Source organism: Nuphar pumila, chromosome 6, assembly GCF_984573655.1.
Source record: "Nuphar pumila chromosome 6, dmNupPumi1.hap1.1, whole genome shotgun sequence".
Lineage (NCBI taxonomy): Eukaryota > Viridiplantae > Streptophyta > Magnoliopsida > Nymphaeales > Nymphaeaceae > Nuphar > Nuphar pumila.
Window position 1 is genome coordinate 132,632,599 of NC_143254.1, and position 144,179 is coordinate 132,776,777.

Consider the following 144,179-nt stretch of genomic DNA (forward strand, 5'->3'; position numbering starts at 1 on the left):
TTTTTAATTTAGTTCCCTAAATTTTGTAAACCTTAACATAGTCCCTCTTTATTTCATAGTTTAATTAAAATAATTTTCATTGTCCCTCAATTTTAGGTCCCTTTATTTACTTAGTGACTCTATATTTTCTTTATTTAATATTTCTTGTTTAGAATGGGGTAGGTCCCTTTTTTGTTCTTTTTATATTACGGGTCCCTATTGTGCTAGCATAAAGAGAAGGGTGGGTTGAGGTGGATATGGATATCAAAGAATATGGTCATCAAGCTCCCTGAATATTATCTAAAGGCCCGAGATTAGTTTAGGATTTTTATTATTTTTGTCCCTTTTGTTTTTCAGTTAAATTGTAATTGAGAATAGAATAATTTTCTTTTCCAATTATTAATTTTCTTTGCCTATGTTTCGTTCCTTGAGGAGACGATTTGACTTGTTACTCTACAATGAGTGCAAGAACTAGTTTTAAATTGTTATTTGGTATGCAGTTCTTGATTTAAAAATATTGTTTTCAAAATCGTCACCAGACCCTCAGTCTGAAGACCAGTTGATAATTGCATGTCATAGTAAAGAGCACCATTCATACTCGTTCTTCGGCATCGTACACACACTCACATGGCCTCATGCCACCATACATGGTCGAGACCACACTGCAGAACCAAAGGCCACCTCTCGCGCACCCAAGGCCATTGCTCACGTCTTATGGGGGATTTACACTACACACAAATACCCTCATGCACTCCTAGTGCTACCCGTGCGATCTAGGGGGTGTTTGTGCCAAATCGGTGCCAAGATAGGCCAATCGGCTCAAGCATGTGGTCTCTTATATAGGTATTTTGGGAGTTGACCCCTCGCTGGTAGGAGGAACCCGAATAACGCTTAGAGAACCATAAATTTTTTAACTTTTGAATTCTTTGAATTTAACTTCAAAAATGTGTTCTCCATAGTTCATTTACACGGTGTATTTTCGATCTTGTCCTCAAACAACTCAAAATGCATGCTGAAATATCACCATCAAGTTTTGTGCAAGCAATCACACACCACATGCTAATGTGCATGCTTCAGCACACTACCGCGTGTCACAACACATGACAACATGCAACTAAATGTGTCCACTTAGCACCACATGCAGGACACAACCATGCGATGCGCAATACCCTGCATGCTTAAGGTTGTAGTGCACGCATGCAGTAACGCTCGAGTGTTGCGCATGCCCAACATGCGCGGACCACTACTACGCATGTGATAAGACAAAAAATTCTGAGTGTTCAAAAACTTCGTCCGAGGCCGACTCGGCAAGTGGTGCAAGGGCTAAGCTGGGATGCACCAGTTCAAGATCGAACTAACATAGGTTCTCAATGGGGCATGCCTCTGAACAACGCCCTCTTGGAATAAAAGGGGAGCCTCGACCTCGCTGGGGAAAGCCTCTCTTGGGAGCAATGTTTGCAAACAAGATTTAAAAGAAGTTACCAGAGCACGATTGATATGTGCGATGAAGTACGCGACGTGAAGGCGTGTGGTTGTGAAGGTGCGCGATGCGATGCGCGGTAGTGAAGGTGCATGATGCGGCATGCGACAAAAGGCGTGACACGTTTGCTTGTGCTAAACTTATGGCGTTTGAAGGCATGTGGCATTGAGGCGCGGGGGTGCATGGCACTGAGGCGAGTGGCACGCGGGGGCGTGCGGTGCGGCTGAGGCCTACGGCGTGTCGCATCACCGAATGACCGCACATGTGGAGTGCGCGGCAGCACGGACGACCGTGTGTTGAGGCGTGGGGCGTTGAAGTGGATGGAGCGTAGGGGCATGCAGCAAGTTGGCCGCGTAGTGTTATGTAGGATGCGGGAAGGCCTGCGGGGTAGCTTGCATTCTGGGGGGCTGGGAGAACCACGCCCAAGCCCAAGGGACTTTCAGTAGGTCTTGCTGTGATGGGGTTGCCGACCCAAGGGAGGAGGCTAGAGAAGATGATGAGACCGGTAGGTCCGATATGAGGAAGCAGAGCAGAGAGGGGCAAGAGAGAGAGAGAAAGAGAGGGCCAAGGGGGGAAAGCAAACTTAATTCATTTCATTCATAATCCTTTCATGCTGCTACAAGGGGGGTCTTATAGACCTTACATGGGGCGGTCCCCACAACTGGGTCGCCAAAAAGAAAATTGATAAAAAGAAATTGAAACCCTAACGGTTTCTGAATAAAGGATGCATGCAACTATTGTACCCTGGTGCCAGGTCATGCACCAAGCTGGCCACGTCTCCTATGACGCACCTGTCGTAGGGTAGTGGTGATACTACTGGACGGGCGTGGCCTTCTACCATGCTAAGAAGCTACTAGAACCCGAAAGGATGGGCGTGGCCTCCTGCCACGTTGGGATGAAACTGGGACCGTGCACCTCTAGCGTGTGGTGTTACATGAGCCCGTAATAACCCACCATGCTTTTGACATGTACTTGCCCTCAAGACAAGAATCCAGGATAGTCCCTTCAGAGCTCATTCTCCCAGATCCAACTCATTGACTTGGTGCCTTTGTTGTCCCATTCGATCAAGTGCTTATTCACCAATATTCCTTCTTCGCGTCATAGCCTTCTCATCTTGAGGATCCTGGTGGGTATGGGGGCGTCACCCTCTGGCGGAACCTCGATGGCTGGTGGTGGTGTTCTGAAAAAGGGCTTCAATCTTGAAACATGGAAAACTAGGTGGATTTTAACTTCTTGGGGCAACTCAAGAAGGTAGGCCACCTTGCCAATTCTTCTTGCAATACTGAATGACCCATAATACCTAGGAAGCAACTTCATGTAGGGCTAGCCGAAAAGCATTTTTTGATTTTTCTGAGCTCGTTTTAGCCAAACCCAATTACCTTCTTTGAAATTTTGATCGAGCTGCCCTTTATCGTAGATCCGCTTCATCCGTTGTTGGGCTTGCATGATGTTTCTCTTGAGGATGGCTCTAATTTTATTGCGGCTTCAGAGCTCGCGATTCACGTCGAGTGAATGGGCACTCCCATGCTTGTAGGGGATAATGGAAGGCAGAGGGTACCCATACAATGCTTTGAATGGAGTGATATCAATGGCAGATTGGAAACTTATGTTGTATGCATATTCTGCCCACTGGAGATAGGCGACCCATTGGGATGGTCGCTCACTAGTAAAACACCATAAGTATGTGGTGAGGATCCAGTTTACCACCTTTGTTTGTCTGGCCGTTGGACATGCTGAACCGGAGATGAGTCTCATTCCTTTGAAAATATTTCTTCCATAATTGATTCAGGAAGAATGGGTCTCGATCGCTCACTATGCTCTTGGGCAGTCCATGTAATTTTACTACATTCTTTAAAAATGCATCCATCACTTTGTGTAGTATAATTCCTTATAAGGGCCACAAAGTGAGCATATTTAGTGAAGCGGTCAATGATGACGAAGATGGACTCCTTCCTTCCGAATGGGAGTAGGGCTTCAATAAAATCCATGGAGATATCTTGCCACGCTCCCTCTGGAATAGGCAAGGGTTGAAGCAACCCTAGGAGGCTGATCCGCTTTTATTTGTTTGCTTGGCAAACTAGTCACTCTTTTATATAGTCTTGGATTTCTTGCTTCATCCCCTTCCAAGAAAATAATTTCTTGAGTTTTTGAGATCCCCCAATGATCTACTTCTAGGGTGTTATGACTCTTCTTCATGCCAATGTGCATGCTGCAGCACGTTGCTGCATGCCACAACACACGACAGTGAACGACCACATGCACTGACTTAGCACTACATGCTGAATGCCACACAATGCATGTGACATGTCGTGCCCATGCATCCGATGCTGCCACGTACACTTTCTGCGGCGTGCGGCATGGGCAGGTGTCATGCACGCCCATGCACACGTGGTAGTGGTCCGTGCCACGTGCATGCCACTGATACAACTGGCTGTTCCGGTTTGTCAAAAACTTCGGCCGAGACCGACTCAGCAAGTGGTGCAGGCGTGGGAATGTAACACCGTTGTTGTGTATGCGCCCAACATGCGCATCAGTGGCCCATGTACACGCGTGTCACAGCTGTGCACATATGGCTCGTGCATGCTTAATGCTGCATGCAGTAGGTCGCGCACGACTTCAGTAGATGCAGGCAGGCCCAATTTGGGTTTGTTGACTACGGGGTTGGCCCGATTGCCCCGTGCACGCCGCGGCCAACCAATCTATCGCGCTTAGGGTCATTTTCTCCACACTTCGTACGTGCCCAAGCATCTTTTGCAGCCTCTGCACTGAACTACGCCCATACACATGCCACACATTTTGCACAGCCTAATGCCAAACCAAGGCAAAATTCCCACTCTGTGGCATCATGCATAGGGGTGGCAATTTCTGACACGACCCGCCAACCCGCCTCTTAGGCGGGTTCGGGTTGGGCTTAAGCCAACCTGTTTAATAAACGGGTCGACCCGCATAACCCGTTTATTAAACAGGTCAGGTTCGGGTTGGGGGTATGCCAACCCGCCAACCCGGCTGACCCATTTAATAAACGGGTTAGGCGGGTGGGTCAACCCGCCAACCCGTCTGCCCGACCCGTCAACCCGCCAACCCCTAGTCTTCACTGACCATGATAACCTGGATAAGTGGTAGAGGATGAAGGCGTCGGTAGGAATATTCCGGTCGCCGCTGGACAAGCCCTTGAGGGAGCTGACGGAGGATGACATCTCGCAGCTCACGCGCGAAGATTGCCGGAGATATCTTAAGGAGAAGGATCCGATTTTGCACTTCTCCTTCTTTTTCTCTATTGCTTTCTTAGGCTTTCGGTCATAAGTAGGAAGAATAGATCGCCATGTTTGTTTCTCCGGCGATCGAGAGAGTTTTTCGACGATCTTTTTCTCACTCTTTTTCCTTCTTTCCTCTTCTTCTACCTCTTGTGAAGGAATGCGACGGCCGTCCTGGAACAAGTCTCAGGCAATTCAGCAGGTCCTCTCGCTCAAATCCCTCTTCGAGACGTGGCCCGGGAAAGAGGAATCCGGCTGCCGAAAACTGCTGATCAAGAAGCCCTCTCCGGGCTCATCTGGCGGACCGCGCCCGCTGGACGTCGCCGGAGAAGATCCCGTGAACCTTTCAGAAGTGAGCGTTCCTTTCATCCCTCAACTATTTTACGAATTCTTTCTCGCGGAAATCTTTTCTATCCAGATCGTATGGTAGGTTGTGCTCCTCGCTTCCTTTTTCCATCAAATTTAAATTTATTTTTTGTCGATTTCTTCTTTTGTTGTTTCGTTCTTGGAGTCGCCTCCCGGTGGAGAGGAGAGACGATCCGTACCGGCCGTGGCGCCGCACCCGTCAGCACCTCCGCCGCTCCGCCTGTGTTCTGCGCGAGGGGGGCGGATTTAGATGGGGAGAGATCATCCGGAGATGCTGGATTCGCGCAGATCTCCCGGGAACCCGCCGGAGATTTCCCGGTTTATTAAACCTGGTTGACGGGTTACCCGTTTATTAAACGGGTCGGGTTCGTGTTTGCCACAGCCGACCCGTTTAATAAACGGGTCGGGTTCGGATTGAGGTATGCTGACCCGCCAACCCGCCAACCCGACCCGATTGCCACCCCTAATCATGCACCATGACAAGTCTCATACCGTGTTGTGCTACAACTCTCTCCGATATTTTGTGTACAACAATTGGTGTCTTTCAAAAAAAAACAAAGAAAAATCAAGAGTCCATGCTAGCTTTTTTTGTGTTTTTGATTTTTATTAACGTGTTTGCTTGGCCTCAAACGAGAATCGTTTTTGTCTCGGTTACGGAAGAATGACTCTCATTTGTCTTATTTTTCACGTGCAAGTTGGACAATGATGTCCAAAATCACATTTAATGTTATTTTAACTTGCTTTTCATGTGATTTGAAATCACCATTGTCCACCTTGCGACTGTGAATCACATGAGGCTGCAGTTGAATGTGATTTTAAACCATGTCAGATGTGGGCAAATGAGAGAGAGTGGTGACAATGGGTAGGGTTTGACCCATACCAACCCAATAGAGTTAGGGTTTGGTGATAAAGAAGGGGATCCGATTAGAATCCGTGTCAGACTTAAAAAATCCACTTAATATATAGTGCCGAGTATGGTTTGTGAAATTTCTTACCACGATTAAGATCTGCAAATTTTCAATGTCAAAAAGACAAAAAAAAAAACCAACAATAAGATGCAACCTTATGTGTCATTCACAAGCAGTGGCACAGAGATGGAAAAACGACCCCGAGACACACCCCGCCCAAAGAAGCAGCAGCCCTCCTTTTCTTTAAGTTAAAGATTCTGTGCTAGGAGCGTTTTGAAGTTTTTTTCCCTCATAGTCGAGACGAAAAAGGTTCGACTGGGAATTTATTTTATCAGGTATGTCAGTTTCATGTAATCGTTATAGGACTTGGCTATGGTTTCGGTGGGTATGATTGGCCAGGTACCAGCACCTCAAATTAGATTTGAGTTCGGTTCTACTTGGGTCTGAGGTAGATCCGACCCATTCACCCATTAAAGTTGCACCGATGGCGTCTCTTACTTCAGGGTCAAAGTTGGGGTGCTCTCCAATGGGCGGGGGAACCTCAAGGATTTTTTTTCAAAACCAGGACAGCGACCGTGTAAGTACGGCAGGCAGAGCCAGCACAACTAGATCTTTGATCCCGTGGGCCGTTTCTCCTCCGTGTAAATATGAAAAACAAAGTCTCCCAATATGTGGTTGGTGATTAGACAGGGTTTCTTTTGGCTTTTCAAGGAAAACAAAATCCAGTTCCTCTAAATTCATGACGCAATTTACCAAAATATCCATATTCGTATAGACGTACCAAAACTTTTCAAGTGGGATATTATTACATAGCGTAATTGATACAGATAAAAGGAGAAACTCCACATAACTAGCGATTTTGCATTGTTCACAATTCACCAAAGTTTTGACATTATTCTGAAATACACATTATGCTCTGTTTAGGAGCTGGAGATGAGAAAGGAGATGGTAATTAATCAGTTTAATTAATTAATGTTATCTACACCCACAGGTGCTTGAGAGTAGAGAAGAGAGTGGAGATTGGCTATTTCCAACTTAGTCTGATGGAGATTATGCATTTGCTTTGAGATTATGCACTCTAGGATGTGGTAGCTGTTAATTCCATTCTTTAGTGTAAATACAAAAGAAAGAAGGCCTCACTTCTCGTCATTCCAGCTACCAGTTTTCAAATGTCTACCACCAAGGTAGTTTGACTAAGTTTTTACCAAATGCATTAACTCCTATCTCAGCTCCTAGTTTCCAAACAGAGCCTATATTCTCACTAGAATGTAGTTGACAACTCCAACCTTTTCGGTATCCAATTTCTTCTCCACTCTCATGACTCCTCTCATATCCTTGTTGGTGTTTTCTGTAAAACAAATGCAGGAAGCATACTTGAATTCGCCATGGATCCCAACTGCGTGTAGGAAACACGGCGTTCTCCTCAACCGGACGATGCCACGATGAGTCTAGGCCAAAAAGTCGTCGGTGAGCAAGACCCTGAACCCAATGGAGATTTACGTAGGCTAGGCTAAGGCAATGCAATGGCTTTTCATCATCCATTGCAGTTTGTCTTCACTTTATATAGTGGAGGAAGGGGAGGTTGTACAGTCAATGTGGACACTCCATATTCACGTAACCCCCTTATGACATTAACTGCCCTCCATCCCCCATTACACCCACTACCCCACTATCTTTTAATGTCAAACCGGGTCACCCAATGAGTTAGGCCCGATCCAAATATCCAACATTCTCCTACTTGACCCATTGACACTAAAAGTGCACCAAATTGAGGTTTATACCGTTATCTCGATTTAATTCTTCATGTGGGTTCACATGCTACCCTTTATCACAAGGATGAATCAAATGAGTCATGAAGATGAACATTCCTTTATAAAATGTCATGTTCCCATGTGCTACACTACAATTCACCTTCAGTACTTAAGCATGTTGAAATTATCTTTATGAATAGGTTGGTCTCTTACCTATTCTATGTTCCCTTGCGACTTACAGTGTACAGTTGCGCTTAAAGTCTGTTTTGCTTTTGTTGAGTCTGATGTAAGTTGTCCGGTTCAGGTGAATCAATACCCCGAAGGGGCAGCCCGTATACTTGAACTGTAATAGCCTGTGGGCAAAATTGTGAATGAATTAAATGCGTTGAGCTTTCTTTTGTTCACCCTCGTTGTGATTGCTTCTTGTGATTGCAATTTCTCTCCCTCTATTCTCTCTTGCTCTCTTGCACTCTGATTACAAGCTTCCGCGACCGGCAAGCGAGCTGACGAGTAGGCTTGCGGCGGTAAGGAAGGACCGCCGCGCCGCGCTGGCCCATTGAAGGAAATAGGCCTGTGACAAGTGGTACCAGAGCCCGTTCTCGTGCTGGGGAAGGGACTCCGGAGTCGGTGTCGACAGACACGCCGACAGGCTGCGATTTGTGAGCAAGACATTGTGGCGCCTTATCAACACTTGCGCAACACCAAGGGCAAGGCAGTTGCCGGAGCTGAGGAGATGGGTTCACCTCGGGGCCAAGAAGAGTTGGCTGCAACTGTTAACAAGCTGGTGGAAGATGTGACTTCGCATGATGAAGCGATTTCACGCGCATGTGAATCATTCAATGGATTGAATGATGTGGTGGCGAGCCTGCAAGAGCAGGTAAACTTACTAATGGGGCAAGTCACTTCGTTGACGACTACAGTGACCGATCTTGAGTTGAGGAACCGTACGTTGCAGCGAACGGTGACCCTGAATGGCGGAAATGGTGAGAGACCATCAAGGATTGATGTACCTAGACCCGCAAAATTCAATGGTTCTTGCGACAGCAAGACCATTGAGAACTTCTTGTTCCAAGTAGAAGACTACCTGAATATCCAGAATGTGACCCTCGAAGATCTGAGGATCAAGGCTGCAGCGGCCTTACTTGATGGTGATGCTATCGCTTGGTGGAGGCGGAAACGCAATGACATGGAGAGGGGTCAATGTGTGATAGACACCTTTGACGACTTCAAAGTAGAGTTGCGCAACTACTTCATGCCAAGAAATGCGCAGAGACAAGCTTACCAGATGGTTCGTGAGCTCAAACATACTGGTTCGTTGCAAGACTATGTCAGAACGTTTCAGAAGTTTATGCTGGAGATACCTAACATGCCAGAAGACGACATGCTCAAATGATTCATTGTGGGACTTCAACCATGGGCACAGTCTGAAGTGGAAAGGAGTAACCCCCGTATTTTGGAAGATGCATATGTGGCGGCTGAGCGCTTAGTTGACACTCAGCGCAAGCCTTTCACCCCATCAACCAAAGTTGGGAAGAAGCCTGACCACGGAGGCAAGAAGGATGAGCAGCGCAACGATAAAGGTGAGGCGTCGACACGCCATTAATTCGAAAAGAAACAAAACTACACAAAGCATAACAACAGCAACAAGGGTGCGGTTGTGACATGTTGGTTCTGTGGGGATAGACATATCGTCCGGCAATGCCCAAAGTGCCTTGTAAAGGACGACGGGCAAGCCAATGCTGCACAGGAAGAATGCAGCGATACTTAATGCAGCGACACTGAGACCATGCAACCGAGGATGGGCGCCATGCGATCGATTAATGCAGCCAGAAGTTGTGCAGCTAAAAACATGCAGGTCAGTAAGGAACTCATGTACGCTGAAGTTATTATGAATGGAAAGTCTACTTCAGCAATGATAGACTCCAGGGCCACACACAACTTTGTCTCGCGGAAAGAGGCAGAGCGGTTGGGCTTGAAGCATGGGCCAAAGCAGAGGACCATTAAAATGGTAAACTCTGAGGCCAAGCTCATCCTTGGTGAAGCAAGGGATGTGGCTATTCAAGTGAGAAGTTGGGTCGGTAAAGCCAACTTCTCTGTGGTGCCCCTGGACGATTTCAAGATGATTTTGGGTATGGAGTTTCTGCGAAGCCAGAATGTTATGATGTTGCCAAAATTCAACACGCTGACGATCATGGAGTCAGACCTGTCCCACACAGTGCAGTGCCTTACGCAAAAAGGCAAGTCTTCAGTGTTGTCGGCAATGCAACTAAAGAAGGGTGTCAAGCATGGGGAGCAGACATTCTTAGTGGCAGTGCGCGCAGAGGAAGGGAAGGTGGAAGCAACAGTGCCACCGACCCTAGCCCCACTGTTGGAGGAGTTTCGGAGGGTGATGCCCCCAGAATTGCCAAAGCGTCTTCCGCCAAGACGCGAGGTCGACCACAAGATTGAGTTGACCCCAGGAGCGAAGCCTCCTGCTATGGTTCCATACCGTATGGGGCCAGCTGAGCTGAAGGAACTGCGCAGGCAGTTAGATGAGATGTTGGACGCAGGCATTGTTCGTCCATCAAAAGCCCCATTTGGTGCCCCGGTCCTTTTTCAGATGAAACATGATGGCTCTAAACGGTTATGTGTTGATTACCGGGCCTTGAACAAGGTCACGGTGAAGAAAAAGTACCCATTGCCATTGATAGTAGACTTGTTCGATCAGCTAGGCAGTGCCCGTATCTTTTCCAAGTTAGATCTGCGATCGGGTTACTAGCAGGTGAGGATTTCCGAAGGTGATGAGCCGAAAACAACTTGTGTCACTCGCTATGGTGCTTACGAATTTCTAGTAATGCCATTCGGGTTGACAAATGCTCCAGCCACTTTCACGACTTTAATGAACCAGATCTTCTATCCTTACTTAGACAAGTTTGTGGCAGTCTACCTGGATGATATCGTGATCTACAGCAGCAACATGGAGGAACATGTCGGGCACTTGCGAACAGTGTTTCAGGTGCTGAGGGATAATGACCTCTGTGTCAAACGAGAGAAGTGTCTCTTCGGGCAGGAGGAGATCAGCTTCCTTGGCCACGTTGTGGGGCGTGGTGTGTTGCGTATGGATGGGCAGAAGATAAGGGCCATCCAGGAATGGGTTCCGCCAAGCAAAGTGCCAGAATTGCGGTCATTCCTTGGTTTGGCAAACTATTATCGATGTTTCATCGAAGGTTATTCCCTCATTGTTGCGCCCCTCACGGATTTGTTAAAGAAGAATCGGGTATGGCTCTGGACAGGAGCGTGCCAAGATGCCTTTGATGGCTTGAAGAAAGCCTTAGTGAGGGAGTCAGTGCTGCGACTGCCCGATCATTCGAGACCCTTCGAAGTCCACACTGATGCCTCAGACTTTGCCATTGGCGGAGTTATTATGCAAGATGGTCATCCGATCGCATATGAGAGTCGCAAGCTGAAGGATGCAGAGAGGCGTTACACAGTGCACGAACGTGAGATGACCGCCATTGTATATTGCCTCAGGACCTGGCGGCACTACCTTTTGGGTGCCGAGTTCGTCGTCAAGACGGACAATGTGGCCACGAGCTATTTTCAGACACAAAAGAAGTTGACGCCTAAACAAGCTCGATGGCAGATGTTTTTGGCTGAGTTCGACTTTGCCTTAGAGTACAAGGTTGGAAAGACCAATGTTGTGGCGGATGCCCTGAGCCGTAGGGCTGAACTGGCAGCTGCGCGTGCGGAGTCTTCTGAAGTGCATTGCTGAGCCGCATCCGCGAGGGTACGTAGCAGGATCCGACCGCACAACACCTTGTTTCTCTGGCGCAAGCAGGGAAGACTCAGCGATTTTGGCTACAAGATGGCCTCCTCGTAACAAAAGGGGGACGCATCTTTGTACCATGGTGGGGAAGCCTTCGCCGAGAGCTACTCAAGGAGTGCCATGATACACTATGGGCCGGCCATCCTGGTCAGGAGCGAACTTTAGCACTCCTTGAGCGCGGCTACTATTGGCCGCAGATGAGAGACGACGTTGAGGGGTATGTGCGGACATGCCTCATCTGCCAGCAGGATAAGGGGACAAACCAGAAGGTTGTCGGTCTCCTTGAGCCTCTACCAATTCCAGAACGTCCTTAGGATAGCATCTCCATGGACTTTATTGTTAGTCTGCCAAAGGTAGAGGGTCTCAGTTCTATTCTGGTTGTGGTGGATCGTTTCTCAAAGTATGCCACCTTCATCCCAGCTTCTAAGGAGTGCCATGCAGAGAAGACTGCAGAGTTGTTCGTAAAGCATGTGGTGAAGCACTGGGGCATACCAAAGAGCATTGTGAGTGATCGTGATGCTCGCTTCACGGGCAAGTTCTGTCGTGAAGTATTTCGGCTACTTGGCTTTGAGTTGCTGTTTTCAACTAGCTTTCATCCGCAGACAGATGGGCAGACAGATGGGCAGACAGAGCGTATCAACAGGATCCTGGAGCAGTACCTTAGGCACTTTGTTAGTGCCAATCAGAAAAATTGGGTGAAGCTCCTTGATGTGGCACAGTTTTGTTATAATCTGCAGAAGAGCGAGTCTTCAGGCCACAGTCCGTTCGATATAGCCACAGAGCAGCAGCCACTGACCCCGCACACTCTTGCCACACAGGAAAAGGGAAGGCCATCATTCGCCTATCAGTTTGTTCGCGACTGGCACGAGCAAAATGAGTTAGCGAATGCATTCTTACACAAAGCGGCAAAGAGAATGAAGAAGTGGGCGGACAAACACCGTCGGCCTGCAGGGTTCCAAGTTGGGGACCAAGTGTTGGTGAAGTTATATCCTGGTCGCACTGGCATCTTCTGCGGGCGGCACCGCAGACTACTCAGAAAGTATGAGGGACCCTTCACCATCACAAAGAAGGTGGGCAAGCTGGCATACAAGCTGGAGTTTCCCCCAGACTTCAAGGTGCACCCGGTGTTCCACGTGTGCAACCTCAAGCAGTTCCATCCAGATGATGGAGACTCGGAACGCAATGTGCCGCAACGCGCTCCCATCATACAGAGGGCCCCGACAGCACAACGGGCTGAGAAGCACCTCAGTCAGATCCTTCGCCACAAGGTCAACTACTTGAGGCAAGCGAAGAAATACTTGGTGCAGTGGGAGGAAACAGCGGAACCAACGTGAGAGCCTGCATTTCGAATGAACAGCCGCTACCCGGCTGAAGTCAGGGCTTACCACGAAACAGATGGCGCCGAGGACGGCGCATGATTTGAAGGGGGGAGCATGTTCCCTTGCGACTTACAGTGTACAGTTGCGCTTAGAGTCTGTTTTGCTTTTGTTGAGTCTGATGTAAGCTGCCCGGTTCAGGTGAATCAATACCCCGAAGGGGCAGCCCGTATACTTGAACTGTAATAGCCTGCGGGCAAAATTGTGAATGAATTAAATGCGTTGAGCTTTCTTTTGTTCACCCTCGTTGTGATTGCTTCTTGTGATTGCAATTTCTCTCCCTCTATTCTCTCTTGCTCTCTTGCACTCTGATTACAAGCTTCCGCGACCGGCAAGCGAGCTGACAAGTAGGCTTGCGGCGGTAAGGAAGGACCGTCGCGCTAAGCATGTTGAAATTATCTTTATGAATAGGTTGGTCTCTTACCTATTCTATTGGTCGTTTAATATTGTTATTCTGTTATTCTCTCTAACCCATATGAGAGATTCTTTATGCAAAATCAACAATAACACAAAACCTTATAGAATCAAAAGCATAAACACAAATGTGATCATATATATAATGTATTGTCATACATCAAAAGGAATAAAAAAGACCCATCCCCTTTATATATTGGGAATGCAATCCCAATGCTAGCACTTTAGTAAGAGGATTCAGAGCTATTTCCTTCATCCTAATTGTATTAATACATACCAGATGATTCTCAGTCCTTTCATTAACAACATAGTATTTTAACTCTATGTGTCGACACGAGATTGAGCTCTTGCTGTTATTTGAAAAAAAACATGGCTGCTTCAAAAAGATCTTTAGTGGTCTCTCAATAGAGTCCACAATCCCAAGATCCATAATGAAACTTTTTATCCAAATGGCCTGAGATAAATTCTCGTATAAAATTAATAATTTATGTTCCAATGGATTTCAGAAATTCCTTCACTGTCCTGCAGTGAGAAATAACACATCGAATATTCTAAGTCATTCACAATTGCAAAAGCAACAGGCTAAGATATTCGAATACTCTCACTTCTCATAGACATCATTTTGAGTGCTCCCACTTCTCATATACAACCTTCAAAACGATTGTTTTATTCTCCGTATGAGTGAGAGATAAATTTCTCTATACGAGATTCATATTGAAAATGTGAATATGAGACCCCTTATTATTCACCTTTTCTGAGACAAGCATAGTTGAGCCATTATTGTTCCACTTTGGTAGAAACGACAATACTCATAGTTGCTTCGTCTCTTCAATTTTGAAGAAATTGACTTCAGTTGGTGAAACTAGCAGATCACGTATCTAGAGGCAATTTAGCATTATACCTTTGGGTACGAACATGCTTCATGGACTGGAAAACACATATACTATGACACATTGTGTAAATTTGGAACACAACGACCTACCTTTGGGTAGAATCGATGTTTCATAAATTCACATGCAATCATAATGACGAATCTTAATACGGTCCAAAGAATCTCCAATCAACACGACTCAGATCACTTTGGTGATTACATGAATCGATCAATCAAAATCTTTTACCGAAAACCTATTCGTGTATATTCATGATATAATACGAGTTCATGCTTCAACTAATATACATAAACTAATTGTCATGGATTTAGTCATAATTCATGCTTAAAGCCATCATGCATAACTTAACCAACATGAAACACATAAATTAATATGCATAAGTCATTCTTTCACACAGTAAACACTTTATAAAGCATGAAAAATAACAAAAACATGCTCATATGGGTAAAACGCAGGGTCCTCAAGTAGGAACCGGTATGAAAACACCATGAACCGGTCTGAAATCGCCTCGAACCGGTCATCAAAGGGTCTGAACCGATTCTGAACCTTATAAATCGATACTAAATATGAACAAAAGTTCATAAAAACTCTATGATCGAAAGCCAAAATCCCTGTACCTTCATAGATTCTTAAAAATAGGGTCTTAGCATCTCGGAACCGATGAAAAACTGGAAGGAAGTCAAAAATGACTCTAAACCAGTTCTGAAAGGGGGGGGGATCAGGTTCCTGATCCGGTTCAGACCAAACAGTACTTGGATCCAATCTGGTCCTAAAAGGGTTTGGGTATGGCCCGGTCCGAACCCGGGTCTGAACCGATCCGAACTGGACCCGGGTTAGACCCAGTCCGAAATGGACCGGATCAGACCCGACTCAAAATGTACTCGGGTAGGACCCGGTCATAAGTGGACTCGGGTCCAACCCGATGCGATAGGGACCCGGATCTTTCCAGATCAGACTCAGACCCAAAACCATTATGGGTCTGGGTCAAATCCAAGAATAAATGACAGACCCGATTCACCCAAAATGGGTTTGGATCGGGCCTGTCACTGGGTCAACTCATCGGACCCGATCCGGTACCCAAGCAAAAAAAAACCCCAAAAGTGCATTCAGTTTTTGAGAAAACCGAAAAACCCTTTTAGTTTTCACAGAAATTGAATCGCCCCCTTACCTAGCTTTACGGTGATCCACGTCGTCCTCTCGACGACCCACGTTGCCGTACGACAATCGATGTCGGTGACGTTCCTCCGATGACAACCCCAACACCGGCAGATCCGGATGGCGACATCAGCTGGTGCATCATAGGAGCACGAATGCCCCTGGTGACACCCCTACAGCGCCGACGACCAACAACCACCCCTACGGGCATATCGCCCCAGAGCGATCTACTCGATCCACCGGCGAAACACCAGCAATGCCAGCAGATCCCCCTGTAACCCAACGGCCGTGGAAACCAGAAAAGAGGGTTTTTTGACCCCTTTCCAGAAAAAAAAACTTTATGGATCCGCAGTCGCTGGCAATCCGGCGACCCCTGCGTCGGCCGACCTCCCTGCAACCCAACGACGTAGGTAAAACCTCATTTTTTGGTGAAACCCCTTGCAACCCGATGACCACAAGAACAAGAAGGAGGTTTCAGATGCCGCATGTCGACGAACAATGAAAGCTCTCCCCCCCTCCGGCGATGTTCCATGGCAAAAACCTTAGCATCAGTAGAACACCCTATAGCCCAACGGCCACAGGTAAAAACGATCCTCTGCATTTTTTTTATCTGTTCTGCCACCGAGGGTGTTCGAGGCCTTATGGCGACCATCGTCGTCGGCCGATGATTGTTGCCCCACGGCAACTTCACTGTCGTCGTACACGGGCAACGAAGAACCCTATTGCTCAATGGCAACGTGCAATCACCTTATAGGATGGCTCGCCGGTGAAGGTTGTCGCCCCACGACGGCAGTCTGTGGGAAACAATGACCACCATCCTCTGTCACAAACATCAATGTTTGCGACAGTCTACCGGAATGTCACCACACGGTGACATGCTGTCAGAATCCAGAATTCAGACAACATCGGGGCGAACACTGAAAGGCTCTACACACACCACACGCAGCGGAATGCGTGGACGTGGGCCCATAACCCAGTGTTGGCATTTTCTATAAAATAAATGCAGAAAGCGTACCTAAATTCGCCATGGATCGCAATTGTGTGTAGGGAACACAGTGTTCTCCTCAGCCGAACGATGCCCATGATGAGTCCAGACCAAAAAGTCGTCTGTGAGCAGGACCATGAACCCAATGGAGATTTACGTAGGCTAGGCTAATACAATGCAATGACTTCTCATCATCCATTGCAGTCTGTCTTCACTTTACATAGTGGAGGAAGGGGTGGTTGTACAGTGAATGTGGACACTCCACATTCACGTAACCCCCCTTCATGGCATTAACTGCCCTCCATCCACCATTATACTCACTACCCCACTATCTTTTAATGTCAAACCGGGTCACCCAATGGGTTGGGCCTGATCCAAATGTCCAACAATCCTCTCCAACACCAGCTCCCAATCAGAGTCTTAAGGTACTTTTGGATCTAAAATTCATCTTTCAAGTAGGTGGCATCTGCAAGTGACGTAAAGAATTTGGCTTTTTCTTTTAATAAAATGTCCACAGTAAGTGTATTTGTTAATTGTTCAAAAGGATTTTGGTTATTTATGAATCTTTCTCAACAAAAACAAAGCAAAAGTTCCCTATAATAGTTGTCATTAGTTATTGTAATCTAGACATGACTTATTTAGCTTAGATAAGGTGTTTGATAGATTTTTTATTATTATTATTTTTGGATAAGCGAGCTGGGGTTAGGCAGACCCCTACCAGTAAATCAATATATTAATAACAAAATTACAACCAATCTGGTGGTTTGTCCTTCCAACAACGGTCACTACCCAGGACACCAAGATTAGCAAGTTGCACTGAAGAATGGATAGAGAATTTCATTGTTCACACACCAGAAACGATCAAAATGTAAGAACTCCACAATACTATTATCAATCTTTTTTTTTTAAAAGGCAAGTTGGAGTAACTTACACATACCCAATCAGTTATTATTGAACGTACCAATGGGTTTTGAACCTGCAATGTCTCACCCTAGGGAGAGGTGCACTGACAGCTCCTACCAACCAGGTGGATATCAATTAACCCGCTCTTCTTTCCCCTCCAAAGAAAGTTGGGGTTAGGCAGACCCCGACCCGTTATACAACCATAACAATGATTCTATCTTGCAACGTCCCAACACAAGGTGACATGAACTAACTGCTCCTAAAAGACAAGTGGAGCCCCAGTTGGTGCCTCTAAGGCAGGCATGATTTTGATTGATATCGACCAATATTTCTCTCCACCAATACCACTACCGAACACAGACTCCTTGATGAGGAAACCAACCCAGCTTCAGAAATGACCCTTAGGAATCTATAACAGTGTAGCCGACTCGTCATCCATGATTGAATCTGATGAAAACTGACACCTTCATCCATCCTGTAGGAGGTGGCCGCCATCTGTCAGCATAGAGCCATCCAAGATTGATAGGATGGGGCCGCCGAGGTGGTATCCCATGTGGTATGCAGGGTCTTGTGCCAAGTTTAAGGCCCAGGTTCGAATCCCTCTGTCACATGAGGCTTAATAGATATCTGGTAGGGGTCTGCCTAACCACAACTTGCCTATATAAAAAAAAAAAGACTGATAGGATGGGACAAATTTTGCATTAGGAGTAAAACTTCACGCATCCTATTTTAGAATTCCAGGGTTGCGAGAATTGGGATACACTCACCCAAATTAAAATTCAAAATTCAAGTTGTTCCCTTGCGACTTACATTGTACAGTTGCGCTTAGAGTCTGTTTTGCTTTTGTTGAGTCTGATGTAAGCTACCCGGTTTAGGTGAATCAATACCCCGAAGGGGTAGCCTGTATACTTGAAGTGTAATAGCCTGCAGGCAAAATTGTAAATAAAGTAAATGCGTTGAGCTTTCTTTTGTTCACCCTCGTTGTGATTGCTTCTTGTGATTGCAATTTCTCTTCCTCTATTCTCTTTTGCTCTCTTGCACTCTGATTGCAAGCTTCTACGACTGGCAAGCTAGCTGACAAGTAGGCTTGCGGCGGTGAGGAGGGATCGTCACGCCGCGCTGGGCCATTGAAAGAAATAGGCCCGTGACACAAGTCCGCTACATGATATTGCCAGTTGTAAAAGACCGGCAATCTTTGTGCAACTTTGCGTTAGGCATGCAAATGGGTCGGTTCTAGAATGAAGGTTTTGTAATTTATTTTACTGCCAAATGTAATTTAGTTGTTCCAGATCCAACCCGTTTGCATCCATATTAGAAAGCAGATGCCATGTCACTCTTTAGAAAAGTGATTTGTTTTCTTACGCATCTACAATATGCACGAAAACCATGAGGTCCTTGTGAGATGAATCAATGAACCGTGACCTGATCAGCTCTCCATGCCATATCCTGTATACTTTCACTCAAATGGGGATCTCATATTCTTATATGAAATCTCCAAAACCTCACAAATCGAGTCTCTATCACAATCAATGGAACCGGAACATGGTCAGGGTAGAGATCAGAGTTATTGGAAGCGCTATAGGGAATGGGGAAGTGTATTTCGGAAGTACGAAAGGTTGCGCTTTCAAAATGTGCTAAGAAACAAAAAAAATTGAGAAGCGCACTTTCCATTTAGGGAAAAGTCGCTTTTCTCTTTTTTTTTGGTTTTTTTTTTTTTTTTGCTTCTTTCTCGCCTCCGGTTCGCTTCCTAAGTCACTTTCGTTCGCTTTTGAGATAATTCTTGGTTCGCTTTTAAATCGTTCTACACTTCTTGCTTCTTAAAATTTTAAAAGTGCCTCATTTCTCGCTTATGCTTCTTGAAACGCTTTTCGCTCCAGCTTTCTCGAGTAGCAACTTTGGTAGAGATTATAAATATGAAATCTCTCATCTCGAGTTCCTGCTTAAAAAGATTATCATGAATCTATAATTGTAAGAATCAACTGCAAAAGTTTTTTTTTTAAAGCAAACTGGGGTTAGGCAGACCCCACCAGTTATCATTCAACGTACTACTGAGGTTTGAACCTAGAATGACCCACCACAAGGAGATGAACTGACAGCTCCTACCAACCACGCCGAGCGGCCGTTGGTGGAATCAATTGCCAGCTAATGGAAGACCCACTGAAAGCGTGGGTTTTTTTTTTTCCCACTTTGGCAATCAAGCTGGATGATCAACCAACTACACAACGACAATTTGACCATCCAACCATCAGCTAAAAGAAAGCGGAAAATGCCTTTCAAAAGAAAAAATGCCTACCATGCAGTCATGCGTGATGACAAACAGAAAAAGAGAGGAACTGCTTCAAAGATCACGTAATGAATGAGCTATTTGTTTTATAATTTATACAATGACTTTTGAATAGAAAATAAAAAGATTTTATTTTACAAAATGAGTAGCGTCATGCTAGGCAGTGTAAACGGGGAACTTGTTACCGAGTTTCAATATTGTACGTATATTATGAAATGCCTTGCTCAATTATAAATTGAATTTCTTTCTTTCGGATAAAAATGAAAGCTTTTTTTAAAGAAAAAAATCATTTAGATCTTACTGCTCTTACAGATCTGTTTCACTCACCAACAGGCAGCTCGGCATGGTTGGTAGGAGCTGTCAGTGCACGTCTCCCTGTGGTGGGACGTTGCAGGTTCAAAACCTCAGTGGGACGTTGAAAACTGGTGGGGGGTCTGCCTAACCCCAGCTTCCCCTTAAAAAAATATGTTTCACTCATCCCCTATGTATGGTCAAAATTTTGAAAAAACACCGAAAAACCAATAACATGTTTCATTTAGCTAAGTAACCATTTAGTAGGTTCTCTCTCTCTCTCTCTCTCTCTCTCTCTCTCTCTCTCTCTCTATATATATATATATATATATATATATATATATATATATATATATATATAGAGAGAGAGAGAGAGAGAGAGAGAGAGATCTTGTTCGGTTCATGGGTTCAACATTTTGTTAATCTTCATGAGTGGTAATGCTGATCTTCTTTCGGCTCTCTATATATATATATAGAGAGAGAGAAAGGCGATATATATATATATATATATATATATATATATATATATATATATATATATATATATATATATAGAGAGAGAGAGAGAGAGAGAGAGAGAGAGAGAGAGAGAGAGAGGTGCAACTGGTTCAGATCAGTTTGGAACAATCCGAGATAGTGCAAGACTAAGGGTGAATGGGGGCCGTCAAAATGAGCACAATCTGACTGCTCAAAATCACCTGTAGATGTTGGACCGTCCTTTTGCTGGTTAGCCAGTCACTCAATCTGGCCCGATGTATGTCTAGCATAGTTAGTTTCGTTACACTTCTGATAGTTTCACGAAGTAAAATTATATTTTTTGAGTTGTAAAGATTTTGATATATTGTGGTCAGCTCATGTTTTAAGCCTTTGAAAATCATCCATGCAAATCTCAATCAATGTTATTCAATATTTTTTCAACAAACAAACCATGCAGATAACTGTTGGACATAACGGCTGCAGAGTCGACAGTCATCGCCAGAGAATCGGGATGATCGCCGTGGGGCGATAGGCCGGAAGAAGCGGCCATTGGGTCATCGCGCCGGCAAAGTCCCTTGACCGCATGGGTCGTCACCTGAGATCCCCCTACGTCGTCGGGTTGCAGGGTGGTGCCTATGCCGAGATCACCGGAGATGTGTTGCCGGGGTTGGAGATCGTCGGATGGCCGGCGTCTGGGGTTTGAAAACCCCCCTTTCTCTGCCCTGCTTCTTCAGCCATCGGGCTGAGTTTTTTCGGTCAATGGAGGTTCCGCCGTGAGCAGGCCGCTGGTGTGGGTCGCCGACAGGCGATGCGAGTTGTCGTTGGGTGACATGGGTCGCTGCTGGTGTAGTACGCTTTTACCTCTGCTTCGTCAAGCCGTTGGGCATCCAGTGAGTCACCATCGTCGACGGTCAACCGGCCGGAGCGCCTGTCCCTACATCGGCACATCGCCGTGGGGTGACATGCACCTCCCTCAGGCGACGTGGGTCGCCGGTTTTTTGCTCCCGGGCGATGTGGGTCGTCGTGACATCTGGAGGAGAGAAACTGTTTTGGTTTTTTAGGGTTGTGTAAACAGAAACCCTCGGGTTTCTGTTTTAATTCCCGATAACATAATCGGGTCCTGTGCGGACCAAGTATTCTAACCCGGTGGCATACCTGATCCATATCTGGATTTTGGTGGATCGGGTCTGCCTAGATTCATTGGCTAACTGATCCCAAGATCGGACCCGGACCCATGGTCTGATCCATTTTGGGGCCAAATCCATATCTAGGATTCGGATCTACCTTGGATCTGGTTCGCGGTTTTGTCCCAAGACCGGACCCGGACCCATAAGGCATCAGGTCTGGGTCAGATCATGTAGACTCGGACCCATTTAGTATCGGGTCAGAACCATTATTTTGGATCGAGTTTAGGATCCGATCTCCTAAGGGACCCGGATCCATTTGGGGTCTGGGTTGGTGATCGGATCTGACCCGGTTGGATCGAAGTCGGACCCATTTGGTTTTAGGTCTGGTTTGATTCGGTTGAACTGGATCAAGATCTAAAATATTTTGGACTAGTTTGTGATCCAGACCCATCAGGTATTCATGTCTGGGTCTTATTAGGAGGCCCAGATTCAGTTTTCAATCGGGTTATTATCCAGACCCATTTGGTTCCGGGTCTGGTCGAATCTGATTGAATCGGGTTTTGAGATATAAATCTATTCGGATCGGATTATGATCCAAACCCATCAGCCTAGATTCGGTTAGTATGGGGTTAGACCCAGATCCAATTTATATCGGGTCTGACCCGAATCTAGTTAAAGTCGTGTCCAACCCGGATCCAGATCATACTGGGTCCGACCTGGATCCAGTTAAAGCTGAGTCCGACTCGGATCTAGTTCATACTGGGTCCGACCCAGATCCAGTTTGAACTGGTTCTGATAGCACTATTTGACCTAAACTGGATGAGGGACTGATTCGGTCCCTTTCAGAACCGGTTCTAAGCCATTTTGACCGGTTCTTTCTAGTTTCTCACCGGTTCTGAGATGCTAAGACTCTGTTTTTATAAATATAAGAAAATACAGGGATTTTGGCATGCAGTTATAGGGTTTCATGAACTTTTGTTCATATTTGGTACCGGTTTATAAGGTTCAGAACCGATTTAGACCCTTGGATGACCGGTTCGGGGCTATTTCAGACCGATTTGGGGTCATATAAGACCAGTTTCTTCTTGAGGACTCTGGGTTTTACCCATATGGACTTGTTTTAGTTGTTTTTCATGCTTTATAAAGTGTTTATTGTATAGAAAGCATGACTTATGCATATTAATTTATGTGTTCCATGTTGGTTAAGTCATGCATGATGGTTTTAAGCATTAAACATGAATTATGACTAAATTCATGACATTTTATCATCAAAACTAGTTTACACATATAAGTGAAAGCATGAACTTGTATTTTTTGACGATATAAAGTATATCTTGTCATGAATATACAAACATTAATATGTGTGCATGGGCATGCTCCATAATACGAATATATTTTTTGGTAAAAGATCTTGATTGACCGATTTATGTTATCACCAAAGTGATTTGAGTCGTGTTGATTAAGAATTCTTTGGACCGTATTAAAATTTGTTATTATGATTGTGTGTGAGTTTATGAAACATCGATTCTACCCAAAGGTAGGTCATTATGTTCCAAATTCACACAGGGTGTTATAGTAGATGTGTATTTCAGCCCATGAAGCATGTTCGTACCCAAAGGTACAATGTTAATTGCCTCTGGTTACATGATCTATCAGTTTCACTAAGTGAAGTCAATTTCTTGAGAATTGAAAAGACGAAGCAACTATCAGTATTATCGTTTCCACCAAAGTGGAACGATAATGACTCAACTATGCTTGTCTCAGAAAAGATGAATAATAAGGGGTCTCATATTTACCTTTTCAATATAAATCTCGTATGAAGCGATTTATCCCCCACTCATACGGAGAATAGAACAACTATTTTGAAGGTTTTCTATGAGAAGTGGGAGCGCTCAAAATGATGTCCATGAGAAGTGAGAGTATTCGAATAATCTTAGCATGTTGCTTTTACAATCTTGAGTGGCTCAGAATATTTGAGGTGTTATCTCTCACTGTAGGATAGTGAAGAAATTTTTGAAATTCATTGAGACAGAAATTATTGATTTTATACAAGATTTTATCTCAGGCCATTTGGATAAGGAGCTTCATTATGGATCTTGAGATTATGGACTCTATTAAGAGACCACTAAAGATCTTTTTGTGATAATGAAGTAGTCATGTCCTTTTCAAATAACAATAAGAGCTCAATCTCATATCGACACATAGAGTTAAAATACTTTGTTGTTAATGAAAGGACTGAGAATCATCTGTTATGTATTGATACAATTGAGACGAAGGAAATGACTCTGGATTCTCTTACTAAAGGGCTAGCACTGGGATTGTATTTCCAACATGTAAAGGGGATGAGTCATTTTGATTCTTTCTTATGTATGACAATACATTATGTGATTACATTTGATTCTTTATGACTTTGTAAATTATTGATTTTGTATAAAGAATCTCTCATATGGGTTAAAGAGAATAGCAGAATAACAATATTAAAGGACCAATAAAGGAATAGGTAAGAGACCAACCTATTCATAAAGGTAATTTCAACATGCTTAAGCACTGAAGGTGGATTATAGTATAATACATGAGAATATGATATTTCATAAAGGAGTGTTCATCTCTATGACTCATATGATTCATCCTTGTGATAAAGAGTAACATGTGAACCCACATAAAGAATTAAATCGAGATAACGGTATAAACCTCGATTTAGTACACTTTTGGTGTCAATGGGTCAAGTGAAAGAACGTTGGACATAATGGATCTAGGTCCAACCCATTGGGTGACCCGGTTTGACACCATTAGTGGGCGACATTAGTGGACCACATAATGGGGAGATAGTGGGTGGCAGTTACCTACATAACTGCCGCTTTCCCCATTATATAAGGGGGTTGGCTGCTACGAAGATGATGAAAGATTTGTGGCAATGGCCTACCCAAATTCCACATTCGGGTTTACGTGGTATAGGGTTCTGCTCGCCATCGACCTAAGGCATGGGCTCATTGTGGGCGTCGACCGGATGAGGAGAACGCCGGATACCCGCACGCACATTCTGTGGTATCAGCGCATACGTATTCAGGTACACTTTCTGTGTATGTTGATGCAAGCAAACTCCAACAATAACATCTCTACGTTTTTTAGTCATCCTGTTCAGGGCCCGTGCACACCAAAACCTGGTAAATGTGCGCGTCAATGTGTGTAGCATGTGCATCCGTGCACCAATCTAGAGTTGAGATAAAAGGAGCAGCTATGTGCCATGGGCAATCACATGACAGTATTGCATGGGGCTCACAGCTACAAAATGCAGGCCCTACATGAAATGTTGTCATGTGATTGCCTGTGTCAAATAGCCATGGCACTTGGCCGCTCTTTGGATCCTGCTCGGACATGATGAGTGTAAGCTGCTTTTGTTCAATTTTACCACTTCGTCAGAGTCTGATTGCTTGGGGTTGCACTTTGATTTGTGTTCTGTAGATTCTGATAAAAATTTGGAAAACTTTTTTTCTAGATAATCCAAGCGAAAACCCCATCACCAGCCGCACATTGTCTGGCCTTCGGTTGGTGAAACCCTTGAGGTCCCCCTTCCCACTGGGAAGTACACTCAGCTTCAACCTTGCGGCAAGAGACGCCACCTGTGGATTTCGAACTTGTGACATCCCATCAACCTGGTGACATGCATTCACAAGTCGCCCCTACCTTGTGGGCAGCACTTAGATTAGATGCATGTTACACTTTTCTACTAAACTCAAAACATATGAAAACTTTATGGTCTCTATTAAAAAGGAATATAAATAAAAGTCGTTGTAGGTCAGGTGCACATGATACATACATATGAAAACTTTATGGTCTCTATTAAAAAGGAATATAAATAAAAAGCTCAAAACATATGAACACTTTATGGTCTCTATTAAAAAGGAATATAAATAAAAGCCATTGTAGGTCAGGTGCACATGATATATACATAAACCCAGGAAGGTCAGGTCATACCTGGTGGATATGGTGTTCAATTTTGATTGGCCTTCATAATCAAATCAATTTCCACTACATGCTAACCCCAGCTTGCCAATTAAAAAAAAACAAGCTTGGTCCTAAAATTATTCAATTGAATTTGGTATAGTTAAAGAAAGTAACCAAACTGCACCATTAATTGTTAATTGATTTAATGAAAGACTACAAGATGACATGAGTCGTTTTACAAAGAAAACAGGCAATTGTCATTTTGTCTCAAAGCAGGTATTTGAAGTGCATTAAGATAAAACAGGTGTTTTTTGTAATAAACCAAATGTTAAGGGTATCTCTCTATAAATAGCTAATAAATTAGGCAGCTTCTTGTAAATTTATCTAAATATTTTTAAAAAAAAATAATTACACGTGAACCAGTCTCCACTGCAAGATATTGTCATCTCAACATGCATATCTGCAAAAAGATCTATATGTTGTAGATGAAAAGCATGACTCTCACTTTTAATTTTATTTCAGCACAGCTTTCTATAATTTTATATCATCATAGCTTTCTATATTTTTTATTTCATATCTTCACATTATGTGCCAACAAATCTAAGTCAATCTGCTGTGCCACCTCTCGAGTGTTAAAATATACATTTTTGTTGTAAATAAACAAGCATGAAGAATGCCTTCCAGTTTTGAAAATTGAGATTTTTTTTTGAAGAGAAAGATAATGTTATTAAATTATTAATAGTAGTAGTAAAAGATCAGATACCAATTCAGGAAGGAACCCCACAAAAACCACAGAAATGAACTCCAAGAATGAGGTGTGATGAGATATCACACCATCATCCATACATGATACACCAGAAAAAAAAAACGAAACAATGCAGAAACACAACATTAGAAACTCCCCGGCATTGCAGCAGACCAGTCTGCTAAAGCGCTGCTCTGTTCTTTCCTATTACGGTGCACTCTCTCCTTGACTTCCCATTGCATCTGGCTGAGAATCCCCTCCAAATCATTGGCCGTACCTTTTAATATGCGATGATTCCTCTCTAGCCATAATAATCTCCAAGCCCAAAGAATCCAAACTCGCCACACGAATCTCCAACTTTGATCATTTGAGTCCATGTGAGAGGCAATCAGCACATCCCTCGAGAAGGGGATGATGTTCATTGATCAATCCAAGCCCTATTGAGCAAGGTGCGCATGAAGGTACATTTCCAAAAGAGATTATGTGTTGATTCCTCTTCACAGAGACATAATGTGCAACGACTGGAATTGAGATTCTATTCACTTTCCTTAAAGCAAGCAGCATAAACATTGAGTTTTAGGTCACTAATTCCTTTGGTGATCTTTCAATATTTTTCTTTGGAGTTTTAAGTACTTTTGGATATTAATTCTTAATTTATCATAAGATGCTGTCCATAGATCAAATTTGTTTGTGCATTGATTTTTTTTTTTGAAAGAATTGTGCATTGGATTTCACTTGACTAACCATCGCTCTGTTGCATGTGCTTGAGGTTGAAGTACTTTATATCATGTTATTTCATTGGCATTTGGAATTCATATGCCATCAAATTCCTTAGCTTGGATATCAGATAGTCTTGTTAAGTCCTAGGCTGTGTTTGGGAGCCATGCATTGGAGTTGTGTCATAGAAACCGTGATGCACAGTTTTGTTTGGGATATGTATAGACACATATGCATGCATTGTCACATATTCACAAACAAATATACACGCATGGAGATACATTCATGGACAAATACATGTATGGGAACATATGCATGGACACGTGCATGAAAAAATATATGAAAAATCATTCATGGACAAATGCATGCAATATCATGCATGGACACATGAATGAACAAATATATGCAAATACATGGATGGACACATAAGCATGTTCAAAGGCATGCATGAACATATTGTACATGAGAAAATACATGAATGGACACATTCATGAACAAATACATGCATGGACAAATGATGCAAATACATGCATACGCAATATTCATAGCATGGACACATGTACATGAACAAATATGCATGCAAATGCACATGTCCATTCATGCCATGGATATGTGACCATGTATGATGTATTTGCATGTATTTTCTCATAAACAATACATGCAAATATATGCATTGTCACATTTTCTATACATGCAATTACATATATGCAAATACACTTAATCTTAGCCAAAAGACCGAGAAAGGTATGCAAATACACATATGCATGGACATGTATAGATGCATATGCATGAAAAAATACATGCATGGACATGCATAAACACATATGCATGGCATGAACAAAGTGCGAAAACACTTTTGACTGCTTTGACTCCGAAAAGGTGCACATGTTTGGGCATCAAAACCAATTCCTTGAAATGCTAAAACCATATGAAAACCAAAAAAACTCTCAAACAGCTTGCGATACTGGCAACTGCAAAACCATGTTGTGGCAACACATGGAAACCGTGTTTCCACCCAAGTTCTAGGCACCCAAACATAGCCTTAATTACAAAGTCCAGTGTTTTAACTCTAACCTTTTTAGTAAGATCTTAAAAGTTGGAACTTGGAAAATTTTGAAATTTTTTGCATTCCAACTTGCACGAATTCCAATTCTGGAATCCAAAGTTCAGCCAATCTTATGGCACCCTTACTAGTGTTGGTAAGGACTATTTAAGTTGATGATGCATTCTCATGAGAAATGTATAGCTTTCAAACCATTTATCTTAAAGACCATCCTAGACTCTTTTAAAAAATATAGTTGCATGTGTATTTTGCTTAATCTAAACTTGTAGATGTGATCTGTATGCTTTATCGAGTAGGAAACATATATTTGTCTAAATATTTTTCATATTTAGCAATAAAAAAATTAATGGTCATATTACATCAAAAACTTGACTAATTAAAAATCAAGAGTTTTTGTTAAATTGATCTGATCAAAAACATGGTTTTTATGAATAAGTAATGATAAACACATCTACACATTAGGATCAATCAAAAAACACATATAACTATATTTTTAAATGGTCTGTAATTGTCCCGGACCGAGTTTGGAATGGAGCATGAGCAGTGCGGAGCTCTACTGAGTGGAAAATGCATCAAGTGTAAGAACGTGCGATATGCGTCAGCTTGATCGGTGACGTGCGGTGGTAGCATGGCATGCGATAAGCAACGATATCGTCGTTAGTGCATCATTGTATGGCGACATAGACGTGGAGCGTTGTTGCTAAGCAGTGCCAGCGGACCAGAGGGTGTTGCCTTTGGAGAGTTGCTTAAGAACCTCTCAACTTGCGGGTTTCCCACGCGAGGCGATTGGACGCACGGGGGTGCGTGTGGGTTAGGAGTAATTCCCCCAGAAGTCACGCTAGGTGATTCCAACCGAGTAAAGATACTCGGGGCTAGGCAAGAGAGAGCCTATGCGCCAACGAATGAGTTTGGGTGGTGCTCTTCGCTATGGCATGAAATCATCAACTGGTCTTCGGACTGGGGGTCGAAAGACTTGGATCCTTCAGTGGCAAGGTTTCAACTGGCTTGTGCAAGGAACTGTGATGTGCTTCATGGCATTCTAAGCTAAGTCAGGTTGGTGCCCTTCTCGAAAGTGCTTAGTTGGTATGCGACGACTATGCACAAAGTGGCATTGATAACATAGAACGCATTTGAAGATGTGCTTGAAGCGCTTCCGCTAGGCAGTTGTGCACGGGGTAGCGCACAAGGCCAATATTCTGATTCAGCACATTGAAAGTGTTGGTGAGTGGCTTGTGGTCGTTAGTCTGGCCATATTGGCTAGTCTATCATGTTACAGGTTGCGAGCTATTCTATGCCCGTGACAAAAGTGGCTATGAGATAGCGATTAGAAGGCTTGTGGCAGTAAGAAGGACCGTTGCGCCGTATGGGCTTATCTGAAGAAAATTAGCCCGTGACAATTGACATCAGAGCAGATCGATATCTTGAGCAAGATACACTCAAAAAAAAAAAAGGTTCACGGAGACCTTGTTGTTCATGTGCGACACTGAAAGAAACAAAGATGGTTTATCCTTGCGATGCAAAATTATGTAACTGAAGATTGGTAAATCGAATCGCTGAAGTAAAGTAGTGGTTGGATGGTATGGTACATCTTTACCATGATATTCTGAAGCATAAGGTTGTTGTTCAGTTGCCGGCTAAGGGAACGCAGATAAATCAAAAAGATTATCACCAGTTGTGCGTTAGGCTCACAGGTGGAGCGTAGTGTTTGCCTTTTGCATGCGAAGAATGCACGTTGGATTCGGCTGGAAAGATTTGCACCTTTGGGTCGGGGAGACTTGATAAAACTTGTGCTCTCTCCCAAGTTTGTGGGTTAGCGGAGTGCCCACGTTGAGCAAAGATGCTCGTCAGTTTGGTCCCTTAAATTGAAAGTTCTCTGAGAAGTGTGTGTGTAGAAAGAGTTGTTGTTCTTGGATCGTTGATTTCTGCGGAAATTCTCTGCTGACTCTAGAAGAAAGTTGCAGCATGCGGGCTTCGGCAGGGGAGCAGCAGCATTGGGCCGAAGGTGCCTATGTGAGGAGGACGCAGCAGCATTGAGTCGAAGGTGCCTATGTGAGGAGGACGCAGCAGCATTGAGTCGAAGGTGCCTATGTGAGGAGAACGCAGCAACATTGGGCCGAAGGTGCCTATGTGAGGAGGACGAATGCCACGAAGACACTCTGAAGGATCGCATTGGGTTAATGCTCCAGCAAAGCATTCCCCACTTGAGGACTCAGATGGATCATCAAAAATCCGTAAATGTTGTGCTAAAGGGATAGAGATCTCTGCGGTATACATTGGTGGTCATCTTTCTCTGAGAGAACCACAAAGGGCTCAAATTGCCCTTGCTGAGGTTGGAAGACAACTCAACTATGAGCTTAATGACGACAAGCTTGTCGTGCAGGTAAGGATGCCCTGCTTGAGTTGGAACTACACTGGGGTTCCACAAGCATGGAATGCTCGTTGCGAGAAAGCGAAAGACTCTTGTCTAAGCGATCAGAGATGCGCTAAGGTATGGAACTTGGCATATTGAAGATTGTGGAGATGGTGGATGGACACCAAAACCGGTTGAGCTGGATGAAAAACAAGTTAGCCAAAAGTTAACACAAAAATGGGACTAGCAGATGAAGCTAACTGCGTTGTTACCTACATCAACATTATCGATGACGTATAATGGCTTGGGTGGGGGAGCATGTCCCGGACCGAGTTTGGAATGGGGCATGAGCAGTGTGGAACTCTACTGAGTGGAAAATGCATCGAGTGTAAGAATGCGCGGTATGCGTCAGCTTGATCGGTGACGTGCGGTGGTAGCATGGCATGCGATAGGAAACGATATTGTCGTTAGTGCATCGTTGTATGGTGGCACAGACGTGGAGTGTTGTTTGGCTAAGCAGTGCCAGCGGACCAAAGGGTGTTGCCTTTGGAGAGTTGCTTAAAAACCTCTCAACTTGCGGGTTTCCCACGCGAGGCGATTGGACGCACGGGGGTGCGTGTGGGTTAGGAGTAATTCCCCCAGGAGTCACACTAGGTGATTCCAACCGAGTAAAGATACTCGAGGCTAGGCAAGAGAGAGCATATGCGCCAACGAATGAGTTTGGGTGGTGCTCTTCGCTATAGCATGAAATCATCAACTGGTCTTCGGACTGGGGGTCGAAAGACTTGGATCCTTTAGTGGCGAGGTTTCAACTGGCTTGCGCATGGAACTGTGTTGTGCTCCATGGCATTTCAAGCTAAGGCAAGTTGGTGCCCTTCTCGGAAGTGCTTAGTTGGTATGTGACGACTATGCACAAAGTGACATTGATAACATAGAACGCATTTGAAGATGCGCTTGAAGAGCTTCCGCTAGGCAGCTGTGCGCGGGGTAGCGCACAGGGCCAATATTCTGATTCAGCACATTGAAAGTGTTGGTGAGTGGCTTGTGGTCGTTAGTCTGGCCATATTGGCTAGTCTATCGTGTTACAGGTTGCGAGCTATTCTATGCCCGTGGCAAAAGTGGCTATGAGATAGCGATTAGAAGGCTTGTGGCGGTAAGGAGGACCGTTGCGCTGCATGGGCTTATTTGAAGAAAATTAGCTCGTGACAGTAATAGTCTGGAAGATAAATGGTCTAGAAAATACACGTTTCTCGGGTGAATTAAGGATGCAAATTCTCCTCCCAATTTCCTGTGAACCTGCTTTTTCTGTATGCTAGAAGATCCGAAAGATAGGAAACCTCAGTTCCACATCAACCACTGGTACCAAAGAGAGAAAGAGCAATCAGTTGGGGCCTGAGAATGAGATTGCCAGATCATAATTTCATATTTTCTGTTCGGTAAAGTAATAAGGTAATCATATATATGAACTATTTATCTATAGAACCCACGTCCTTTCGGAGGGGGATTGGTACCAGCTATAAAGAAACCACTATGGTCCGTAATAGCAGATAACTTTATGACTTCATATCAAGAATAAGAAAAGTAGACCCAAGAGACATGATAACATGGTGAACAACTGAATCAAGATACACAACCACACAAATATTATAGAGAATAGAGGATAAAAATTCACTGTCACAGCAACTGGACAAGGATATTTAAAAAAAAAAAAAGTAGAATTAAAAGAAAAGAACAAAGACAACATGACCCACTTCTAGTAAACCCTAGGTGCATGAGTGCTTGCCATCTTCAGATCACAGAGCCTTTGTTCACCCAACTCTTTTTTCTTCCTTGAGAGGGACCTCCAACCATGGAAGATTTCTGATTGCCAACTTCATCAGAGCCATGATGAATAATTGTGCCATAACCAATCTCTTTATCCTTTGTAGAATCCTTCAAATTTGTGTCATTTTCTGTCTCAGGATGGATCTTTTTTTTCAGCATCTTAGCCATAATCTGCACCTCAGAAGAAAACACAAGAAGTTAAAGAGCAAAGATGCAAATTTGGACCATATATAGCTTTTAAAAAGCAAAGATACAAAATGAATGGTACCTCATAGTCACTTGAAGCTGTTAGTTTTATGGACAGGCCCAACACAAGTTGGGCATCACCTTCTGACCCACAGTTTGCATTATTAGACCCACTGACTACTTTTTGTGAGACACATACTGGCTCATCTTATGTCAAGTTATGGTTGGAATTCTTGGAACCATAGTGTGACAAGCAGCCCTAGATTCATGCAAATTAGTTTGTTGATTTCAACTCATGGTCAGATAAACTCAATGAGCCAGCATGACTAACATTGAACTGAGCCAAGGGCAAGTTTTGGTTTTGAGTGCACTATCAATTCAACTTAGCATATTTTAGCAAAAGTAGGAAATAGAATTTTTTATGTTATGGTTCAGGTGTCCTGTTACAGGTTGAGAGGTGCCATGTTGACGGTGGCCTTGTTTCAGTGTCCGTTCTGTAAAAGTGAACAAGTAATCCCCCAAGATTTTTTGTTGATTTATAATTTTTAGTAATCCAACCAATATTTGCCATGACTTTTGAATAGAAAAAAACCCCTCATCACCATCCGCACATTAGCTGGCCTCCGGTTGGTAAAATGCTTGAGATCCCCTGCTGCTCATCAGGGAGTACGCCCAGCTTCGACCTTGTGGCAAAGGATGCCACCCATGGGTTTCGGACTTGTGATGTCCCGTCAAGTTGATGACATTCATAAGTCACCCCTACCAGATAATCTGAACCCTTGCACGCTTTGCCATGACTTGTTCAGTTAAGTGAGGTAGGCTGAGTCAAGCTGAATAGGTGGTTTTGCAACCATGGCCTACCACCACGAATGGATCAGTCAAGTGATGCGAGTCCCAAGTCTCAGTGCTAGCTAAATTAAAGCTGAAGTCATGAGTAGTTATCCAACCATGCCCTACCGTACCCAAACAAATTATTTTGTGGGGGCTAGCTAGACTGCTTAACTTGGCTCAGACATTCTGGATCTCTTCTCAATGTAAACTGACCTACATCAATCTAAGGCTACGGCTAGTCAAGCCAGCCAGGCCATGTCCGGGTTCGATCGGTGGCTTAGGTGATTTGGGGCCAAGAACCAACAGCAATCTGATTGCTGTCACATCACTATCGGATCTGACCCGCATGAGTTGACCCATAATGTGTCCCGCAGTATTAATTAGTTGCAACCTGGGCCAGATCTAGACCTGAGTTAGTCTAGTCGTTTCTAGCAAGATCCAGACCGGACTCAAGCAAGATATATGCTGCCTGGATCCAGATTCGACCCACTAAAGCAATATGTCTTTTTCTTTTTTTTTGAAAGGCAACCTGGGGTTAGGCAGACCTCTACCAGTTATACATCGATACCATGGGATTTGAACTTGCAACGTCCCAACACAAGGAGACGGGCACTAGCTGCTCCTGCCAAACAAGCTGAGCCCCCCGTTGATATTAAAGCAGTATTTCATAAACTATCTAGTCAAAGTAGAGCTTTGTAGTCCTGGATTCATGTCCTGATCTAAATCCAACCACAAATATAAGACCAAAAAAGCTGATATCACCTTCGGATCCATAAACCATTGTGTGACCCGACTCAGATACTGATTTCAGAACCAGACCCAATTTGATAAAGCGGACACATTATCGGGCTCAAGCATGAGTCGACCCATATCCGATCCGTTTGAAACCCCATAGACAAGATAAACAAAGACTTTACCTTGTATATTTTAGTGCCGGGCCCGGGTTCCTCTCCCATGGGACCCACCAACCTTTTACGTATGGCCCCACCGGGTTTTGCAGTGCAAGCCGGCTTCTTCTTCCCACCGTCGTCGACTCCTTCGTCCTTCTCGATGGAATCTGTCGCGGGTTCACCATGGACGTCATGCCTTGAGAAGAGGTCCGCGAGTGTCGTCCTCTCTCTCTCTTCTTTCCTCTTAATGGTCGACAGGATGTGTGCCTGCAACAAAGCGAGCCGGTTCATTTCTTCATCGGTCGACCCCAGGCCCTCTCGTCGGTTTGAACCCAGGACCTCGCCTAGTCTGTCTTTCTTGAACGCAAACTGAGGCATCACGAAATGGAGCTCTCTCTTCTTCATGGCTTCCTCTTGGTCGAGGGCAGGCCCGTCGTCTTCCTCCGGCACGATCTCATCAAACCCGAAGGTGCCGATCGAGAGGATGCCATCATGCCAGCCATTGAGCGCCTCCACCAAGCCTACATGCTCAAGTAACAATGTCTGCATGTCTTCTTCGTTGTTCATGTAGGTGCGTGCAGCTCCAGCATTGTCATCATCATCAGAGGGTGCTAAGGACAATCAAACCAACCGTTAGCATAGAAAAATGAGCCTATGTTATTCAGATTTTTTTTTTCTAATGATGAGGAACTGACATAGAAGACCAGTTTTCCTTAATTGGGTCGCCTCTCTAGGACATAAATCTCCGATGGAGTCACCCACACCCAAGCCTTTACTAAGCCCACCAGTTAAAAGACACCCGCACACCCTGTGAGAGTCGAACCTAGGACGAAGGTGTCAGCACCTTCTTCTCAAATGCTGCTACAGGGCGACCCAGTGGGTGTTGCTATTCATAAAAAATGAAGAAAACAACAACTATAGATGGTCACTGAGAACAGTTCAATTGGTTTTGTCATGTAATGAAGGGACATCTTGAGTTTGAAATTTGGGAAGTGTGTCACATGCCCAGGCTGAAGCATATGGAAAAGCTTTCTCAGTGGACAGGACGGAGTACCTACGTAGTTTTGCACTGAAGGTGCAGGATCTAAAAAAGAGACGTGGTGAGGTGATCGGGTCTAATACTTTACAAAGTACTCGGGCATACAAAACACACAAATCGCTACTGCAGGGTGGTTTATTCCTGACATCAACAAAATAGTATGTGATTATGTTTCTAGTACATCTCTTGGTTAGGTTCTTTGACACTAAGGCATGCCAATATTTTTCTTTTAGTAATGAGATAAAAATTCAAGCTTAAAATCCCAAGAAGATAAATTAGAACTTAGCTATAGTTGGTATGCTTGATTCTAACCCAACTCGTAACATAAACTTTGATGTCAAGAACTCTTGTACATGTTCATGAATTGCAATTTTTGGTTGTCTAACTAAACCAGTCGTCTCACGGCTTTAAAAAAAAAACCACACAAATAAGTAAATGAGTCATTGTTTGTACCTTTGCTCCGAGCAACCAAAGCATAACCTTTGTTGTCACCGGCTTTGCGATGCATCCAACTGAAAATCTTCCCAACAAAAAAATAGGTGAAGAAAAGAAAAATATTCAGTAAACCATGTAAACAAGAAGTAGATTGCCATAATGCTAATAAGCTAAACGATTATGAGAAGTTGGAAGATTTCAGGTCTCTCTTTAGTGCTGCTGAAAAAAACACCCATCTCAAGATGGGTGAATTGCAATGTAAACAACATTCATCTATCTCGAGATGGACAGTTCATTGTGGCATATCTGCGTAAGATCAAGCACCGAAGCATAATATAATAGCACAATATAATCACATATTAAGGAAATATGATCGAAACATCATCATCACCTTCATATTTCCTGCGAAGGAAAGATGCTTGGTTTAGTCAAGAATGAGAAAAAAGGGAATGATGGTAGCTCAAGATTGAAAGAAGTGAACGTAGGTGAGATATAGGAGACGATGATATAGGGTCAAGGCTTGTAGTTTTCTGGATCACAGGTTTGTAGTTTTCTGAAGCCATGTGGCCTGTCAGGCTCTATAATGCAAATATTAGGACCCACTTCGAGTCCAACTCACTCTTGGCTAGCTGGGCTTGTATGACATACTTGCCTCTATTAAGTTGGAAAAATGGACGTCAAATCTACGTCTGAAGATTGTGGGGGCAGGTTATATGCCCCACCCCCTCCCCCCAAAAAACATGCACTGTAGCTATAGTGCATGTTTCGGGGTTCCGACTGAGCATTGTGTGGCGCTCAATCGGGCGTATGGTCATGCCGTACACCCGTTACATCCTGCAGGCGGGTGTACAGCATGACCGTACACCCAACTGAGCGTCATGCGGCGCTCAGTTGGGACCCCGAAACACACGCACTGTGGCTACAGTGCTTTTCGGGGAGAACACTCAACACCCTCTCGAAGATTGTTGATTGCTCAAATATAGAATGTTTATTAAAAGGTTTGTTAGATATTGAGAGGTTTTTTCCTTGGAGAAACCGCCCCAGGAGCAGACCTAGTCATGCTGGCTCCGCCTGCCATACTTATGGTCGCTGTCCTGTCAGCCTAAAACTCCGAAGGCTTACCCCTCAACCCCAGGGAGTCGCCAAGCTTTGGTTTACCCAGGGTGTGACGCCAAACGGCGTAAGCCCCATCCCACTGCCCCAAACCCCTCGGATCTGATATTGATAGTTTTTCTACACTATTTTGTTAATTGCTTTGTATCTTTTTCATTCTTTTCTGATACCCAAGTTGGGGATGTTACGTGGATAGCAAAACTCCGTTTAAAACACCATCGGGGCTCCGCTTGTCTGGTAGGAGCAGCTAGTGCACGTCACCTTGTTTTGGGATGGTGGAGGTTCAAAACCCGTTGTATAACTGGTAGGGGCCTGCCTAACCCCAGCTTGCCTTTAAAAAGAAAACTGTTTAAAACACTTCTTTTTCAATATTAAAAAATTGAAAACTGAGAAAACAATTTTGACTTCAATTTTTATTTTTTAAAAATTCGACAAAGAAAAATCCTATGCATCCGTAGAATAGACGAATACAATATGCTCAGGAAGGCACTGCTCATTTTATTATGGGGCAGCTCCTAATATCACAAAGTTGAAGGGATGTCACACATTCATTACCCACGGTGTGCCTCTCGCTCAAGGCTGATGTTGGGTATACTCATTAATGGGCAAAGGAGACCTGGGGTTTTATGCTATCGAAGCGGCAATCAAGGCACGGATCAGCCAATTATACTTCTTTTTTAAAGGCAAGCTGGGGTTAGTCTGACCCCACCAGTTATTTATTCAACGTACCACTGAGTTTTGAACCTGCAACGTCCCAAGATGTGCACTGACAGCTCCTACCAACCACTCAGAGCTCCTGCTGATCAGCCGATTATACTTCTGACAGACAGAAATTCAACAGATTTTCCAGATATATAAAAAAAAAGGGTATGAAGAAAATATTCCACTAAAGGATATTACAAGTTTGGAAGCTTGCATATGAAAGAGTAATGTCATATAATCAGCTAAACCTGGTAAACGAATAAATTTGGCATCTAAACAACAGCTGCCTCTATCAAACTGGTGCCAGAGAGTTCAGGGAAACAGCTTATCAAGTAAAGATGATCAACATCGACTCTAAGTAACTTGGCCAATGACAATAACTTGAGCATAAGGGACTACATGGATTAAATTTTAGGGTATTCAGTGATCAGTTATGTTTGCTTTGGTAAGCAGAAATTGTGACTGTTGGGCACAAGGTAAATCTTGGGACCAACTTTGCAAAAGCAATCACAGATGGCGATCATAATATCATTAATATCAAGGTGTACTTTTCTCAGATTTTTGCTAATTAATTTGAGAAAGTGTTGGGATTGTGATTTACAAACAAAATCGAGTCTCGGGCCATGCCCTTGTCTTTCTCATATTAATGGGGGTGATTGCTTGCCTCCTATTCTCTGCACTAGCCATCTCAATATTTTTTAATAAAGCCTTTCGTTTTTTAATATATATTGGGTAAAATATTGGTTACTAAGGAAGACAAGGAATTAATAAGTAGAAATCAATGACAAGATATTGACAAGTGGCTCCAAAAATCAATGACCCACAATGTGCCAAAATTTCACAACTCAAAAGATCACATTTTTACTTCAGAAAACAGGATCCAATGCTTGATCCTTACCAAACAAACCATGATGAACACATCTATGTGGTCTGCAAAGTCTCATAAGTTCCTTCACAGCTGCTGCTTGATCAATTGAATGCTTTTGAGTAGATATTTGTTGGGGATATATGGAGCATTTTGGGAGGTGAAGATGTACAGACCATATAATCAAAATGTTCACCTGAAATTGTGGCATCATGGTCAGAAAATGCAAGCATGCACGTCCTGGGTGTTGTGGATTAAGGGGTAAAGTGATGTCCTTTCACAAGCTAACACTACAAGAATTTCATGGATTAGCGACGGACGTTATCCATCGCTAATCCACCATTAAAATTGTTAGCAATAGATTAGCGATGAATAGCGTTCATCGTAATTTTATGGTCGCTAATTAGCGACAGAAAAGATTCATCGCTACTTCCATCGCTAAATTGCAAGAGATTAGCGAATGCCACAATTCGTCGCTAAATAACGACTGATTTTGTGTTTGCGATAGATATAAATCCGTCGCTAATCTATCGCTAAAATTTACCGACAGATAATATCTGTCGCAAAATTGCGTCACTATTTTATGCCTAGATTTTTGTTAAATTTTAGTGACGGATACATATCCATTGCAAAATTTAAAAAAAAAATGTTTGAAATATAAATATAAAAAAAAAACTCGTTGTACAAATTATATAAGTTGTGTATAGACAAGAACACATAAAAAAATGTATACAAAATAGGCAAAACAAATTTTACCAAACTGGCTATTTGATTGCAAAGCTTGCTAAGAGCTGCAAGTCAACAATCACACAAAATAAGATTCCAAAGAAAATTTTAATAAGTGAGACAAGAATGAACTGTGCCAATGTAAACACAAACTCTGAAACATGAAACAATAGAATAAACCGAAAGGCTCACGAGAATGTTGGCATTTTGCTATACAATCTAATGCAATTATCTCCCTCTCTTCTCTTTTCACCAATGCTTCTTCATTCTCATCCGCTGAGGTCTAACAGGAGGAATCCTTAACGTCATTGGCAAACGACTTGATGAAAAATAAACAAGCTTGAACTTGTATCTATAATGTCTGAATATTCTAGAGGTGCTTGTACTAGTCCACATCCTAACAAGCTTTCAAATCAAATGATAGACCTAGAAGCTCAAAAGGGTTGTATTAATAACTTAAATAGACATCTGACAAGATTTTACCAGCCTTCATGTTAGACCAAGATGATAATCGAGCCAATCTAGCAAGGGGAGTTGTTAGAGGTGTTGTATCACCGTGATGAATATTTCCAACACTTTCCCACAAAGAATTTGTTGGCACTTGCTCAATACCAATCATAGAAAGTATACGCCAACCAATACCAGCAACACGAGGAGATGGGTCTTTAGCTAGGGCGTATACAACCATTACACATTGGGAATACATAACATTATCCACTACCTTTGGCTTTGAAAAATTAATGATCCCATTGTTGGTAGCATCATTTAATAGAATAGCAGAATTAGAACGCTCAAACGAATTATCTAACAATGGAGAACCATGCATTATTCCAGAAGCAAGTGGGCTACTAGCTGAAGTCCTTTTATCACGAATGAGAGCAGTGTTGTCACTTCCAACCCTCAAAACAGGACCAATCTGGGAAGTGACAACACTTGCAATATGCAAAAACTGTGAGGAACCACTACAAGAAAAATGCTACTTAGCGACGGAAATTGGCGACGGATTTTTTCCGTCACCAATTTGCGACGGATTAGCGAGCGAAAACTATTTCTCGCTAACGTTTGAAATATTTGCAAAATTAGATACGAAAATATCTTCGTCGCTAAAGCCGTCGCTAATTAACGAGGAATCAGCGACAACATTTTTTCGTTGCCAAAAATGTTACAAAAAATGCTAATTAGCGACAAAATTAGTGAGGGAATTTTTCCATCCCTAATTCGTCGCTAATTAGCGACGGATTAGGGACGGAAAAATTTCCTCGCTAATTCCGTCTCTAATTTTCGTCCCACCTGAGGCACGAAATTTTCCCTCCCCCCGTTCAAAAATTTTCCTCCATTTGTTTTTCCCTCCCGTTCGATTTAAACCATCCCCACTTGAGGTGCTTCTCAGGACGCCAGAAGCTCCGCTGACGACGTGCAGAAAGAGTCGATCCCCACCTATGGAGAAGTCGCAGATGGAGCCGTCGTGGCTTCGCCGGAGCCGAGATGTCAAGGGGGCGACGAAGAGGAGGCTACTGTTGGGGAGCCACTGGAGCCTGTCGGAGTCAAAGAGAGTGGCGATGAAGAGGAGGTTGTTGTTGGGGAGCCACTGGAGCCTGCCGGAGTCGCGAAGATCCGCGCGGAGTCGCGAAGAGCCTGTCGGAGTCGCGAAGATGTCGTACTCGTTGCTCCTCTCCCTGTAGCTCGCAAAGATCTGCACGGAGTCGCAGCTGAAGCTGAGCGCCCCGTCGTGAAGCTCTTCGGCTGGTTCTCATGGCAGACCTGTGGAACTTGAAGAGGAGCTTCCCTCGGAACGCGCCCCCGCCGTGAAGTTCCTCGGTTGGTTCTTGTGGCAGACCTGGAACTTGAAGAGGAGCTCCCCCCGAATCCGCGCGGAGTCGCAGCCTGCCAGAATGCGTCGATTTTGTGCAAAAAAAATTGCTTCTTGCCGGAGAACGCGCCGGCAGCAAGCAATTTATTTTTTTTTTAAATTTAACGATGGATTAGCAACGGATATTATCCATCGCTAATTTAAAATAGCAAAAGACTCGTGATGGATCATATCTGTCGCTAATCCATCGCAAATTAGCGACGAACTTAGCGGCGGATAAGTTCTGGCACTACTTAGCGTCGAAAAATTCGCGATGAAAGTTTTATGTCACTAATCCGACGCTAAACAGTTTAGCGACGAATTTAGGTCGTCGCTAAAATGTGATAGAAACATTGTAAGAACTATATGAAAATACATATACATGTGTATATAGAGAGACAAACAAAGAGATCATAACTCACAGTAGAAAAAAGCTTATGATGGTTTAATTTTAGGAAACCAAAATACAAACAAGTGAACCAAACAAATAGCATATGTGAAAAAGAGAAGGAACACACCTAATCTTCTTCAAACGTTCTAAATCATCCCTCAATTTCATGTCCAACGAATTTGAAACAACCTGGGAATATCTCCCATCCTTGTAATCCTTCTTCCTGTTGAGAAACCAATATGGGATCTTGAACTGTCGGGGGTTCGCAACAATTACCATAAGTTGCTCTATCTCAACAAACGACAACTCACCAGCCCTATAAGACCAAAGAAACAAATAAAAACCAATTCAAACTGATTGTTGCCTTAGCTAGGTTCTTAAGGCAATAACGAGGAATAAGAATCAGGAACCAACATAACAGGTACGAGCATCACATTACATATTAAAACACTTATAATTCAAAAAGGTCAACTAGCTTTCATAGTTAAGAAGCAATACCACCGACAAATTCATTGTTGCTCAATTGCCTGAAAATAATGGTCTCTTTAAATGTTTGACAATACAAATATAGTTAAATCCATGAAGATTTGAGCATTCAAACATAAGATGCTCTTACAAATAGTTGAGCTTTGTCATGTTTCCAAGCTCTGTAAGAATGGCCCATGTAAGTTTATTACTGTGAAGATACCTATCAATCAATTGTTGGTAGTAGTCACATTGCAAGGCAAAAACTGTACATCAAAATGAAATGAAATTGTGCATCAACTAAATAAACTCACAGTTTTCCAGTATAAGAAAGGTTGTTCAAGATTGGTGTTATTAGCCCAATTAGTTCATTCTCACTTGAATCCCTGGATCATAGTAAGACATAAAAACCTGCCATGAGCCATATGTTTCCAACCGGCCAAAGGGCAAGAACCAAACAACTTGATCGTAAGACAAGCCTCAATCATGTATGCATACAACCAAACAGTCCATTTCAATCACTTAGCTATTATTGGTTATGTCTATTTTATTGCCTCTGCAATTTCTTGATCTTCCCCCACTAGATTTGTTGTCCTTCCTCACTTTAATCCACCCAAACGCAAACATTTCAGTAATCAAATCCATAATCCGGTAATTAAAGCAAAAGACAAATAAAATAGAAAGGGATTACGATAAGCAAATCACAATTATCAACGGAATCAAACCCTAATCCCCATAATAACAAAATCGGAAGCAAGATTTCACCTGAGATAATGCGAGATGAGGTTTATGAGTCCCGAATCTTCGCTCTTGCTGAAACAATCATGAAAAAAAATCAGATCAGATCTAAGATTCAACGTCTAACATGAAAATTTTCTGGAAAAGAAGCGTCAAACACTGAGAAATCCATGAATGTCGGGAAATGCAAAGGCGTAGTTCACCTGATCTGGCCGAGCTCGGCAACGAAAAATCTGAGGGAACAAATCAACCTCAAGAAGCAAATCTCACAAGAACGACTGCACAAAGGAGGAACGGGAGAGGAAAAGTGGCGATACAAAAGTCCGACGTTAGGTTGGGGGGATGGTGAAGAAGAGAAATTGATGTCTGGTGCCCGATCGATTGGTACACAGGGAAGGAAGGAGGAGCAGATGCGGGGACGAAGAAGAAGAGGAAAACTCGAGCGACGGCTGTGTACGATGATCTTCCACGGAAGATGATCGATGACAATGGTGCAGGCCACCCTCTTCCCCGTTGGGAAGCCAATTTGGGGGTAATCAAAGAGAGAGAATTTTGCATCCTAGATGAGTCGTTTTATATCAAAAAATAGTGATGGAAGCATTCAATCTCAAAATCTGTCGCTAATTAGCGACGGATTATCGATGAAAAAGTTTTGTCTCAAAATTCGTCGTGAAGTTGCGGCGGAGTTTGAGATAGAATGTTTTCGTTGCTAATTAGTGACGGATTTTGAGATAGAAATTTTTTGTCGCTAATTCCGTAACTAATTTTAATTTTAGTGATGATTAGTTTTCTTTAGCTAATTCGTCCCAAATTTGTGACGGATTATTTTCGTCGCAAATTTTTGTCGCTAATTAATGTTTTTCATGTAGTATAAGCCAAAAGATCACTAAAATCCCTAAACACATAAGGTCATACCTCCATTGTCCTAGTGTTGAAAAGCTATTTAAAAGTGGAAACATCACAGAAATATATTTGAAGCCTAAATAACAACAATACTCACTTCTTTTCAAGGTGTAGATAACAAAGAATTTTTTTTTTGAGTTATAAAATCAAGAAATGACTATTTACCCGAAAGGCCTTGATTGATTTCCATTTCTTGTTTATAGGAAAGGTGAGTTTGGATGGCATATAAGTCACAAATCATTTTCATGTTAACAAAAATGAGTTTATATATTTCTTTTTTAATAACACTTTGAAAGCTAAAAGAAAATAAATGAAATGAAAATTTTTATTTTTGTGAATATAGACAAAAGCCTTGTTTGGGGGATTGAGCCCATAGTTTGACCATTCTAACTTGGTTTTCAAGTAAATTTCACATATATGTCCTTTTTCACCTTATTTTATAAAATTAAAATTCTAAAGTAGTAAAACCGTCTATATCATTTGACTTTTGTTTTCCTCTCATTTTTATGCTCATTTTATCCTTTTTTATGCAATGCATTTTTGGTCAGGCGTGAGCTCTCATTTTTTTTACTAATTTTTGTTATTTCACATGTTGCTATGGTGATCCCTTGATTTTCAAACATAATACCACTAGTAGGAACACAGTCAGTCTTTAGAGTGTGTTTGGATTTAGTGAATTGGATCCAGTTCCACCAAATTCCTCATTGTGCCTTTAAAGTAGCCAAAGAATTTGACTGAATTGGGGAACATTTGGTTGTGGTGTTCTAAAAGATGGACAGCGATGGCCAAACAAGTCCAGCGATGGCCAAATTCGGCTTGGGTGCCGTCGACACCAACAAGTCCAGTGATGGCCGAATCCGGCTTGGGTGACGTCGACTCCAACGATGGTCGAATCCGACTTGGGTGCCGATGAAAACTCTTTATCCGATGAACAATCAAAACCCGAATAGCATCTCGACTGTCACCGGTCTTGGAGCGTCCAACAACAGTTGATGTGTGCTCTGAATGCTGCTGAAAAAAAAAAAGGAGAAAACCCTGGCTATCGTTGGCCTGAAAGCACCCAACGACGATGATTGTGGTGATTCAGATGCCCCTCGTATCATCTCCGATCATGGCTGGTTCCGTACGGTCACCGGCGGTGGCTGGAGCTAGCCATATGCCCAGACCATCGCTTGTATTCGTTAGGCATGCCGTGACCCTCTGCATCAGGCGAACACAATGGAAAATCGTCCATCCCGCGGATCTGAATGGGCATCGGCCCTAGCCGCCCAACAATCTGAGCAAAAAAAAATACGCTCATCCATCGATCAGACTGGGCGAAACCTACTCCCGAATGCCAGAAAAAAATAAGGGGATGTATCGGTTGTTCAACAGATATCCTCTGCCTATAGTCCGGCGATGAGAGGAATTGGGGAAGGGTAGAATGACCCTTCCGTCCGATCGATAGGCAGTGAAAGAGGGCCCAATGATCCTCGTCGTTCGGCAAGATCAATGGGGGTAAAAACCTCATGCAGTCAGGTGACGATCCGACGATCATGATAGATCATCGTCAAAAAAACATGAAAAAATATAAAATATATAATAAAATCATATTTTTTCAATAATTCAATGGAAGCTTTGATACCAATTGTTGGATTTGTAAATCTATCAAAAACTAAAAGGATCGGCAAATATGTTCTCCTTAAATCATTGAAATAAAAAATTAAAACTTATGCGAAAGCGTACCTAAATTCATTGGTGCTCCAGTAAATCGTTGACGAGTATGATCTTACAGAACCTGTACATGTGGCCATATTCTTTTTTCTAAACCTTATGAGAGGGACCAAATCTCTTGATGGTTATAAAAAGCATCAAAGAAAGGGCCATTATATAAGGTTTGGAGACCATAACCTAATTTATATCTAATTAGAAGTCTGTCTTCAATTTTTCCTATTATAAAATTGTAGACAGAACATGTCTCTTCACACAGAGTAACATACCATATGAGATAATCATATGGCCCAACCGAACTGGATCACATAAATTGAACCTAAACCTAAGAGAGTCTATAATGCGTGGTTTAACGTATTTAGGCCCACACAAATTTTCCCAACACTACCTCCTTTCTCACTTGAGAAGCTAATTCCTTGGGTTGTTAATGAGACAATATCAGGTGAGACAAAGAATGATATTGTCAGAGCTGCCTTGGATGTCGTTCAAGATAAACAACAACCCATACACCACAAATTTTCTTGTTTTTCAGCCACCGCTAGTATACCCGAAAGACTGGATCTGCTGTTCCTTTTTTATGTGAAAAATTCAGGTGCAATATGATTGCACAAATATTTGTGCATTAAGCACCTGATCACCTTTTTCTTGGGGACTAGCTAGGGATGGCAGTGGACCGGGGATGAAGGGTATGAAACATGGATGGAGGCGGGGATGAAGGTTAAAATCCATCCCCGTTTAGGGATGGAGGCAGGGATGGACTTACACTTTTCCCCACCCCGCCCCGATCCCCGCCTAGCCCCGCCCCGCCCCATCCCCAATCCTTCTAAAGGATGGCAATAAACTACGGGGAAACAGGCCCCCGCCCCTCCTCATCCCCATTTGAACCGGGGATGGAGGACATGAAACAGGGATGAAGGCGGGGGTGGAGGTTAAAATCCATCCCCGTCTTGGGATGGAGGTTCTAATCTTGAGACGGGGTGGGGGTGGAGACCCTGTCCCCCGCCCCCGCCCCCGCCCCGGTCCATTGCCATCCCTAGGACTAGCCTGTCAGTTGTGGGGCTAGGCCTAATGGAGGGCATATTAGGCAATCATGTGCTTAATGCACAAATTTTGTGTCATGTGATTGCACCCCACCCCCCCGGACTCTTTTTTTTCTCAGTTATTACCATCTCCTTCTCCATTTTTTTTTTCAGCAGATTGGCATTCAGATTGAATTTGGTTTAGGTCTAAATTCAGAGATTGAATTTGGATCAACTATCATATGCAGAATATCTGATCTGTTTGAACCTGTAAACTAGTTTCAATGTTGCCATATGGTATTGAACCAAACTCCTGTTTTCTGTGTTCAGCTTGTCATTAGTTCAAGTGCAAAAGGCTGGACATTTAATTTGTGCACATGAATGAAAAGGAATGCAGATCAGCTGTTAACCCAGAATTCAGATATGGGTAGTATATGTCAGAATCTGGGTTGGATTTGGAACGTATGCATATGGTCCTTTCTGGATAACCAGGAAAAAGCCATCTCACGGCCCGAGCAAATTGGCGTACAACCCTAGTTTTACTGTTTTTGTGCTCACCAGAGAGTATACCCGTCTTCAACCTCACCGCAAAGGACACACTTGTCGGTTTCGAACTCATGACATCCTCTCAACTTGGTGAAGATCATGAGTCGCCCTTACTAGATGAGCAGAGCCCTTGTAAAATCAGGCAGCTAGAATGCAACAAAATATGGAGCTACAAAAACCATAAGGAACATCCTAATCTTAGTCCAAATCTAAATCCATGTAAATGTTAGATTTAAGCCAATGGGAACTGGTCACTTTTAATTGATCTCCATTTGACTCCAATCCAAATCCATAACCTATCATGCGAGATGCGATTAGGTCAGACTCGGTAACGCTGATCCCACCTGTGACAGTCTGAAGAACAGTAAGAATTTTTTTAAGAATTATTGATGTTAGCTTTCAATTTTACTATGGCCACATGGTATTTAAAGTTCTATTAAAAATGCCTTTGCGGCCAGGCCAGTGCAAATCAGGCCCAAAGAATAAGGGTGTTAACGGGGTCGGATCTGGTTCGGACCCAGGTGAGTCTGACCTGGATATGACTTTTTTGGTGCAGGTACTAGGTCCAGAACGGGGTCTGATCAGGTCTGCCATAAGAAAACCCATACCCGGGTCCTATAAGGATTAGATGAATCAGACCCGTCCATACCCAATAAAACAATATTTTTTATCTTTTTTATATTGAAAATCACAGGTCTTAATTAGAACTCGTTTCCGACCTAAATCTGGTATGGAATTTTGCAATCCATAAGTGGATCCATATACTAATCAGACCCTTTGGATTCAACCCGGTTTTTAATCTAACCTCCTTTATCACCAAACTCTAACCCTATAGGGTTTGGTACAGGTCGCTCTAGGTCAAACCGGACATATGGACACCCCTATCAAAGAACCTTGGACGCTATGACATTAATCTCGATTACAGTAGTCATTCATAATTATGGTTGCAAACAAGTCAGGTTAGTCCAACCTGGATTTGACTTTCAACGAGTGAGTCTGGATTTGGGTTAGGATTCAACTTAGAAAATATGAATTCCAGATCTGGATATGATCTGAGCCTCTTTGATATTGGATCCATAAAGAATGAGTCCAATATATTAGTTTCCGTGTTTAAATAAATCAAACAGATTGGGTCACACCCAATTTTGAACTGGCTCTGACTAAACCCGACATTATTAATTTGTTCTCGATCTGATACTCTATAAAGCAGGTATTATTTTATAGATTGGTTGGATATCTGATCATGATCTAATTCACTTGCATCCCTATCATAGTACGGAAAACTTTAATTTTCTCATTCAACTCCAAATCCAACTCTGAATTTGATTAGGCTGCTTTTGCATGCTGCCAAAATCCGAGAGTTTCCATAGAAACGCATGGGAATCCATGCATTTCCATGGGCTTCTCTTTCCTTACAGAAATGGAGCTCCATTTTCGACAAAGACCACCCTGTTTTTGATGTATCCTTCTTCGGCAGGTGGATTGGTGGGTGCTCCGTTTCTTTTTCAGCAGAAGAGGGTGCCGTGGTGATAGGGATGTCAATGGATCAGATTTTATCCAATATCGGACTGAATTTGATTTTATTTAATTAGATTGTTAAGCCAAAAATATATCCGATTATAATGGATATGATTTTGAATTTTTGCCACAGAATCCAAAAAATATCCAGCTTTTACATATATTCAAATCCAATTATAAGTAAAAAAACTGTATTTAGTATGAGATTTTTATAATCAAAATCCAAATTCAAATTCATATTTGTTGAGTCAACATCTGATAGTCGGATCTGGTATTGGCCACATCTGACCCCAATCCTAACCAATTACATGCTACAGTGATGCCCTCTTTTTCGTGATAGAAACATGTTCTTGGACATATTTGAAAGTGTGAAAATAGTAGGAAAAGTGAGAAAATAAAAAATTATAATTTCTCTGACCATTCGAAACAAGAGAATTTTTTTTGAAAGGAAAGCCTTTATGAAAACGTGTTTTTTTATAAGAAAATTTATTTCCATTGAGGGGGGGGGGGGGGGTGGCGGAGGGGTAGAAGAATTTTTTCTATCATTTTTTTTTTTGCATTATGGCAGCCATTCACTCCCAACACATCTCATTCTATGAGCTGCGGCGATAAGAGCTTCTTCCATCTTTATATTTCTTTCATGTACCACCATTTCAGGTCTCTCTCTGGTCTGGTAAGTCTGATCGAACCACCTCTCTCTGTCTCTCTCATTTTTTAATTTAGTTTTTCTCATGCTACACAAATAAGAGAAAAAAATTCTTTCTTATGAGAAATTTTCTTGCTTGCAAACGTGACCTTGAGCTAAATCAGATTATATCCTCCCTGGATCGTATCCAAGCCCGACCCGTTTAGAGCGAGCGAAAAGGAAACCAACAAAGAAATTCCAAGAGGTACCGCTCGAAAATAAAAAAAAAATCATTTCCTAAAATGGTAATTATTTTCTGAATCAAGGGTAGTTCTGTAGCATGAGCAAGGAGCGGAAGTCGCCAGCGTTTACCGTTATAAGTTTGGCGACTACACTGTGCAAAGAAACGAGCGCGAGTCCGCCACTTCTCCCGCGCTCGTATCATACGCAAATCCGGGGCTTCTCTGCACGCGCTGTCTCTAGGGTTTCGGGGATCTTCTGCAGAGAATTAGGATTTCCACGATCTACTTCGGAGGCGAAGGGGAGTGGCGTTTCGGGCCTTCTCTTCCAGTTTGCGTATTCTTTGCTTCTGCTGATTCGCAGACCTAATTCCTCGAGATGTCTGGGAATGCCGATGAATCCGAGCCGACTAAGATCATCGGTGAGTTGGATTTGCGGAGCGATCAGCCGGAGGCCGAAATCGTGGAAAATGCAATCGATAAATCGGATTTGCAGACCGATCAGTCGGAGCCCGAAATCGTGGAAAATTCAATCGATGGATCGGATTTGCAGCGCGATCAGCGGGAGCCAGAAATCGTGGAAAGTGCAATCGATGCATCGGATTTGCGGAGCGATCAGCCGGAGACCGAAATTGTAGAAAATGCAATTGATAGATCGGATTTGCAGAATGGAGATCGGCCGGTGCCTGAGATTGTAGAAGATGCTGAAGATCCAAGGAAAGATGAGAAGAATTCTGGAGTCGAGGCCGTAGGAGATCCTCCTTCGGAAGAAAATGCTAAAGCTGAGCCGCCGCTGAAGGAACGTGGACGAACATTCACGATGAGTGAGTTGCTAGATGAATTGAAGGAGAGAAAGGGGGAAAGACATCAAGAGACGAGGTCTCACAATGGAGAATTTATCGGAAATGCCAGGTCTCCGGATGAAGCTCCACAGAAGGAGAGTCCGTCATATAGGTATCATATTTCTCGTTCTGAAGCTGGAAGTTTATTTCATATAGGGATCTTGTTTCTCGTTCTGAAGCTGGAAGTTTATTTCATATAGGGATCTTTTTTCTCGTTCTGAAGCTGGAAATTTGATCTTCACCTTTTATGCATATAATTCTTGGAGAATTTTCTGCAGAAACAACATTTTGGTGTTGAATTCATGGTTTTGCCATTCTTAGAATTTGGTTTTCATTTCCTTTTTCGTTGTGGGATCATTTTTCTTCTTCTTGTTGCTTCTCATTTTCTCGATGGAGAGAATTTTTACCCTAATCACTGCAATTTATTGTGAAGAATATCAGGTTTCTTAAAGTTCAGCTTAGGCATCCTAAGCTTTTGAACGTATGAAGGATAACACTTCTGATCTTGAAGCAATACAGTTCTTGTTGGTTTAGAGCGAAATTTCCTTAGATATTGCACAATTACATTTAGACTGTCATCTGAAAGTTGTTGAAGAGATCGATATCTTTATGGTTATGATTTCTGTTTCTGACAAAGAGTAGAAACCTGTTCTTTTATTTAACTAGAGTGACATTGAGGATTAGGGAAACAGCTGTATCTTATTCCTTGAATTGACTACTGCAAAAATTCAGCTTAAGATCCTGCAACAGTTGACTTAAAGCTTTGAATGTTGTCCGAAACTGACTCTGGTTCAGCATAATGCTCATAGTCGAAGGTTATTTATTTATTTATTTGTTTTTAATTACCTTTTCTCCTCTTCTAAGGGCTAGAACAAAATTTTTCTTTACAAAGTGGTTCTTATACTTCTTTTGTTTCTCATAAATGAGTTGAAGTATCATAAAGTAAATACCTGCAATTATCACTATTCTTTCTTGGTAGTTTTTGTTCTCTTCAGGAAATTTTGGAAGCTTCGGGTTTAAAATTTTCATTTTCTTAGTAGAAAATAAAAAGAGTCCATCATATAGGTATCTTATTAGATTCCCATGAGTTTGGCAATAAGTTTTTCATCTAGATATTGCATTTTCTATTCCATTCAGTCATAAGTTGTATCCACCAGTGTCTTGCACTATAAAAAATTATGCTTATTGCCTTTTTTGGTATCAGCCAGGAAAGTTCACAGAAGAAATATACTGGCCAAAATGATGTTGCCATGGATTTAATCAACAGTGTCACTGGAGTGGATGAAGAGGGACGCTCCCGCCAGCGCATTCTTTCTTTTGCTGCAAAACGGTTTTTCCCTCTGATCTTTCCATGCTTTTGCTAGTATTCTGCATTGTATATTTTTGCTATTGATGTGCTATGGGGTCCACAGGTTTCTCATTTTCTTGCAAAAAATATTCTTTTGCTTCCAGTCATAGATACCTATGTGATATAGTTTTTGACGCACCAATTCTTCTTGGAGATCTTTGTTTATCTATTTTACTGCTTTCTGCATGCTATCTTATTTTCTACTCGTCAAAGTATTGTTTCTACATGTTCTGTAACCCTTTTCACCTTTTTTACACTGTCTTGATTGAGCTCTTTAATGGTTTCTTGCAGGTATGCTAGTGCATTAGAAAGGAACCCAGAAGACTATGATGCACTTTACAATTGGGCATTAGTTCTTCAGGTGATGTTTTAAGCATCTAGGTTGAATAAATTTATGCTGCTTTTGCAGAATGATTTTGTTGTTAAGCATCTATTGTACATTTGATCTATGATTTTGGTTTTCCTTTTTCTCTTTTTCGAATGGGTTGAAAGCATGCTTCCCTTATTCTTAATTGTTTACACGCAAGTTAATGGTCCACAGGTAGCATTCCTTTTAAAATTGTTACTATGTTTGCAGTAAATAGTTTTGTTGCCTTGAGATTCCTGGCTTCAAAACTGATTGCTGATTTGTTTATGTCCTCGATGGACTGGGAAAAACAACCTTTTATGCTGGTTCATTTGTTAGGATTTAACGAGGGCATTTTTATCATGCAGGAAAGTGCAGATAACATTGGTCCAGATTCTAGCTCACCTTCAAAAGATGCTTTTCTTGAAGAGGCTTGTAAGAAATATGATGAAGCTACTCATCTTTGCCCTACTCTTCATGATGTATGCTTGAGTATCTATGCCATTTATCTCAAAGCAATTTGTTTTCTGGCACAGTTTTTTACCATTTTGGATTTCCTCAGATAGAATTGCTTTATAACTGATTTGTTTGTATTCCATGAGGTTGGCACACAAACCAACCATTGTATGTCAACCATCTCCTTGTAGATCTTTTTGATAGGTCATGAAGATCTCAAGCAATGTTCTAACTTCTTTTACATTTTTTTAATCTGTTTTAGATATCATAAAGTAGGATGGTCTTTTATCTTGTTGTTTCTCCTTTTTCTAAGCATATCATGTTCTTTTGAAGTTCTCATGAGGTGCAAAGCCTGAAGTTTTTTCAGCTTGGTGTCATTCTGTCGTAGGATAATAGGCTCAAGTTCCAGTTAAACTGGTTTTTCTGATGTTTATTATCATATTGAGTTGAAATAATGATGTAAGATGCCCTTGCCAGTTTTAGAAAATAATGACTGCTAGCAAGTAATCATCTATTAGATTTTCCTCTTCAATCTAAAAATCTAGTAGTTTCAGTGATAACTGTCTGTAGTTATTCACACTCAAAATCTTACTATGTTCCTTTCTTTTTTTGGATGTCAGGCATTCTACAATTGGGCTATCGCTATCTCTGACCGGGCAAAAATACGTGGCCGAACCAAAGAAGCAGAAGAGTTATGGAAGCAGGTGCCCTCACATTAACCTTCACTAGTATCACATGTTATCACTGCATCATGCCCCTTGCAACAATGATGACCAATATAGAGTCCAAGATGTAAGTTTACCTAGAATCCAGAATAGCATAAAGGCTGCAAGATACTAACAGTACACCATAAGCAGCTTCCACTTGATGCAATCACCTAGTTTTCCTTCTCTGTGAAATCCAAGTAGCCGATAATAAAATACAACTATCACCAAAGGCCTTAAGAGTCCTTCCCATGTCTGGCAGAAATGGCTTTTATTGCCTTTTCACCTGGCACTGGCAGTGTACCAACTACCAACTGTGCGTTAAGGTCAGTTCCACTACTAGAGTCTCTCCTTGTTTTCTTTTATTTCCTTGCTTTTTCTGGGACTTAGCTGTAGATGTGCATGCAACACGGATCTTTTGGTTGAGTTATGAGAAGCTGGGTACTTGCCATTATACACATGGGTCCTCCACTTGCTTAAATATCTCTTGGCTGTAAGATTCTGGCACAGGGTTTTCTATTTTATTAAGATAGTTTTTTTGTGACATTATGGCTGTTGGAGCTTTGTAAGGACTAGGCAGACATAAACAAACACAGTTTAGTCAATATGATTAAATGAGCCATCCTTAGTTCAAATAAAGTGACATTGTTCACTGACTCAAATGCCATATGGAAATATCTTCTTATCTTGATTCCTATGGTACTTGGTTGAAACAATATTCTGAAGATCAACGCTTTACCAAATTGTTATTTTTTATTGACTGCAAATTTTGTGCTATCCTTGTTAATTGCTAGTAGTATCCTGCAGTATGGAGGTTGATCTTTATTCTGTTATGTTACATGATGACATTAATTTACTGATGCCACCTTGTGCAGGCTACAAAGAACTATGAAAGGGCTGTTCGACTCAACTGGAATAGCCCACAGGTATTGCTTTTGAAGATTTTCTATTATCTGGTTGTGTTCCTCATTTTGCTGGTACCCATTGTTATCCTCTGGAGAGATAATCCTGTGAATGGGTGCAATATTTTCTCAACATGTATCTGGCTTCATGATTTCATCGTTTAAGCAACTATGAAGTATGAACATCATTTATTGTAACATTTTTGTGTCAAACCCTAACTTGGAATGCTTTCACTTTTCATTAAAGTGAACAATGAATTCATCATATCCATCTGCATTCTCATACATCTTTTTCTTTTCTAATATGTCCAATCATCTCAAACAACCATTTAGCAATTATAAATTAAAGAGTTGGGATATAAGTAGGGTTTCTCTTTCTCTATTTTCTTAAGCAAAAATTTTTATTTTAAAGACTAGAATTTTGTTCTAGGTTACTTCCTGTAGTAAACTTCCTGTTCTTGTTGTTGGAAGTAGGACTACAATGTATTAATCCAGTTGCCACACTGAAATTTGTTCTTTGGGTTTTTCACTTCTATTTTTCCAATGCCTGCATGCTTCAGTGTCAAAGTGCCTCTGTCATATTGCATGTAGTGCGCCACATTAACTAGTCTCTAGATGTGCTTTAATAAAATTCCTTTCCGAGGATTGAAAACAATTTGTTCATGCCACAAATTGGCATTTAAAAACAGTGTACAAAAAATAATATATGAAACATATTCATCATCTGCTTTGTTGCATGATATGACATGGTGAGCTATTACTAGATGTATTAGTGTTGGACAAAGAAAGAGTGAATACAGTTCAATTTTCTTGAAACACTTGATTAGAATTGCAATTTTTCTTTAAGTATTTTGTCTTTTTTCTTTTAACTTTGTTTCATCTTGTTTTTCATAGGCACTCAACAATTGGGGACTTGCTCTACAGGTATTTTTTGTACAGTAGTTATGTGATTTATATTTTTCTCTTTGGATGCAATTTTGTGATTTTAAAAGCTTTTTGTTTTTCTTGTGTTCTTTACCCAAGTCTGCCTTTGCTTCTTTTATATGCTTTGGTTTCAGTTCTGCCATTTACTGTTCTACTACCTAGTATGTTGCTATCTTTTCCTTTTGTGATTGCTCTATTTTTTATGGCACATTCAGGAATTAAGTGCTATTGTTCCTCTGAAGGAAAAGCAGACCATTGTGAAGACTGCAATCAGCAAGGTGGGACACTCATAATAAACTTCTAAGAAACTAATTGAGACCAATTGTGTAAAAGTTATATTTTTCTGACATGTTAATCTATTAACATCTATTACCTTGGCAGTTTCGGGCCGCAATTAGGTTGCAATTTGATTTCCATCGAGCAATTTACAATCTGGGAACTGTTCTGGTTTGTTGATTGTTTTGGTTATCTGATTTACGATTATGAAGCTGGTTTCTTGTCATTGATAAGAAATATGGTTTCTTTGGAATTTCTATGCATTTCATATTTGGTGCTGATAAGTTATTAATTTTATAATGTCACTAATCTTAAGTTTTTGTGTAGTATGGTTTAGCAGAGGACACTTTAAGAACTGGGCGACCGGTTAATGCAAAAGAAATTTCACCTAATGAGCTGTATAGCCAATCTGCTATTTATATTGCTGCTGCCCATGCTTTGAAATCAAATTATTCGGTATGCTTTCTCCATGTTCTTTACAAGTCATGTTGTGCATGTTATTGCTGAAACTGGGGAGGGTTCAGCATAGACATTGGTGGCATAGGAATGTTATTTATACTTCCAATGTGGAACCAAGTATCTTACTTGTATATGCTGTCATTTTTCCCTTTGAGACTTTCAATATTTTACTGAAATAACATCCATGACAGGTATTTACACTTAGGAGGTGTTTTGCTGCTCATATCAACAGAAATTCATTTTGTTCCCTCAACATTTTGTTTAGCACATGAATTGTTTGAACACATGCCACTTTGTAATTTGTTTCGTTCAACCTCTAGAACATGTATTAGGTTTGGTTGGAGAACTATATCTATGTTAGTGTCTATGTCACATGGGTGCGGGTGCGGCAATTTAAAAAAACTTCGGTGCAAGGGTGTGGGAGGGTATAAAAAAATTCGGGGTGTTGGAGAAGATGGGTCGGGGTCGGGAGGAGAGGAGGTCGGGGTCGGGAGGAGAGGGCGATTTTTTTTTGCCCTAGTCCCCCCTCTCAGCCCATTTCATCGAGCTTTTTTTTAAGTCCAAAAATTGAACATTTATGGCCCTGGGTGCGTTGACCGCACCCAGGGTCGGTTTGACAACACTCGGTGCCGCACCCACATGCGCACCCGGGACGCTTTGCGTCGACGTGGGTGCGGCACCTGGCTGGCCGAATCCCTGTGACATAGGTTAGTGTAGATCCAGCTTCATATTTAATTAGGTTATAAAATAGTTTGGCTTTTATTAGGGGTGGCAAAACCTGGCACGACCCGCCAACTCAACCCGCCAAGGGTTCGGGTTTGGAAAAAACAAACCCGTTTAATAAATGGGTCGACCCACCTAACCCGTTTATTAAACGGGTCGGGTTCGTGTTAGGGCTATGCCAACCCGCCAACCCGGCTGACCCGTTTAATAAACGGGTTAGGCGGGTGGGTCAACCCACCAACCCGTCTGCCAACCCGCTAACCCGACTCGTCAACCCGACCCGCCAACCTGACCCGCGAACCTGAGAACCCGTTTACCCGACCCAACCCATTTATCAAATGGGTTGGAGGGTCGTGTTGGGTTACCCGTTTATTAAACGGGCCGGGTCCGTGTTTGCCACAGACGACCCGTTTAATAAACGGGTCGGGTTCGGGTTGAGGTATGCTGACCCGCCAACCCATCGGATCGACCCGCCAACCCGACACGATTGTCACCCCTAGCTTTTATGGAGCTGATTACGGATCTAGTTGGGCCTTGTATTTGAGTAAGGTGTCGAGATGACTACTAATGTCATCTATTTAATAAGAACTTTGACAAAAATAATTTGTACGGGGTTCAATTTAAACCCCTCAAAGGAAGCATCATGCATTTTGGAGAAATACGGAGTTATTAATTCAAATTTTTTGAAAATTTCATAATATTTGGTTTGTGCCTTGATCTGTGTGTGCTGTTTCAAAACCAAATCTGTTAAGACTGATTTTATGATTTCTCAATGGAAAAGAAAAAGAATTTTTTTTCCTAATTGCATGATCATGGCTCCTCTCTCACTGCAAACCAACCAGAAGCTACCTTCATTCATGAACCATTGTGATCCTCATTCAGACATTGGATTGCAAGCTGCATGAAGCATGCATTCATTCATTCATCATGGTGTACAGCCCCCATTCACACAGATTGTAACCCACTAGAAGCCCTTCAATTCTCGATTGGTAAAAAATGGAAAATTAATCAACAGATGAAAGAGCTTTAATGATTATGCTACATGAACTGTTAATTCCTTTGTTTTTTTGGAAGAGAGATCTCTCCCATGGATATATAGGGAAGTCATGATTATACTTCTCAAGTTCTTATGGTTCTGGCAAAAAGATCTTGCTGTGAGGAGGAGGCTGGAGTTTCTTCATTAGATGTTATGAGGAGCATGTTGGAGAGGATCTTAGGGAAGTTCGATGTGAGTGAAGAAGGCAAAAGAAAGAGAGAAAGGCTACATTAAGAGTGCCAAAAGGAGGAAGCAGAAAGAGATGTCACCAAATTTGATGAGTTGTGTGTGGGATAAAATCCATTTGGATGAAATTAGATAATGTCTAGTTCCATGTAGCACATGGTTTAGCATGCTACCTGACATGAATGTGAGCTAGTGAAGACTCGCTAATGGGTGAAATGGGCAAAATGTATTACACTATAACTGTGTTTTATCTAGAATATGTCATGGTTGAACCAAACTCCCCTTATCCTAATTCTCCACTGAAGGCTTTTTGGTGCCTTCATAGGGTGGCACAAGTATTATCACATGATATGGATACAAGTACAAGATGCGGCATAGACATACTGGTACAAGAATAGGGTTTTATTTAATTGGGATATTGGAGCACAACCTTGCATACTATGTAGTCAAAAGCGCTAGTTGGCACCTCGGTGGCAAATGTCTAAAAGGCCTAGTCGGGGGCCTAGGTGGGACTAGTTGGAGCCCCCCCCAAAAAAAGATTAAGAAAATGCATAACTTACAATAATATATATTTGTATAAGACTTGATAGAATCTATACATGCATGCATACATACATACAAATATATACATATATCTGAAAAAATTAAAGAATATATATTTATATATCTGAAGAAAAAGAGTAGATATACATCTAAAAAAGTATTTTTGTATAATAATATATGTGGAAAGATATATATACACACACATGGTAAAAAAATACAAGTTCAGCGAGGACAAGTCAAACTAATTGGGACCTTTTAAGTTTAGGGTACCTAAGTGCCTTGGACTAGGTGCTGACCTGATGACTAGGAAAACTAGGTGAGTCACTGATTTTGACTACATAGCTTGCACATACACATATAAACATGATGTGGGTCACATAAGTTGAAAATTCACAATTTAAAGCAATGGAGCATGTGTCACAAGCTTACTTTTTTCACTAAGCCAGTGCGACGCGTGTAATAAAGTAAGTGGAAATAGATATGAGGAATGCTAAAGCATACCCAATGTCCTAAAACGGACACACACAAGTGTAATAGCAAAGAACAAGTCCGCACGGCACAAATACAAAAGCCAACAAAGGGCTTACAAAAATAAAGAGGATGTTATTGAGCACAAGGGCTTAGAAAAGCTAATTTTACAAAGGGGTGAACAGTGAACACCCCTATTTATACAACTCAAATGGGGGTCATTGGGGGCTCCCAATAAGAGTCGTTGGGAGCCCCCAACAGTCATATTAATGACCGTTGGGGGTTCCCAATGATTCTTGGTTGGACCCCCAATGCAACCCAATAAAAATAAAAAATAAAAAAGTAAAAATAAAGAAGAAAAAGAAAAGGAAACTAAACTAAATGATTGAAATGCCCCTATTTGACAAAAATACAGAAATACTCTTTATCGGGTATGACACATGTTTTAACACCAAGGTTTTAAAACCCGTGACTCGGAACTCGACTCGTTCTTTATTGACTCGTGACTCGGCGGGTCAACTCGGTGACTCGGACCGGGTTTTGTTAACTTTTGATTTTAAAAGAAAAACAATATATAATTTGTCTCAAACCATGTTTTTCAGTAAACATATAGTCTAAAAAGTTGACAATAAAAAATTGCAAGTTTAGAGTAGAAAAAGTACAAACTTCTTCATAACAAGGTCACATGGAAAGATCAAGTTACATGAAGAAACTTCTTCATAACACGCATGTCTTTGGTATTCAATGAAGGCCTCATGTAACTGAGTCTAGAAACATACTTAAACTCAAGTTTCTAAATAGAATGGTTTAGGAATTTCAGCTAAACTTCTCCAGAAGACACCCTAGCTTTTGTTAGCTTTCCTTTCTAGTGATCTCACCTCATTGAGAACAACAACACATCATCTTGCATAAAAAGCCAGATTGAATTAGTTGCAACAAGGTAAAACAACAATAAAAGAATGAATCACCAGAAGAGATTTCAATTTTGACCAAAGGAAATGTTGTCACATGGATACATGTACAAGCATACTGTACAAGATCAACACAACTGGTATGATATGGGTGTTTCTGTCAAAAAATAAGGATGACAAGGTAGAGATTGTTATGCACAGGTGTGATACAGACTTTGTACAAAAATGTATTTTTATATACAATGAAGGATATGATATGTGTTCATAAAACAACACTCAAAGGCACCCAACACCAGAATATGAAGTACAAGCACCGATACGTGTATGCTTCACTTTTTTGTTAGATCTTTGAATCATTTTTTTTGCCAATATGTTTAATCAACACATAAAGATTGATAGATTATTGTATCTTCGAACTGGTTTGTCTTGTAATTTATTATCTATTATTAAACTGTTATTTTGAAATACCAAAAAAATCAAATTTCAAATATCCCAGAACTCGGCCGAGTCAGACCGAGTCAAGGCAAGCCGAGTTTACCCTGTTGGGTTGACTCGCTGGAGGGCCGAGCCGAGTCAACCGAGTCACCGAGTTGACTCGACGAGTTTTAAAACCATGTTTAACACCCTCCCTCAAGCTTTACGAGGAGATGACCGAAAGCTTGGTAAGTAGAAAGATAAAGCGAGCAGCAAGAGCTTTGGTGAAGAAGTCCGCCAAATGATACTCGGATGTAACGTATGACAATGTGATAGTCTCTCTTAGATATTCATCACGTACATAGTGACAGTCCATCTCAATGTGTTTAGTTCGCTCCTGGAAGGTGTGGTTGCTTGCGATATGAATGCCGCTTTTATTGTCACAACACATCTTCGAAGGTATAGAGATGACTATGCTCATATCACTAAGAAGACTGCGAAACCATACAAGCTCCATGGTTGTAGTGGCCATTGCACGATATTCTGCTTCTGTTGAGGACAAGGATACTTTGTGTTGTTTCTTGCATCTCCAGGAAATCATAGTCACCTAAAAACACACAGAAACCTGTAGTTGAGACTCTATCATTGGGATTTCCTCCCCAATCAGCATCAGTACAAGCAATTAAATCAAGTGACGAAGATGAGGAAAGGAAAACTCTCTTGTTTATAGTGTTTTTAATGTATATGATGATTCTCAAGACCACATTCATGTGCACTGTTGTAGGTGCATGTTGAAACTAACTAATTGAATGAACTGCATGAGCAATGTCTGGCCGAGTGGTGGATAAGTATGTCAGAGACTCGATAAGTTGACGATAGGGAGTAAGATCTTTAAGAAGAGTTTCATCTTCCAGTCTTAATTTGGCATTGATAACTTCAGGGGTTTCTGTCTTCTTGTCGTCGAAAATGCCGGATTTTGAACAAATGTCAGTTGCAAGTTTTATTTGAGAAATAATGTACCCTCTGGAGGAGTACGCCACTTCAATATCTAAAAAATATCTTAAGAATCCAAGATCAGACATGTCAAAATTTTCTTTTAAAACTTTCTTGATGTCATTAATTCCTTGCTTATCACTTTCAGTGATAATCATATCATCTACATAAAGCAGGAGAATAACCACCAAGGACCCTGTACTTTTCACAAAAAGAGCAGTGTCAGTGTAGCATGAACGAAAACCTAAATGTGTCATTACATTACTAAATTTATCATGCCAAGCTTTTGGGGCTTGTTTTAATCCATATAAAGCTTTGTTGAGTTTAAGAATTTTATCATTACCAATACATACCCCTGACGATGGATCCATGTAAACTTCTTCATTTAGTTCTCCATTTAAAAATGCATTTTTAACTTTTAATTGATAAATATGCCTTTTTTTAATAGAAGCAACAACAATAAGGGTCCTAACACTGGTCATTCTCGTAATCGGGGCGAAGGTTTTCTCATAATCAATACCATATTCTTGAGAGTATCCTTTGGCTACTAACCTAGCTTTGTAGCGTTCTAAGGACCCATCGCTCTTAGTTTTGACTTTATAAATCCATCTACATCCTATAGATTTCTTTTCCATAGGTAATGAAGTTATTTCCCAAGTTTTTGCTTTTTCAAGAGCACTAAGTTCTAGGTTCATGACTTCAACCCATTAGGGAAAATTCTTAGCCTCATTATAGTGGGATGGTTCATGGAATGAATGTAACACAATTAAGCATGACCTATATTTTGGTGTTAGTGAATCATAGGAAACAAACCTGTTAAGGGGATTGGAGATACGACTGGATCTTCTAAGTGAAGTTTCCTCTACGTTAGAATCCTGAGAGTATTTTTCCAATGCATTCATGGGAACTTGTTGACCACGTCGAATATAGGTTTGAATTGGTCTACTATCAATGATATCGTTTTCATCAACATTTTCATTTTCAATATTGTTAAGAGGAGTATCCTCTTGGTCATTCACAGAATTTTCATTAGGAATCACTTCTTCTTGAGGAAGAAGATCAAACAAGAAAGCATATTCGCTTTCATTAATGTCGTTAGTTTTTTCAAAACCATTTTCATTTTTCAAAAGGGTTACATCTTTAGACACATATAGTTTGTTATTTTTGGGTTGAAGCATCTAAATCTTTTTATATTTTCTCCGTAACCTAAGAATACACATTCAATAACTTTTGGTGATAATTTATCTCTTTTATGTGAAAGAACAAAACATTTAAAAAAAAAAACTTAACCTATTGAAATCGGGTATTCTTTCAAATAGTTTTTCATAGAGAGATATATTTTGCAAAGATGATAAGATCATTCTATTTATCAAATAAATTGATGTTAGAGCGGCTTCGGCCCAAAACCTTTTTGAAACTTCTTTTGAAATGAGAAGAGTCCTAGTAGTTTCCGAAATGTGTCTATGTTTTCTTCGGCTAAACCATTTTGTTGAGGAGTTCTAGGACAAGATTTTTTATGGCAAATTTCATTGGTTTCTAGATAATTTTGAAACTCGTTTGACAAGTATTCTCCCCCCGAATCGGACCTAAGAATAGAGATATTACTTAAAAATTGATTTTTGACAATCATATGAAATTTCTTAAAAAATGAGAATACATTGAATTTTAAGTTAAGAAAATAAATCCATACATATCTAGTAAAGTCATAAATAAAGGTAACATAATACGAGTATCCTTCTTTTGATATCACCAGAGAAGGGCCCCACACATCTGAATGAACTAATTCAAAAGGTCTCTTAGATACAAAAGTTATATTTGGAAAATGAGTGACTTTCATTTTTCCAAATATACAATCTTTACAAACAAAATTTTTTTCATTACAAATTTTTTTCCCAAAGGGAAAAGAATACATTTTTGAGAAACTTGGATTTCCAAGTCTTTTGTGCCAAGTATCAATATTTTTTATCTTGGACATAATTACAAAAAGAGTTGGTGGGGAGTTTCAAGTAGTTCATGTAATAGACATCCCTCCTCCTATGGCCTTGCCCAATCTGTTCCAAACCGGAGATCATGCACAAATCAACTTTTATTTGAAAAAGAGATTTCACATCCATGATCAGAAATTTGAGAAACGGAGAGAAGGTTTAAATTTAGTTGTGGAAGAACTCTAACATTTGGCACAAGAAAAATTTCAAAAGAGCTTAATGTTCCAACACTTTTAATTTGTAAAGATGTTCCATCGGCAGCTGAAACATAGGAGGTTTTTGAATTCTTGTTCACGGTGGGACACTTAGATGCGACATGCCCCAACTCCTGACACCTAAAACAACTGTTGGTAGACTCACTAGGTTTGGCTTTGGATCTGGTATTGTATGGGGGTTCGGACTGGTCAGGTTTGCTAGGATCTACTCTAGGGGTGGACTTTAAGTCTTCCTTCCTAGGGGAGCTCGCTCCCCTAGTTGGGAAACTCGACTTGGGTCGACTGGACTGGTCACTACGGGAGGTCCTATATTCCTGCCTCCTTTTCAATTTTTCTTCAACGTTCATGGCATAACTGCTTGCCTGATCTAATGTCTCGACTGTGACACAACTGAAATCGTCATAAATAGCAGGACGGAGACCAGAAATATACCTCGTGACCTGCTGACGGGCTATCTCCTCGATCTGCACTCGCAGGGATAGACGATAGAACTCAACAGTGTACTTCGCTACGGTATGGGTGCCTTGACGCAGTGTCAGGTACTGCTTGTAGGCTCGCTTGACGTGGTTTGAAGGCACGAACTTTGACTGCATCAACCTCTGCATCTCCTCCCATGTCTGTAGGCGCTCTAGTCCCTGTCGTTCGCTCGACCTCTACAAATTCAACCCACCATGTCTGTGCTAGGCCTCTCAACCGAGTGGACGCTAGAGAGACACGACGGTGCTCAGCTACAGTGTGGTAGTCGAAGAAAAACTGTACGACGTAGGCCTAATCGAAGAACTGCTCCACATTGAATCGTTCTGCGAACTCTGGATGGTCTAGCTTCACCCCATAGGTGGAGGGATGCTCTGGTGCTCTCTGCTGACGGGTCTCCACCATTCCTGCGGGGTACTCGTTCCAGAAAGCGTTGTCATCCAACACTGCTTCATCACCCTCTGCGCGGTACTGCTCACCTGGATACTGGTGCTGACAAACTCCAACGACGGGTGGTCGGCGCTCAGGTCGCACTGGTCCCTGCTGAATCTGCATGGCGGCTGCTGGAAATTGCCTTGGTCTGGCTTGCCTGTGGGTGGGGGCCATTTGTGGCCGGCATTGTGGCACCGGTATGACAGGAGGTCCTACTAAAGGTAGACAGGTCAGTTGGGTCTTAGGCTCTAGGTGGGTAGGAATGGGGTAATATGGGTCTGGGTTATGGGTTGGGTTAGGGTAGAGGTAGGGGGTCGGGTATGGTACTGGGTTCTGGATCGGGGATGGGTTAATGGGTTGGGTTTGGTACGGGTATTGAGTTTGATTGGTGTAATACTGGAATGATTCACCTGATTGGATCTGGATCGGGTCAAGTCCTAAACTACTTGTCGGACCCAAAATGGGGTAGGTGGGATCATGGATCGAGTTGTGGTGTGAGAAGGCCTGGTTTGAACTCGATCATTGATCCACAACAAAATGGGTCTGGTTTTGACCTGGCTCAAATTCAAACTGGAGCTCCGTCCGGGTCCGATAAGGGTTTGGGTCGGTATTGGATCCATTTTGGGGATCAAAAGTAGTGGGTTGGGTCTGATTCGGGGCAAATCGCGAACCGAACCCAACTGGGTAGGTTGGGTAAGGGGTTTTAAGATGCAGACCCGCTCTCGGGGACCCAAGGGATGGTCCTCGGGTCTGGGCCTCACTAGTCTCGGCTCCTGGCCGGACCCTGTTGGGTTCGATCCGATCCACATGGGATCACCCCCCTTTGTTCGCTGGTGGGCTGCGACCGAGCCCCCATGCACGGGTGCTGGGAGGGTCGACAGGCCACCCCCGGCCCGGGTTGACGCAGGCGCACCTGCAGCCAGGCCCTGCGTCACGCTCGGGCCCGGCAGGCCATGTTTGGCCTACAGCCTCTGGGACGTGGGTCAGTGCTAAGCCTGCACACTCAGGCCGACGATGGGAGGGTCTCTAATGGGCCCCAGGGTTGGTTGGAGGGCTCCGACCACTCGAGTGGCAGTCGTGCCAGGGTTCAGCATCGGCATCCGTTATTGGAGCCTCTCGGCTGGTCGTCCTGCGCAGATCCTCCCCGATGCCCTCCGACTGTACGGTAGGCTGACGATCCAGTTGGGCTGGGTCGATCGCTGCAGCCGTGACAAGACCGACAACACCGTCGCCCACTCCCATGCCCACTTTTTGGGTTGGCGTCGTGTGCGGCTCCGCTGACGATTCTAGGGCGAGGAGTCGACCGTCAATCCCGTCCAGCCGTTTTGATATCCCCACCACTTCTTTGTTCATGCACAACATATTTTCTTGCATTTTGGTCATCATTTCCATCATACGCATCATTGGATCTTCGTTGCCGGTTTCCTCTCGCTCTTTTCCACTTGCAGGATCGTTCCTCGCCTCTTGAGCCATGTCGCTGACGAAGGAGGAAGGCTGTGCTCTGATACCACTTTGATGCAGCGAGGAGGAACCGATGTTCACGTTCTTAGCTCCGGCAGATGAGGGCACTGAAAAGAAGTCGTCAATTTTGGACCCAACTTATATATGTGTAGGACCCGATCCGATCCATGTTCCGGATCGGGTCAAGATCCAACTATACAATGTAAATTAAGATGTCATTAGAGGGTACTTTCGTACCCTAGATTTGTATATTGTATATATGTTTAATAGAATGAAAGACGCAACTCTCTGACGTCTTTTCCCTGCACATCTTTCTCTCCTTTTGGCTCTTTTCTTTTTCCTGCACAGGCACAGGTGAACGTGAAACGTGAAGACCTCCCCTTTTAAGATGGTATTAGAGCAGCTAAAGTCTTGGGTATGAAAACTTGTCTTCTACTCTTCTCCAGCGTCTCGACTCTTCAGCCTCATCCTCTCAATGAGTGCAAATTCGTCTCCAACCCAGATTCGTCTCCAGCCCCTCGTCTGCTCCTCTCATTTTCTCGTCAGTGAGTGCTGATCCTCCTTGTCAGCGAGCCCTCCTCTTCCTGAAAGGATCTTTCTGCCAACGAGTGCTGTTGTGACTAGCAACCCTTCTCTTCCTCATTGTCAACGAACTCTTTTCTTCCTGAAAGGATCTTTCTGGTAGTGCGAGCCTCCTCTTCCTCTTTTCTCATCAGGTTTTGATTTCCCTTCTTTTTTTTATCTGGTTCTGATTTTCCCCTGTTCGTTCACCTTCTACTTTCATTTTGCTCATCAAAATTTCATTGCTTCCTCTTTTCTCATTCCCTCTGTTCATTCATCAGTTTGAATATTGTTTAGCCAGATTGTCCTATTTCCTAAGATTAACATTATATTGCTTAAGTTCGTAATACATCTATATTTAACTATTTACAACTTTGCTACACATTGTCATTAAGTGTATCACTGATTCAATTACTGAAATTCAATTTTTGATCAATTAGTTTTTTTTCTGATCATATTCGAATATATATATATATATATATATATATATATATATATATATATATATATATATATGGTAAAAAAAAGGCAGAATATTCGGGTGACTATTTTCCTTGTCTAGTCCGGGCACTTTCTCTTTTCTTTCTTCCTTTAATTTTTCAAATGGACTCACCTCATCCACAGTTAGGTCTTTCCTCCAACTTTCTTGGCCAATTAGTCTCTGAAAAACTGAATAATTCCAACTTTTTAACCTGAAAAAGGCAAATTGTTCCTTTTATAAGGAGCCAGGATCTCTGTGGTCATCTGGATGGATCGGTCTCACCCCCTCCAGAGTTCACTTCGCAGGAAAAGACGGATGATAAAGGGGCACAATCTATTGTTCTTCTCAAAAACCCAGAATATGTTGCTTGGATGGAAAGGGATCAAGCGTTAGTGGCATACATTACTTCCACGCTCTCACAGGAGGTCCTCGTAGCCATTCCCGATGACTGTTCAGCCAAAGAGTTGTGGGACAAGCTTGTTCAGACATATTCACAGATCTCTGAGGCGAGAATCATGTTCCTCAAGCGAGAATTTCAAATGTTGAAGAAAGATTCAATGTCTATTATGGAATACCTGAACAAAATGAAAGGCATCACAGATCAGCTGGCCATAGTGGGATGCCTAGTCAGTGATAAAGATAAGGTGCAGCAAACCCTGAGTGGACTGGGGCCAGATTATCATGTTCTGACGACGATTTTATTGTGTCTCCCAGAGCTTCCAAAGTTTGAAGACCTTCGTGCAAAGCTGTTACAGTATGAAATGAATTTGAAAGGATCTTCTGAGAACACTCATGGGTATTCAGGAACCCAAGATGTGCTGGCCACAGGGATGACTTATGGTAAAGGTCGAGGAAATTTCTTTCGAGGAAAGGGAGGACAAGGAAGAAATAATTTTGGGGGTCGTGGTATACTTCCTACGCCCAATATACAGGGACAAAGGCCCATTCTCACCTGCTTTTTATGTAATAAGAAAGGACATGTTAAAGCAAATTGTTAGTTCAATCCTCAAAACAAGGGAAAAGCTCCACAAGCAGAGGCTAGGAAGGATGGAGAAGTAAAAGAGTTGTTGCTGGCAGCCTTGGCAGGGTTGAACATGAAGCAAACTGATAAAGGCACTTGTTACATCGACTCCGGAGCAGCGACTCATGTCACGGGTGATGCGGATAAACTCTTGAATCTCACTCCTTATGTTGGTAAGAATAGCATAGTCACGGGAGATGGCTCACATCACTCCATCTCACATATTGGAAATGCTATTATACCCCTGTCCAAGTCCTCTCTTAATCTTTCAAATGTTATTCATGCTCCTAATATTCAGAAGAACATTGTTTCTGTCTCAAAAATTGTTGATGATGTTAATACCTCAGTTGAATTTACTCCCTCTTCTGTTTATGTTAAGGATCTTCACACGAGGAACACATTCGCTGAGGGAAAAAGACGGGGCAACATGTACGTCTTTCAAGAAGATCCTTCCTCCAGTCATTATACCTGTTCATCCTTGAAGCCTCACCAACACCAATTTTTTGCTCCTTCTGAGTTTGTGTTTGTCATTTCTGAATGTAATAAGCCAAGACTTTGGCATAGTCGTTTGGATCATTGTGGTCATCATTTTATTGAAAAGCTTGTCTCAAACAATCTCATTCCTAAGTCCAGTTTGAGTTCAGAAGACATTAATATAAAATGTTCTAGTTGTCATTTATGTAAGAGTCATGTCTTGCCATTCAATTCCATTAATAAGAGAGCTTCAAGGCCATTTAAGGTCATATGTTCTGATGTCTGGGGTCCTACTCCAATTATTTCTCATTCTGGCAGCAAATATTACCTCATTTTTGTTGATAGTTACTCACGCTATACTTTGATATTTTTCATGAAGCACAAATCAGAAGTTTGTGGATTGTTTCAAAAATTTCATTCCTTTGTTCAAAACCACTTCTCAACCAACATCCTCAATTTCCAATGTGATGGAGGAGGTGAATTCTCCTCTAGTGACTTTGTTAATTTCCTTCAACATAATGAGATAAAGAGAAGAGTGTCTTGCCCACATACACCTCAACAAAATGGGATTGCTGAGAGGAAGCATCGACATATTGTTGAAAGTGCAATGAGCATGATGCACGGGAGCAATCTTTCTGTAGCTTTATGGACTGAAGCTTTTCACTCGGTTCATGTGCTAAATCGACTGCCCATGACCATCTTAGAAAATAAGTCACCTTATTTTTCTCTATTTGGTGTTCAACCCGATTATCATGAACTACATGTGTTTGGGTCTATTTGTTATGTTCACATTGACAACTCATTGAGACATAAGTTTCAAGACAAAGCCTTAAAGTGTAGGTTTGTGGGATATGCTGAAGACTACAAAGGATATAGGTGCTATGATCCATTGAGCCAACACGTCAAAATATCGAGAAATGTAGTTTTTGACGAAATGAATTTTGATAATCAGCCAACTAATTCAAGTCTTCATGTTGTTAACTCAAGTTCCAGTGTTGAGGTATACTATCCATGGTTAAATTCAGAACTCTTCTTCAATGCTAAGGAAGACTGCCCAACAGACTGTAGTGAGGAGATATATGAAGAATCAACAAATGCAGCTCAAACAGAAGAGACAGCCATACAAAACCTGGAGCCAATAAGGTATAAAGGTGTTGTATACACCCGGCGTGAGAAAGAGCCTTCATCCATTCCTTGTACAGATACGAGTACTTCTGATCCTGCTCCACAGACACTGGATATCAGAAGATCCTCACAGACTCGACATCCACTTGACAGATGGATAAGCTATAAAAAATTTTCATTAGATTTTCAGCTATTCTTGACATCCATAAATAAAGAGGATGAGCCTCTCATGTTCTATCAAGCTGCAAGTTCTAGAAGGTGGGTCGAGGCAATGAATGAAGAAATGGAAGCCTTACATGAATGTGAGACATGGGAGATTGTGCCTAGACCAGTAGATAGAAATGTCGTTGGGTCAAAATGGGTATACAAGATAAAGTATAAACCAGATGAGAGCATTGAAAGGTATAAAGCTAGACTTGTAGCCAAGGGATTTACTCAAGAACAAGGACAAGACTTCGATGAAACCTTCAGCCCCGTTGTTAAGATGGGAACGATTCGTATTGTGTTGAGTCTACCCATTGAACATGGATGGACATTGAGCCAGTTAGATATAAAAAATGCATTTTTTCATGGGGATTTAAAAGAGGAAGTCTATATGGAACAACCCACTGGGTATGCAGAACGAGACGTCAAGCAGTATGTATGCAAGCTAAAAAGGGCACTCTATGGATTGAAACAAGCTTCTCGTTCTTGGTTCGAGAGTTTTTCGCTGGAGATACAAAGGCACAACTTCTCTTGGTCTTTTCTGGATCATTCGTTATTCATTTACAATGAACGAGATGTCACTACTCTTCTATTGATCTATGTAGATGATATCATCATCACAAGGAACTGCAAAGGTCACATTGAGGAAGTAAAGAAGTTGTTAAATCAGAGATTCAAAATGAAAGACTTATGGGAGCTGCGATATTTCCTTGGAGTGGAAGTTGATAAAAGATGTGATACACTCACACTTACTCAACCTAAATACACGTTGGACATTCTCAGCAGGGCATGTATGCAAGATTGTAAGCCGTCAGCAACTCCAAGTGTCATCCATCAAAAATTGAGTTCTAAAGAAGGGGATATATATGAAGATCCTACTAAGTATCGTAGCATAGTTGGGATGCTGCAATACCTGACCTTCACTAGACCTGATATAGTATATTCGATTAATCAAGTGTCTCAGTTTATATACAGTTGGCGATGGACTGGTATACAAGAAAAGTGAATTAGATCCAGGCGGCGGTCATCAGATCATTATTTATGCTGATGCTGATTGAGCGGGTGATCCAGATGAACGACGATCAGTATCTAGTTATTGCAGCTTCATTGACTCGAACATGGTGTCTTGAAGCAGTAGAAAACAAAAGGTCGTTGCTAGGTCGAACACTAAGGCTGAATACAGATCAATGGCTGCTGCCACTGCTGAGGCTACATGGATAAGACATCTCCTAACAGAAATGAGAGAACCGATTGCTCGGTCACTGCTACTGTGTGACAATCAAAGTGCCATCAATATGTCTTTCAATCCCATTCATCATAGTCGAGCAAAGCATATTGAGATAGATCAGCATTTTGTTAGAAAGAAAGTTGAAGAAAAAGAGATTGAGCCCATGTTTGTGCGAATTGAAAAACAAGTTGCTGACATTTTTACCAAAGGGCTGACAAAGGACAAATTTTGGTTTCTGAAAGGCAAGTTGTTCATGGTCCAGGACCATGCACAACTTGAGGGAGGTTGAAAAGAAGTCGTCAGTTTTGGACCCAACTTATATATGTGCAGGACCCGATCCGATCCATGTTCCGGATCGGGTCAAGATCCAACTATACAATGTAAATTAAGATGTCATTAGAGGGTACTTTCGTACCCTAGATTTGTATATTGTATATATGTTTAATAGAATGAAAAACGCAGCTCTCTGACGTTTTTTCCTTGCACATCTTTCTCTCCTTTTGGCTCTTTTCTTTTTCCTGCACAGGCACAGGTGAACGTGAAACGTGAAGACCTCACCTTTTAAGAGGCACGACCCTCACGGTCGTGCGATGCACAGTAATAGGAAGAACAACCACCAAAATGATGGCACTTGTTTATTATTTTCAATATAGTCTTCAACCGAACAATGGAATAAACTTCAAATAAACAGGAACAAGCAATAGAAAGGAAGAAATGAGCAAAGGGAAAAATCTGCTAGAAGAAAACAATCAGAAACAAAAGGCTGTTGCCATCTTCAATATTCTCTGCCGCATGCAACCCTAGAATAGGGTTCATAAAGACATCAACTGGATCCGGGTCTCATGTCCAGTCCTGGACTCGAGACGTCTTCTTGTTGCTGCTGGGCCTGGGACGCTCGAACCTGTGTGGTGCTGCTTCCAGCCTTTGCTCGCCTTGCGTAAGTGCGCAGGGGCACCACGTCCCTGCATCGTGGCACCTGACTCGCGATCGGATCCATTGTCTGGGTCTGATGGTCCATCCCATTAGTGCCGAGATCCTTGGACACACCCGGGTCACTCATTGTAGCCCGGGCCCGGTTCTGCTCTGCATCACTTGCGCACGACATAGCAAAACCTCACCACTGAAGGAACAAGACCTTGCAGCCTCAGTCCGAAGACTAGTTGATGATTGAACACCATAGCGAAGAGCACCACCCAGACTCATTTGTCAACGCTTAGGCATTCACTTGCCTAGTTTCGAGTCACCATACTCTGTTGGAACCACCTAAGGTGATTCTTGGGAGAATTAGCCCTAACCCACACGCACCCCCATGCATCCAACTGCTACGCGTGGGACACTCTTGCAAGTCGAGAGGTCCTTAACCAAATCTCCAAAGGCAACATCCTCTGATCCGCTGACATGGCTTAATCGAACAACTTTCCACGTTTGTGCCACCACACAACGATGCACTAACGACGATACTGATTCCTATCACATGTCGTGCTACCACTGCATGTCACCGATCAAGTGAATGCATACCGTGTTAAAATATATGTAATACATTTATATATATATATATATATATATATATATATATATATATATATATATATATTTATCAGTCACTACCCGATAAGGGGTAGTTTTGTAATCTCGCCCAATAGGGGCATTTTAGACTTTTTCCTTTTCTTCCTTTTTCCTTTTTCTTTTTCTATTTTTTTCTTATTCCTTTTTTTTGTTTTTTTGTTTCTTTTGTGCATTTAATACACAGCCATTGGGGGCCCCAACAAAGAGTCGTTGGGCCCCCAACAGTCACAATTGTGACCGTTGGGAGCCCAACGACTCCTTGTTGGGACTCCCAATGGTCCCTCTCTCTTGGTTTTCTCTAACTCTCCCTCACTCCTCTCTTGCCTATAAATAAATGGGGTCTCCCCCTTTGTATTGCTTTATAAGATTTTATGCTCTCTAGCCATTATTGACTTTTGTGTATGTCCTCTTTTGGACTTGTTCTTTGATTTCTATGTATGAATGTCCATTGTAGGACATACATTTCTTTTCCGCATATTTCATTACATGGTATCAGAGCCTTGGTTGTGCTCTTGATTCATATAGCTAGTTGTTTAGTTTTATATCTCTCTTTGTTTGTCCTCCATTCTTGATTATATAATGGAAGGAGAACAAAAGATTGATCTCTCCTTCAAGCTTAATGGTACTAACTACATGATGTGGGCCGCCGCCATGGAGAACAACCTCAAAGGTAAAAGGCTTTGGGGATATGTTATGGGCACCATTAGGGAACCTCAACTTCAACTTACGAAAATTGATGGTGATCAAGAAAAAGCTCTAGAAGGAAATGCTCGCATGAAGGCTATTGAAGATCACCAATCCAAGGTAGAAGATTGGGAAAGTAAGCATGCAAAAATTCTTGCATGGTTCATGAACAACGTGGAGCTAAAGATTTGCGCCAACATTGCTAAATTCCGCCTAGCAAATGAAGCATGGTTCTTTATGAAAGGTATGTATATCCAAAAAGACCTTGCTCGTCAATTTTTTATCCAAGAAAAAATCCGTACCATTAAGCAAGGTGAAATGAGTGTAAGAGATTACTATAGCACTCTTGGACCTTTATGGGATGAGCTATCCCTTCTTGAACCCAAATGGGTATCAAGTGAAGATGTGGAAATGAGAAAAGAACAAATGGAGAAAGAACACTTTTTCCAATTTTTACATGGGCTTAGGCCCGAATATAAACAAGTTAGGTCCTCCCTTCTTCATAGATCAAAACCGCTTCCATTGGAAGATGCCATAGCCGAAATATGCCAAGAAGAAACACATCTTGGCATGATTAAAGGAGGAGATGAAGTTCTTGCCGTGTCTAAACCCGGCAATCATATGAAAGCATATAAGCCTCCACACTTTGGGAGGCAAAATAACTATAATGGCAATTATAGGAAAGCCATTTGCCATCATTGTCAAGAACCGGGTCATATAAGACCTAATTGTTCAAAGATAAATGAACCTCCAAAAGGTAAAGTTGCTATTATTGAAGAAATTCCACAAAAGAAGGAGGAGCCAATGAAAGGGAAAGAGTCCTTTTCCCTTGCTCAACTATCCGAAGCACTTCAAATTCTACTCAAATCGCCGTCAACTTCGGGAGCCGCCATTGCCTCTTCTTCTCCTCCAGGTACGCCTTCTTGGATTCTTGATTCTGGAGCATCTTTTCATATGACCCCTATTGAAAATGGACTATCCAATGTATGTAACAACTCCAAAAATTCTTTTGTTTCCACCGCCGATGGTACCTCTTTACAAGTTAAAAGTTTTGGAACCTTAGACTTTTCAAAAGATTTTTTTGTGCCAAATGTAAGAGTAGTACCTCAACTTAATTTAAATCTTTTATCTGTCTCTCAAATATGTGATCATGAATGTGAAATCTCCTTCTCAACCAAGGATTGCTCTATACAGGATCTCCAGTCCGGGAAGCGGATTGGGCAAGGCCATAGGAGGGGAGATCTCTACTACATGAACAATTTGAAACTTCCCACTAAATCATTTTGTAATCATGTCCAAGATAAAAATATAGAAACTTGGCATTAAAGACTTGGACATCCAAGCTTCTCAAAAATGTACTCCTTTCCTTTTGGAAAGAAATTTTGTAATGAGAAACATTTTGTTTGCAAGAGTTGTATTTTTGGAAAAATGAAATCCACCCCCTTTCCAAAGAGAACATTTGTGTCCAAAAGACCCTTTGAATTAGTTCATTCGGATGTTTGGGGTCCTTCTTCGGTCATATCAAAAGGAGGATACTCATATTATGTTACTTTCATTGATGATTTCACTCGATATGTATGGATCTATTTTCTCAATCTAAAATCCGAAGTTTTTAATTTCTTTAAAAAATTTCATATGATTGTCAAAAATCAATTTTCAACTAATATCTCCATTCTTCGATCCGATTCCGGTAGAGAATATATGTCAAATGAATTTCAAGAATATTTGGAAACCAATGGAATTTGTCATCAAAGGTCATGTCCTAGGACTCCCCAACAAAACGGTCTAGCCGAGAGAAAGCATAGACACATCTTGGAAACCACTAGGACTCTTCTCATTTCCAAAGAAATTCCAAAATGTTATTGGGCCGAAGCCGCCTTAACCTCCACTTATTTGATAAATAGAATGATATCTTCATCTCTACAAAATATATCTCCATATGAAAAACTTTTTGAAAGAACACCCGATTTTAATAGATTAAGAATTTTTGGGTGTAAGTGTTTTGTCCTTACACATAAAAGAGATAAGTTATCTCCCAAAGCTATCGAATGTGTGTTCTTAGGATACGGAGAAAATCAAAAAGGTTTTAGGTGCTTCGATCCCAAAAGTAACAAACTATATGTATCCAAAGATGTTACCTTTTTAGAAAATGAGAACGACTTTGAGAAAAACAAAGATATTGATGAAAGCGAATATGCTTTTTTATTTGATCTTCTTTCTCAAGAAGATGTGACTCCTCACGTAGAGGATGTTCCTAATGATTTAGAGGATACTCCTCTTAGTAATGTTGAAAATGGAAGTAATGATTTTGAAAATAGGTCAATTCAAACCTATGCTAGGCGTGGTCAAGAAACTCCCATAAGCGCTTTAGAAAAATATTCTTAAAGTTCCAACATAGAAGAAACCTCTTTAAGGAGATCTAGCCAAATCTCCAATCCTCCTAATAGGTTTGTTTCCTATGAGTCCCTAACACCTAAATATAGGGCATGCCTAATTGCATTACACTCTTATCATGAACCATCACACTATAATGAAGCCAAAAACATTCCTCAATGGGTTGAAGCCATGAAACTAGAACTTAGTGCCCTTGAAAAGGCTAAAATTGGGAAATAACTTCATTACCCACTGGAAAGAAGTCTATTGGATGTAGATGGGTCTTCAAAATTAAAACTAAAAGTGATGGGTCATTAGAACGTTATAAAGCTAGGTTGGTAGCCAAAGGATATGCTCAAGAGTACAAAATAGACTATGAAGAAACCTTCGCTCCCGTAGCTAGAATGACTAGTGTTAGGACTCTTATTGCGGTTGCATCCGTTAAAAAATGGCCTATCTATCAATTGGATGTTAAGAACGCATTTCTTAATGGTGAACTAAGTGAAGAGGTCTATATGGATCCTCCACCAGGAGTATCTATTGGTGAAAACAAAATTCTTAAACTAAAAAAGGCACTTTATGGGTTGAAACAAGCTCCAAAGGCTTGGCATGATAGATTTAGCAATGTAATGACTAACCTAAATTTTCGTTCATGTTATACTGACATTGCGTTATTTGTGAAAAGTGCAGGGTCCTCTGTAGTTATTCTACTACTATATGTTGATGATATGATCATCACTGGAAGTGATGAGCAAGGAATCCATGATATTAAGAAAATTTTAAAAGAAAATTTTGACATGTCTGACCTTGGTTTCTTAAGATATTTTTTGGGTATTGAAGTTGCATATTCACCCCGAGGATATATTCTCTCTCAGATGAAACTTGCTGCTGACATTTGTTCCAAGTCTGGAATTTCGGATGATAAGAAGACAGAAACCCCTGAGGTTATCAATGCAAAGCTAAGGCTGGAAGATGGGACACTTCTTGAGAATCCTACTCCCTACCGTCAACTCGTTGGGTCTTTGACATACTTATCCATCACTCGGCCAGACATAGCTCATGCAGTTCACTCCGTCAGTCAGTTTCAACATGCATCTACAACTGTGCACATGAGTGCAGTCTTAAGGATTGTCAGATATATTAAAAACACCATAACTAAGGGAGTTTTTCTTTCCTCCTCATCATCCCTTGATTTAATTGCTTATACAGATGCTGATTGGGGAGGAAATCCCAATGATAGAGTCTCAACCACTGGTTTTTGTATTTTCTTAGGTGACTCTATGATTTCTTGGAGATGCAAGAAGCAACATAAAGTATCATTGTCCTCAACTGAAGCGGAATATCGTGCAATGGCCACTACAACCATGGAGCTTGTGTGGCTTAGAAGTCTCCTCTGTGATATGGGTATCATCATCTCAATTCCTTCAAAGATGTGTTGCGATAACAAGAGTGCTATCTATATTGCAAGCAACCACACCTTCCACTATGTTCGAGATGAATACCTAAAAGGAACCATAACACTGCCCTACGTCACATCCGAGTACCAGTTGGCGGACTTCTTCACCAAAGCTCTTGCTGCTCCTCGTTTCATGTTTCTTCTCAACAAACTTTCCGTTGTATCCCCGTAAAGCTTGAGGGAGGGTGTTAAAATATATGTAATATATATATATATATATATATATATATATATATATATATATATCAGTCACTACCCGATAAGGGGTAGTTTTATAATCTCGCCCAATAGGGGTATTTTAGACTTTTTCCTTTTCTTCCCTTTTCTTTTTCTATTTTTTTCTTATTCCTTTTTTTTGTTTTTTTGTTTCTTTTGTGCATTTAATACACAGCCATTGGGGGCCCCAACAAAGAGTCGTTGGGCCCCCAACAGTCACAATTGTGACCGTTGGGAGCCCAACGACTCCTTGTTGGGACTCCCAATGGTCCCTCTCTCTTGCTTTTCTCTAACTTTAGTGCCTTTATAAGATTTTATGCTCTCTAGCCATTATTGGTTTTTGTGTATGTCCTCTTTTGGACTTGTTCTTTGATTTCTATGTATGAATGTCCATTGTAGGACATACATTTCTTTTCCGCATATTTCATTACATACCGCGCGTTCCTACACGATGCATTTTCTACTTTGTAGAGTTTTGCACTGCACATGTCCCATTGCAAAAGATCGGTCGAGGACATTCTTCCCCACCCAAAACCATTGTCGTCCTCGACAATGCTGGTGCAGGTAAGAACACAATCTTCATTGATATGCTAGTTTTCCTTTGTACTTATCTTTGGTTTATTCTTTTTCTTTAGCCTACTCAACTTGTTTTGGTTTATAGCCACCATCACCGCAACCTTTAACACGTCAAGTCTCATACCTTTAACGCATCTCCGATTACTTAGACAACGGTCTTCTGCTTTATCAACATCGAGTATTTTCTGCTCGTGAGACCCCAGTGTAGTCCCAAACACAAACGGGTCATCCTCACCTGCACGACGAACTTGTCGTTTTCATGCTCATGGCTGGGGTGCCTTTCAATCCCAGCAAAGGCAAGTCCAAGCCCTTTATGGTCCTCACAAAGAAAGATGACCACCAATGTGTGCCGCAGGGATATCAACTCTCTTAAGCACCAACTTGCGGTTTTTTCGTTGGTCCAAACCAGAGTTACCGGAAGCGCCTAGGTAAGTGGGGAAGCACGCTTCAGAAGCGTGAAACATTGCGCTTTCGAAATGCGCAGGGAAGCGCCATTTTTTAATGGGAAGCACGCTTCCCCCTCGCTTTTCCCATTTTTTTATTTTTTTTTTAATTTTATTTTTTTCGCTTCCCCCTCGCTTCCTAGGTCACTTTCGGTTTGCTTCCTAGGTCGCTTTCGAGACGATTCTCGATTCGCTCCTAAGTGGTTACACGCTTTTCGCTTCCTAAAATTTTAAAAGTGCCTCGCTTCCCGCTCCCGCATTCTCAACTGACAACCATGGTCCAAACTAATCCTCAAGTGAGAGACGTTTGCTTACGTATCACCCCAATGCAGTCCTTTAAAGCGTCTTTCTGGGCACTCGTCCTCACAAGGGCACTTTGCCCCAATGCTGCACTCCCCTCTCGAAGCCATCACGTTGTACTCTCTCTTAGAATCAGCAAAACGTTCTCGCAGGAACCAACAAGCCACGAACAATAAAATTTTCTGCACACACAATCCATTGGGGATCTACCAACTCAAGGGACCAAAACAATGAGCCTTCTGCTCAACGTGGGCACTCCGCTAACCCACAATCTTGAGAGAGAATCTAGAAGTTTAGTCGAGTCTCTCTTACCTAAAGGTGCAAATCCATCTAGCCGAATCCAACGTGCATTTTCTGCATGCACAATCCAAACGTTACGCTCCACCTGTGAGCCTAACTCACAACTGGTAGGAATCTTTGACTTATCTACGTTACCTTAGCCAACTGAACAACAACTTTACACTTCTGCTTATCATCGACAAGATGTCTCATACCATCCTACCAACATCTTGCTTCTGTGCTTGGCCAACCAAACTTCAGCTGCACAAAATTATGTAACCAAGATAAACCATCACTGTCTTCTTCAGTGTCCACACAATGAAGAACAAGGTCTCTGTGAATCTTTCTGCTTTGATACCAATTTGTCACATGCTTACTTTTTTCAATAAGCTAGTGCAGCGCGATGATCCTTCTTTGCTGCCGCAAGCCTACTTATTGCTCTGTCACGGGCATAAAATGCTTCGTAAACCCGCGACGTGCCAAGTTGCCCAAGCTGGCCAGCCTACCAGCCAAAGGCCGCGTACCAACACCATTTTATGTGCTGAATTATTTTCATTGGCCCTGCGCACCACCCCGTGCGTAGCTGCCTAGAGGAAGCTGATCAAGCGCATTTTCAAATGCGCATTACATATAGTCCATGCCGCTTAGTGGATAGCTGTCCCATACTAGCTATCACTTTTGAAAAAGGCACAAACTTTGCCTTAGCCTTGCGTGTCATAAAGCATATTGCAGCTCTATGCGCATGACATAGCAAAACCTCGCAACTAAAAGAATAAGACCTTGCGGCCTCCAGTCTGAAGACCAGTTGATGATTGAACACCATAGCGAAGAGCACCACCCAGACTCATTCGTCGACGCCTAAACATTCACTCGCTTAGCCTCGAGTCACCATACTTGGTTGGAACCACCTAAGTTGATTCTTGGAGGAATTAGTTCTAATCCACACACACACCCGTGTGTCCAACCGCTACACCTGGGATACTCTTGCAATCTGAGCATTCCTTAACCAAATCTCCAAAGGCAACATCCTCTGATCTGCTGACACTGCTTAACCGAACAACGCTTCACGTCTGTGCCGCCACATAACGATGCACCAACGACGATACCAATGCCTATCGAATGTCGTGCTACCACCGCATGTCACCGATCAAGCGAATGCATACCGCGTGTTCCTATACTCGATGCATTTTTCACTCAGTAGAGCTCCACACTGCACATGCCCCATTCCGAAAGATCGGTCCAGGACATCATGAATGTCATCTTAAATTATAATTTCTTAAACAAGAAATTCAAGTGGGAAACTAAAATGTCCATAATCAATGACAAATTAATAAAAGCAGATAAATGCTTCGAGATCATAAAAAGACATAGTCATAAATGAGGTTTGGGGACATGGTGTTGACCATGTCTGTTGTAGGTTTTACTATGTCCCTGAAGTGGTGCACTAAGGAAGTGGAGAATATTTAACATATGAAAAGAGGATATCATGGGTTTGACACATTATTGATGGCAATGTGTGCTAGTGATATCCATGTTAATTTGTTGGATGTCTCTAGTAGGGACTGTAATTATCGTGAAGCTACAATGTTTCTTGATCACATCTAAGGACTTTATCCATCAATTTCTTCTCCCTTACTAGATTGTAAAATAATGAACACAAATAAAAATAAATAAATAAACTGATTATATGACCAGTGGATTTAATTGATCCCATGTTTTTACAGATTGCAATCCAGGATTTTACAGGTTTCTTTTCTTTTCTGAATAATTTTAATTGGATGCTTGATTTATCATTATGATTCTAGGAAGAGATCACATTATCTTTTTCATGTGTATGGTATTTAGCTAGACAATCTCATTCCAAAGAGCAATTGTTAGGTTTGGTTGTCTTGCTGATGAAGATTCTGACCGACTTTAATAGTCTGTTGTCAGTCTTGCACATCAATCCAATCTGCATTAGGAATATATCTATGAAATATATTTGTGATTGAATTATGTTTTTCCATTTTTCCATCTGATTGGTGCAGTTTAGCTAGAAGCAACTGGCCTTTTGTTGATTATTTTTACATGTTCATGCAGGTTTATCGAAGTGCCTTGAGGCTTGTCCGTTCCATGGTTAGTAGAGATTGAGTTTTCTTAATGCATAAGTATTTAGTTAATAATATATACTTTCTCCAATGAACATTCATTCTTCTTGTTACTTCTTGACATTTAGTTGGTTTTTCAGAAATGGAATCCATTTTCTTTCACTTTTTGCCATTGAGTAATGTGCTGACCCTTAGTGAGCCGAAATGTTACATCTCCATAATTTCATGTTGTCAATTGTACAAATTTCATGGGTACTTGCACCTTTTTTGGGGAAAAAACTCTCATTCAATGCATGTGATAGCAATCATCTGTCAAGACTCCTTTTTTTTTCAAACCTATGGTTGGTTTGAAATCATTAATTTTTTTAGTATTATTTCTTTTGTAGGTTGCTTTAATAACTCCATTTTACTCTGTACAAAAAAAATCTCTTATAAACTATTTGCACTCAAAGCTCCTTTTCTTCTCACATATATAAGTGTCTCTGGTATGGATTCAGACATGAAAGTTTAGGTTCCAGTGAAGTCAAAATTCCTGTTCTACCTTACTGCTTTCAGTGGCAGAAAATAGGAATTTTTACATAGCAATTATACATGCTTATTGATTGATAACTGATAAGACAAATATTATTTTATTTTATTTGGCAATATTGCCCTTGAAAATGACTGGAGCCCATGGGGTATCATTGGGTGCTGATAGCCTGAAATCGGCATGCTGACATGAGACTAATGGTAGGGAATAACCATCTGAGTTTGGCTTTTCCTTATCTGGCAACCGATGCCTCATGACTGGAAACTGCACGTCATGAATGGTGTAAAACCTGTGCTAAATGCAATCAAGTGTCCATGCACTTCATCTATAATTCTTATTTACTTAATCCTGCCCTTGATTATAGATTTTCTTCTTCATTAAAGATGACTATATTTCTAGTTTTTTATCATAAGCTTGACTTTGTAAAATTGTAACTGTCCAAAGGATGTCAGACACATATCTCCAATTAATTATCATTGGTATGCAAGTGCTCTGGTTGCTATCTTGATAATTCTGATATTGCAGTAGCTTTTATTAATGGTTTACTGGAAATGAATCTATGAGGTGTTTGTATGAATTACTGTTAAAAAGTTTAGTATGGGTGTATTTTAGGCTGTTCAACAGTGTCATTCACTATTACATTATTAATGTAGGTTTTGTTTCACAGCTGCCCTTGCCCTACCTAAAGGTAGGATATTTGCTTGCACCACCTGCAGGAAATCCACTTGCACCACATAGTGATTGGAAAAGATCCCAATTTGTTTTGAACCATGAAGTTCTACAACAGGTGATATTTCCTTTCATAAGTAAAATCTGGAAAAAAATCTTATTTTGTTCTCATATTTTTGAAGACTTTTCCCAATTCATCACATATGAGAACATGTCAAATTTATTTTAAGTTATAGAATCTTCAGTTATTTCTGAACAATTATTGTTGGCTGAAGTATGGACTTCCAATTCCTCATTGGTTTATTTTCTCTATCTGAATTGTATGTTTTTATTACTGTGTCATGATAACTGCTTGTTTTTTTTTGCCCTTTCTTGTCCAGTCTGCTTGGATTTTGTGCATTGAACAGTACATCTAGTTTGCTCTTTGATGCCTGTGATCATATGTTTGTTTTGGTTAGAGATGATTAAAGTCCAAGTTTTTTCTTTTTTTTGTGTGGATAGTCCAAGGAAAAAACCACCAATCACCGACCACACATTGGCTGGCCTCCAGTTGGTAAAACCCTTGTGGTCCCCCTGCCCGCTGGGGAGTACTCTTCAACCTTATGACAAGGGACACCACCCATGGGTTGAAAAGAAAAAATTAAAGTCCAAGTATTTAATAAACATTGAAAAGGTTCAATAATTTCAGCTCTATCAGACCAGTGTTTGGTTCAATCAGAATCAGAAATAATTCTATCATTGATGTATCCACAATTCAATATGGATAGCTATATCCCACATATATCTGTCTCTCTTCCGGCACATTTTTCCTGCTCGATCTAAAATAGTGGAATGGTCAATATTCTTCTTTTTTCCTATCTTTACGAATAAAATCAAATCAGAGGAAGCATAATCTCATTATGATTCAGATTGCATTCTTAGTCCAGATAGCTATAACTATAATAAGCTAATATCCCAGCAGCTTCCACCCATGGGTTGAAAAGAAAAAATTAAAGTTCAATTATTTAATAAACATTGAAAAGGTTCAATAATTTCAAAATTTTCATTCTTTAACCATTTATGTTTTCTTTCCTTTGAATATGGGCTGCTTTATTCAGATGAATCAACCATTTCTTGGGAATATTGTTAAACATAGAACGCACAATAATTTTTGTAAATTTTCTATGTCCAAGTGAGGCATGTTGAGCTTAGCTTCAGGAATGCATAGCCAGCATCCCGACCCTTGATTTTTGTTGAACTAGTTTTGCATGTCATTACAATGTGAATTGCCACATTTCTCCCATGATCAGCTTCTTTGTGCTAGGCTGACCATTCAAGGGCATTTCTGTAATTTGTAATATTGACAAGTATGCTTTTGTAATGCCCAGAGATTTTTAATCTCTTAAAAATACGTAAAAATTTAAATCTTTTCTTTTCTTTTCAAATAAATAGTGGAAAGCTTTTGTACTTGGATTAAAAACCTCAGGCAGGTTATATTCGAGGGTTAACAGTGTATCATCAGAGTATATAATATATATACAGTCTTTTACAAAACATGTACACATTTAGTTTTAAAATAAAATCTTTTAATTGGCCCTGGATCTTAGAAGTTTTGATCTTTGATGCTGCTTCTGTCCAACATTACTCACTGTGCAAAGTGTCCTGTACTATTCCCCATAAAACAGAGTCAAACTTGTGAAAGCCTAGTAATCATATATACCAATCTTAGGTAATTTATAACATTAAAACATATTTTTAGCAACTCAAATATCACAGGTCATTTAACAAATTAATTTGAGCAATTCAGATATCACATGCCATTCAGTAATTCTACAGAAAAATACATGCTTCAGAAAACAATCATGCATAAAATATCAGATTTTTATGTTGCCTTAATAAGGCATATTTTTATATCAATTTGTGTAAGGAAAGACTTTGTTTTAATATTTACGTTCTCTGTGGGTACTCACAGGACCGGACTAAGATCACTTGGGGGTTTATTATGGTATGCAATTTAATGACTCGGGTGACTAGCTGAATCTAATCTAAAGGGGCTAATATCATGACCAAGGGAAACTCCCCAGAGGCCACTAACCATTAATTATGATGCATCTTAGACATACTGTAAAAGTTGAGGTCTATCACCTAGGACATGTCAGTAGCCTTAGCCTCCAAACCTGAGTGACTGGATGCCTTTTAGGATGCTTTTGCTCCCACCAACAATTTATGTGTAACTCCAGGCTTGTACCTCATACCCTCTTTAAGGTAGGGCCACTGAGCATGAGTTACAAGGGTTATCTTTTTAAGGAGACTTATCATTTCATATGCATTATACCAATAAGTAAATTCGGGGCTCAATAGCCTAGGTACTTGTTCAGGGTAACAACTATGGTCATATGTACCCAACCTTTTAAATGTTGCTCTGTATATACGAGCACTTTGCCTGTGAAGTGGGATAACAACTTTAAGTATGTGTGTGTAAGCATGGATTTGGTGCCCTTTTTGCACCCCAAGGTGTTCGTCAACCAAACTCGCATACTAGCAAAATCTCAAGTATATTCATGTTTTATAACAATACAACTACATGCTGTACACATATTATTATGCCCCAATAGCTTGAAGAGGTTACTTGAACCTTAGCCACAACTTGGCCTTAATATTTCATTGCATGCATATGCAAAAATAATCTTTGACGTATTTAGTTCATAGCCCGTAAAGTTTTACAAACTCCCAGTTTCATTATTGAAAAAAAACCTTTATAACAAGTATTCATGCATACTAGCATAAATCAATGCATACATGTTAAGTTGTATATATATATATATATATATTATGTATGTATTGTTGATGCAACTTTTCTTAAAAGTATTTTCAAAATATAATTTTAATGAAAATTTGTCAGTGTAAACCGTGCACCAAATTATAAATAACCGGCTCACACTAGTGGTGAAGTCCGGGTCGAACTTAGGGAACAGGTTAAAACTTTGTACTCCAAACAAAACACACTCCTTATTGCCTCGAAAATAAACCAATGCACAATTAATCCTATTACAAATATTCGAGCAAAAATAAAAATTAATACAACCCATAATAAATAATTTGCCTAATGCTCTAAAAAAAAAGCAAGTCTTCGTCTGCCCACGAACTAACTCATGTTGTCCTTGTATGTACGATCTTGATATGTCTACTGCTCTTGCGTTTCACCTAAAATCAATAAGCTCACGACCCACCTGCAAAACTCAAAACCAACACAAAAACAAAGGCACACTAAACTATCTATTCTACATACGGTTAGTCCCACTAAAACAACAATTGAAATGAATTTAAATATAAAAGATTGCTACGACTAAATTTAAGAAAAGAAGCGACTTTAATTGGGAAAAGAATAGGTCATGGTTTTGCAAAAAAATCGGATTTCATGGAACACGTGAAGCTCAAATTCGGTGTTATGAAATATGCACAAACCAAAATTTTAATATCAAACTCGCATGTTGCAAAAACGTTATCCTAACATGTGTATCGCTAAATAAAATGCTACCCTAATATATAAAAAAAAGTAACAAAACTAACAATCGATCTCTGCAACTAACTAAAAAAATGATTTTCGTGAGCATATTTGATTTGAAACTTTGTTTTTTCAAATCGGTTCTTATATTTGAATTCACTTATTTGGAAAATGATTTTCGTGAGTATTTATTGCCTTCTTGTGGCATTTATTGTGTCCATCACAAAAAAAAAATTATATGATGCATCATTTCTCTTGGCCTTGTTATTTTTTTTATTCAGTGACGGTGTTTGGGTGAATTATGTGCACCTCGTTTTATGTCAGTTTAGATTGTCAACTTATGGTTTGGCTCTAATGAACAATTGTTTGATCTCTGGATCTGAGTGTGCTGTATCACTCATTTATTATATGACCATTATTATATTGGATTCTGTTAATTATGCTTATCTGTGATGGCTATTTATTTTTGAAACTATGGTGTTTCGAAAGATTATACAAATTGATGATATTGAAAAGATAACGTCAATTTGTTTTTGTGTCTTGGACCAGGTCGTTAAGATCCAGATCCAATCATTTTATGTCTAATATTCAAGACGTCACTTATAGGTGGACATGTTGTAATTTTTAATTATTGTTTAAGGGTAAACTTGTACCGCAATACATTTTGTAAAATCCTTATATTCAATGAGAAATGACGCCCAAGGGGGCGTGTTCCCTCTCTGTTTTGTGTAGCCCCTTTCCTTTTATTGTCTTTCTTTCTTCTACAAGTAAAAGACTGGAGATCTGAAAATCTAACATGGTATCAGAGCACGACATGATTTCCGGAAGGTATGACTGAAGAGAGACTCTTTTTTTTCCAAGTCGAAAAATTTCTTTCGCAGTCTTGTCCCTCTTCTATTAAACCTCTATTAAACATCTTTCCTCGTCCTGATATTCTTCTCTTTTGTTGTTCTCTTTTGCCTTAAATTTTTTTTTCTGTGACAGTTTTGAAAGGTCTTTCCGTTTCAGCTTGTCGCAGATCTGTTTTTAACTTCAGGTCTGAATTATTCCAGGCTGTTGCAGATCTGATTTTTTATTTCTGATCTAAAGTTTTCATCTTGTGTCAGATCCCCAGATCTGAAACTGTGAATCCCGGATCTGAAATTGTTGCTTCCTGCACCTATATTCCTTTTTGCTGAATATCGGTCCTCTTTCTTAACGATTTCTGTATTTTCGCTGAATAACGCTGAATATCGTTCCTATATTCTTTTTTTTTGTTGAATATCACTGAATATCGTTCACCAGATCTGATTATTATCAGATCTGCTTGTCACTTAATCTGACTTTCTTTCTCAATGAAAAAAAAATCAAAGGAGGAAGATCAGATACTTCCTCATTTTGTACTGCACTCAAGGATTGATTGAGGGTTTTATCTGAAATCTGTCTAGTCCTATATAAAAAAAAAACGGCAAATCGAGAATCACAGCTTGATATTGTTGAAGTGCTGCATTTCTCTCAATATTTTCCTTTCCATACTATTTTTATTTCCTATGGACTTCCCAGCCGCACAATCCAGTCTCTCTGCGAGTTTTCTTAACCAACTTGTGTCTGAAAAACTACATACTTAAAATTTTTTGACCTGGAAAAGATAAATAATTCCCTTTATAAGGAGTCAAGGTCTCCTCAGTCATCTCGATGGATCCGTGCCAGCCCCTCCAGAATTTGTATCTCATGAAGATAAGGATGACAAAGGGGCAACATCTACTGTTCTCATCAAGAACCCAAAATACCTTAATTGGGAAAACGGGATCAGTTGCTTGTGGCCTATATCACTTCGACTCTATCGCATGAGGTTCTCCTTGCCATTCCAGATGATTGCACAGGTGCACAGTTATGGGACAGATTGGTTCACACATATTCTCAGATTTTAGAGGCTCGAGTTGTATTTCTGACGCGTGAGTTTCAGATGATGAGGAAGGATTCTTTGATCGTCATGGAATATTTGAATAAAATGAAAAGCATAGCTGATCAGTTAGCCATCATTGGGTGCCCAGTTAGCGATAAGGACATGGTTCAACAGATTTTGAGTGGATTGGGGGTTGATTATCATGTCCTTACGACTTCATTGTTGTGTTTGCCTGAATTACCAAAGTTTAAGGATCTGCGCGCTAAGTTGTTACAGTATGAGATGTTGTTGAAAGGTTTACCAGAAGAATCTCATACGCAAGGAAACACTCAGGATGTTCTTGTACAGGAGTCAACTATGGACGCGGGAGAGGAGGATATGGTTTTCGAGGACATGGAGGACAGAGCAGAAACACATCAAGGGGACGTGGGCTTTTGCCCACTCTTAATATTCTTCCGAATTCTCAAGGACAGAGAAACGTGCCTACATGCTACATATGAAACAAAAGGGTCATGTTAAGGCCAATTGTTGGTTTAATCCACATAATAAAGGGAAAAACCAACAAAGAGAACATAAGAAAGGGACTGAATCGAATGGAGAATTAAAAGAATTGCTCATGTCAGCCCTAGCAGCGTTGAATTTGAAGCAGAATGAGCAGGGAACATGGTATGTTGATTCTGGGGCAGCAACTCATGTTACTGGAGATGCAGGTAAGCTTCTAAGTCCTACTTATTTTGGCAAAAACTGTATAGTCACTGAGATGGCTCCCATCACTCTATTTCTCATGTTGGAAATTCGGTTATCCCTATGTCCAAGTTCATTCTCAAACTTTCCAATGTTTTTCATGCCCCAAATATCAAAAAGAATATTGTTTTTGTTTCGAAGCTTGTTGATGATAATCTTATTCTTTATATTGTGAGTCTTCTTGTGTGTGCCCCTTTGTGGGTTTTATGAGTGTGTTTCTTAAATAAACACTTGTGTATTATTCACTTGATATTGATGGGCACTTTGGGTCATAATTGAAGGTACTCAACTCTTTATATTAAATTCATGCATGTTATATGCATTTTATTGATAAAAATAGTTATCTTTTTATTGTCGTTTCATGTGCATTAAATATCTTTTAATTGCATGATGCATATGTGTGTATTTCATATTAATTAGCGTGCTTCACATAATTGTATGCATGAATTTAATTAGCTCATATTTTTTATTATATGCATGATTGACATACTTAGAGTATTATTTATGCATAACTGTTTATCTCTTCTTGATAACTGATATGTTTTTTAGTGATTAAATTCCCTTATCATCAATATTTATGTTTTCTTGAAAAATATGTTGTTTTTGAGTTTATGATTGTCTAAATTTGATTTCATAAAGATTTCTCTTTTGAGGTATGCTTTTCCTGTCTTTCTTAATGGTTATCTAGGATTTCTAAAAATTATCACCACTTTGCTTAATTTTTTTTCTTAAATGTTATTTTTGTTCAAAATATATATATTTGTTTTGAAACTTCATAATTATTTGGTTCGAATAACTTCTTTTTGTAGTTGGAACCTGTGTTTTTGTTTTCTCTATAGGTTCTTAAAGATGTGATGGACTAAAAAAGGAATATCTTTGATGCATTATGAAGATGGAGATAGCCGATGAAGGCGATTGGGGATGATCACCAATAAAAGACATTTGAAGACTTGTATTTGCAAAACTCTCTAATATGTCATAAAGATGGAGATTTCCATTGTAGCCACTTGAAGACTTGAATCCTTCTCATTGAATCTGTGTTGTATTTCCAAACTTTCGATTTGTCTCACCGTAAGTTTGAGGGAGAGTGTTAAGTTGTATATATATATATTGATGTAATAGGTAAATATCTTCTAGGGGTATTTTCATCATTTTACTCATCTAATAATATTGTTCAGTAGGAACAAATTTTCTTTTATTTATTTATTTTTATCTTTTTTTTGTCTTTTTTGTAAAGAACATGGGTTCTATGGTCAAAATACCATAGAGTCATTTTTGTGACCGTTGGGAGCTTTGAACGACTCTATTGGGAGCTCCCTAATAGAGCCTCATGCTTTCCCCTAATATATATATATATATAGGGGTTGAACCCCTCTCTTATAACTAATGCTTCTTTTAAGCATTTATGCTCAATAAAGATGAATATTTTTTACATTTTATCTTTTTCTATTTAGTTCCTTAATGTTCTATATGCACTTAGTGCTTGTTTTGTTGCCTCTTGATGGCTATTTTTTGTCCTATAGTGGACTTGTGCTTGTGCACATTGTGTTGCGATCTTATAAGCCCTTAATGACATTGGTTTGTGCTTATGCACTCTTTTGATCGTAATCTTGTAAAGCCCTTAGTAGCATTGTTTTTGTATTTTTTGCTATTTCATTACAATACAAACATGAATTTGTGTATGCAAACATAATTCAGAGTATGCAAGACATAGATTACGGCATGGGAATATTCATTAGAGCATGCTAACACAAATCAATGCCTATGATTTGGATATAATCATGAATATGTCCAAAACATATTTAACATTATAAATTATAAGTTTTTGGCATGATCTTATATAGGGTGATAAAAATATGATTGAGGATCGAAGTAGGGAGGAATAACAAATATGTTATGAGGGAAGAGATTTAAACAACTCTTTTGTAGTACTTCTGGATGCAGTGATTTTTTTTGGCAATACTTCTACTACACGTTATCAAAAATGCTAATAGTGAGCGGGGATATTGGCAACCTAATGGCATATCGTAAATTAAACGAGAGGATGCACAACTAGGTGTAGGTTGTGCTGGTCTCCCGCACGCGGGGTTGCACACAGACGCAGTGGTGCGTATGCGTATGTGCAACGTGTAGAGAGGCTCACTGACAAAGGAGGAAAGTCGAGAAGGCCATCGGTGCCAATGTGAACTATGAAAGGTTCCTTAGCGACGCCTTTAGATTAATGGATTTGCCGACAAAGGAGGGTGGCTAAAAAGGCCTCGAGTGCCTTGATCGAACCATGAAAAACAAATTAATGAAGGTGAGGGTGTTAAGAAAGGTGCACAGTGGTGAGGAGCTCGGCAAACAAAAGAGGGTGGCTCGTTAAGGCCTTAGGGCACCTAGAAGTGCACTCTAAGGGGTGCACGACAGTAGGGTCTCCACGTCATAGGGGTGGAAGGCCTCCTGTGTCATGGTTGCACCATGTGAAGCATTTCAAATATGCTTTGAGAATTAACCTACGTAAGGGACGACATGTACACAACCAAGTCATGGGAGAATTCAGATTTGTTTACCGAGTTTTAAATTGGACAACACTTATGTTGGTAGAGCTCCAAAAGTCGTGTTTGTTTGGACGGGGCTCCCCCAAACAAACTGAAATCGCCAAGCTGAAGAGGGGAGAAGCATGAAGGCTTCTAGAAGAGCAAATTGAAAAAACAACGGAGGTAGGAGAAAGAAATCTAAAAAGAGAGTTGGGTTTTAGAGAGTGATAGGAAGGAAAAGGAAGAGAGAGAGAGAGAGGGTTAGAGAGAGGGAGAGTTAAAATGCAATGAGAGAGAAAGGGGGTGAGGGGGGTATATATATGTTAAAATATGTGTACTCGTACACATATATGTATATTGAAATATAATCCTTAAATGTACATATATATAAATATAAAGATACGTATACATATATATATATATATACGTATCTCTATTTATATATATATAAATATATATATTTTCTCTTCCTAAAATACCTTCAAGGGTATTCTTGTAATTTGTCATTTTACGCATATTCCAATTGGAATATGCATTGTAATATTTCTTTTATTTTCTGTTTTTTTATTTTTGTTTTTCGTATTCGTACCATATTGGGGGCCTCCCAATAGAGACGTTGGGAGCCCCCAACGGTCACAAATGTGACCGTTGGGGGCTCTCCAACGTCTCCTTTGGGAGCCCCCAAGGTGGTCCCTTTTTGTGCTTATAAATAGGGGCTTTCCCCTTTGTATTCTTCACTCCAATAAGGAGCTTTTGCTCTATGTAATGAGTGTTACACCCTTATTTTCTTCAATGATATTAACTTATGCCTTATAGGCATTTTTGCTCCTTTGTGGGTTTATGTGTTAGCACATTATGTGCTTGTGTTTTCCCTTTAGTGGGTATATTCACACTTCATGTGCATGTGTATTGGTTCATTATTGAACCCAATATATTCAAAGCCGCTTCTTTACATGGTATCAGAGCAAGGTTATGATGGGGTTGTCTCTTGGTGCAACGGAAAGCGTGGTGCTCAAGAAATGGTGAAGTATTCATTGTTCCTCTCCTTTTTAGAAGTTTTCGGTATGTATCTCTTTTCTTAACATATTATGCATTATGAAACTATTTTTCTTGCACATTTAGTGTTTTTAATAGTTGAATCATTTCCTTTCACATTTTGCGTGTTCGTATATTTTAAAATATGTCCTTTTAAATTTGGTAAATTTGTTTATTATAATTCTTGGTTATATATTTATCGATTCCTCATCACACATAATAGTAATTTATGTTTTGCAAAATTGTTTTTCAATTATGTGAGATTTATGATTTTTTCATAAGAATTTCGTGATTAACCTATAAGTTAACTTTTTATATAATTTCTTGCTAAATTAATGATCTTTGCTTAAAAACTCTTGTGTATGGTTTTTAGTGCATTTTTTTGTGATAACTTATATAATTCTTATATAAGTTAATGATCTTTGCTAAATTTTTGATATAATTCTTGTATGAGAATTTCTAACATCTAAATCTTTGTAGTTTACTTTTTTATGAACCCTAAGTAGTTTTTGTTAATGATAATTATTTATGAACTCCTAAAAGTCTCTCAATGGTTTTGGTTTATTTAAAGAATTTTGAAAAATTATTTGTGATAAATATGTTGTATGAACCATTGTGTTCATTAGGAAAGATCTTTTAAAAATCTTCTCACATTATATAGAATGCATAGTGTATCTATTGCATCCTTTGGTATAAAAGATTTCATTAATTTTTTATTTTTCTTCTAATGATGCAACTTTATAAACATGTTTGTTTGTATTTTTCACATAAGGTTTCAAAACCTCTTGATTGTATCTCTAAGGATGCCTATATTGGCCATAATATGGTCTTCTTTGTCTTAAATTGCATTTATCAAGCATATAATTGCATAATTAAAGCTTGAGAGACTCAAGCATTTGTTCCTTTTATGAAATACATGCATTATTGCATGTTTGCCTTTATTACGCTTTTTGCGTATTTTGTTCAAGTGATTGTGAGAGTGTCTTCGTACACTTCTTTTATAAAATATTTATGCTTATATGCGTATTGTCTATTCATAGACATTTTTACATGGTACTCTCTTTTCAATAAAGAGATGTTTTTATTGTCTTCTTTAGGGCTTGTGTTTGTTTTTATCCCTTAATGGACTTGTAAGATTGTTTCTTTTATCATTATAAATGCTTCTGCAATATCTTGGTACATGTCTTAAATTTGCACATTTAAGATTATTGCCATTTTACATCTTGGTATACATATAATTGCAAATTATAAAGGCTTGATTTGTTTCTTGGATTATTCTAATTCTTTTCTCACACATCACATAGCTTAAATATTTCATGTTGTGTTTATTAAGTCTTTTTATAATGATCATGATTGAACATAATTTCGTATATATGCAACATTATTGTTATATGACATATTGTTGTGATTAATTATGTTGGACCTTTGAGTCAGCCCTCTTTGTAAAATCACAAATTTGGAAAATGTTTTCCCTAAGAGTTTATTGCCCTTTTATGACATTTATCTTTTATCCCTCACAAGGTATATGATGCATCAATCCTTTTTTATGGCCTTATTGTTATATTAGAGATAATTGTTAAGGTGAGTTATGGGCACCTTGTGTTATGTCATTTTAGATTGTCCACTTGCCATATTATAGATGGTGGTTGAGGTGAGTTATGGGCACCTTGGGACTCTAGAATGATTTGGTATATGATCTCTAATTATGAGTGTGTCACTCGTTTGATTTTGGCCATTGATCTTATGGATGCTCTTATTTATATATGTGATGGAAATATGGTGTTTTGAAACCTTAAATGTTTTAAGGTATATTAAAATCAAGATTTTAGGGATTATTGCCCAACCTTTTATTGTTTATGAAACTTATGAGTGCATTTGCACATTTGTGATTTCGTGCTTTTGTGCACAAGTGTTCTTGGTGTGCGTATGTTCACACATTTATTCTCAAGGATATTGTTCTATCGGTTGTAGTATCTTGTTGAAGATACTTTTACATAGTTTATTCCAAAATATGGGTATTCTTTTTTGAAAAATATTGTTCTATTGATTCAAGGTTTTATTTATATGTTTGTCATTACAAGTTTTATTGTCTCAAAAGTCTTCTCCTTTTATAACTCATATCTAAGTGTCATCATATGTAGACAAGAATTTTATTACACCTTTGTGTGTTGGTAGCCCTTTGTTGGCTTTTGTTCTCTTGGTCTAGTAGCTGAACACACTTGTCTTGAGTGTTATTATATGTAGACAAGGCACGTTGATTCACACCATGGTGTGTGATTTTAGCCTATGTTGGCATTTGTGTCCTTGTTCTAGTTGCTGAGATGTATGCCCATGGTTGACTCCTTTCACCCAATTCAAGTGCCATTTTATGTAGACAAGAGATGTATTGTGTTTTTAGCCCATGGTTGACTTGATACTCTTGTTGTAGTAGCTGAACATACTTGGTCTTGAGTGTATTTTTACGTAGACAAGAGATGCTTTTGGTCCATGTTGGCGTGTATTCTCTTGTTCTTATCGTTGATGCACTCATTTCAAGTATTATTACATATAGACAAGAGGTTCTTTTGCACACCTTTGTGTGTCATTTGGCCTTTAATGACATTATATTTATATTCTTGATCTAGTAGCTTATACACTTGATTTATGGGGTTTGGAGGACTAATGAGGTAGTTGCTTGTAGTGGATGAACTATTGTTGAAAGTTATGAAATTACATTCATTTTTTGTTTTCTTTTTACAAGTGAATCATATATTTGATATGCATATTTTAAAATCAAATCAATATTTTGGCATTTAATCTATATATTAAGTGTTTATGTTTTTTTGGCCACTTTTTGATATGCAAAATGAGTTTTTTTGTCATTTGAGTGAGATTTTCCTAAAAGTGTGAGGTTCTCTACTCAAATAACACTCATTATTTTGCCTCTTAAATGGATTTAAAATCTTTTTGAAATCTTGTGCTTCATACACTCTTTTTATGCTCTTGAAGCATTTCCCTCTTGAAATCGCTTTTAAAGGAATTGCTAAAATCAATAACCTTTGTCTTTCTATATGTTTAGAGCATGTTCATTAATGTTTCTTTTAAGTGTTGATTCATTTCATGATAGTATATGCATATGCTCATTTTGGCCTTTTAGGCCCTCATTCAATGAAGTTTATATAACTTATGCCTCTTCGTAGGCTTCTTGCGGTGTCCCTTAGTAGACCATTGTGTTATTCCCCATTATGGGGTTGTGTTTGTCCAATGTTGGACCTTATGAATGCGTTATGCATTTTTGCAATTTGTTTCCGCCCACTATTTAACATGATATATGATTTTGAAACCTTGGTTTTCTAAATTTTCTTTTCATGCTAAAGTAATTATCCTATCCTGTGCTTCAAATTTCTATGCATAAGTTATAATTTTGCACCTTGTTAGGAATGTTCCATTTGAGTAAAGTGCAAAGATATTTTTTTACTTGTTCTTTGTTGTTATTCCACAGGATCTTGGAAATAAGATAAAAAGAAGTACCTTGGATGGATCGGAAAATGTGTTCACCATTAGAAGACAATTGGAGGAAGGCATTTTCAAGTTTCAATAGCATCCTTACCAAAGCCTCTTGGAGTCTTGCCCTTTTTTCAATCTTTTCGTTTCCCCGCAAAGATTGAGGGGGGGTGTTAAAATATGTGTACTCGTACACATATATGTATGTTGAAATATAATCCTTAAATGTACATATATATATATAAAGATACGTATACATATATATATATGTATACGTATCTCTATTTATATATATATAAAGATACGTAGACATATATATGTATACGTATCTCTATTTATATATATATATATATACAAATATATATATTTTCTCTTCCTAAAATACCCTCAAGGGTATTCTTGTAATTTGTCATTTTACGCATATTCCAATTGGAATATGCATTGTAATATTTCTTTTATTTTCTGTTTTTTTATTTTTGTTTTTCGTATTCGTACCATATTGGGGGCCTCCCAATAGAGACGTTGGGAGCCCCCAACGGTCACAAATGTGACCGTTGGGGGCTCTCCAACGTCTCCTTTGGGAGCCCCCAAGGTGGCCCCTTTTTGTGCTTATAAATAGGGGCTTTCCCCTTTGTATTCTTCACTCCAATAAGGAGCTTTTGCTCCATGTAATGGGTGTTACACCCTTATTTTCTTCAATGATATTAACTTATGCCTTATAGGCATTTTTACTTTTCTTCCTTTTCTTTTTTTCTTTTCACTTTTTTGTCTTTATTTTTTGTTGACTCAAAGTCAACTTGGAGGGCTCAACACTAGCTGTTGAGCCCCTCCAACGGTTAGAATTCTAACCGTTGGAGGGGCTCCAACAGCTAGTGGAGCCCCTCCAAGGCTCCTTTTCCTCTTATAAATAGGGGAGTTCCCCCTTTGTAAAATGCACTTCTTTGAGCTTTTGTTCTCCATTCTTCTCAATAAAATTCTTTATATTTTGTATGCCTTTGTGCATTTGAGTTTCTTTATTGTACCTTTGTGTACATTTGTTCTAAGTGTTCTTGTGCATTTGTGCACATTGGTGGTGTTGTGCTTATCGCTTTATCTCATTTTTGAGATATTTTCACATGGTATCAGAGCTAGGCTTAAAGGAAAAGAAGATCGTGCTTTTTTTCTCTCTTCGTTGGAGTACCTCGTAAAGTGTACCATTAAGTTGTGGTAGTTGGAGTGAAGACTCGGCTCTTCATTCTATATTTTAGAAGCTTCCTACATCAAGAAGGGACTCATTTCGCATTGTGGTACGCATTTATTTCTCTTTGTATCCTCTCTAATGGGCGAAAAAGATTCTCACTTCTCTCTTGGCTTCAAATTAAATGGAACGAATTATCATGTATGGGCCAGGAATATGGAGGCCCATATAAAAGGAAAGGGTCTTTGGGGATATGTTCAAGGAACTATTCCCGAACCCGAACCGAAAATTACTATCCTTGAGAGAGGGGAGATCAAGGTTCTTGAGAGAGAAGAAAGTGAAAAGGCTTTTGAAGATTACAATAAGAAGCATGAAGAGTGAGAAATAAAAAATTACAAAATACTCTCATGGTTCTTCTCTTCGGTTGAGACCAAAATTAATGTCAACATTCTAAAGTTCAAAAAGGCATATCAAGTATGAGAATATCTTGAAAGAATGTATACTTCAAAAGATTTGTCCCATAAATACTATCTCCAAAAGAAGACTTCAACCCTTCAACAAGGAGAAATGTCCGTTAGAGAGTATTTCGCCGAGTTATCCACTATTTGGGATGAGCTTGCCCTCCAAGAACCTAAATGGAGTGGTGAGGCTATTGAATTGAGGGTCAAACAATTAGAAGAGGATCATTTCTTTAACTTTTTAAATGGGCTTAGACCCGAGTTTGAACAAACTAGATCCTCTCTCTTATCTTCTTTCTCTTCCCCTCCTTTGGAAGATGTGCTTACCAAATTAAGTGGAGAAGAAACTAGATTGATAATGAATAAAACCAATCTAAGTGTGTTGGTCGTTCCCTCTAAAGATGAGGATGAGGGTGCTTATGCCGTCTCAAGACCGGGGAATAATGTTAAAACCTATAAACCCCCTCATTTTAACAAAAATCAAGGAGGAAGAGAAAATGATGGGCATTATGGAAGAAGAGATTATAGTAAGATCATATGCCATTTTTACAAAGAACCGGGTCACATTAAACCGGTATGCCCTAAATGGAAGAAGATGGTGGCTATGTCTACTACTTTCCAATCAACTAAGGAGGAAGGTCCTTCTACTTCCAATCATGCTACTTTGTCTCTCAATCAAATCATGGAAGCTCTTCAACCACTCCTCAAGGGATCCGTTTTCGGAGCCGCCATGACCACCTTCTCTCCTCTCGTTTAGACTCTTTGGCTCTTAGACTCGGGTGCATCCTTTCATATGACTCCAAATGTTTTTTCACTTTCTAAATACTAAAAAAAATTTGTCACCCTCTTTTGTCTCTACCGCGGATGAGGCTTCTCTTGAAATAAAAGGAATTGGTGATTTTGAAAGACAAGGTTTTTCTATTCCAAAAGTTAGATTTATACCAAAACTAAATTTAAATTTGCTTTCCGTCTCTCAACTATCGGATCATGGGTGTGATATCAAATTCTCATCAAATAAATGTTGGATACAGGATCGCCGGTCCGGGAAGTTGATTGAGGAAGGCTCTAGGAAGGGAGATCTTTATCTCATGGAATTTCTTCAAATTCCAAAAACCTCTTTTTGTAATGTTGCCCAACATAAGGATATAAATGTTTGGCATAAACGCCTTGGGCATCCAAATATTGTCAAGCTTTCGTATTTACATTTTTCTAAAACCTTATGTAAAGACAATTTCAATTGTAATGATTGTATTCTTGGTAAAATGAGAAGCTTACCTTTTAGACAAAGAACTATGTTTTCAACTAAGCCTTTCGAAATTGTGCATTCGGATGTTTGGGGACCGGCACCCGTTGTGTCTAAGGGAGGTTTTTCGTATTATGTTATTTATGTGGATGATTTCTCAAGGTATAGTTGGATATACTTCCTCAAACATAAACATGAGGTTTTCTCTACTTTTAAGGTTTTTCACATGTTAATACCAAATCAATTCAATAGTAAATTACAAATTCTTAGAACCGATTCCGGGGGAGAATATCTCTCAAATGATTTCAAAAGTTATATTGAAAATAATGGGATTGTTCATCAAAGGTCTTGTCCCAAAACTCCTCAACAAAATGGGTTGGCCGAACGAAAACATAGACACATAATTGAAACTACAAGAACTTTGCTAATTTCTCAAAAAATTCCAAAAAGATTTTGGGCCGAAGCGGCTCTTGCATCGGTTTATCTCATCAACCGACTTCCATCCAAAAACTTGAATCAAATATCTCCATATGAAATCTTGTATAAAAAAGAACCCGATTACAATAGGTTAAGAATTTTTTGTTGCAAATGTTTTGTTCTCACCGATAAGAATGATAAATTATCTCCCAAAGCTATTCCTTGTGCGTTTTTGGGATATTCGGAAACCCAAAAAGGTTTTAGGTGTTATGATATTAAGAATGATAAACTATATATTTCAAGAAATGTAACATTTTTAGAAAACATAAGTGGTTTTGAAGAACACAAAACTCATGAAGATAATGCTGATTATTCTTTTTTGTTTGAACTATTATCTAGAAATGAAGATTTTTTTAGTGATGATGAATTAAATGAGAATGAGGATATAAGTGAAAGTATTCCTCAAACCATTCATGATGAAGAAGAAATGATAAATAAACCAATTACCTATACACATAGAGATAAAAGCACTTTTAGAAGTGCAATAGAGAAATATAGTGACCTTAGTGAATCTTCCAACAACTCTCGAAGAACTGAAAGATCTAGGAAAAATCCTTCTAGATTTATATCTTATGAGTCTTTTTCTCCAAAGCATAGGACATGTCTTAGTGCCATCCACTCATATCAAGAACCTAGAAATTTTAAAGAAGCTAAGGAAATAATAGAATGGAGGGATGCCATGGACAACGAACTTAGAGCCCTCAACAAAGCCAAAACGTGGGTTTTTCAATGTCTTTCAGAAGGAAAGAAAACAATAGGATGTAGATGGGGTTTTAAAGTCAAAACCAAGAGTGATGGCACTCTCGAAAGATATAAAGCCCGTCTTGTCGCAAAAGGCTATAGTCAAGAATACAACATCGATTACGAAGAAACCTTTGCTCCTGTTGCACGAATGGTTACTGTAAGGTGTTTGATCACCATTGCATCTATTAAAAAATGGAATATTTACCAAATGGATGTTAAAAATGTCTTTCTAAATGAGGACCTTAATGAAGAAGTCTACATGGATGCTCCTCCTGGTATGAACGTACCAAAGGGGAAAGGCCTTCGTTTGCAAAAAGTGTTTTATGGTTTAAAACAAGCCCCTAAGGCTTGGTATGATCAATTTAATGATGTGATGGTTCAAAATGGTTTTTCCTCATGCTACACTGACATTGCTCTGTTCGTCAAAAAGTCTGATGCAGGAATTGTGATTTTACTATTGTATGTTGATGATATGTTGATAACAGGTAGTGACATAAAGGGCATCAGAAACATTAAAACCACTTTAAAAGAAAGGTTTGAAATGTCAGACCTGGGGTATCTGACTTACTTTCTTGGTATCGAGGTAGCCTACTCTCATAGAGGCTATTTTTTGTCTCAAACTAAACTTGCATGTGAGATTCTTAATAGATCAGGTATTACTGATGATAAAATCTGTGAGACCCCTGAAATTGTGGGATAAAAAATGAAGATCGATGATGGGAAACCTTTGGAGGATCCTACCCCCTACCGGCAACTTGTGGGATCTCTAATGTATCTTAGCATCACAAGGTCGGACATCTCTCATGCCGTGCATACTGCAAGCCAATTTCAGCATGCTCCTATATCCGTTCATATGAGTACCGTTCTCCGAGTTGTCAGATACATAAAGGGAACTTTAAACAAGGGAGTTTTCCTTTCCTCATCTTCTGAGTTAAATTTAATTGCATATACTGACTCTGATTGGGGAGGTGACCCAAATAATCGTCACTCCACTACAGGCTTTTGTATTTTTTTAGGTGAATCCCTGATCTCATGGAGATGTAAGAAACAACAGAAGGTGTCTCTATCATCCACCGAAGCAGAATATCGAGCCATGGCTTCTACAACTATGAAGATTGTCTGGATTCATCAGTTGCTGCAAGACATGGGGATTCCAATTCAAGAACCCACAAAGTTGTGTTGTGATAATAAGAGTGCAATCTATATTGCTAAGAATCACACGTTTCATGAGCGGACAAAGCATATTGAGATGGACTGCCATTATGTCCGAGAGGCATATCTACAAAAAGTCATCGATCTTCCTTATGTAACTTCAGAATATCAGTTGGCAGATTTCTTCACCAAGGCGCTTTGCTCTCCAAGATTCAACTTTCTCCTTAGCAAACTTTCGGTCATTGTGCCCTAAGTTTGAGGGAGGGTGTTAAAATGTATCTCTCTTTATGTAAATATTTACATATATATATATATATATATATATATATATATATATATATATATATATATATATAAAGATAGATACATATACATATATACATCATGTATATGTATCTATCTTTATATATATATATATATATATATATATATGTAAATATATATGTTTCCTTTTTTCGTGTAAAACCCGCAAGGGTATTTTAGTCATTTCTCTTCCTTTTGCGCATATTCATAATTATGAATATGTTGTAATTCTTTTTGTATTTTTACTTTTCTTTTTTTCTTTTCACTTTTTTGTCTTTATTTTTTGTTGACTCAAAGTCAACTTGGAGGGCTCAACACTAGCTGTTGAGCCTCTCCAACGGTTAGAATTCTAACCGTTGGAGGGGCTCCAACAGCTAGTGGAGCCCCTCCAAGGCTCATTTTCCTCTTATAAATAGGGGAGTTCCCCCTTTGTAAAATGCACTTCTTGGAGCTTTTGTTCTCCATTCTTCTCAATAAAATTCTTTATATTTTGTATGCCTTTGTGCATTTGAGTTTCTTTATTGTACCTTTGTGTACATTTGTTCTAAGTGTTCTTGTGCATTTGTGCACATTGGTGGTGGTGTGCTTATTGCACACTTTATCTCATTTTTGAGATATTTTCACAAAGACATGATCTTTGATGTGTGAGACCATATAAATTTAGATAAACTTTAAATTCTTTTGACAAAAACTCTCCTCCTGAATCGGTGTGAAAGATAAAAATATCATTCTTAAATTGATTTTTGGCTAGATTATGAAATATTTGAAAGTGTAAGAAAAATTCAGATTTATGTTTAAGAAAATAGATCTAAGTATGTCTTGTAAAATCGTTCAAAAAAATTACATAATACATAAAGTCACCTTTTGATATAACAGGTGTGAGTCCCCACACATCCGAATGTATTAACTCAAGTGGTCGAGAAGAAACAAAGGTTCTTTCTTAAAAAGGTAATCTCTTCATTTTACCAAGAATACAATTTTCACATGTAAAGTTTTCAACATTACAAAAAAAATTTATCTTTGGAAAAAACTGGATTTTGGATATACCAGGATGGCCAAGTCTCTTATGCTATAGATCCAAATCCACTTTTCTGAACATTACAACACAATGTATTCTTGGATATTTTCAAAAAATTCATGTAGTATAAGCCTCCTTCTCTATGGCCTTTCCCAATCTGCTTCCCTGACTGGCGATCCTGCACTCGACAACCACGAGAGGATAATGACACATTATATCCATGGTCAGATAATTGAGAAACAAATAAAAGATTTAGGTTTAAGTTTAGAAATATATTTGATTTGTGAAATACAAATTTTTTTTGAGTTTTAAGAAATATTTTCAAAACTTTCTATTCCTTTTATCTCAAGAGATGTTCCATCAGCGGTAAAAACATTTGACCCACTTGAGTTATGACATTCAGATAACATATCAATATTTGGTGTCATATGAAAAGAGGCACTTAAGTCAAGAAGTCAAAGAGATTTACCAGGATCAGAGATGTCGAAAGAAGATACTGCAGCTTCAGTGGATAAAGATGCACCTTTGAGTAGAGGTTGAAGTGCCTCCACTAATTGAGTTAAGGATATGCTTCAAATGGATGATTTACTTGATTCTTGTGGAGGTCCGACAGAGGCAACCTTCTTCTCATAGGGCTTCTTTAATTTTGGACAATATGTTTTCACATGTTCCGGTTCACGACAATAGTAACAAATGACTTTCCTTTTTCAAACTCATTTTCTTGTTTTTCATCATTTGTCCTCACATAGTGTGGAGGTTTGTAGGTATGAATATAGTTTCTCGATCTAGACACGACTAGGACCGAGTCATCATCACACTTGGAGATTTTTTTTTAAGGCTATTTTCTTTAATATTTAATTCTTATATCGTGTCTTCTATTAAAGGCACTTTCCCTCGATGAAGGAGAATGAATTTGATTGATTCTAACTCCGATCTCAATCCATTAATAAATTGAAAAAATGCTTCGTATTTATTTGATTTTGACGAAGTTCTATGTCTTCCAGACAATGTCATTTGATTCAAAAAGAGCCAAATCTTTTCATAATTCTGACAAGCTATTATAGTATTCTCTAATGCTCTTGTCTCCTTGAACCATATTTTGTACCTTATCGTGTAAATTGCACACATGTGCAATATCTTTAAGAGAGTACATTTTCTTAAGATAGTTTCATAGATTATTTGCATGTTCAAATTTTGTAAGACTTGAACACTTTTTGATATCGACACCACTAATGAGCCAAGACATGATCTTGGCATATCTCATCCTTCATTCCTTCAACTTTTTTTCGTAAGTGGTAATGACCTTATTTTTCTCAACCTCAGTAAGAGGTATCTCATTCTCACCTTTTACCTTTGTAAGGATTAGTTTGGGTTTTGGATCGGTCTCATCCACTAATCTCTACAACCCCTTTCTCCATATAAGGTGCTTAATAATTGAAGCTCATGTTACATGGTTGGAATAATTGAGCTTAATGAGTTTAATGGTGATATTATCATTGTCATCCATTTTACAAGGTTTGAGAAGGAAAAAGAAAATAATAAGAGTGGTGAAGAAGAAGAAAATAGAATAAAGTGAAGATAACGAGTACTCTACTACCGATAAAAGGTACAAACACTTCTCCAATCTTTTACACAATCGCGATCTCACGCGCACTTGAATAGGAATTGCAAACGAGCTTCACTTCTTTTTCAAATTTTGAATGGCACGTTTCCTGATGTACTAAAACAAAACTTAACTTGATCACTAAGCTTTGATACCATGTAAGAAGATAAGCTCCTAGATCACCACCAACGAATACTTCAAAGAGCTCCAACCAAAGTATCGAAAATGGACACTCACAAGAACCAAGAAAGGTTCATACACAAATACCCAAAAAAAGGTATTCAACAAGAATAAAAAAAATGAACGTTATTGATTATGAACCACACAAAAACTACTCATTTTAGAGGGGGCAATGCCCGATATTTATATACAATAGAGGGCAATAGAGCCGTTGGGAGCCCAACAACTCTATGTATTTGACTTTAGTCAAACATTGACTAGTCAAATACAGCCTAAAAAAGTCCTAAAAAGTAAGAATAAAAAAAGGAAAAATACCTATACAAATAGTACTAAAAATAATAATAAAATAGCTAGCCTTATAATACATTATTTAACAATACATTGCACCAGGCACTGGATATCCTGGTCCTCCAGATGTTTATGCTATGTGAAAAATAAAAAATTGCCTTCAGTTTCAGTTTTGAAAAGGCATTTTTATGGTGGAGGTCTTCAGGAAGAACTGATTATGGAATAACCAGGAGCAGGAGGCATGAGGGCTGAGTGCCATATTAGTCTGTTTATAGATTGAAGAATTCTTTTTTGTTACATTTTTTTTGTTAGGTTTGATTTGTTTAGCTCTTCCCTTATTGAGCTTGTTTAAAAACTAAGGTGGGGCACATCACTCCTTGTAAGGATTGGTAATCACTTGTATTTCATTTCCAATAGGTTCCTTTGGTAGCAAGTAACTCCAAGGTATATTAACAATGCATTTTCTTTATTTTATATCATTTATTGAACCTATCTACGTGGTTGCTCATTACCGATCAAGTGACATCACCTACAAGAGGGGGTCAAATGGTCTGTGTTACAATACTTGGACAATGAAGATGCAACCATAAATCATGGAGGTTGCTGTCAAACATTTGAACATGAGCACGATTCACCTCATTATGGGATATTGCTATCAATACATGGCTTTTATCTTTCAATCCCGTTATCAAAGTTGTTATAATATCTCATTAGAAAAAATTGCACTCAACAAATTGTAGATTAGTTCAATAAGTAGAGCTATTTTTGAGGATTTGCATATATCTTCACAAGACTTCTAAAATATGCTGTTTGCTGTGGATAATTTGAGGTGGAAACTCTCTGTGATTACCTAATATCATGTGTTTTCAGTTGCTGATAATTTATGTTAGTTGAATTATGTTCATATTTTCTATTTCTGTCTGCTTTATAATTATTTATTACTTTAATGTTGTACAAACAGTTGGTCTTCATTTTCTCAATATTTTGGAACTTGGCTTTTGCTATATGCAGGTAAATAAGATTGAGCAGGGGCAATTGTCACAGAGCCCTTCCATCAAACATGAAAGCAGTGTGGGAACAGAAAAGTCACTGATCAAAATTGATGTTCCAGATATTATTTCTACATCTCCATGTGCAGATCTTACACTGCCTCCAGGTGCTGGTCTCTGCATTGATACAATTCATGGGCCACACTTCTTGGTAAACTTCACACTCCTGCTTATTGAAAGTTTTTCACCTGTAGAGAAAAGAGAGAGAGGAAGAGAGAGAGAGAGAGAGACGAAGAAGAAACGCAAGGCTTTTTTCAGCTGTTACGCTTTCTATTTTCTTATACTTAGAATCGTGACCTAAAAGGTGTTTTTATAATGTTACAACAGAGTTATATGGATCCGGGTCTGGTGTATCCAGACCCGGCAGTATAAGTGGGTTACAATACATAAATATGGATATGTTACATGGCTGTACACAATCCATGGATCGACGTGGATCGGGTCGGATCCTTTCCACCTTTTTCACCCCCCTCAAGTTGATCATGGTTTTGGACCATGAACAACTTGCCTTTAAGCATCCAAAAACGATCCTTTGTTAACCCTTTGGTAAATAGATCTGCAACTGGTCTTTCAGTATTGACGAACTCAGGCTCAATCTCTTTTTCTTCAACCTTCTGTCTCACAAAGTGTTGGTCGATCTCAATGTGCTTGGCACGACTATGATGTATTGGATTGAATGACATGTTGATAGCACTTTGGTTGTCACATAGCAAAGTAGTGTGAGAAATCTTTTCTCCTACTTCGGTTAGTAGATGCCTGATCCATGTAACTTCGGCAGTAGCAGCAACCATAGATCTATACTCAGCCTCAGTGCTTGATCTAGCGATGACCTTTTGTTTACTACTGCTCCAAGAGATTAAATTTTTTCTGATGAAGACGCAATATCCTGATGTAGATCTTCGTTCATCAGGATCTCCTGCCCAGTCTGGATCACAATATACAGTGAGTCTATGCTCATCTTTGCCATATGACTGTGGTGAATATATCAATTCATCCCCAATAGTCCCTTTCAGATATCTAAGGATCCTCTTGACCGCTTCCATATGTCCAGTACGTGGCGCATGCATAAATTTAGACACTTGATTGACTGAATAAACAATATCAGGTCTGGTGAATGTGAGGTACTGTAACATTCCTATTATGCTTCGATACCTGGTGGGGTCATCACACAGATCTCCATCCTGAGCGCTAAGTTTTTGATGAAGCACACTCGGAGTTCCCAGAGGTTTGCAATCTTGCATGCCTGCCTTGCTGAGAACGTCTACGGTGTACTTGTGCTGAGTGAGGGTCAAGCCATGAGCCTGGTTATCAACTTCTACGCCAAGAAAATAACGTAGAACTCCAAGATCCTTCATTTTGAACCTCTGACCTAGTAAGTCTTTTACTTCTTGGATGTGGGTCACAGAGTTTCCTGTGATGACAATATCATCGACATAAATTAATAACAGAGTGCTCACAGTCTGACTTTTAAAGATAAATAATGAGTGGTCCAGCATGGAACGTGAAAATCCATGTTTCTGAATCTCTAGCGAGAAACTATCAAACCATGGGCGAGATGCTTGCTTCAGACCATAGATAGCTCTTTTTAACCTGCACACATGAGTTTTACAATTTTGTTCTTGATACCCAGGGGGTTGCTCTATGTATACTTCCTCCTTTAAGTCTCCATGTAAGAATGCATTTTTTACATCAAGCTGACTCAACTTCCATCCATGTTTAACAGCTAGGAAAATAGTAATTCAGATTGTTCCCATTCTTACAACCGGACTGAAGGTCTCATCATAGTCTTGCCCTGCTTCTTGAGTGAATCCTTTTGCCACAAGCCTTGCCTTGTATCGTTCAATAGTTTCATCTGACTTGTACTTTATTTTGTAGACCCATTTACATCCGACAACATTTTTGTCAGGTGGTCTGGGAACAACTTCTCAGGTTCCACATTCATGCAAGGCTTGCATTTCCTCATTCATGGCTTCTACCCACTTGGTAGAAGTGGTTGCCTGGTAGTACATGGTGGGCTCATCTTCCTTATTGAGAGCAGTTAAGAAGAGTTGAAAATCCAATGAGAAGTTGTTATAGCTAACCCACCTGTCAATGAGATGTCGTATGCGGTTTGATTTTCTGACCTCAAGAGTACGAGAATGAGTCGGATTGCCGTCTGAGACATGATCTGAATGGCTTGCTGTTGTCGGTCTCTGTCTAGAATAGACAATGCCTTTGTATCTGCCTGGTACTTCTGTATTCTGTGATCCCGACGTCCCAATGTCTTCAAAACTCTTTTCTTCTTGCTGCACACAATATGAGGAGCATGCTTCATTGGAGTCAACAAAAAGTTCTGAACTCAACCAAGGATAGTAAACTTCAGTTGGCATATTCGTTGCATCAGCTCCGTCATCAAAATTTTGTTCATCAAAGACAACATTTATTGAGATTCTGATACGTTTGTTGGTGGGATCATAACACCTATATCCTTTGTAGTCATCTGCATATCCCACAAACCTATATTTCCGGGCTTTGTCTTGAAACTTGTTTCTCAGAGACTGATCAATATGCACATAGCAAATACAACCAAAGACACACAAATCATGATAACTAGGATGAGCTCCAAAAAGACAGTGATAAGGAGACTTATTTTCCAGAACAACCATGGGCAGTCTATTTATCACATGCACGACAGAATGAAAGACTTTTGTCCATAGGTTGATAGGGAGATGACTCTCATGAAGCATACTCATGGCACTTTCAACAATATGTCTATGTTTTCGTTCAACAATCCCATTTTGTTGAGGGGTGTGGGGGCAGGACCCCATTAACAAGAGTGGTTCCATCCAGGTGACCTAAGAGACCTTGACTCCTTATAAAAGGAATAATTTGTCTCTTCTGAATCAAGAAATTTGAGGTATTCAACTTTTCAAAGACGAGTTGGTTGAGGAAGCTTGAAGAAAGATTTGATTGAGAGTGATAAGGGTCCATTTAAAAAAAAACAACGAGAATGTCGACCAGAGTGTTCACAAAAAGTTAAGCATGCTTTCCTTTTTTTTTTTTAGGATATAGAATCGCAGGCTGTCGGATGCAGGGAACTCAGTTTCTGAACCTTTTCTATGCAGTCCAGAAACTGAGATTGATGAGATGAAGAATGCCTTCACACGTTAAAAGAACCCCCTTTTTTTTATAAGAATAGAAATAGGTAATCAAAGAATAAGTTTCACAACATAGCAGTAAAGAATCATAAAAAAAAATATTTGAATATGCAAAGACAGACTTAGAGGAGATTAGGTAAGGAAGATCAAGAAAAAAAATTAAGAGATTCGGTGTTTCACGTGAATCAATTCACGTGAAACACAGTCACCCACAGTCTGTGTTCACGTAAACAGGGTGCACGTGAATCGCAGATTCACCAAATATGAAACCCACGTGAATAGAGGTCACATGGATCACGGTTTCACCAAGAAAAGGAACCCACGTGAGGTGTGGGTACACAGTAGATTTCAGAAAAAGGGGACGAGTGAGCAAAGAGGGGAGGAAATGGAGAGGAACAAAAGAAAAGGGAAAAGGAGGAACAAAAAAAAAAGAAGGGGAAAGAAGAAAAAAAAACCTCGATTTTCTGAACTTCGCTCTTGCCGGAATCCTTCTCAGCCTTAGTTGGATCTATGCTCTGATACCATGAAAGTTTTTCACCTGTAGAGAAAAGAGAGAGAGAGAGACGAAGAAGAAACGCAAGGCCTTTTTCAGCTGTTACGCTTTCTATTTTCTCATACTTAGAATCGTGACCTAAAAGGTGTTTTTATAATGTTACAACAGAGTTATATGGATCCGGGTCTGGTGTATCCAGACCCGACAGTCTAAGTGGGTTACAATACATAAGTATGGATATGTTACATGGCTGTACACAATCCATGGATCGACGTGGATCGGGTCGGATCCTTTCCACCTTTTTCACTTATCTCATGAATGACAATAAAACACCATTTTCTGTGCTTAAACAACCATCTTCCAACTTAGCTTGTGGGTGAACTTGAGCTTAAGTGATTAAACAGGTTCTCAAGCAACTTTGAACAGTAATGTTACTAGTTTGAGCTCAACTCATTTACTAAATTGAAGAGTTCAAGCTGGCATAAGCTGGATCAAGCAGCTCCACTTATTGTGACCTCTTCATTTGGCTTTTGTTTTGGCAACTATTTTTAACGAATAGATAGTAAATAACAATTTTGTTTATTGTAATGAAGACAAGCCTCAATATTGGTAATGTGACCCAATGGTCGCTATTCTAAGTATTGAAATAAAGGGACCAATGGCATGTGTACATGGAACATAAAGGACTTAAAAGCCTGTCACTTCAGTATATGACCATATGTAGAATTAAGTCTGCACTCTTCACACCACTCTCCTGGTTCTCCCATTGTATGGTCTCTAATGTAGATCAGAACGCTTACTATGTAGAAAAACCACTGTTTTAGGTTTATGAAATCATTGGGAATCCATCCTTGGATGACCGAGGTACTTTAGGGAAGACTTGAAGTGTAGTGAAAATGATGATGAAATAGGATCTTAAGTTGTCGTTCCTATGATCCATTCAGCAAATAGGGTTCTGAAGCATATGAGATTGCTGCATTTTTTAGTTCAAACCATGGTTTTGTGCTCTGTATTTTATAGTGGAATTCAATGTTGGAGGTTGAAAATCAAAACTAACAGACATATGCCGACTTTTCTCCATACTAAAATGGTCAGTAGAAACCTTTGCTAGAATGGCTTGTGGGGAAAAGAAAAAGCTAAAGTTTTCTGCAGCATTAGTCATTTGGCAATCTGTTTTTCAGGAGTTAAGAAATGAGCATTAGTTCTTTATTGACTAGGTATCCTCCGTCAGAATGTGAGCAGATTATGCTGATTAAAATTTAAAATTATCTTTGAATGGCTTAAAAAATCTTATTAATCTTATTGATGTTTTTCTGTGCCCTTTATCCTCAACTTGTTGTCCTTGACTTTTCTTTTTTCCCCTTTTACATAATATGATATACGTCATTCTCCATGGTAACATCTTTGCATGTTGGTGTGAGATCTGTCCTACCATTTTAGTGAATAATTTTAATGAGATAATTTTATGTTTCATGTCTGGGTCTTTTTTTGCAAGTTCCCTATTTTAATCAGCAGCTTTCTGGTACCTTGCTGAAGCTTTTCTTTTATTGTTGGTAAACAGTTAAATACTTGGTAAAGGGAAGCCAGCAAGTAAAATAGGTTTGAAGTACTAAAATATATAGTGTGGGTTTGGGGTTTTCTCCCTTATACTTTATAGTGTTGTTTGTTGGATCTTTTAGAGATGCCCCGTCTGACCTGGATATGCACAATCAATTCTTTAACTCACAGTGATCAAAATCAACCTGTTTGTTTCAGGTTGCTGACACATGGGATTCCATGGATGGATGGATGGATGCTGTTCGCCTTGTTTACACCATCTATGCACGGGGAAGGAGTGACATACTTGCAAGTGTTATAACCAGCTGATCGTTCACAATTTTCGCAGAAGAGATATAATGGATTCACCTGCTTGTTTTGTTGGAGTGAGCTCTCTTCCAATTTAATTTCTGGTTTCAGATAATTAAGAAAGGCATATTGAACTGCTCATTATTTAATTATACCTCACAGAATGACTGTTCAATTACACCTCGCAGAATGACCTGTGAACTTGTGTGAGCAGCAACACATGAAAGGCTTTTCAATTCAATGCATCTCCCTCTTTTTGATAGAATACCTAAGGCCAGATATACAATTGGACTAGACTAATGTCATTAGAATCTGAATGGTGGTGTATTCCAATTCATTTTGGTATGACTGGTAATGATAAAATAACCTCAGAAATTCTCGAAAGCCCTGGCAATCTATGCCTCTTCAGCACTGATTTGGTGGACTTTCCAGGTACTTATATTTGTTTGACATATAGTTCTAGGAATTTTCACCTTTTTCATTTCGTCATACAGCTATTCTGGAGTCTCACAACCCATCATCTGTTTGAAAAAAACAAATATGGCTATTTGCCAAATCCTTAATTTAACATGGAATGCCAACACGGAACTGCTGTTCCAACTTGTTTATAGATGTGATTGCTTGATTAGAACTGTGAATCGTTACAATTTTTCATGTTGGTGTTTTTAGCTGTTTGGTTAGCCCCCTCAAGCCCATCCAGATGAAGGCATGAATCTCCCTGAGAATAGCAATTTATTAATTTCTTTGTTTGGGAATTTTCATTTTGGATGTTTTTTGTTCCATATTTAAGCTGTTTCAAATTACTTATAACATTATCTTGTTGTTCAGCATGTCCCCATTGCACGACCTTGTGTCGGCATTTTGGTGTTCTCTTTCATAACTGGTTTTTGTTCAATGCTGAGGGCGCTATTTGCTGTCACCATAGAATTGCTGTATCTGAATATGTAGATCAATGAAAACATGGATTCTCTATGGCATTCAAAGCGACGTCCAAGTACCATCAGAAATCAAGAATCTCCATGGTATATATAGAACTGATTGGCTTTCAGTTTGAAAATCAAAATAGGCTCTTGATTCCTTGAAGAAATTCCGGCAAGGCAATTCTGGGTTTTCCATGGCTTCCGGGCGTGGCCTTCTATACGGAGAGTTTGTGCTTCCAAAAGTGGCACTTCCGAATCATTCAGATAACCAAAGAACTTTGCTTATGCTTTTACACCGGTATGCCGATTAAGTGACCCTGTTCTCGGCGATGGTTCCTTGTGATAAAAAGAAAAAGAAAAACATTTTAGTCAAAATTCAACAAGGATTAAAAAAGATGGAGAAAAATTAAATGATGAAAACTTGTCAGATCTAAAAAGAGCTCAATGGAAAAGAAGCTACCCGACTGGCGTCCAAATAACATCAAACTGATATTTTAACATTGCAAAGGCCCCTAGTGATACTTTAACCAAATAAATATCAAACTATATTTTTTGAGAACTAAAATAATGGGATTGTAGAATGGTATAAAACCTTTTTCTTCCTCCTTTTTGGGTGGTCAAGCTGGGGGATGGATGGCTGGTGGGAACCAACTGGGACGACATAAAACAAATATAAACGTACATTAGAAAGATCAGTGACCATGCATTCAGGTCGTAGATTTTGCAGCCTAGAGGTGGAGTGCACTATGCTTTTATTGATAAGGAACCATATGGTTGAAGTCGTTATGGCAAACTGCCCCGTTGTAAAATGTTTAAGCAAGTCCATATTAATACATCAAACGGCAAAAAAAATTTGTTAAATACTGGATATGTTATTTGAAAGTTTACCATTAAACAAGACGGCTGAAAAAAAAAACGAGGCACAGAAAAATCAACAAACATTAGGTATGTGTTTAATTCGATTTCAATTTTATAAAATGGGGTAAAAAAGAGGACATATATATGAGATTTTTTTTTTTGGAAAGGCAAGCTGGGGTTAGGCAGACCCCCACCAGTTATTATTCAACGTACCACTGGGGTTTTGAACCTGCAACGTCCCACCACAGGGAGACATGCACTGACAGCTCCTACCAACCACAGGGAGCCCCTGTTGTATATATGAGATTTTTTTATGAAAAACAAATTAGGATATTGAAACAATGATATTCATATTCAAGAATCATTGTGATCCGATCCAATTAGATCCTTATTTGAGTTTTTTGAAAAGTATTTTGTTTAAATGTAAGTTTTCGTGTTCTAAACACCCTTTTCAAAAGAATGTGTTTTTTGCCGATTTTTTGAAAAACAACATTCAGTTTTTTTTATCATTTTCAAAGTTTTTGTTGAAAGGAACATGTTCTAAAGGGACTTTTGTTAACTATGAACAAGTCTGCAAATGCGTACTTTGTGGCATTTTCATTTATTTCAGCAATGAATCAAAGGTAGATCAATCTAGTTTATGAGCTTTGATCGGTCCAGGAAAACTTAGTAAGCCATATAGCCCAAGTATATGACTTGCTTTTCTTTTCTTTTTCCTTTTATTTTTAAGGATTAAACAGTTCAGATTCGGATCGGATATGGCTAATACCATATCTGACTAACCAGATGTTGGTTAAAAGGATCCGAATTTGTATTTGGATTAGGATGGTGAAAACTCATACCAAACCCGTTTTTTTTTCATGTAAACAGATTTGGATATCCATCAAATATGGATATTCATTGGATTTGGTAGCAAAAAACTCAAAACCATATTTGCATCTTATTATAATCAAATATAGTTTTTGCTTACCAAATCCAATTAAACAGAATTGGATTCTTATCTATTTTATCTTACCAACAAGGGCTTTGCCTTCCTGGTTAGGGGTGACCGTGGTTTGTCACGTGACATTGGATGTCCACTTTTTGAAACAAACATACAAAAGGGGCATCCCTTGCCATAACATCCCTTGCCATAAGGTTGAAGCTGGATCTGCTCCCAGTAGGCAGGGAGGGCCTCAAGGATTTTATCAATGGCTAATGTGCGATTGTTGATAAGGTTATATATATATATATATATATATATATATATATATATATATATATATATATATATATATATATATATATATATATATATAGAGAGAGAGAGAGAGAGAGAGAGAGAGAGAGAGAGATGGGTAGCCACCAAATTGATACATGCTAAATGGGTTTTTCTATACTTTGGGTTTCAACCTCATAAATGTGTTGGGCACGATGTATTTACGAGGAATCCACACCTATCATGTATTTTCAATGAAAAAAATGATATTTAGAGCTTCAAAAAATTACAAAGATTTTGGACCATTGATTTTTCAAACCTTATAAAAACCCACCCATGTGTCAGAATCGAACACTTTAAGAGCTGATCCCTATAAAATCAAGTACATAGATCACATCTGTATGATCACCTACCCAATACTCTCTCTCTCTCTCTCTCTCTCTCTCTCTCTATCTATCTATCTATATATCTATCTATCTATATATATATATATATATGTGTGTGTGTGAATTGAACATATTAGGCCTTTTGTTCTCATTTTGGCCTTAGGCCCCATAGTTTGAAGTGTTTTATGATAAATTTGAACCGTTAGATGTGTTAAGCATGATCAATTTAGTGCGAAACAACTCTTAGATCATGTTTTTTTTATGAAAATTTGTATTTTTATGAGCTAAAAAATTTGATGCCTTCGTAGCCATTGATTTTGGATCACTAGTACAGGTTTTTTCAGTGATCCAAAATCACTGGTTATGAAAGCATCAATTTTTCCCTGCTCATAAAAATATATTTTTTTGTCAAAAAAAAAACACTATTCAAGAGTCGATTCCTACTAAATCAAGCATGCTAAACACATCTACTATCATAAAACATTTCAAACTATAGGGCCTAACGGGGGTAGAATGAGAAAAGATAGCCTAATATGTTCAGTTCTCTCTCTCTCAATATATATATATAGAGAGAGAGAGAGGTCTGTGCTAAACCAATTTGGTGCTAAACCCTGTGTTAAATGGGCTTTTCAGGCTTTTCTTCATTTTATTTTTAAATTCTGACCGTACAGATGTGATCTATGTACTTGATTTTAAAGGGATCAACCCTTGAAGAATTTGATTTCAACACATTGGTGGGTTTTATAAATTTAGAAAAATCAATGGTACAAATTCTTTGTAAATTTTTGAGGCTCCAAACATCATTTTTTTCATAAAAAAACGCACGATCCAGGTGTGGATTCTTAGTAAATCGATGCATAAAAAGCACCGAAGAAGCCCAAAACCCCCATTTAGCATGGGGTTTAGCACCAAATTGATTTAGCATGAATCCATCTCTCTCTCTCTCTCTTCATATATATATATATATATATATATATATATATATATATATATATATATATATATATATATATAAACAGAAAGTGATAGCTGCCTACCCCTTTCAGCGTTGAGAGTCCATGAGTGATAGACGTTTAGCGTGCCTGTGTATAAAGGGCATTTAGCACACTTCAAAAGCACCGCTAGGGATGGCAGTGGACCGGGGCGGGGGACAAGGTCTCCACCCCAGCCCCGTTTCAAAATATGAACCTGCATCCCTGCCTCCATCCCCGCACGGGGATGGATTTTAACCTCCACCCCTGCCCCCATCCCCGTTTCATGTCCTCCATCCCCAGTTCAAACGGGGTGTGGCGGGGTGGAGCCCTGTTTCTCCTCGGTCTATAGTCATTCCTTAAAGTATTGGGGACGGGACGGGGCGGGGAAAGGCAGGGATTGAGACGGGGGCAGGGCGGGGTGGGGAAAAGCGTAAGTCCATCCCCGCCTCCATCCTCGTACGGGGATAGATTTTAACCTTCATCCCTGCCTCCATCCTGGTTTCATGCCCTTCATCCCCAGTCCAAACGGGGCGAGGTGGAGCCCCGTTGTCCCCCGGTCCACTGCCATCCCTAAGCACCGCTAAAGGTTAGAAAACCTAGTTAATGCCTTTAGTGATGCTTCAAAAGCGCCACTAAAGGCCTGTTGCTTTTAGCGCAGGGCACACGCATGGGGAACCTTTTAGCGCACACGTGAATGCACTGGTGTCTTGTCAGGTGAGTGGTAGGCAGTACCTCTCTCTCTCTCTCTCTCTCTCTCTCTCTCTATATATATATATATATATATATATATATATATATTTTGGGTTTTTATGAAACAACTCTGCCCAAATTTCACTGTGTGGATCGTATTAGGGGTCTCATTGAAGTTAGGGCCCAATATCAAAGCGGTACCAGAGCACTTGACACTTCCAACTTTACTTTTAGGCCTTATTTAAAAACAAGAAACCTTTGTTTGTGGAGCATGACTAGTGACTTGCGCAATGCAAATGTGTGCCGGTGCTTGATTAACAGAAGAATTTGAGTTACATTTACTCTTGTCCAGTTACGACCTGACCAGGAACGTCATCTCATTGTTTTAAAATTTTAGGCAAGATGCATCTAGGACCACACCAACCACCCAAAGTGGAAAACTTTACAGGGTATGTCTCCTATGTTGTAAGCCAGAGACATAAAGGAGTATAAAAAAATGATAAGAAAACAAGGAACTTTGGCTTAATGGGCTTCTACAGCATATGTACCTAACATGTTCTAGCAATTTGCTTAATAAAAGGTTAAGGTCATCTTTGTGAGAATCTGTCGTTTTTGTCATTGGCAGGATTGTGACAACTTTAATTTATGTAATTATTTCCTTATCCTCGTTGCTTTTCCTCATAGTTTTGGCCGAATAGTGGGGTTCATTTCGTGATTGTTATTAAATAGATAAATAATTAATATTGAACTCAAGAAAGTAAACTTATCCAACTTTTTTTTTCGATTGTGGGCTTTTTGTGATTTAGAAAGGTGGATATTCTAGCAAGAAAAGTATAAAGTGTGAATCTACTCGAATGATTCCACAAGTAGCATAAGTATTGGACTAAGATGTTTGAGATGAAACCACCAAGTAAAGATTCGATTGCCCGACTTGTAAGAACGTTGGGATCTATTGAGAAACCACTCATCTGAGGATCTATTTGTAATCTCAAAAGGATAGAGGAGCCCACTAAGGAGTGCAGCTAGCTCAAGCCTTGCAGCAAAGGACATGCACTTGTGGGTTTTGTACTTGCATTATCGTGACATTCATAAGTTGCCCCTACGGCCGTTTATATTGGCCTTATAATTATTAAAGACATTAATACCAGAGAGACAGAGAGAGGGACGTTTTGTTTTTTGTTCTTATTGTTTTTCAACAAGGCAAGTTGGAATTAGGCCCCCCTGCCAACTCATTCACTTGTTCAGGTAAGTAGGAGAAGAATCATTCATCATTGGACGTCAAACTGCAAATCATTTTTCTTTTTCGATAGGCAAGCTGAGGTTAGGCAGACCCCTACCAGTCAATTAACGTGATGTAAACATAAGAGGGATCGCAATCGAGGGGTGGTCCTTCCAAGATTTTGCCACCCCTGCCCTGGCCAGTTTAACCAGGATCCTGGGCAAAAAATTAATGTACAAAGTTGCTTTACAGAAATTAGCAGATCTTTTTCAGGAATCCAAATTGATTCCTGTGATAGATACTTCTGCGTGACCATCTGCACCCTTGCTGTACGACTGACCATGCCAATTTTGCAAGTCTAGCCTTATTCACAACCTCAAGATCTCTAATCCCTAATCCTCCTTCCTTCATAGATTTGCAAACTGATTCCCAACTTAAAAGATGAAAGTATGATTTTGCATGTCATGCCATAATAACCTCCTGATTACAGACAGCATTATTTCTTTTTATGGTTGTCGATCGCAGCTTAAAACTATGCATCCAAAAAATTGGTAAGGAAGTTTAGACTGATCGGATGAGTGTGCAGTGACCCGCTATAGAAATCATTCGACCATTTCAGGTTCCCAGTTTAGCTCTAAACTTGTCTATATGCCTTTCGCACACTTTCTTTAGCCTCCCTCTGAATAGCGACAGAACCAAGTATTGGAGAGGCAGGTTTGTTGAGTCCTATCCACTTTGTCTCTGAATTTGGGAGATCCCAAGGGGAGATATTAAATGGTACAAACATTGTCTTGTTCTTATTCACCAAGAGACCCGAGGCTGCCTCGAATTTGTTTACGACTTCAAGCAAGTTGGAGATTGAGGTCTTTTGGCCCCTTGAGAAAAACAATGCATTGTCTGCGTACATAGAGTGGTGCCATGTGAATTTCTTCACCTTCATAGGGATTATAGCACCGTCTTCTTCCCCCTTGTACATGCTTCTGGAGAGTCGTTCCATAATCATAACTGGAGAGTCGTACATAATCATAAAAATTAAGTATGGGGATGAGGGGTCCCCCTACCACACCCCTCTGCTGCTCCAAAACTGCCTAACAGGCTCCCCGATGACTATCACTGCGAATGATTATCTCATTCCATTCTTTACAAAAACAAATAAAATTCTAGTGTTTCTTTAGGAAATGACCACTCTGCTATATCATACACTTTCACTGAAGTCTGTTTTATACATACTTCTCTTAGCGCTTTCACCTAGAAGGATGCCGTTCCGGATGTCTCCCCTTTAGAAAAACTCGTTGGTTTGGCTGATTATTCTTTCTAGGATCCCTTTCCTTTTATTAACGGAGGTAACTTTGTAATCGTAGTTATACAGACTGATCAGTTTAAACTGAGATATATAGGTTGGACGTGCCCTTCATTTTTTGGATCAACCCGATGTTTGTGCAGTTGATCATTTTTAGCAGTTTGCCCTTAACTGTTGAGCACAGGTCTTTGCTTATAATGGATGTATTAGAAACTAGCCTTAGAGCCATTGGATCTGTTTGATCCAGGTCAGAAAGATCCAGCAGACATCAGATGGTTCAGAAAGAATATTTTGAGCTTCCAGAGTTATTCAATTTGTGGACCAGCTTCGATGCCCCAGTCTTTGGATCCTTAACCCACAAGGTGGAGCATGATTGAAAGAAGCGTAAGATAAGACTTAAGGTCTAGTCTTTTTCAACCTGTGGAGAATGATGCAGGAGCAATCCATTTGGATCATTTTCAATATTTTTGGATGTTCTTATCATTTGAATCATTTTTTATATTTTTAGGTCATTTTGTAATGAATATTAGTTATTTATGCCCGATTCATATTTTAATTAAGATAAATTTTATCTTTTAAAGGGTTATCAGTTTAGGAACTCTATTAGGATTAATATTATTTTTCTATAAATATGGGAAAGGCCTAGAAGGTTTACCATTCAGAATTCAGATTTGTTGAATGTCATATTTGTTGCTTTCCTGTTTATGTTTATCTGAGTTATTTCCTGTTTTTGATTAATTAGTCATAATTTTTAGCTATTTTCTGTTATTTTGTAACTTTTTTAGATAATCTCGTAAATCAGGCCCTCTCGATTTACATCAATTTTTTACTACCTATACCTAGCAAGCTTGCATGGGTCTAGCCGAGCTGAGTACCTATTATTCTTGTTCAACTTGCCAAACTTATTTTTCCAGTTTGAATGAGCTCTTTATGAGCTGAACTGTGATCCGTTCAGCTTGTTTTCCATCCGTACCTCCTCCTATCACACACTTACGGTGCATTTGAATCCAATTCACAAGATCTCGACTAGAGATCGGCTTTCCGAGAATGTGGGGTATTTTTAGCCTACATCCGGATTCCAAATCCTCGGATTTGAGATCCCCCATTTGATATGAAGCCGGATCAAGGTGTGGGCCCCCACACTTTAACTGTGTGTCCTCAGATCTCACGAGATCCACAGCATTCAAAGACACCCTTATTTTTCATTTGCTCTTGTAAATCAAGAACGATGGAGATGGCTCCACATTAGATAAAAATAACCCAAGTGGGATTCATGTGAATCAGAATATATGTTGAAAGGACAGAGAGTAGAAAGACAACCAGAAAAAATGCTACATATTTAAGCAAGTTGGTCATGGCCCCCAGAAAACTTTAAAAAGTACTGTTGTTTGAGATGCTGTTCTACATCAAAATTATTTTGGATAGTCACTATGAGATTGCCAGAATGCATACGTCATTGCTCCTCTTGTTTCACTTTCATGCTCCAATTATAGTAATTTGTTTGTCCACAATATACTGTTTCTTTTCTTTGTGGGCATCAAATTGTTAAAAGTGAATATATGCAGGCGTGGCATTATTGATTGATTTAGTGCACCTCAATGCCTGACCTTCTGATCCCTACGTATCTCATCAGATATGGTTCTTGCCAACATCAGAAAAATGCACCTAATCTGTCAGATCTGGCCTCTACCATACCACTGGAAAGTAAAATTGTCATTATTTTTTATTGGAAATAAATATCTTCCATTCAATGTTGGTGCATCGTCATCTCTTGGGGATTTGCATGGGACCCATAAATCACAGTTCAGATCACCACGGTATGGTGGGAAACTGGGAATAAACAGCTTCTGAGTTGCCCATCTGCATGGGCCATCACTTAAATGAGCAATCCAGATCTGGGAAATATGGGTAGAGTGCAACTCCGCCTAACTAGATCCATAACCTGGGTACAGGATAAGGAAAGGCTTAGGCCTTCTTTGGATGACATTTTCAAATCTTGTCACTATATATAAGATATGGGTATTTTCAACACTTTTTTTGCAAATCCAACCATATGGATGTGCTTGGCATGGTGAATTTGCTAGGAATCAACCATTGGATAATGTATTTTTTATGAAAAAATGTGATTTTTGAATGCTTAAATATTTAAGAAGATTATGAGCCATTGATTTTAAAGCCTTAAAAAAACTAGCTTATGCATCAAAATCAGATGATTTAAGAGTGGGTGGTATTGTATCATCATTACTTATGATGGTGATAATGTATCACCATAACTAATTATGAAGGTACACATTTGATTTGCAGAGATCAAACCTCCAATAGCAAAATCTAACCTTTGAATCATGTTTAGAATGCTCTATTTATTATTATTTTAATGTGTTAGTTGATTGAAATATGAATTATTTTTAAACCACCCTTATTTTCATAGAGCCATTGATTCTTCACTATCTCAAAAATAAATCATCTAACATAGCAAATAAACCATTCTGAATATATATATATATATATATATATGGTTAGATCAACCGGTTGGTTTGGTGGCTAGATCCATACAACCAGTTCTAGAGAGAGCTCCTTGGACCCCAATCGGTTTCCTTTTAAAAAATAAAAACATGATCGTATCGTAAAAAAATTGATGCATTTTTTAAAAATGCCCCATAATTTACCAAATTTATCAAATGGACAATTTTGCAAGTTTTTACTCTATTTTTTAATGTTTTTACCCTCGTAGCTCTAAATTTTTTATTTTTGCAAGTCACGATGTTAAAAGTTGATGGACCCATGAAACTCATCAACAAAATCACATCTAAGGTTACTATTTCTAAAAAAGATTGCAAAATTTTAAAATACTTGTGAAAATCGTGATGAGTATCACAAGGCACGTTGTAAAAATCTTTTAAGTATTGCGGAAGTTCGTACCATGCAAAATTTCAAAGAGTATCACATGAGATATTGTGAAATTCTAAAAACTTGTGAAAGTTTGATATTGTAAAATTTCAAATAATATCACACAGGTTTTGCTAATTTTTTTTTCTTACAAAATTTTGTATTTAGATCTAGATGCACTATTTTCACAACCCTAGAGTTCTTGGTAAATTATGGGGCATTTTTAATGTGGAAGTTTTGTAAGATTCTCTTGATTTAATATTTAAATAAAATAGGTATTTTCTAGTGTTTGTGATTAACTAATTTTGCTTTCACTTTTCTTATCATCTTACAGCGTGGAAGTTCTGTTGGTGATGCTGGTGGTGCTGCTGACCGTGTTAATATTTCTTGATATTTATATTTCATTTTTTTTAAAAATTTTGTGATGGATTAGCGACGGATATTATCTGTCACTAATATTTGGTTTAGCAACGAAATGTAATCCCTCGCTAATCCATCGCTAAAATAGCAACAGATTAGCATTGGATATGTATTTGTCGCAAAACCAAATTCGTGCTTATTTAACGATAGATTAATGACGGATCATGGTCATCACTAATCCGTCGCTAAATAGCGACGAAAGTAGCGATAGAACTGGTCTGTCGCTAATTAGCGACCAGGAAAATGCGATCGATGTTGTCCATCGTTAATCCGTCGTTAAACATGTTTAGCGACGGATTTGTGATGGATTAGCGATGGACAATGTCTGTCACTAATCCGCATTTTTCTTGTAGTGTTGTGATCATCAACCCCTTAATTGTATTCAGATGCCTTATGTGAATGTAATTTTGATAGAATGAATAAAAACTTGAATGTCATTTGAATGTAAAGTCTATTCATGGTTGTATTTAAAAACTTGGTTGACAAAATTTGCATTTGTTTTGTTATGTTTGTAGATGAATTTTAGATATAAATTTCATAACATCTTTTTGGCTATCACAGTTCGTTAGAGCGGATGACTTCTGCATCATCATTCTTCATGTTCTCTATGATGAGAATGCAACACTCACAAACTTTTGGTTTTCTATCCAAACCATATCATAAGATCTCGTCGTTGATGCTTTTATCAAAAAAACTCATTGTCGATGAAGTGTCACTGATCTTTTCACTGCCAATGCTTTTATCAAAAAAACTTACTGTCGATGAAGTACTGTCGTCTCATCATCGATGCTTTAATAAGAAAAACTCATCATCGATGAAGTGCCGTCCATGTTTTTACCGAAAAAACTCATCGTTGATGAAGTGTCGCACATGCTTTTATCAAAAGAACTCACTGTTGATGAAGTGTCACCCATGCTTTTGGGGTTTACCACCGCTAGTGAAACTCTATTGATGAACCACCGTCGATGGAGGATTTTCACAAAGCCTAAATGTTGTCAGAATGTCGCTGAAATATCGTCAAAAAATCACCAGAATGATTGAGGACCACCGATTGGAAACCAAAAGAACCCTAGGGTTGCAAAAATAGGGCATTCAAATGCAACTATCAGGTTGAGAAGCAAAGTGTTATTTATATAGAATGAAATTTTACAAGAAAAATAAATTTTGCAATACCCCTACGATACTCTTGAAATTTTGCAAGGTATTGATTTCTACAACACTTAAAGGGTTTTCGCAACGTGCCTTGCGATACTTGTCATAATTTTCACAAGTGTTTTAGAATTTCGCAATCTTTTTTAGAATATCGCAACCTCATATGTGATTTTGTTGTTGAGTTTCTTTGGTCCATCCACTTTTAGCGTCATAACCCGCGAAAATCAGAAATTCGTAGTTGCAAGGAATAAAAGCATTTAAAAAAAGTGAGAACACACCAAATTGTCCATTTGAGGAAACTGTTAAATTGTGGGGTATTTTTTAAAATGAGTCATTTTTATTGTACAATTCAGTCAATTTTTTGTTTAAAAAAACCTGATTGTAGGCGTTTTTTGTTTAATTTATATTTGTAAATGTGTTTATCATTGTTTGTTCACAAAAAAAGTCTTTTAATTGAGTTGATATCATGAAAAAAACTTGAATCTTCTTAAGTTTCAATGTGATATGACCGTTTACTTTTTATGACTAAAAAAGACATCTGAACATAAAAAATTACCGAATCTAATACATGTTTTAACTAAACAAAAGATGACAGACATATCTGCAGGTTCATATGAGAGAGAGAGAGAGAGAGACTATATTCTTTTGTCAGACGTTGACATGCAATTCTCTATTTCATTGATTTTATTGTTTCCTTAAATATAAATTAAGCCGACTTGCTTCATATCTCACCTGGTTGGTTAATCGTCCCAATAATTGGGAGATAAAACTTGATAGTTATATGCTAACAAGAGTCTTAAGATGTTTGGATGCACATGGTTGATTAGATTCACAAATATTATGCCTTAGGGAGATCATTTTGACACATATCTCTTTTTCCTCATGTTTTGGGTGCAATTGCATGTACCAGTTAGTAAACTGGACGAGTAAATCATAAAGCTAGCTTGAGTGCCCAACAAATATGAATTAATTAAGGATGTGAATGGGTCGGATTTAGCCATTATTGAGTCTGACCTAATAGGATATGACATAATTGGATTTTAATTTTAATTCCGTGTCAGATGGGGTCAGACAAAAACCAAATTCAGATCCGACTAGCTTAAAATCCCATATTTACCACAATTGGATTTGGATTTTGTCATATTTGGATCTTAGTCTGATGCAGATTTGGATTCAGACTCAGATGCAAAATTCAATATCGAATCTGGATTTGGTTATTAATCAGATCTAAATTTAACTATCAAATCCAATTAATAAGATTCCGGGTCGGGACCCATTGACATCCCTAGTATTAATGAATGAAGCATGAAGCATTTGGAAAGCAAAAGAAAAAGTAGGGCATAAAAAAAGAAGAAGATGGCAACCTGCCATTTACTAGAAAGGATAATCTAATCCATTTTACAAATAATATCTTTTTTTTTTATTTGACGTGTAGACATAATTGATAAAATGTGTCACATCGGCCGTGGACCTCAGTCGATGTCTGCACCAATGTTATCATTATCAGTGCGTATCGGCCTGTATCTGTCGATACACATCGTATCGGCAGCAGAAATTCGATACGCTGCAAGTTTAAATCAGCTAGTTTTTAATAAATATAACAAATATAAAAAATGTAATATTATTTTAATAGTTTTAACACGTGTGACATTATGATTGATACGATAATAAATTTTTATTATTTTTGGGTCGATACATAACGATTCAGTTAAGTATCGGTATCGGCCTATACAGTCTACATGAATTTTGTGTTTTCCTTATGGAGGATAGTTTTTCATTTGGTTTTGACCTTGCTGCAAAGGATGCAGGCATCGAGTACCAAACTATGAACCTCCTTCAACTTAAAAACCCTTAAGCTGACCCACCTTGGTTGTACAAATAATATCTAATCTTGTGATATGAAAAGTGTTGTCTTCTCAACATCATTGAAGTCCGGTTCCATATTTGGAAAAGACAAGCTTTCATCTTTAACAAACTTTGATATATTTAACAAACTTTGATAAGCTTGTTATTTCATGTTTCCAAAGCAAGTTTTTGAAAAGCCCAACCCTCACAAACAACCAAATATGCCCTTTCCAAAAATTAAGGGTGAGCAACCGGCCGGCGGTTCGATGGGCCAAGTCTACCAAGCCTGTTATGGGTCGAGTTTGAGCCATGATTTTAAGCCCGAGCCCGTTAGGTACTTGGCCGACACCCAGCCTGTTATATACGTGGGCTGGGCTGGGCTGGGCTCCGGCCAGCCCGCAGGCTGCTGACCTGATAGGCATGAGTTATTTATTAATTTTTTAATAATTTTTTTTTTTAAATTAACTATTACATAGTAACTTGAATAACTATTATTATTTATCTAATTAGTTGCATGGAAACTTGCTATTTGTTAATTATTACTGTTTACCTAATTATGAATTAGTTGCATAAGAACTTTCTATATTTTCATTAACTCATAATTTCAGTCACCCGTTTATGCATTTTAAGACAGCTTCACATTGGCTCATTGGGCCAATGAGCCGAGCCATGAACTTCTCTTTAAACCTGAACCCGTTAAGAAGCGGGCCAAAACCCGGCCCATTAGTAAATGGGCTGGGCCAGCCCAGTACGGTCAGCCCGGTCCATTAGAGGCCCTATGCCCACCCCTTACCCCTATTCCCAATCTCAGGGTCAGTTGGTTACCAGGTAGCCAGACACCCTCATTCACATCACAGTTGAACTGTCTTCTTTATCAGTTCATGGGGGTAACTAAGAGATGTAAATAGTTCGGATCGGATGTGGTCAATACCATATTCGTCTAATCAGATGTTGAATTAAACAGATTAGGATTATAATTAGTACTCGGATTAGTGAAAAGCTCATACCAATTTTGCTTCTTTACACATAATCGGATTTGGATATTCATTAAATCTGTCCGTTGAATTTGGCAGCTAAAAACCAAAAGCATATCCACATCGGATTGTAACCGGGTATGGTTTCAATCCGACTAAACCAAGTCAAATTTGATTGGATATTGGATAAAATCTAATCCATTGACATCCCTAATGGCAACCTTAACGCACGTCTTTGTGATATATGGGTCCCATAAGCCTGTAATAAAATCATAAGACACATCCATGAGTTTCCAAATACATCCATGGTTGTCCTCCCATGGGTGAAAAGCAACGGTTAAACAAATCCAGTGAATCTAGACGCATTTTGGGGACTCGGTCATGATCGGGTATGGGTTGTGTGAAAGCTTAACCTGACCCAAATTTCTTAAAATAAGTTGAGATTTTGGGTGGGGTTGTCAACGGATCCAGTTTACCCAGACCCGGCCTTGACCAAACCCTTTAAGGTCCTGGTATGATAAACAAGAAGACCCAATTAAAACCCGGGTTTGGATCTGAAGGTCCGATTAATACATGGATCTGGGTATAGTTTGTGAAATTTTATACCAGACCTCAGCCTGACCTGAGTTTCAATTACTACCCACAATTTTTCAATGTAAAAATGATAAACAATATTATTTTACCGGTTACGATTCATGTAGTTTTTATTGGGTTCGGGTATAGTTTTTCTTATAATAGATCCGATTAAACTCAGGTCCATACCCGATACTATACTCGAAAATCAGATTCAAGTCTGGTTCTACCTGGGTCTGAACCAAACCCTACATGTTGATGCCCCTAATTTTGAGCACCAAAAACCCATTTTAGATCCTGTGGTGTTGAACCAGTTTTTTTTTTCGATAACTTGAGAAAGACTTACTCGCTGTCACGAGCTTAGAAGCGAAGGCCCCCGCGACGTAGCTTCGGGAATTTGCAAACACCGAAAGCAAGCCTTTTAAGGACACAAGCAACGCACAACACACGTGCACGAGCAAAAGCAAGAGTACACACATGCATAAACACGAAGAGAGCAAAGAGACAAGGATGCAAAAAACTTCTTTATAGATACTTAAAAGCAAAGTACATCAAGAAGGGAAGAGATGGTCTGAATACATGGGGTACTTAAGTCGTAAGGCCTTGTGGGGCTCTCGAGAGTGCCAAAGAGGTATATACATCAGAGCAAAAAGGTGAAAAATGTGACGGTCTGAAACACGCTCCCCCGCCTAAGTTGGCGTCATCCTCGACGCCAATTGTTCATGATAGTCTTCTACAAGTTGTCGATGCTGAAACATGTTGCTGGTCTTCTCTCAGGTGGCTTCACATTCTGGCAATCCCTTCCACTGCACTTAGTACTTCTTAACTTCCTCTAGATAGTTGTTGGAATGGTTGAGGATGACCTATGACTCTCTGCCTGGTACCCTGACTGTTGAGGGAGCCTGTTGTGGGATCAAAGTATGTTGAGACATGCTCTGTTGAGGATCTCCTTCATCTTCATGGAACGACTTCAGGTTATATATGTGGAATACCGGATGCACTTGAAAGTTTATTGGCAAGTTCAGCTGATACGCCAAGTTTCCCACACATTTGATAATGGTGAAGGGACCATCATACTTGCGGATAAGGCCTCGGTGGTGGCCCCAAAAGATAGTTGTGCGGTTGGGAAAGAGTTTGGCCAATACTTTGTCTCCAACACGAAATTCTGCTGGACGACACTTCTCATCTACCCATTTCTTCATGTGCTCGGTTGCCTTGTTTAGGCATGCCTTCGCCAACTCTGTCTGATCTTTCCAGTTCCTGACGAACTGGTATGCATAGGGTGCTTTGCCACATCCTCGCGCAGCAAGGGAGTGCGGAGTCTGCGGTTGTTGTCCAGTTGCGACTTCAAATGGACTGTAGCCAGAGGACTTGCTCTTTTGGAGGTTGTAGCAGAATTGAGCCGCATCAAGTAAATCAACCCAATCTCTTTGGTTGGCACTGACAAAGTGGCGCAAGTATTCCTCTAGCATACCGTTTATTCTCTCTATTTGTCCATTGGTTTGGGGGTGAAAACTTGTGCTGAAATGCAAGTTTGTCCCCCATTAAGTGAAACACCTCTTGCCAAAACTTGCGAGTGAAGCGTGCATCATGATCGCTGACGATGCTCTCAGGAATTCCTTAATACTTGATTACGTTCCGCACAAACATCTTTGCAGTATCTATAGCTGAGCAGGTGGCAGGCACGAAGACAACATACTTCGAGAACCTATCCACAACCACGTAGATCAAACTACAACCTTGTGCTATCGGCAAGCTCACAATGAAATCCATCGTTATGTACTCCCACGAACGACTTGGCACAGGTAAGGGCTCCAGTAGTCCATCGGGTCTCTGATTGATGGGCTTGTCTTATTGGCAAATCAAGCAAGTCCGCACATAAGCATCTATATCATTGCGCATCTGCAGTCAATAGAATGCACATTCTAACAACGCTAAGGTCATTTGTTGCCCTAGGTGACCCGCTCAGGTAGTATTGTGGCACTCGTGCATCAAGCACCTCCTTAAGGTATCCTACCGCATAATATATAGACTGTCACCCGCTGCACGAAGCAAATTATCCTCTAGCCAAAATCTTTGTGTCTTTCCTTCCTTCGCTAATGTGATCAATTGTTGAGCCATCAGATCACTTTTTGAAGCTTCTCGCACCTATTCGAGAAGATCGCTCATCGGTTGGCTTACACTGCCATCCCAAACGAGCAAAGCTGCGAGTTCTGCCGTTCGACTCAAGGCGTCAGCCACAATATTGGTCCTGCTTGACTTGTATTCGAGGGCCATATCGAATTCTGCCAAGAAATCTTACCAGTGCGCTTGCCTTGGACTCAACTTCTTCTGAGTATGAAAGTAGCTTGTCACAACGTTGTCAGTGCGCACAACGAACTGTGACCCCAAAAGATAGTGTCTTCATGTGCAGAGACAATGCACGACCGCCAACATCTCACGCTCGTGCACAATGTATCGATGCTCCGCGTCATTCAGGTTTCTGCTTTCAAATGTGATAGGATGTCCTTCCTAGAGTAACACCCCACCAATAGCGAAGTTAGACACATCAGTTTGCACTTCAAACGGTTGCCGACAGTCGGGCAACTTCAGCACTGGTTCCTCTGTTAGGGCATGCTTCAACCCCTCAAAAGCCTTCTGGCAGGCATCAGACCATAGCCATGGTCTATCTTTCTTCAGTAGATTTGTGAGCGCAACAGCATTCTGCGAATATCCCTTGATGAAGCGTCGATAATAATTTGCAAGCCCCAAGAAGGAGCGTAACTCTTGAACCTTAGAGGGTAGCTCTCATGCTTGAATAGCCTCAATCTTCCTATGGTCTATTTTGAGAGTGCCTCCTTCTACAATATGCCCAAGAAAATAGACTTCCTTTTGGTCGAATAGGCACTTTTCCTGCTTGACATACAACTCGTGGTTCTTCAGAGTCTGAAACACAATTTGAAGGTGTTGAACATGTTGCTCCATCGAGTCGCTGTACACCACTATGTCATCCAGGTACACGACAATAAACTTGTCAAAGTGTGGGTAAAAGATCTTATTCATTAAGGTTGAAAAGGTAGCAGGCGCATTCGTCAAGCTAAAGGGCATAATAAGGAATTTGAATGCCCCATATCGCGTTACACGGGTAGTCTTTGACTTATCCCTTTCTGCAACTCTGACTTACTAGTAGCCAGATCTCAAATCCAACTTTAAGAAGACCTTCGTCTTTCCAAGCTGATCAAACAAGTTCGCAATCAAAGCAAGCGGGTACTTGTTCTTCACCGTCATTTTGTTCAGTGCCCTATAGTCGACGCACAACCGTTTTGACCCATCATGCTTCGCTTGAAACAACACGGGTGCTCCAAATGGAGCTTTGGATGGTTGGATGATCTCCGCTTCAAGCATATCATCCAATTGTTTGCATAATTCTTGCAGCTCAAGAATTGTCATGGGATAATGAGCCATTGCGGGTGATCGTGCACTCGGTACTAGTTCAATCTGATGGTCTATCTCACGCCTCGGAGGTAGCTTCTTCGGCATCTCAACGGGCATAACATCGCCAAACTCATACAATAATGGCACTAAGGCCTCTGGGATATCCGTGGCTTCTTCTGCCTCGTCTGTAGTGTAGATTGTGACAAAAAAAGTCTTGTCACCGCTTTTCATGCCTCTTTTCAACTAGAGCACAAACACCAAGCGCCCACAGGGCTTCCCTGCTATCATAGTAACCATGCAGGGTTGATTCTCAGTCTCAAAACTGACAACATTGAGGTGGGGCATTGACACTGCCTTGTTGCTTCTCAAGAATTCCATCCTAAGGATGACCTTAAAATCATCCATAGGTGCGACGATAAAGTGATCCTTCTTGACCAGTTATGGATCCACACTGGTGTATCACGAGCGACGTCGTAGATGGCCTTAGCCTCCGAATTAACCGCTTTCATGCGACTCTCTTTCCATTCCCACTGTAATCCCAACCGTTTTGCTTCTTCACGTGAGATGAAGTTATGTGTGACACCAGTGTCTACCAATGCCTTGGTAAGTCTTTCGTTGAGCAGAAGTTCCAAATACATCAACTCTTTACATATCGTCGGTTCCGCAATAGTTGTGACCTTTATTGTATTCATCATCTGCATTGCGCCAACTGTTGGCACCTCTGCAAGTTGATCCTCTTTCTCACCCTGAATGACATTTGCAGCTCGGGGTGCGCAGTTATCTTCATTCCCTTAATCGCGATTTCTGTTGGGACATGTATCCTGCCAATGATCCCCGTGGCAGATACGACCGTCACGACGACGATAATTGTCACCCTGAAAGTTATTCCAGTTTTGGTTATTGTTTTGGTCATCCTATCGACTATGATTCTGCTGGTTCCCCCGGCCAACATTTTATCCTTGGTTATTCTTTCGATTGTCCCTTTGATTGTTGCGATCGTTTTCCTGCTGCCTGCCTTGAATTGCATGGTCATTCCTATCAAGCTCGACAAGTTTTTCTGCAATCGCAAGTGCCTCAGCTAGCGTTGCAAGGTTGTGCTGAATGAGTTCTTGATTTGTCCATCCTTGCAACCCGTTGCCAAAATAGAACAACCGATCCTGATCATCCATTCTCTCAACTTCCAACATTATCGAAGAGAATGCCTTGACATAGTCATGCACTGACCCTATCTATTTCAATGCCAACAACCTTTTGCAAGCCATTTTCTCTTGATTTTTAGGTAAAAAGTAGTCTTACAATTCCTTTTGAAGGTCCTCCCACGAGACTATAACAACCAATTCTTGTCGAACATCACCCAAGCGACGTCTCCACCAGAGAGTCGCTTCATCTGCAAAGTATATTGTTGCGATCCGCAACCTATCTGTGTCATCCTCTATCCTTGCAGCTTCTAAAAATTGGTCCATCTCGTAGATAAAATTCTCAAGATCCTTTGAGTCCCTCGTGCCTTTATACTTTGCCGGCTCAGGTAGCCTGTAACATAGTCTATCCACGTATGTCGCAATGCCGCCAGCCGGGGCAGTCTTCAATTGCCGCTCCAATTGTTCATTCTTTCGTCGGACAACATCCAATTCAACAACCATGATGTTGAACCAACCCAACAAATCATCAAATCTGGTAGAAAAGTCTTTCACCGAGTAGTTAAGTCTAATGGCAAGACTTTTCACCGAGTCTTCCACTCCTTCTACTGATGTCTTGATCTTCGCATTGAGATCATTAAAAGCGACACAAGTTCCATTGACCAACTTCTCCATGTTGGTCACTGTCCCAGTCAGCTCTGCAACATCTCGCGAGATGACTGACACCCGATCATCGACCATGAAATCTTCTTCAGCAGAAACCATACTACCTGAAGGGGTCATGGCTTTCTTCTTTGGTGTCATTGTCACTCTCAATGTCGGCAAGGCTCTGCTACCAACTTGTCACGGGCTTAGAAGCGAAGGCCCCCGCGACGTAGCTTCAAAAATTTGCAAACACCTAAAGCAAACCTTTTAAGTGCATAAGCAACACATAACATACGTGCATAAGCGAAAGCAAGAATATACACATGCACAAACAATAAGTGAGCAAAGAGACAAGGATGCAAAAAGCTTCTTTATATATACTTGAAAGCAAAGTACATCAAGAGGGGAAGAGAGGATCCAAATACATGGGGTACTTAAGCCATAAGGCCTTGTGGGGCTCTCGAGAGTGCCAACAAGGTATATACATCAAAGTAAAAAGGTGAAAAATGTGGCGGTCCGGAACACTCACAACTTATTGATGTAAAAACATCTTATTCCTCTGGATCATTAATGTGTACACTTAGCTTTGGCCTTGCAGCAAGGGCCATACACCTCGACGCCCAGCATAGGCCCCTGGGGTTTGGGGGGGGGGGGGGGGGGGGGGTTGGTCATCGCCGATATGATGACCTTTGTATGGCAGGCTAAACTAGTGTGACCAAGTCTAAGTCCTATTGTGATTGCGGTATTTTCAAGTTATAAAAAAAAACCATACACCCATCAACTAAAAAAAAGGAAAAAAATTATAAAAATATATCATTTTTCATGAAAAAAAGAAAAAGGTGGTTTCTAATAAAGCGGACCCGGATCCGATCACATGTCCTGTTGTTGGATCGGTTTGCACCCGGGAAGGATGTCCTGATTTGAATCCCTAATTTTGGGATCCGTCCTTTGTCCTTATCGGGTCTCCATCGAATTTGGATAAATTTTCTATTTTTATACGGGTCAAGAAAACCTCCCACAGTAAGCCTTATCAGTTTCATTTAAATGAATTTCTATATTTAACCTAAAATCCTCAAAAACTGAGACACCCAACTTCACGACCCTTGGATTTCGGTATCCAACGGTCAGAATGAAGGAGATGGATGGAGGGATAACGTACCATCACCATGTCCCTCATCATCCATCATGATGGACTCATACATCCCGGAACCATTCACCAGCATCCACGTGTCCATCCGCTCTCGTGGCAGAACTGCTTCCTCAGCATGTAATCGCATGTGCGAGCCCCTCGCGAGGTGGGCCCCCTCTCTCTCTCTCTCTCGCGTTCTCCCTTCCCTTCTTCTTCTTCTGCTCCCTATAAATACAGAGAGATAGACTCCGATGGCGTGAGGCTCGCCGGAAAACCAGATTACCGGCGGAATGGAGGACGAGATCCCGGTGGCGTCCCGCAGGAACGGAAGTTCCTCTGCCATCCGCTTCCTCGGGCTACTGAAGCAACCCGACCCCGACTCATCCTTCGAGCTCGAGGAGAGCGACGTCGTCTGGTCCGGCGACTTCTCCGACGCTTCCGGTCACCTCAGGTCGCCTGAATCCTCCCCGACCTTCAACAACAAAAACAACAACGGAAACTCCCTGTCTTCCCCGGCGTCGCTCTCCCCGGTCTCTTCCGGCGGGGGTCGACGCGTACACTCCTTCAAGCAGGAGCGGTCGGGGCTGTCAGCCGCGCTCGGGGGCGAGAATCGGTCGTTCGTGCAGCGGAAGGCGGCGCTCGACCCTCTTATCTCCGCCGCGCGCAACATTCCGCCGCCGGTGCCCGTGCTGACTTCGCGGCCGGGATCGGGCTCGGAGGATTTCTCTGGCAGCGGCGGGGGATCATCGGGGAAGTACCACAAGTCGGCGCCGGTGAACGTGCCGGTCTGGTCTAGGGTTAACCATCGGCCGGAGAACCCGCCCAATTTCGCCGAGGATGACGACGAGACGGACGACGAGATGCTGCCGCCCCACCTGCTGGTCGCACGTGAGTCAGCGAGGTCGCACGTGACGACGTTTTCGGTGTTCGAAGGCGTGGGTCGAACCCTCAAGGGAAGGGATCTCCGGCGGGTGCGGAATGCCGTGTTCCGGAAGACAGGTTTTCTGGACTGAATCTGTTCCCCTCTGCTCCCTCTTTTTCCTTCTGTTCTGCCCATAGAAATACCCAATTTTCCTTCATTTTCCCCCTCTTCATTAATTTCTTCTATGCGTTGTGGGTTCTTTTCTTCCCCACTTTTCTGCTTGGGGCTCTTCACAGACTGAGGGTGTTGTGTTATAATGAAAGTAGGGTTTCTGGTGATGTATTTTTGTTGGAGAAGATAAAAGGATAAAGATCGCCTTTCCCGTTCTTTTTGGGTATCTGAAGTACGATCAAGCATAAGAAATAAACGACATTTTTTCTTTTTGTTGGAGATTTATGTGGTGTTTTCAGGAATAGGTCCTTTTGAAACCTCCTTTTACTTATCCCCTCTTTCCACTGGTTAATTTCTGGCTTTTGCATTGCAATTGAATTAAGTTGATGGTGGTAGTGCGAGAACTTGATTTTTACTGGTGGCCTAACTTCAGATTTTATGTAATTGATGCGTTTCGATGTGAAAGCCATTATGTAAGAGTAACTTTTCCAATGGGCCTGGTGCATTCTGCAATTACACGCTCTGTTTGGTCCATTTGAAACTTTTTCATCAAATCCAGTTTCTGCATTTTAATCCTTTTGTTGCCTTACTAATAATTGTTGCTCTGTACACTTTGTACATGGTTTGCTTATGGTGGTCCTCCTCGTTTTAATCATTTGATTACTGTTTTAAGATGAATTGGAGGTAGATAGTTTTATACTTATTGTAAAAGCTACCTTTCCACTACTACTAATGCATATGTGGGATGACTCTTTTTCTACATGTTAATGTGATTGAATGATTTCATCTGCTTCATTGTTTTCACTATTCCTCCCCCACAGTTAGCGTACTGTCTAAGACTCTTTGCTTATCCAATTATGGATGCACTGCATGCTGATATGGTGAAGTGACTTTTTACTAGTTATTAACATTTGAACTTTAGTTCATAAAAAGGAGTGGAGCAAATTCTTTTTTGCCCTAACCTTCCATAAGAGGCTTTTGGTTCTAATCGTCCCGGAGATATGAATTTCCTGAATGCTGCGTTGACTTCTATCTCTGGACTACTGGGAAGTATCTTTCTTCCAGCGGATCACTTTTGGGTAATTTCTCTGTGGTGGAATCTAGCTATCCTAGGGAAGCTGTTGGTCGTTTCGTGTGAAAATCTACAAGAAGAAATATATAAGTGATTTTAGTAATTGTGAAGGGAATTGATTCAGCTTTTCCAGTGTGAAACCAATGGAAAATTTTCAACAGAGAGTGCTTTGTTGTCTGACTAGTCCTAGATACATGTGTAGCTTGGTTTGTAATATATCTGTGATGTTAACTATGGGTTGATATATGGTTTGATAGATATACATTGTGGAATTATATTTTTTATTCCTTTCTTTAGGGTGAAATACGTGAAATTTGGAGATAAAAAGAAATTATAATATATGGAAGCATGTTCGACAACCTCTTTTTAGATTGTTGGTGGATAGCTTAAGTGTACGTACCAATAAGAATATGAAATGATGATAAGAATCAGGCTAACAGGGATCTCTACTGTCAATTTCTCATGGCCAGATTAAGGATATCATAGATTGAGATTGCATTAATGAAATTCTTCTATATGTATACAGTTTTATCCTTCTTTGTCTCAGTTCCTTGGGCTTTTCTTGTAAAAGCAAGCTTATTGTATTTAATATGAGCATCTCAATGTGAATTGTTTCAGGTTAATTTAATCCTTTTTGTCTTACTAATTGTTTATTGTTTCAGGTTAATTTAATCCTTTTTGTCTTACTAATTGTTTTCCATTTATCTGTTTCCTCAAGTAGCAGCATTGGCTAACATTTTCAGCTTGAAGGAAAAATCAAATAAAAAAGTATATTCTTTGTTCTTCATCGTTCAGTTTATACCATGCTAGTCTCATGGCTATGCATCATTGGTATACATAATTTATGGAGTAAACACCTATCAGGCTAAAGAAGATGCTAGACTGCTTAGTCCATTTCCTGAACATGTTGTTTTTGCCTAAAACCTTGGCAATTAGTGAATCAGTCATCTTCTATTCACTTTTATTAGGTCAGCTGCCTTTTCACATGTTACTATGCATGTCAAAAAGCCACATAATGGAAAAGGATGCCCTTGGCATCTTGATCCTTTTGTCGACACCGAACTAAGCTGACTCTTCTAATTTTGGATGGTGGCCTTTTTTTTTCTTCTCTCTTGAGGATGGGCAACCACCAGCTTTTTAGGATTACCACCTCCTTTCCAGGATCCTCTGGTATAAGACACGTGAGGTACACCCCACCCACTAGGTGGGTCTGCCCTTCTAATTTTTGGGTGCTTCATGTTGTAAACTGTAAGCAAACATTATAATGGTTCTCTAGCACATGCTTCTAATACTAGCTCTATTGTATCACCGTGAGATCATTTTCTTGGCTGTGTATTGTTCCATTGTCTACTTTTCTCATAGTTAGCAAAGAACTTAGATGTTTGATTAATATTTATCACTTTTCTTGCGTTATTCAGTGGCTTTATTCAGACCTTAAGTGGTGGTGCTACACTTCAATACACCCATTTTTAGGAATGAGTGGGCTTATCAAATGTTTAAAGTTTATTATATTTTGATATCTGTAGGATAATGAATTTTTATTCAAACACTCTTGATTTTTTGGACTGCATTGATGAGCCTATACAACAGACTTGACCTTTGCTTAAGGAAAAATCTTGATACCACAGAAGTATAGCTCAAATAGCCAAATTCAATGAAGAATGTGCAAGAGTTAAACTTGTCTCCACTGTTGCTGCAATCTCATGTAGCCAGTTTGTGAGGGACAAGAAATTGGGCTAGAGTATGTCAAAACTTGAAAGTGGAATAGTAAGAAGTCACTACTTTTTCAAATCTTTTTTTTTTCTCTTTGCTCTTTTTAATCATGTTCTTCAAACAGTTCTTTTTCTCTTTTCATACCCTTCTCTCAACCTAGACATTTTTATCCTTTTGTTTTATGTTGGTCTAACCCTCCTCCCAATTGGTTGTGGATTATTTAGAAGAGCTCATGTGATCCCTTTTCTGTTGGCACCTTGTTAGGACAGAACTTCTTTGGGTCATTGATGCTTGTCTGTTTGCCTTTTCCTTCAATCATGAGTGGTATCTTCTTTGCAACTTGTTATATCTCTTTGCCTTTTCCTTCAATCATGAATGGTATCTTTTTTGCAATTTTGCATGAAACTTTGTGGATTTTGGGTGTTGAAAGTGAACCTTACTTTCTAAGCTTGATGTTCGTAAAATGGCTACTAAAAGCTTTAAACCAGATATGAAGTGCAAATGCATTAAGTTCTCATCTTGTGCAGAGACCTACACCTTAATCATGAGAATAGTAGTTTGGAATGTTTAGCGCTGAATAATTTCACGAGTAGTTTGTGTTTCACCAATCTTATTGAGCAGGGGGAGTTGGTTGCATATGTGTAAATGGAAGAGATCGTTGACATGGTTAGTTGCACTCTAAATGCTGTGTTGAAAAATAGTAAATGGGTCAAGGATGGGCCTCATGTTATGCACTAAGCAGTAGCATAGATAATCCAATTTATTGGATGAATTGTTTTTACACGTAGTCATCAATATCATTCTCGGCAAGATTTTTCTAGGGAGTTTTTTTTCAAAAAGTTGTTTTCCTTGAGAAGCTATTGTGAGTTTTAGAAATTGAAAAAAATATATAAAGAATAATAGAAAAGATAAGAAATAATAGGTTTTGTAGTATTTTTCTTGCAAAAATAGAAAGAAACAATTAGAGAAGTTTTTAAAATATAAAAAATTAGAGAATATATATATATATATATATATATATATATATATATATATATATATATATATATATATATATATATATTTGAATGAAATTCTGATAAATACACAATATTTTCAAAATATTGCTGAGATTAATGACTGGTTTTACCTCATCTTTAGTGTTAATTTTGGTTGTATAGGCAATATCTGGTGGGAAACTATGAATGTATAGGCGGTACATTGGTTTGATAACCTTTTGTTCTCAACAGAACCTATTCTGCTGTACTTTGAAACAGTGTTGTAAGTATCGTATGTATCGTATCTATGGGGTTTTCCGATACGATACACGCCCGTATCTGTATCTTACAATACACCTCTGTATCAAACGATACGCCCTTGTATCTTACAATTGTAATGAGATATTGCGGAAATATAAAGAGTGCTTATAAGCACTTACAACAATGAATAAAAGAGACAATATCACAAGTCGACTAAGGGACAATACAGGCACAAGCCTTTAAGAAGGCAACAATATAAAAAGCCTCTTATTGAAAAGAGAGAGAGCTCTCAAGAATGCATACATACAAGGAGTTCACCCCTATTTATACAAGAGGGAGTGGAAGGAAAAGGAAGGCCAAAGGCCTCAAAAGAAGAGCCCAAAAGGGGGCTCCCATGGAGTCGTTGGGAGCTCCCAACGGTCACATTTGTGACCGTTGGGGGCTCCAACGACTCTATGGTTGGAGCCCCTTTTGGTTCCTAAAAAATACAAAAGAGAAAAAAAATGAAATTACATTTTATCAAAAAAATAAAAATAGTTGTTTTTCTAAAACAACTATGTGAAATTACAAAAATACCCCTATCGGGTATTGATGTAATATATATATATATATATATATATATATATATGGAGTACATTTTAACAACAATACACTTAGATATGAGGTATATCTTAAGATACATTATAAATGCAGTTAAAGTGCACTCATTTCAATTTTTTTTTTCAAAAACATATAAGACCCCTTGGGCTTAGTTCATATTCATCCCTAAAGAGCTTAAGAGTGATTTAGGAAGATTTTTTGCAAAAAAGGAAGAGAATGATCATGATGATACTCATGATTGACGTTATCTAATTCATTTTTGTTTGCATTTTGAATAAATTTGGCTATATTTTTTTGTTTATGTAAAACACACATTATTATGAATCTTGTGACTTATTAACTTGGATTCTTTATTTAATATGCATATTATTTCATATTTTGCATTTTTCTTGTGAGATATGCATGCCATTTATAGCATATTATCTTGATTATTGAATCTTCTATGTCTTATGTGTGTCATTCATTGCACATAATTGTTTTGATATGTGATATTATAGTTTTATCTTATGCCATTCATCATTATTTTTTGTGTTATGATTTTTTTAGATTTTTCGTGATTTTTTTGGAATTTTTAATTTTTATTTAAAACATATGATTTTTTACGATGTGCTACGCTACGCTACGATACATATCTTATTTTGGGCCCATCTGATACGGGTTACGATACACTTTTTATATAACCTTGCTTTGAAATGCAATTCAATCCTTGTGTTTCAGAATTGGTCATTGATACATAAGGGTGTCTGGTGATCAAATTGTGCAAGTGTTCGAATGGGCACAAACTGTTAATAAGGAAGAAATTCTGCCTATAGCTCATTAAAAAATGAGTGTCAGATGTAATATATGCAAGCAGAAGAAAGATCTAATAGAACAGTCAATTCTTGCACAGAAAAATGTGATACTCTCATCATGGCTCATGTCTTCATGTTGTTGGTCTCAAAGCTAATTAGTGGCCTTTTGTCAAGATGAAAAATCTAATAGGGAGGCCTTGAATGGTGGATCAGAGTTTATATTGCTAAAGAAGGTGATTGAATTGATGGATTTTTTCACAGCATAGTGCCTGAGTGATGAAAAATCACTAACTCACATGCTTTGGTGGTTGGTAATTTGTAGGGAGCTGAGGAGATTGGTTCCCTTGGTCCTCTTTTTCTTCCAAAATGAAAATTTGGCAAGCATTTGAATCCAACTCAGCCTTGACTACATGTAACGACCCCAATCCATACCCTTTAAAAATGCGGAATATTTTATTTTTTTTTTCTAAGAGTTGCGAAAACTTCCCAGAGATCCGGGGTCCTCACAGTTCCACTTTCCATTGGATAGCCCATCCACCACAAACGAAGTTGCAATTATCATCCATATCAACCAACTAAAACTCTTTTATTAATGAGTAAGAAAATTTCAAAGACAAGGTTTTCTTCAACTGAAGTAAAGTAACAATTGCAGAATTTAAAAGAACTGAAAGACAAAAGAAAGAGCCATTATGTCCTCTACTGAAGCTGACAAGCCTAAGTATAACTCATCTATCCCCAGATGCATGTCCAACTTCACTGTCCACTAATTCCTGTGAAAAACCAACAAAGTAGGGTGTCAGAACCGAAATTCTGAGCACAGCTACTTCTAAAGATTCCAGGTGAGAGAAAGAACATGGATAAGATTTCATGCAGTGATTTGAGTGAGTACAGATATAAAATTTGCAACATTTAAATACCCATAACTACCAATAATTGCATATACTCATCAACCAAGAACAGTAAAGCAGTGTCATGTATCAATAACTAAAATAATCAAACATTTCCGCATGATTTCACCAAACAAATCATATGCTACCACCAAATGATGTCATGATATCAAGAATGATTCAAACATGCATGATCTAACAGAAAAATGCATGATTATGTGCAATGCATGATTTCTTCTGTTATCTTTCATTTAAGTTTCATCTTTCCATATGCATGCCCTATTAAATGCACACATCTTTAAGTTCCTCTTTTTAATTACCATAGCCCGCGGATACACCAAACGGGTACAAACCCCGATGTCAAGTAGGTTCCCAGGGTAGCTTAACACACAATTTGTATTTTATTACTGGGTTCCAACTTAGCCCTCGACCGATATCAGGAAACAACACCATCCATCGGAACATTAGACCTCCACATCTAATGTCGGAGACACAAGGGACACCCCACGCCTACAAGTGCCACTTCCTTGGTACCATAAACTCACAACTGTGACTAACACACCACTCCCGGGTAAAGTGGTGGGTTCTCCCTAAAACCGTGGTCAGGAGAAGAACCTCAATATCGGGTTCAGGGGCAACAATGCACACGGAGTTTTTGTATCCTCACAGTCTCCCCAAGACCGGATAACTAAGATTCTCATACTCCAGATGAGATATCCCATAATGTATTTTACACTGTTCTTATTCATTATTTTTATTTAAAGTTCATTCTTTAAGTTTGCAACACCATATGCAAAAGAAAAGTGAAAACCCGCATCCTCCCTTGCGGGGACCCAATCGGGACTCCAGCCCTTATAAGCCACTCGAACAGTGTAGTAAAGTGCCAAACCATCTTATGTGGTTCAAGTGATGTATTTAAAACTTATGTGAAAGCAAACCGAACCCACGGCTCTCCAGGCCGATGATGGTCCAACCAGGCCATCAATGCATCACATCACAAAACAAAAAGTAGTGTTTTATTTATAACACTAAGCCAAAAAGCATATGCACATATGAAATAATAAACCCAAACATATGCATGTCATAATTCATTCATATGCAATTTCAATATGTGTGTGTTACATACATCACATATGGGCATTAACCAAATCCATGTCTTCTTTTGAGTGTATGAGTGTACATGTACCATATAAATCAAGCGTACATGTTCAAGAAGAATTTCTAATAACTTTTTCATGCTCACACTCATGCGTACCATAATCATAACAGTCAAGTGAAAGTATAAACCTTCACGACAAGTGTTTTCAAATGCACAACCATATGTGCCAATATAACCATGGACATGAAACAACAACACTCACAAGCATGGTTTCAAAGATTCATGTGCAAGGATTCACATATTTATACCAAAATGTATGTTGTCATTCCTTGATTAATTTTATTATATCATGTGAACACCCATGCATGTAGATTCAAGCAATAAAACATTAGTTTCATGATTGCTCATGCCCATGAAAACAACTAGACAACGATATCCAAATCGAGCATAACAAAGCAAGTCTAAGCATAATAGCATTTTCATTCACTTGTATGCAAGGAGCCAGGTCTAACACGATTAGCTAGTATTTCTGAAAACTTTGAATGTAGTATGAGGTATGCTTCCAAGTAAGTTCCAAGAGAGTATTTTACAATTACTTAATTTGTTATGAAAGAGATGCATGGTTGGAAACAGTACTGCAAACAGCAAAAAATGCAATGCAAGCATAATAGTTTTTCTTTAATATTGACACTGAGTATAAAGCCATTGATTAAGACTACTGTAGTCAAATGAACACTTATAAAAGAATTTCTGTACATAAAATGACTTATTGTTTCTTTACAAAAATATACACAGCAACACTATGGATTTGATTGGTATTCTTCTTCACAACAGTGACATTGCCATTTAGATGCACCAATTTGCATCACATAAGTAATGTGCTTATTCATCACCAATTTCAGATAAAAGGATGCTAGCCCTCCAAAGTTACTCTTCAATGTTGTGGTTGATTCATGTGATTGTCCTTTAGTTCTGGGCTCACCACAAATATGCCATAGACACATCCTGTTAATGGATGCTTTGATCACAAACCAGCTGCTAGCACTGTCGCAACATTGTAGTTGTAGCCTTACCTCTATAGTGTATGATCCATTTCCTTAACTTAAGGAATATTACAGCATTGCTAGTTCCTCACAGTACCCCCTCCAGTTACATATAGTTAATCAAGTTTGAAAAGAACACATGCATGCCCCAAGTTTGGTTGCTAAATTTGTATGTCACAGTATTTATTAAATTCAGTTTTATGTGTTCATTCAGTCCATTCAATTCAACTGACTACCTATCCACCAATCATATTGAAATTACATGGATTTTCAGGAAAGAAAAATATAGTTCGCATAATGCCAGGAGCTAGTGCCACGAAAAGTATTCACATTTGAAATCACGAGGATCGAATGATCATGGCCCAAGCCTCGATTTCAGGTAGCCTTCATATAAGGCTTGTGCATAACTTATATGATTAACTTGTCTAACAGGCGCATTAATTTACATGCTACAGAGTAACAAATACTAACCCTCAAGCTATGGAATATTAGGTTAATGTGCAACCTTCTGTCAATGTGAAAGTGAAAAAATAAAGTCAAGAAATTTCAACTTCTATCCATAGACCGCCTACAGAAAAACACCAATGAACCCATACAAGATTTTGTAAATGAACAACTTGAAATATCAGTGAGTATATCCAGTATTTCGGTAAATTGGTAGCTTAGAAAAAAATCAAACTCTCAATAAAAATTTGAAAACCAACAAAACTTCAGTAAGTCAATAACAGCAAACGTACCCAGTTTACATGTTATACCGAATCCGAATGGGACTGAAAAAGGTAGAGTTTAATTCATGTATACTTTCTGAAACTCCCTCTTCACTCTATTATTCTAAGACCAACGACAGATCAGCCTGTCTTAGGTAAAGCTGGTGGTCACCTAAATTAAGTGTCCAGAACCTCCTAATGTATCATTTTCGGACTTCACCTAGCTCTGTTTACATAATGCACACAGGGATACGCTGGTACACCTAATACACCGGCCTTCATAGTTGACATCTCAAGGTATAAAACTTCAAAATAAATGAAACAGATTTCTGAAACCCTCCATTCAGTCATGAACACGATACCCAAATTTCTGAAATAGCAAATTTCATGTAAGTCCAAAAGAAAACCAAGGTTTCACACAAGAAAACAATTAGATTCCCTCTTTCGTAAATTCAGTTATATGCACACTAATCCCCTTTTTATCCTAAACCAACCCCCACGCTTTCACAATTAGGTTTATCGAGTCCCCAAATAGGAAACCCCCAAAACCTGGGGTTGTCCATTTCTAGAAATTGGAAACCCCACGACTGGGACTATACGATACCCCAGTCGAATCCCAAATCGATGTGATTTAGGGATTTTGCAGGGTGGGATTAGGCAAGAAAAATACCCAAATCCAGTTGGGTTGGATGTGTTTTCGGTTTAGGGTTAGGCACAGAAATCCCAAATCCTCAGAATAATACCGGCATTACGAAACCCTCCCCTCAAATCACTACCCGGAATCGAACTCAGGTTCGATCCTTCACCCAAGATCGCTAGAAGTACCGTACCTTAATGAAGATTTCCGGCGATCGGAGGCTATCGTGGCTGCAAGAGAAGGGTCGGCTGGGGGTTGCACCTTGCTGCAGTCGTGACAGGGAGCTCGCTGGAGGGCTTTTGATGGCTGCTGGCTGTCGCAGCTCTCCGGCGACCTTCTTTCCTCCGGCGTGTGCGCACCGAGCGAGCGAGAGAGACAGGGAGAAAAGAGATGGGGGAGGAGAGAGAGCCTGAGTGAAGAGGGAAAACCCCCCTCTCCACTCCTTTTATCGGCCCTCTCCATGCCGAGATGGGAGGGGTTGGTTACGCCTTGCGTAACCCCCCTCCTGCCCCCCTTTCCTTTTCTGTAACAAACCTATCGGGCAACCCTTATCGGGTTGCCCCTTTCTTTAAAAGGGCTGTTACACAGGGGCGCGGCTCGGGTCCGGACCCGAGACTCGTAACCCGGCCCCAATCGATATGGATCCACAAGTGGATCCAAATGGATCCACTGTGGATCCTCGAATTAAATTAGATTTTTAAAATTTAAAATTTTTATTTATTCATTATTATCATTAAATCAAGGTTTCAAATGAATAAATCCTAATTACCCCCCTTTATGGGTCCTGGATCTGCAATTTGGATCTAGGCCCAATTTGCAAAATTTTATAAAATTTTCGGGTTTTACACTACATGCACTTTCAATCTCACTTGATAATCTTTTCCCGATTAAATGGCAAACCATAAGGACTTGATAAATGTTAATATGTATTTTTTATTGTTAAAGCATCCCAAGGATTTTAGACAAGGCATTTCCAAAAGAAGGAAGGGACTTGAACAAGGTGATCCTGTTCACTCTTTAATTCACATGGGAAGTTTATTTTGGGATGGTGGATTAAAAGTGGGAAATCTTGGTATGTCATGCAACTTGGTGGCTTTTTAATTATATAGTACTAAACAGGATTAGAACTTCAACAATGATTTCTTGGCTGAATCCGTCTCTTCCACCCCTGTACAACACGCACTAATTTCTTTCTACATTAATAATTTGATCATTTTTTTCTTAATTTTGTTTGGTATAATTTATCATCCCTTTTTCATTGTTCATATTTTATGAATTCTGTTTATTGTTCTCCAATGAAAGATTTAGAAGAAAAATGTTCTTCGATTTTCTTCTTAATTGTGGTAATCCTTAAGGGGGCGTTTGAATCCCGTGGAGGGGGGTCCCACGCACATCCGCGCGCCCATGCAAATGCGGGACGTGCGGATGCTGATTTGGTGCATCCCGTGGATGCAGAAACAGCGTCCGCTGCTGTTCTGTGCTCCTCCATTGAACAGTGGTGGATGGACAATAAAAGAATAAAAATAAAAAAAGTTCTAATGGTGCGCGGACAGCGTGTCCTGAAATGTCCGGGGACAGTACATGATAGGACGCACTGTCTGCGATTCAACGCACCCTAACTTCTCTTATACCTATTCCTTCATCATTTATCAGCTATTGATGCACTCTGCATTCATATCATTGACATAGTTTCTCAACAATCATGGCCACATGCACTTATTTCTTCTTTGTTTCTTTTGTCCTCAAAACTGCAACATGTCTGATGCAACAATGGAGATCTAACTGGGGACCACGTGTTCACCATGCATTACAGAGTACTAATTTATCTCCACTTCACCTGTTTAACATCAACCCTGTTGGTGTCATTTTGAAGTATCTTGTTGCATAATGGAACCAAAACATGAAACTGACTGTATTTTTCTATATGATCTGTTTTAGTTATAATCTTGCACTTCTTGTACTGGTTGAACTTGTGTGTTCGTTCTATTCTTGATCTTATGATCTAAATTATGGTTGGGAAACTTGATATTTGTGACTTTAATCATTCGACCTAGTATGGGTCAATGCATTGATT

General features: G+C 39.8%; 2 protein-coding genes across 6 annotated transcripts; both read left to right on the forward strand.

Annotated features, from left to right (window-relative positions):
- Positions 1-49,043: 49,043 nt before the first annotated feature.
- On the forward strand, positions 49,044-109,950 carry LOC149836305 (Tetratricopeptide repeat (TPR)-like superfamily protein). 5 transcript variants are annotated; one of them, XR_016432411.1, is made up of 14 exons: positions 49,044-49,833; positions 50,926-51,051; positions 51,361-51,430; positions 51,784-51,897; positions 52,492-52,575; positions 53,451-53,501; positions 54,372-54,401; positions 54,617-54,679; positions 54,783-54,848; positions 55,005-55,133; positions 80,044-80,079; positions 81,234-81,367; positions 104,054-104,242; positions 109,477-109,950. XR_016432411.1 is itself a non-coding variant. In XM_090009120.1 (14 exons), exons 1-14 carry the CDS (start codon positions 49,259-49,261, stop codon positions 109,585-109,587), a joined length of 1,764 nt encoding a protein of 587 aa, XP_089865246.1. In that variant the 5' UTR covers positions 49,044-49,258; the 3' UTR covers positions 109,588-109,950. The 5 variants fall into 5 exon arrangements, 4 of the variants coding, with proteins under 4 accessions (XP_089865246.1, XP_089865248.1, XP_089865247.1 ...); XM_090009120.1 differs by having other exon boundaries at positions 81,248-81,367; XM_090009123.1 differs by having other exon boundaries at positions 49,049-49,833; positions 50,930-51,051; positions 81,248-81,367.
- A 21,599-nt stretch (positions 109,951-131,549) lies between these two features.
- Positions 131,550-132,925, forward strand: LOC149836306 (uncharacterized). Its single transcript, XM_090010845.1, has one exon. It carries the CDS (start codon positions 131,576-131,578, stop codon positions 132,296-132,298), a length of 723 nt encoding a protein of 240 aa, XP_089866971.1. The 5' UTR covers positions 131,550-131,575; the 3' UTR covers positions 132,299-132,925.
- Positions 132,926-144,179: the final 11,254 nt, after the last annotated feature.

Bases quoted from the DNA above. Each gene is read 5' to 3' on its own strand.
- LOC149836305 (XM_090009120.1), top strand. From the start codon at position 49,259: ATGTCTGGGAATGCCGATGAATCCGAGCCGACTAAGATCATCGGTGAG. The intron at 53,502-54,371 runs GTATTGCTTTTG...TGTTTTTCATAG, and splicing joins TCAACTGGAATAGCCCACAG to GCACTCAACAATTGGGGACT. The intron at 81,368-104,053 runs GTGATATTTCCT...TGCTATATGCAG, and splicing joins ACCATGAAGTTCTACAACAG to GTAAATAAGATTGAGCAGGG.
- LOC149836306 (XM_090010845.1), top strand. From the start codon at position 131,576: ATGGAGGACGAGATCCCGGTGGCGTCCCGCAGGAACGGAAGTTCCTCT.